General features: G+C 41.1%; 2 protein-coding genes and 1 long non-coding RNA gene across 6 annotated transcripts; 2 read left to right on the top strand and 1 right to left on the bottom strand.

The window, feature by feature from the left end:
- Positions 1-6318: 6318 nt before the first annotated feature.
- Positions 6319-15757, top strand: LOC145793088 (uncharacterized). Its single transcript, XR_014333595.1, has 3 exons — positions 6319-6869; positions 7449-7517; positions 14873-15757. It is a non-coding gene; the product is annotated as an uncharacterized LOC145793088 (long non-coding RNA).
- Positions 15758-41696: 25939 nt separating this feature from the next.
- LOC114286038 (putative protein phosphatase 2C 24) lies at positions 41697-88863 on the bottom strand. 4 transcript variants are annotated; one of them, XR_014331876.1, is made up of 9 exons: positions 88074-88863; positions 86610-86772; positions 59404-59580; positions 59213-59296; positions 57870-57992; positions 43673-43771; positions 42985-43029; positions 41870-42885; positions 41697-41740 (listed from the first exon to the last, which is right to left on the bottom strand). XR_014331876.1 is itself a non-coding variant. In XM_082873162.1 (6 exons), the coding sequence occupies exons 3-6, from the start codon at positions 59473-59475 to the stop codon at positions 43763-43765; spliced, it is 288 nt and encodes a 95-aa protein (XP_082729288.1). In that variant the 5' UTR covers positions 59476-59580; positions 86610-86772; positions 88074-88863; the 3' UTR covers positions 43608-43762. The 4 variants fall into 4 exon arrangements, 2 of the variants coding, with proteins under 2 accessions (XP_082729288.1, XP_082729287.1); XR_014331875.1 differs by lacking the exon at positions 41697-41740 and having other exon boundaries at positions 41764-42885; XM_082873162.1 differs by lacking the exons at positions 41697-41740; positions 41870-42885; positions 42985-43029 and having other exon boundaries at positions 43608-43771.
- Positions 88864-100341: 11478 nt separating this feature from the next.
- Positions 100342-105740, top strand: LOC114257191 (uncharacterized). Its single transcript, XM_082875561.1, has 6 exons — positions 100342-100584; positions 100680-100769; positions 100845-100949; positions 101803-102237; positions 102308-102364; positions 105467-105740. Exons 1-4 carry the CDS (start codon positions 100405-100407, stop codon positions 101827-101829), a joined length of 402 nt encoding a protein of 133 aa, XP_082731687.1. The 5' UTR covers positions 100342-100404; the 3' UTR covers positions 101830-102237; positions 102308-102364; positions 105467-105740.
- The last annotated feature ends 38439 nt before the right edge of the window (positions 105741-144179 follow it).

Genomic DNA, 144179 nt, shown 5'->3' with positions numbered 1-144179 from the left:
TGTGTTTTAAGTGTGTATCTGTTATGTGTCGTATAGGTCACGTGCCACATCCTGTCTGATCGATCTGCTCTGTCTGTCTGTCTCCAAGCCCACTGTGAGTAATAACTCTGTAAAGTTATGTTCAACTTAAGTATTTTCTGACTAGTATTGTATGATCTGTTTTCTGAAATGCTTTCTTACTAATTATGAATGAATGTCCAATTTTCTGAAAGTAATTGTGGCACCCTTAGTTCACGTGTCCCTCGCCCGGGGGTAACAATACCGTGGCCAATATGCATGTGGCCCTCACTCGGGGGTAACAATTCCGCGGCTAATCTGCACGTGGCCCTTGCCTGGGGGTAACAATACCATGGCTACTTGCGCGTAAGATATGGACCTTTGTGGTCGTTGGTACCAACTATGTATGTGGGTCTCTAGACCAATTTGATCTGATAGCTAATGGGTGTATCATGTATGATCTTATGCAAAATCTGAATATGAAAATGTATATGAATCTGTTTCTGTTTGAAGTCTGATTATGCTCTATTTTAAATACTGGGTTCTAACTTGTGCTAGACATCATTTATATAACCCCTTTACTCTGTTATTATTCACTGGGCTTTCGCTCACAGTTTATATTATGTATGTAGGTGAGCTGGCACATGACCAGAGCCAGAGTTGATGGCTTTCTGTACTGTTTTGTCAGCCAACCTTTGTGCCTCCTGGGGAGGTTCCGATCGAAGTTTAATGCCATGGCTGTTATTTTATGCTAGTCTTTGTGTTTGCACTGTATAGTCAGATCTTGAGAAGTTCACTTCTGTAATTATTTTGTAAATATTGGTGTCCTTGACCGGCATGTTTATGTATATATAAATAAGTTTTAAAATGTTCTGTCCCATGTACATCGTCACAGCTCATTGGACCTTGTCTATTTTGTATTATTGTTTTTACAGGCCCTTATTACTTGATAATCTGTTCAGAGGCCTTTTGTAATCCACGGATTACTGGCTGGTTACGGTGCTAAGCCTATAGGGGCGGGTTTGGGTCATGACAGTTCTGCTGCCAGAATGCTTCTCTTACACAGTCAGAAAATTGCACTATTTTTCACCTCAATCTCTACTCTGTTCTATGAAGAAAAAGGTATTGCCTGGTTAACAAAAGTGGCTGGTAGGCCAGAAATGGTGGCCGGCCACCCACTAAAGGTGGCTTGCCATACAGAAATAGTGGCCGGTCTCCCACTAATGTTGGGTTTCTCCTGCTGTAATAGACAACAAACAAAGGACAAACAAAGCATTCTCAGGGAATGTCTGTTCACCCTGCCTCTCCTTATCATCAAACAAATCAAAGGATGGGTGAGCTCGGTTCGCAAGCCATCAATTGGCGCAAATGCATTGCATGATGACTTATGAACCAAAGGAGACAATTTCAATAAATCCATAATTAAAGACTCAAGAAACTCCTCCCTATCATGATATTAATCAAGGAAAGCAGTTGGCATCGACTCTTGAACCATTTTCATCACTAATAAGTATGAAACGACTCAAGACTCGATGGGTTTAATTAACGTTCGATTGAACCCAAACCATTTTATTATCTTGCTCTATTTTATTCCCAATTTTATTACTCATTTTCATTACATTACCTTTCCATTCATTAATCGATTAAGTCCAATGATGAGCGTTAAGTCCATTAAAGGACGGAGGTGTCAAACCAAGTGTTGGCTTAAGGCATGAGAGAGATGTCAGGCCGTTGATAATTAACCCCCAAAAGGGATTAAACCATTAAGCACAATCATCTCTATCTCATGCTTAAACGAACAATCGGTTTGAAACGACTCTCAAAGTAACAAAGAGCCAAGAAATAAGGGAGGTTGCAGAGGTGCTTAGAGGTGAACACAAGTATGAAAAACACTTAGTAAATGCAATTACCTCAAATAGGTTGGTGTCTAATGCTTAAAACACAAAACCTATGAGGACTATTACACTATAAGCATGCAAAACAAAGCATAAATGACACAACAAGCCTAAAACAGTCCTAAATTACACTAAAATAGTGCTGGAATTTAGATAAAAATAGCTAAAACAATAAGCTAAAATAATAGAGAAAGAAAACTAACACACAAGCACAAGGAGGGGAGGCTAACCCCTCCATATTTGGGACTTCAAAACATGATTTTTAGCCTCTAAAAGACTCTAAAGTCCATTGTTTGAAAGCTCAAAAAAAGATAATGGAAAGGTGGGAAACACAAGGGTAAAGGCCTAAGAAGCAAGGTACAAAGAAGGGTGATCCACCCCTCTACCCTTAATGGCCTTAAACCATAAGTTTCAGCCAAAAAATACAGTGTAAAAATAGTCCAAAAATAGTAAGAAAATATGTCAATTAAATAAGAGGAACAAGCTAAGAATTATACCTCTTGAAGAAAGGTACCCTTTTTGAGTTGCAAACCAACAATTCCACACCCTCAGGAACTAAATGCAAGCTCAAAAACACCTTAGCAAAGAACCCTCAAGGTTTGGTTTAAAGTGTCTAGACAAAAGGTAGAGAAGTTGCAAGAGAGAGAGAGAGAATTGTAGAGAGAGAAATATTTTTTGCTCCCAAAATTTTCTAACCCTTAAACAATGAGAGAGGGCCATCTATATATAGAAATATGTAAGTCCATATCAGAAATATCCATATAGATACAGCTAAGGCAGTGCATGCATCTGTGAAGACAACTGGCACAACTGGCAAAAAGATCTGAAATTTTGCACAAGTGGCCGGCAGACCACTAATAGTGGGCGGCAGACCACTAAATGATCAGGCTTAAAAAGCTGATGTTTTGGTCCAAAAACAAGGCACAAGGTTCATAGCATTTTGTGGCTCAAATGTGAGGCTTTCTGCTGAGGAATTCGAGCATTTTGACCAATATATACAAATTCATCATTGAGTGCGCAATTAGTGGTGCCCAAGTCTTAAGGGCGGTCAAAAATGGGGTGTCTACACATATAGCAATACTAGAACCCGTTAGCTGCAAACCAATCTTTCCTTCCAAACAATCCTTGATTGGTGACATCAAAATATGGGCTAATAAACCAAGCAAACTACGAACCCAGTTAATCATTTTAAAAATACAATAGAAAAAAGGGTTCACTAAGTTATCTTAATCCATCTTAATCTGCATTCCAATAAAAAAGAGTGATGTATGAAAAGAATGAAAGATGTAAGTTTGAAAATGGTGAATAGCAAAACTGTATCCATGTTATAGGAATAAAGTAATTTATGTTAAATGCTTCTCAAGTTGGGTTGTCAGATTTGCAAATTGCAAAAAGAATTCAAAAGCTAGTTGAAGCCAGGCTTTATGAATCTTTGAGTCATTTACAGAAACAAGGCAACGGCTATGTCTTCTATTTCAGGCAAAGAGCAACTAATGTAGCAATGTAGAAATTACACAAGGAACAATTCCATCATTAATCTTCTTGCTAATAGAGATCAGTCTCAACCCATTTAATTTATACCAATAATTTCATCCTAGTGTAAGAGAAGTGGTATAATAAAACATAACCAATGTCATTAATATCATACCAGTCAATGTATTGCATTTGTTATTAGTGCAGTACATATCGGTACAGGCAAGTGCGACATCCATACATATATTTAAAAGAGTTTCACCAAATAATATACATTTTATGAGTATAAAAGGCTACACGGTTTAGTATAATGTTGCTTTACCTTCACAACTTAAGAAAATTACTCAATCTCTTGCATTCCATGCTTGTTTTTGGGGATGAACTTCTTCATTACTTCTTGGAAAGTAGGATCTTGTCCATTAGTTGAGAGTATATCTATGATCAAGGGAAAAGCGAATACTTCTGTTGAAAAGCCCCTTTGAACCATTTCTGCAATGAGTGTTAATGCCTCATAGCACTTATGTTGTCCAATAAATCCTCGGATAATAGTGTTGTAAGTGACACCATCTAGAAAACAACCATTATGTTCCATTTTAACAAACAACTCTTTAGCTTCTTGCAGTAGGCCTTCTTTACAAAGACCTTGTATCATCATGGTATATGTCTTAACATTAGGTTGTAATCCCTTAGAAGCAAGCTTACTAAAAGGGCCCTTGCAGTATCAAGCTTTTTTTCTGTGTAGAAAGCATCAATGAGAACACTGTACATAACAACATCAAGATGTAAACCGTTGCTTTCCATCATGTGGAATAATGACAATGCTTTAGAAATATGCCCATTTTTGCACAACCTATCTAATAAGAAACCATGAGTTTGAGAATTTAGAATTATGCCTACAATTTGCATCACATTAAAAAGTTCCTGAGGAGCTCCACATCTACTCGATTGAAACAAACCTTGTAACATAGTGTTGAAAGTTCCGTTGTTGGGTTTCAACCCCCTTCGAGGCGTTTCTCGAAAGATATGCATGGCCTCGGCTATTTTCATCTTTTTGCAACATCCGTTGATTAGAATGGTATAGCTAAAATCATTAGGGAGAAGGCCCCTGTCCACCATGTTGTTGAACACTCTCATTGTTTCATCTATTTGGCCTTGTAAACAATATCCATCCATTAGAGTATTGTATGTGACTACATCAGGATCCACACCTTTTTGTATCATGACTTCAAGTACCCCCTCTACTTCGTTCATCATCCCTTCCTTGGCACATGCATCCACTAACACGTCAAATGTACGAACATTCGGAGCAATACCACTATCCATCATTTCTTTTAACATTTCTGTAGCCTCCTCCCACCGGCCAAAATTACATAGGCTATGAATCAAAGAATTGTAAGTGACAACATCTAGGAAAATACCCTTTTCATCTATTTCTGTAAAGAGTTTCACAACATCGTCCACCATTCTATCCTTGCAAAGACTGTCAATGATCGTGGTATACACTATACGCTGTCAGGTTTACAACTTCCCTCTTTTATTATCCTAAGCAAACTGACCGCCCTGATAATGTTCTCGGTTCTGCAGAGCCCATTTATAATGGACCCATACATAACCACATCGAGTTGAATTTCTCTCATTCTAATGAATTTCTTAAAAAGCTCCACAGCTAGAGGAGTTTTATCATGCAAAATAAGTCCATTAATCAGGGTTGTGAAGGTAGTTATAGTAGGAGTAAAATCGCGTTTGAGGAGGCAACCAAAAAGAGAGAAGACAAAATAGACTTGATTTAGGCGGCAATGACAGTTAATAGCAATGTTGAAGGTATAGAGATCGACCCGAATGCCTAGAAAATGTAATTTCCCAATAAGAGAAAGAGCAAAGCCGTAATGACCCATTTTCAAAATAAAGCGTAACGCTTTATTGAATTGAGAAGGGGGGGGGGAGGTCGCATTTGGATCATGTGATTGAAAAACTCCACAACGTTTTGGAGATCATTGTGCCGTGAATTGCATCGGCGTGTGGGTAAAGTCTTAGGTTGATTCGTTAATACAGCAGTAGCATGAGGAGAAGAACTAGGGTCTAGGGGATTAGAGAGAGAATGAAACAGAACAAATAACAAAGAGGGATGATTAAATAAAGAGGGAAATATTGCACCTTTTTGACTATTGTGATCAGCAATTATTCTTCGTCCAATAATGAAAGAAACAGAAACCCTTCTTCTTGACATCTTCATCAAGCTCAGTGTGTGAGGGGAGAGAGAGAGAGAGAGAGAGAGAAAATAGTAATAGTAGCAGTAGCAGTACAGACTGTTGAGTAACCATAAAACAACTTTGGATTTAAAATTAATATTAAACTATCATGCATTAAAACCAATAACAAATAATTAAAATGAGCAGATTTTTAGTATTTAAATATAATAGTACAAAAAATGAGTAAAATATTATTTAACATAAGCCGATACAAATTGAATCATCTATGAAATCTAATTTAAACTTGTAGTACTTCTCTCACCTAATAATTCTTGTATAATAAAAATTATTAGGTGTAATCAAGTCTATTCGGTGAAGATAAGTAAATATAAAAACAATCTTAACATATATAAATTGGTTTAGATCTTAAGTTGTTTTGATTTAGGCAAATTCTAAATCAAGAATCAATCAAATCCAATGAGCTTGATGATTAGAAGACCTGAAACTAAGTCAATGTACTCAAAAACCAAACTAACCAAATCCAAAAAAATCTGCTCATTTTGATTTTTTAATTCGTTGAGTAATTTAAATGCCATTAATTAGTAGTTATCTTTTCATCTTATATCTTAAGTGGTGTTATTTCAAGAGAAATTTAGTCTATCATCTCTCTCCAACTTTTATTAATAAAAAAGGTCGACAATATTTCTTTTTGTAGTGTAAGGTCCCTCAGTATATCATCTCTCCTCTCTCTCCCTCATTCTCTCTCTCACTCACTCTCACTCTCTCTTTCTACAAGTGAAACAAAAACCATGGCTTACCCTCTGCAACTCTTCACCCTAATCTTCATCTTTATCTTTATCTTCATCTTTATCTCTACTACAATCGTCACCGCCATTGACAACTCTTTGTTTTCTATGGTTCTAGTGTTAGAGATTTTACAGATTCGAAGTTAATCATACATAGAGGAAATTCATAGCCATTGGGATAAGAAAATGCCGCGACACCTCCGGGGTCGCAGACCGGTTCGAATTTGCTAAACTCAATAACAAGGGACCGTTTGGCAAAGATTGCGTAGGAGAATTGGTCCAAGGCTGGAGGCAGAGAGAGGCCGAAGAAGCCTTTCAGTCTAGATTTGGTAAAGGAGATTTACGACATGGAGTTGCTAGTCAAGAATGGTCGGAAACCCATGCCGCTACAGAGGGTGATGATTCTAGAGATGAGTTAGCGCTTAGAGAATTACCTGTGGCCCAATTTCGATGGGGAGAAGGCGACTTTTGAGCATGTCATGTCGATGATACTCATGATTAATGAGAAGGTAGGGCTTTAGCATGCTTTCTTATTCTTTTTCAGCTATGGGTTTTGCTTTTGCAGTTGTGGGTTTTGCTTAATTGTTGAGGAATTTTAGAAAAAAAGGAAAATTTGATAATTTAAGTAGTCTGAATTGGGCTATTGCTTGGTTACTAATTAGTTTTGAGGATAATGGGGAAGAAATTGTTAGGTTTTACATTCTATATTTAGATCTTGGTTTTAGTTGTGAAGTGCTATGATTTACTGGTATAGTGTTGATTCTGTCTTTACCATCTTCGATTGCTTGCTTTTTCTTCTAATTGCTCGATTCTTCCATGCTAATTCTTTAACAATTGTGGTTTTTTAATTCTCTCTGGTTTGTTGTTGTCTGAATGTCTTACAATCCAGAGAAAATTGGTCAAAATGAAAATTGTGGTTGTTCAATTTTCTCTGGTTTGTTGTTGTCTCAATAAATCTTCGTACTGATTGGCGGACTGATGTTTAAGAAAGTTTCCTAGCATGAGCAGGAATTTATTCAATATTAAAATGATACTTGGTTTCCAGACAAATTTCTTTTTATCTTTTTGATAATGAAGTTTTTGTACAGATATTTATAAACATAGCCGCAACAATCTATAAGAAGATTCAGGATGGAGTTTTTGACGTATCAAATGAGGTATTCTCTCTTCCTCTAGTGTTCTATTTATTAATGGTGGAAGAATCCATTGCTCATCTTTGCATGAAAGATTGGATTCTGCTTGGAATTATTTTTCGGCATTTAATTTGAAGAGTTTAGGTTGAGCAAGTTATTATTTTCATTTCAATACAAAATAGGAAACTCAACAAACATAATTGGTTTAAATGATTAGGTTTTTGTTATATGACCTCATTTTTGTTTGGGATTACATGAAACTCACATGCATATAAATGGTCAACCAAGAAGTTAACAGTGGACTTAGATTTGAGGTTTTCACATATAACTTCTAGTTACATTGTATGCCTATGTAATTTTAAACTTCTCTAAGGCAAAAACATTTTTACCATGGCTTAAACATCTCATTGTTATCAAAAACTTTTGATATACCCATAACAATTTTTAAAAATGCTGATTATTTATCAATATATATATATATATATATATTAAAGAATGCTAATTGGATAACATGTATAATTCTCTGTACTAAAATTTTGGTTATTTGTTTTGTTTTGCAGTCTTATGGGATATATGTCTTATAGTCCAGAGAAAATAGTGATTGTTCAATTTTCACTGATTTGTTAAAATGGTGATTGTTCAATTTTCTCTGGTTTATTATTGTCTAAATATCTTACAGTCTAGAGAAAATTGATCGAAATGAAAATGTTGTTGTCTAAATGTCTTATAGTTCAGAGAAAATTGGTCAAAATGAAAATGGTGGTTGTTCAATTTTCTTTGGTTTGATCAAAGAGAAAATTATAAGCAAGGTAGAGAAAATTGATCAAAACATAAAGAAATTCTTTAGGAAGTCCAGAGAAATTCCAAAAAATTTTATGGAGAGAGTTTCTCTGGATTGATATTGAGGAGCTTTAGACATTATAAAAATACTGAGCGTCATTTATTCTAAAAAATCTTAATACCAGGGACCTTAAAAAAAACTCTTATTTCAATTATAGCGGTTTTGGTAATAGTGATTATTGTTTAATAATTAAAAAAATTGATACGTCTTTCTTTTTTAATTATTTTTTATTTAGAAAGAGTTTTATGAATGTTTTGAAGCTTTTACTCTTTTGTGAAGAGTTAAATATATAACCTTAATAATGTTATGAAACCCTATTAACATATCTATATTAGCATAACTAAATGGAACGTGGTAGAATTTTTCAAAGTATAGAAATTAATTGTCTTTTAGTAATTTTGTTGATATTCCTAAAAATAAATTGATTTTTATGAGAAATATTTTTAGCAAAATCAAATAAGATTTTTACTTTTAAGTTTTTTCATCAAAAAATATGTATTTATTTTTGCAATGTATTCATCAATAGATTTTTACTTTTAAATCAAATATGTATTTTATTTATTTGCAATTATGTCTAATACAATAACGTATACACAATTTAACAAAAAATAAAATAAAATAAATGCATACCATATATACATCTACGTTCAACGATTTGGTTTAAAAAAAAAAATTAACATAACTTATTGATTATAATCATATTGGGTCATAACCAGTATTACTTTGGATTTATCCAAGAACCATTTAGTCATATCTAAAGCTCTCCCACAAATGAGCAGTAAGTAATACCACTTTAAGATATAACCAAACACTACAAGTTCTAACTAACTTTGATTTGATAATTTGAAAGCTCCACCGCCACAGTGGCCCATAACCAAAAACTAACACCACAATAATTCATAACCAACACCAATTTTGTTCATAACAAGACCTTGTTTAAGAGAAATGAAGAACTGATGAATAAAATCAATTGGAAAAAGACTAGCTCAACAGACAGTTTCAAATGTAGGCACAGACAACAACTGGCCACTATATTAACAAGCACTGAAAACCTAAATAGCCATGTAAATGAGTCATGTCGGATTTAAGATTTACTTGAAATATTGTGTGCAGCTTTATGACATTCCATTTGTGGTGTCAAGGAAGGGCCCCAAAGCAGGGTGGGGGTTGCATATTAAGGATGGGTGGCAAGCCATGACAAGCTTCCCCGGTGTGGGACTCTTTAATTACTGTTTCTCAACATGCAACTTAAATTGATCTTTCCAATTAAAGTAACTTCCGAGCTTCATCTGCATTAGGCTTCAATTCTTGTACAACTTTGTTCCTAAAAATGCTTCTAGCTTTCTTGGTAGATATGCCTCGGAAGTTTGGTTTCTCACCATGTGTATATAAATCAGAATTGACATTCTCTTAAAACAACCAATGATTTGTTGAGATGGAAGAATCCTTCAAATAAAGACAACCACCTTCGCTTTTCTTGAAATTTCTTCTCTATGCTCTTGCCGAGAGAGAGAGAGAGAGAGAGAGAGAGAGAGAGAGAGAGAGAGAGAGAGTACTAAGGTCTACCTAATTTTATCATATAGCGGAGAAAAGGAAGAAAGAGAGCAAATAGTAGAACCACTGCAACAAACAATAAAGAGGAATATGTGACAGCTATAAGCAAAACAATAAACAACGATAAAGAATACAAGGGAAACAAATGAGGTAAACTAGTGCAATACATAAGGGAAGAGAATGGGTGACAAGTGCAATCTCTGCAATGTTCTTTGCTGAATAGTAATTCTAGGAAGTTAATTCTGATAAGATAATTCAACAATGAAACATAGTTATATAACAAAAGTTAACAGGAAATGAAATAGAAAATAGGCATTCTAATAATAAAATTTCAATTGCATAAGCTTTTAAATCAACATAATAAAAGATCTGGATGAAGAGAAAAAAAGAAAATAGACTTAAATAGTGCATCTCACAATTGGTTGAATGGTGGGCAATGGTTTCAGAAAGCTTTTGGTTGTGTTTGGTTTGGTTTTGAAATCAATTTTGAAAAATAAGTTTTGAAAAAGAGTTTTCAAAATTCAAAATTTTGTTTAGTTGTATATTTTGAAAATTGTTTTACAAAATTGGAGTTTTGTAGTTTGGGATGATTTGTGTTTTTTTTTTTTTTTTTTTTTTTTTTTTGTAATTGAATAAATGGGTGTAAGAGAAAAAGTGATTAGTTGATATGTAGGATGTGAAAGAATGAGAAAGGAGAGAGAAAAAAATAGTTGATTAATGTGTAGGATGTGATTTCATTATCCTAAAGATAAAAGAAAGTGTGAAAATTTGAGGATAAAACGGAGTTGGGATAGGATTAGATTCAAATTTGATAAGCTGCTGGAATATCAGGAAAACAAATTAAATAAAAGGACAACAAATAGTGAAAATGTTGGGGTTCATTAGGACTAGGTAGTGTAGTCGGTAGGGTTTTGGCAGTGAAATTTAAATTAATTTTTTCCTGCAAGAATTTTGGAAAAAAATTCAAATAAATTTTGTCTAAAAAATTAATATAAGAACCGACCCGACCCACAACCCACACCCGCGCCCGGTAGGTTGGACGACAGTGCGCGCATGTGGTGGTTTAAGCCAAGGTTCACTTGTCCATAACTCCTCCCTAGAGCTTATATACATATATAAAGTTTCCACTATGAGACAAACCTTACAAGGAAACCCACATTTTATTCTTTAATTGTCCATTCTACAAACCCGAAAATGATGTCAACTTTTCATTCACTCATAAATGGTTTTGACGAACGTTTTCACTGTGTGACTTGCCACACGGCAAGGAACATGTCACCTCTTTGGACCCACCCCAAAAGACGTTTGGGACCCACTCAAATTTGGGCCCAAAATTGACCCAAAATAAGCCTATAAAAACCAATTTTTCCAACACAAGTAACAAACATGTCACACAAAAGAAGCAATTCAATAGCAGGGCCTTCATTAATTCATACACTACTTCATGCATTTGATTTTATCTCAGAGAGAGAGAGAGAGAGAGAAAGGGAGAGAGGATAAAAGGGAGGAAGGTAGCAAATAGTAGAAGCACTGCAACAAACAAGAAAGAGAAATATGTGACAGCTACAAGCAAAACAATAAACAATCACTACAAGAAAATGGGGCTTAAGAGACGGAACTTTTTGCGATGACACATTTGCTCTTACAAAAAATGACTTTTTCCGACGACACGACTTGCCGTCGCAAAAAATGTGACTTTTTGAGACGGCACAATTTACCGTTGCAAAAAATAGAGTATTTGCGACGGCATAAAATACTGTCGCGAAAAATGAGAGTATTTGCGACAGCAGAGATTGCTGTTACAAAAAAAATAGAGTTTTTGCGACAGTACCAGCTGTAGTCGCAAAAAAAAAAGAGAGTTTTTTGCAACTGTAATAAGTACCGTTGCAAAAAAAAAAAAAGTAAAAAAAAAATATATATATATATATATTGTGGCTTTGAGACGGCTTCATATATATATATATATATAGTTACAAAATGATTTAAATAAATGCAACGGTATTTTTCTGTCACAAAAAAAAAGACGTCGTCTTACTTTTTTAAACATTTCTCTTTTTACCCATTTTTTCATCTTTCTCTGTCTCTGTCTCTCTTCTCTTTCTCTTTCTCATTCATCACTCTTCTCTGTCTATCTGTCTGTCTCTCTCTTTCTCTATGTGTCTCTATCTCTCTTCTCTTTCTCTCTCTCACTCATCACTCTTCTCTGTCTATCTGTCTCTTTCTCTCTGTATCTCTGTCTATCTTCTTTTTCTCTTTCTCTCTCTCACTCATCACTCTTTTCTGTTTGTCTGTCTATCTGTCTGCCTGTCTGTCTGTCTATCTGTCTGTCTGTCTCTCTCTCGCCCATCTCTCTTTTCTCTCTATCTCTTTTCTATTTATCTATCTCGCTCTCTCGCTCATCTCTCTTTATCTCTCTCTCGTTTATCTCTTTTCGTTCTTTTTTTCTCTCTCTCTCTATCTATATCTTTTTACCCATTTTTTCATCTTCCTCTCTCTCTTCTCTTTCTCTCTCTCACTCATCACTCTTCTCTGTCTGTCTGTCTGTCTATCTGTCCATCTCTGTGTCTCTTACTCATCTATCTCTTCTCTCATCTCTTTTCTCTCTATGTCTCTTTCGCTTATCTCTCTTCTCTCTATCTCTCTCTCTGTCTCTCTCGTTCATCTCTCTTCTCTCTTTGTCTCTTTTTTTGTCTTTCACTCTCTATCTTTTTCTCTTTTTGTCTCTCTCTCTCTCACTCACTCATCACTCTTCTCTGTCTGTCTATCTTTGTCTCTGTCTCTCTCTTTCTCTCTTTCTCTCTCGCTCATCTCTCTTCTCCCAATCTCTCTCACCCATCTTTCTTCTATCTCTCTCTCTCTCTCTATGTCTTTCTCTCAATCATCTCTTTTCGCTCTCTTTCTATCTCTTTGTCTATCTCTCGCTTATCTCCTGTTTCTCTCTCTTTTTATGTCTGTTTGTCTCTCTATTTCTGACTCTCTCTATATCTCTTTCTCACTCATCACTCTTATAATATTCCCAACTTTTCATCTAGAGCCAAACACACTCCTATGTTAAACTCCATTTAGGATATCTAAACCCAACTCCAAACTTGATGGTAGGTGTAACCAAACACCCCATTTCAACACAAAAAAAATTAGAAGTGCAGATTTTTTTTCTTCATTCTTCATTCTCTAACTTCTCTCTACTTTCTCTCTCATTTTCCTTTACTTTCTTGGAGGCCAAACACCACACCTTTGCTCCACCCTTACACCACCACCTTGACCCACCATCTCCACCACCTCCGGCCACCTTATCTCGCCGGAAAAAGGGTCCGGTCGGCACTCCTTGAATCCATCCGAAAATAACACAATAGAAGCACAAACTCTAGATTTTTCTTAATCTTTTGAAGAATCAAAGCATGGGATTTATTTTCTTGATGGATTAGAGGCTTGTACTTGGTAAGAATCTTTCTCTAAAAGTTTAGTTTAAGGTTTTACATATTTTGAGTTAGAGATGATGAAATTTTTGTGTTTTAGATCTATTATGATTTGGGGTTTGCTTGTTGAATTTTATACTCTCAATTAGTTTCCATGAATGTTTTACATGTTTAAAAAAAAAAATGGTCAATTTGATGGTTGATTTGGAGATTTAGATTTTGGGTTAATCTAGGGTTTGAATGTGATGTAAAAATTGGGGATTTTGGTGTTAGGGAATTTATATGTTGAAATTGAGTTGATAAATGATGGATTGGGTATCTCTATGTTCTATGGAGGAATTTTATAAGTGATTGAAGAGATTTTACTTAAGTTGTTGAGTTTATACAAAAATGTTGATTTTTGACTTTTGTAGTAAATTGATGGTGGTATTGTGCATATAAATTGATTGGATATTTAAAAAGTTACTAACTCAAAGATGTTCAAAGGATGGGTGTTATGGAGATTGGATAAGTTATTTGTTTGGGTGATTTAAAGTTGGAGGAGTTCTTTAGCTTGCCATTCCTTAACATAATTTTATTTAGGATCATTTTTGTAGATGTTGTAATTTTCATTGAAAGCTTTTCCTAATTTGAGATCCTATTTACTAATTGTTAGGATTGGAGGAAGGCATCTCTCCACCTCTTGGAAATTGATTTGTAGAGTTTCAAATCTACACTTTTGCTATTTTTGGAGGTGAGTATACTTACCATGGAAATTACCTTACCTCTATCTTTATTACAAAGTTTGAAAATAATTTTTGAATTAAAGGAGGTGAATGATACATTTCATCATGATATATGTATAAAAAGAAAATCTATAAATTTATTGAGGCCAAGGGTTGAGTTTTAATAAAGATATGATTTCATTTGTATAATGAAGCATTAATTTTTTTTATGAGAATTTATTTAAGTTGAGTCTTTCAAATTTTATGATGATGATGATTGAATGACAGTGAAATGTTATGTGAGGGTATTTATTTTATTGATCATATAACCGAATATAGCCTTTGGGACCACAAGAGCCAAAATGCTTTGGGGTCCTGGGGACCGAAATGTTTTAAGGACCATAAGGGTCGTTGTATGTATAAGGGGTCCTGGGGACCGAAACATTGAAACAAGAATTGAAGTGCTACGATGACATGAGCTATGTTCCTATGGTTATGTTCTGGGTAATGGTACCGTCACCACCTAAGTCGCGAGGTAACGCGACCCTAAGGCTATGTAGTGGATTGTATGATGGACAGGAAATCTTAATGTATTGAAAAGTTATATTTTTGTTTACTTTCATTATCCAAATGTATGTTTTTTTCTGCCTTATGAGATTCCTTGGAAAAATCTTGATAACGTTTTATGAAAATTGTATTTCATCATTTTTATTTTTATTTTGTATAAATTTAAGTCCAATTAAGCTCTTATGTTTAGTATCTTTATTTTGAACCCTATTGGTAGGAGCAAGTTTTATAACTCCATGGTATTGGTATACTCATTGGGCTTTAGCTCATTCTTTTAAATAATTTTTTTTTTTCCAGATTCATAGACTTTTGTGTGGCTCGCCTCAACTTGGAAGACTCGAATTTTTTTGAAGGATCACAGGTGGGCATCTTGTGGTTGAGGTTTTGCTTAGGGTCATTCTAGGATGTAAGCTTACCATTTTTTTTTTTATGAAGGAGGTTGATTGTAAAAATTGCTTATGAAGTTGGATGTATTGATGGATTCGTGATTAGTATGTATTATATTTTTTTTTTTTGGAGGAAATGCTTGGGAACTATCTTGTAGCATGATAATATTTTTTTGTCTTTGAATAGATCATCTCATATATGTTAGGCAATTGAAAGGTCTTATGCACTTTTGGTGATGTGGTGATGTGATGTAAGAATTATACAGGAATTTGTGGTGTAAAGGTGCTATAGCGTTTGAGGTGCACCCTCTTGGCAGGGTTTTGCCTTGCCAAGACTGGGTCGTTACAACTCTTCTCTCTCTCTTTCTCTCTCTGTGTTTGTCTGTCTGTCTTTTACTCTTCTCTCTCTCTTTCTCTCTATGTGTCTGTCTGTCTATCTGTTTGTCTCTCTCTCCCATTGTGTTCACCTTGCTCACTCTTTCCCTCTCCTCTTCTCTATTTACCGAGCTCTCCACTACAAGAAAATACACTTTTATCGACCACTTTATCTCTGTCTCGCTCATCACTCTGTCTCTGTCTCTCTCTATTTCTCTTCTCTATTTGTTTCTCATTCATCTCTCTCTCACCACCCATCTCTCTCTCACCACTACTACTACCATTGTTGCCACTCCACTTCTACGACTATCATTACTACCACTATCGCCACCACTCCGCTATCACCATCACTACTATCATTACCTTTCCTCTACCACCGCTACTCTATCTCCTCTACCACTACCATAACTTCACCACTAATCTCTTTCCACCACCACCACCACCGCCACCACCACTATCACCTTTTATCCACTACCTTCACCACTACTGCCATTCTCTATCCTCTACCACAAAAAAATTAGTTTCTGATTTTTAGTAACAAAAAAAGATGGGTCACAGAAAAATATTTTTCATTGACCACAAAAAAATAACTTTATTTTCATAGAAAATATTTTTCATTAAAATATTATTCCTACTTCTACCAAATAAAAAATAATAAAAATAATTTTTTATTCATTAAAATAAGAATGAAACAAATAAATTCTCAACCTTAGTAACTAAAAAAAATAAAAAAAAAAAATTCATTAACTATAAAAAAAATTATTTTAACAAAAAATAAATTTATTTGACAACGACAACCTCCGTCGTAAAAAATAAAAAAAAATTATTATTTAAATATTCATATGTGATGGAAACTAAATTTTTTTCCCCCAATATTCCGCTTGGTTCCCCCCATTTTTTTCCATTCTCACCTTTTTTTTCCCTCCCTTTTGAATCTCTTCGACGACCTCACAAAATTTCTATCTCGACTAGCACCGTTTGTCCTAGGGAGCTCCGCCTCGGCCTAGTTCCTCTCCGTCGTCATGGCTTCAGGAACCGGTCATTTTCGCATTCGTAGCTTCGCACAAGGAATCGGTAAGTTTATTGAAATTTTGAGCAATTTATGCATTCAAGTGTGTTCTAGTGTTGGACTGTTGCTTATCTGATTCACGCGAGCAATTTTTGTACCTTATATTAACATATTGGATTATTTGATGTCTTTTGGAATGATAAGGGTAAAATGATAGATTTGGCTCATTAGGGGTAAAATATTGGGTTAAAATGAGTTGATGGTTGATTTTTTAAAAATGTTAGTTTTAAAGACATGGCTTCTCTCCAATTTGATTCAAAATTCAGTCAATTTTGTGAGTGAAGTTGTAAGTTCAACAGCAGCTATAAAACTTCTCTTATAGAATTTGAATTGAAAATTTTAGGTTTTTTTTTTTTTTTTTTCGTGTGTGACTTTTAGACAACTTCTCTTTCTAATATTTTGACTTGTTCAGTTAAAAAACAACTTTTTTATCTGCTTTCTAAACATCACATGAGTCTAAATAGAAGCTAATCTGATTTTTCAAACTAACCTTGGGAGGAGTTCTATTATTTTGCTTTCTTGTGAAGTTAATATACGAAACACATATTCCAAGTAGTGAACAAAGAAAGTTTAATTTGTTTTGCATATAGCATTTTAAAGTTTACAATGTTCAAACACTCCTGCAGTAACATTATTGTATTTTTTATCGCAATAAGATACATCAAACAAAATATATAATTTAACGGTTCGAGTTAAAACTTGAATAAAATGGCATTTAAATCACACACTAAAATGACGTAATTTTGGTTTAATTTTGACCAAAGGCTATTGAACTATAACACAACAAGACCATTGCAGAGATTAATCCTGATCCATATTAGCTATGTATATGGCCTCTGACACATTGATAGCTCAAATGGTTCTTGTTCTCTTTGATCATATATATTATTATTGTTTCTCTGTGTTTATGTGAACGTGTCTCCAAACACTCCCCTTCTGTAACTGCACTTAATGCATCCTATATGTGTAAACATGTGTGTGTGAGAGAGAGAGAGAATTATAAAACCACATAGACCCGATGGGGTTCCAAGCTCTATGAAAATTAGGTGTATGTTTCTCTTCAGATAGGTCCATGAACAAGCACCACTAGAACACCAATATACAACCCTACTATCTTAATTTCAAAATCTAATGTTCGTACAACTCTCTCTCTCTCTCTCTCTATATATATATATATATATAGGCATTTTATAGCTTAACCACTACACTACCTAATTTTGGGTTATTGTATACCTGGTATGTAGCTTCATTTAATAATTATCACAACGACAACAATAGATCCACATGGCTTTCTGGATGTCATTTTGAAAGAAAAAACAAACATCTCCATGTCATCATAGGTGTTTGTGGCCAACAAGGATGTAACAAGGGACACAGGCATATATGTGCTGGTGGTCAACATGGATGTAACAAGGGACACAGGCATATATGCGCTGGTGGTCAACATGGATGTGTAGAATCTGACATAATGACCTCTAATAAAACTAAATATAGTATAGTTAAGGGAAATGTAGAAATTTCCTTCTCATTTAGCTTTGTATCTTTGAGTGCTCAGATCAACCTCTTCCAGTCTTGGTAGTTTTTCTTTTTTGGTGTGTGTGTGTGTGTGTGTTTTGTTTTTGGTAGTTTATGGTTGCTCATTTGATCCTTTTTCCTTTTTCTTTGTTTTGTGTGTGTGGAAAGATCATGTGATGTATAATGTGTTGTCTGCATTCAAAATATGGTGATATTTTTATAGGTCGCGTTTTGTTAGTCATTGTCCCACACTGATCAATTTGTTTTTTTGCCTAGAGTTATACACTGAACATCACAACATTGCAAGGTTTTGAAACTTTTATGTCAAGTCTTAAAAACAAAACATTTTGCCCAAGCAAACAAGGAATTGGAGTGGATCTTGTATTAAGCTGTGTGGATAACTATGAAGCAAGGATGGTTGTAAATCCGGTAATGCTATAACAGGCAGTATTTAATTTTTTGATAGTTGTGATTTAGCCATTTGGTTAATAGTTTATTATATTAATGAGGGAGTAATCTTGCTATGTTGTTTGAAATTTAAGAATAAAATATTCAGCTAATTTAGTTGTTATTTTACAGGCTTGCAACGAATTGAATCAGGCATGGATGGAGTCTGGATTTATAGGAAAAATTCAGAGACAATGAAAAGGTGGTCTTGAAAAGTGTAACGAATTAAATTAAGTTGGTTGGTCATTTTTTGACTTTGGAAGTCAACTAAGTTTGAGGAAGATGGATCATATTCATATTCGAGATTCTTGTCAAACAAAGAAGATCTGAGTCGATAGTAGCTCATCAACTTCTCCTAGGAAGATCAGAACTTCCAAACTGCTCAGAAAATCTCAAAACCTCTGAATGTTGCCCTTCTTGTTGTGATGTTGCTAAAGATGTAACCGAAGAGGGGGGGGGGAAATGAGAACCAGCAGTAAACCACATTTTCTGGAGGCCGGAGGATGGAATCCGGTGCTGAGAAGAAGGCGTGAGGCTAACCAAAACATTCGATCAGTGGATTTTGGAGTGTTTACTGTCTTTGTGGATGAGATCCCAAATTCAATGACCCCAAAGTGTTTGTTTACTCTGTTCAATAAGTTTAGTGTAGTTAAGGATGCCTTCATCCCGTCAAAAAGACGGAAAGCGACGGGGTCGAGGTTTGGTTTTGTGAGATACGAATGCAAGGTGGCTGCTGAAATGGCGGTGTTGAAGGCTGATGGATTATGGTGCAATAATAAGGCTCTAAAAGTGAAGAAAGCAGAATACCAAAAAGGGGAGTTTAAACAGCAGGCAATGAAAAACAGAAGATGGGATAGTATAGGTCGAAGATCTTTTGCAGAAGTAGTTCAGAGTGGTGGAAGTAATGAGAAGTTGAAGACGGTTGTCAAGGCAGTTGAAGTTGGCAATGGGTGGCTCTATGGACGAGTTCAAAAAGGAGGTTGGTAGAAGAGGTATGGAGGATGTAAGAGTCAGAGAAGGAGAAGGGAGGGTAGCAGTGTTAACTTTCAAGTCCCAGCAACATCGGAGGGAGGCTAGATCTAAGTTAGAAGAGTGGATGCTAGAATGGTGTGAGTCTATTATAGATTGGGAGAAAGGCAAGTATATTGAACAAGAAAGGTGCGTATGGCTCATCTGTGTAGGTGTACCATTTCATCTGTGGAGTGTTAATACATTCAAAGATATAGGCAAGCTTTGGGGTGAAGTTGTCCAATTGGATGATGACACTACTAGTCAAAACTTTCTTCAGTGGGGAAAGGTACGAGTAATTACGTCCAGGATGGAGTTCATTAATACGGAGATTCATGTTGAATGCAATGGTAGCCTGTTCCCAGTTAGAGTTTATGAAGAGATTCCAGCAGCATTAAAGCCGTGCCATTGCAACAGTTCATACAGGGATAATGAGGTTAGTGGTTATACGGCTCATAATGAAGTAGATCAAATGTCAAAAAATGGTGGGTCAGACAAGGATGAACTTGAAGCTGAACACACAAGGAAGGAGGAGCTGAGCAGAAAAGATGAGGTACCAGGTGATGATCAGGTTATGGTGGACCGAGAGGCAGGGGATAAAGGTGAAGGTAATGAGTGCCTATCTCCATCAGCTGTAAAAGGAACTGAGGATGACATGGGAAATCACAAAGTCAGAGGAGCTAGTATGGAGGTTAGTATGGAGAATACGGCAACCCTAAGAAATCAAATTCAAATTGTTGAAGGACATGTCTATACTCCTGGGTTTATTAGAAGCCTGAGTGGGCCAGAGATTTTAAGGCCCAACTTAAATTTAGAGGTGGTGCTGGAAGGGCCACAGGATGGGATTCAGGAGATTAGGCCCATCACTGATCTTTCAGATTTAAGTGACTGTGCAGCCCATACTCAACTTAGGCCCCTTGTTCATCAAGAAGCCAAGTCTAGAGTAGCAGAACAAGCCAACCCAGTAAGAAGGGGAAAGCCTACACAATCCGTGGTAAATAGAGTTAATAAGGTTGGAGGTAATCTGCGACATAGGGCAAAATCGAACAAAAATCTGATCAACCAAAAAGGTGCATTGCAGAGGAAATGCTTCAAGCAAGGAGCCATTTTCAGAGCAGCAGCTGCGGCTATTTCAATTTCAGTAGAGCAGAGCCTTAACACCAGGAGGAGGAACAAGTTATTAAATGAAGCCCAAGCTACCATGGAAGTTGGGAAGATTCTGGGATTGGACTTTCAAGGGAAGGAGAAAGAGGTGATTGGCAAGCTGACTGAACTCGAACAGAAAAACTTGGAGAGGGTAGAAGGTAAAGGTGTTGCTCTGTAAGTCAGGGCAGGACTTATGGCAGGAGGCTTTTGGAGTTGTGCAGTTTTTATGATTGTATTATCTTGGAATATCAGGGGTCTGCGAAGACCCGAGAAGAGATCAAAAGTTAAAAGTGTAGTTCGGGCGAGGAAGGTAGATTTTCTTCTGCTGCAGGAGACAAAGAGAAGCTTAGTAGATGTTAATTTTGTTAAGTCACTTTGGCCGTGGGATCAGCTGGAGTTCATGGAGGTGGGTGCAGAAGGGAGTGCTGGTGGTTTGCTATGTTTGTGGAATCCACAGAATTTCGAGCTTAAGGAATGTTGCTGCTCCAGGAACTTCATTCTTTTATCAGGTTTGGCCCATCATTCTTTCAATTGTACTCTTATCAATGTTTATGCACCTAATGATGTGCTAAAAAGAAGTATACTTTGGAAGTTCCTATCAACACTGAAATCATCTTTCCCAAGCCCTTGGTGCATAGGAGGCGATTTTAATGAAATCAGATTTTTGAGCGAAAGGAGGGGTTGTTCTCGTAGGGGAAGAGGGATGAAGGATTTTAATGAATTGATTGATAAATTGGAGTTGGTAGATATGCCAATGCTGGGCAGGCAGTTCACTTGGTGTAATGCGTTGGATGGTAATAGGTGGAGTAGAATTGATAGATTTTTAATCGATCCTAGGTGGCTGGAAGAGTTCAAGCTCAAACAGTGCGGATTACCTAGGAGTATCTCTGATCACTGCCCAATTCTCCTTATGGAGGATGAGAGGGATTGGGGTCCAAAACCATTCCGGTTTATTAATGCATGGTGTCTGCACCCTAAATTTAAAACAGAAGTGAAAAACTGTTGGGAAGCATTCCAGGTTAGTGGTTGGGCTAGCTTCAGGCTTTTGAAAAAGTTAGGAAATCTGAAAACCCATCTGAAGAGGTGGAACTGTGAAGTCTTTGGTAACATTGAGGAGAAGTTGAAAAAAGCAGAGGACGAATTGCACGAATGGGATTTAATAGCTGAAGGTAGGAATCTACAGGATGTTGAGATTAAATGAAGGATAGAAATAAGAAAATTAGTCTGGGATTTGAGTAAGAAGAAGGAATGGTTGTGGCTCCAAAAATCTAGAAGAGTATGGGCTGAAAATGGGGATAAAAATACCAGATTTTTTCACTTAATGGCAACCAAAAGGCAGAGGTTAAACTTGTTAAACTCAGTTACCGTGAATGGTGTGACTTATGATGAGCCTGGGATGATTAAACAGGCAGTGGAGAGTCATTTCAATTTCCTTTTCACTGAAGATTGGAAGAATAGACCAAAGCTGTCAGGTTTTTTTGACTCAATTAGTCCAGTTGACTCATCTGAGGTGTTAGAGGCAGAATTTCTGGAGGATGAAATTTGGGAAGCACTCAAAGATTGCGAGGGAAATAAAGCCCCGAGGCCGGATGGTTTTAACTTGAAATGTATTCAAAAGTGATGGGCCATCATGAAAGGTGAGTTTGTGCAGTTGATGAATGAGTTCCATTCTAATGGAAAGTTAGTCCAAGGAATAAATAGTTCATTTATTACCTTAATTCCCAAGAAAGAAAATCCTGTGGGGTTGGGGGATTACAAGCCAATCAGCTTGATTACCTCCGTATACAAAATCTTAGCTAAAGTCTTATCAAAAAGGCTAAGGAAAGTGCTGCCTAAGATCATTAGTGGAGTTCAAACTGCATTTTTGAGTGGAAGGCACATTATAGATGGGGTTTTAATTGCCAATGAAGTGGTGGACTGGTGGAAAAGGTCAAAGAAAAAAGGTCTCATCCTAAAGCTGGATTTTGAAAAGGTGTATGATTCCGTAAATTGGGAGTTCTTGTACTCAATGATGAAAAATTTCGGTTTTGGAGAGAAATGGGTGGGGTGGATGAAGACCTGCATATCCACAGCTCGAATTTCAGTACTTGTAAATGGCTCACCAACTTCTGAGTTTTCTCCCATGAAAGGGCTTAGGCAAGGAGATCCGCTCTCTCCTCTTCTCTTTAATATTGTAGCGGAGGGTCTGAACATTCTATTGGAAAGAGCTAAGGAAGTGGGACTGATTAGAGGAGTATCCGTAGGATCATCTGAATTGATAATTACGCATTTACAGTTTGCCAATGATACCATTATTTTTTGTGAAGCGGAGTGGGAGGAAGTTGTAGCCGTGAAAAGAATTCTAAGGTGCTTTGAGTTGATGTCTGGTCTCAAAATAAATTTCCACAAAAGCAAGGTTTGTGGTGTAGGTGTGCAGGAGGATATTGTCCAGGTCTTTGCAAACAAACTAAACTGTCTCAGTCAAAAGTTGCCAATGAGTTACCTGGGGTTACCATTAGGTGCAAACCCAAGGAGAAAGGCTTCTTGGAAACCTGTGCTAGACAAGTTTAAGAGGAAGCTAGCTTCTTGGAAAAGAAGGTATTTATCCTTTGCGGTCAGAGTAACACTTATCAAGTCCGTCCTGTCAAGTTTGCCAGTTTATTTCTTATCAATTTTTAAGCTCCCAGTGGGCATTGCAAAACCCCTTCACAGAATTCAAGCCAATTTTCTTTGGGGAGGATCTGAAATCAGGAAGAAAGTGCACCTAATTAACTGGAAGGAGGTATGCCTAAGTAAAACTAAAGGTGGGCTAGGTGTGAGAAATCTTAGCCAGGTTAATGAATGCCTACTAGTTAAATGGTGGTGGAGGTATGGCAAGGAGGAGTCAGCGTTGTGGAAACAAGTGATTTGTAGTAAGTATGGAGGTTTAGGTGGTGGTTGGTGCCCATTTTTTTCTAGTTCAGTGTGGCTATCACATACGTGGAAAGATATGTTGTCAGTGGCTGTAGTTAACACTGCCCTGCGTGATTTCTTCTTGCGAAACTACAGGTTAGTTGTTGGAAATGGTAGAAGGTTGCATTTTTGGACTGATAGGTGGTGCCACAACCAAAATCTGAGTGTGTCTTTTCCCAGATTATTCACACTATCAGTTGATAAAGATGGAAAGTTGTTTGATTTTTTTCACCGAAGAATGGCCGACCCCGACTGGAATCTGGTTTTCAGAAGACCACTTTTAGCATGGGAAGAGGAGGAAGTGCAAAAACTTAATGACCTTCTGCAGAGTGCGCCTAGGCTCAATGAAGGGGTGGTAGATTCTTGTGCTTGGCTAGGCCATCCGTCTGAAGAGTTCACTGTGGCATCAATTTGGAAGTGGATGGAAGCAAATGAAGGGGTGGACTGCACAGTCACTAGGTGCATTTGGAATAATATAGCCCCCCCCAAAGTTCAATTCTTGAGTTGGTTAGCGTGGAAAGGAAGGATAAAATGCTCTGAATTCTTGCAAAGAATAGGAGTGTTGAGCCCAAACGCCTTGGCTGTCTGTGTGTTCTGCAGATCTGGGGTGGAGTCCGTAAATCATGTTTTTCTGCACTGTCCTATCATTTGGAAATTGTGGGCCATGTTAGTGAACTGGTGGAATTATGAGTGGGTTATCCCTGGATCAGTGGAGGGACTACTCCTGTCGTGGTCAGGCATAAAAGTGAAGAAGAAGTTGCAAGCAGTTTGGAAGATTATACCTCTAACAGTCATGTGGTCTGTGTGGAAAAGCAGAAACGATTGTTTATTTAATAAGGTACAACCGGATTGGAATGCATTGGTAGAACTGATAAAGGCTAGAGTAGCGTTGTGGGTTTCTACATCATTAAAGGGGTTTAACTATTCGGTGCAAGATGTTATCTTTAACCTGAGTCAAGTGTGTCATTGTGTGTAATTAAGTGCTGAATTGCTTCTGGTTTTGTGGATGGTTAGTTGGTCTGCTCTGAAGTCTGTTTTGAGTTTGTCATAAATTGGTTCAGTTGGCTATGGAGTGTACCTTCAAGGCTTAATGCTGTGCGATTCAGTTGTCAAGCCAGAGGAGTGTCCATCTGCATCTTTGGTATGCACTCAGATTTTGCAGAGGTGGCTAGCTACAGAGGAGGTTGAATCAGAATTTGCATTACAGAGAGGGCGGGTGGTCTGTTTTGCATGTGGTCTGTTTTGTAATCAAGTGGCTCTTATTTTTGATCAAGCTGCTCTTACTCAAGGAAAGGTGTCTGGTTTGTTTGTTTGGGCTGTTGCAAGGCAATGTAGCTTAAGGCAAATCTGCTCCATTTGAATGCTCCAGCATTGGTGACTTCTGCAGTTCTGTTGCAAGGAAAGGTGTCTGGTTTGTTTGTTTGTGTGCTATACTTCAGTCCCACAGTTCTGCCATGACTTTAGGCTGCAAGTGGTAGTTCTTCAGGTTAGGTGCTGTAGCTCTGTTGGCTCAGTCAGAATTAATCTACAGGTTGCAGGTTGCTGTTTTGTTCTGGTTTGGACTGTTTTGGACTGGTTAGCTCTGTCTGCTCTGGACTGTTATGCATATCTGTGGACTGCTATGTGGTTAGCCGGTGGGAGGTGTAATGCTAGTGCTTCGGGCTGCTATGCTGCAGGGTTGTTTTGATTCCCCTGGACTAAAGTTGTTTTGATTAAGTACTGTGTGCTAACCAGGGTGAAGCCTGGGCTTCCGGTCATGGCCTAGGCTTCCACAACATCAATTGTTTTGTTCAGTTCTGTTTTGTTTTCTTCTTGTTTTTTTGTTGGTTTCTCACCAACTGGAGGTTGGAGCTTCATTTAGGTCTAAGCTCCTCTTTATTGATGTTCTGTATCTCTTTTCATACTTACATCAATAAAGATTTTCTTTGCCGATCAAAAAAAAAAAAAAAAAAAAAGAAACATTTTTTAAAAGAAATCCGTGAGGGAACTTGTTTGATCTTCTTGTGCAAAAATCAGTTGAATATGCTGGCATGTAGTGAAAAGGTTAGAATTGTATTTGTTACTCAGATGGATTGGGACTGTATCTTTTTCTTCCTTGGAATATCATCCAGTGTAGTTGTATTCTGACAGGTGTCTTGCAATCTATGTTAGGTTAGACAAATTGGTACAGTGAATTAATGCTTGAAAATTTGTTTTCTATATTTCATTGGCTATCAGCTCAGGTGAGATACTATGTATGGTTTGACAAAAATAGTGGTGTAGCATGTTGATGTGGAATTACACAACAGGAGAAAATTGGAATTTAACCTGAGAATTTTATTGGTGTGTTGAAATGAACTGCGAACCCAATTAAGTTACACTTGCACTTCATAATTCCCTTCCAACTTAACGGGATTTAAATTCTTAATCTTAATTAAGTTACACTTACACTTTATAATAAGCACTTAATGGTTACGCATTACTTCATGTGGGATTTGATGCTATAATAGTTAAATTTTTATTTTTGTATTTGATTGAGATGTTTAATTATCCATGTGGGATTTGATGATTAACAAAAAAATGTTGTATTTGATGCTATAGTAGTTAAATTTTTATGTTTTTTTGTAATTAACATTAACACATAATTATATTGTCATTAATTATTTTTATATTTATTTTTCAGATATTTTCCATATAGGAGTGTGCTTCTTGTGGAATGCATGCCTGTGGAGAATGCGGCAAACTTTTGTTTTTGTTATCTACGAAGAATGATGAGAAAAATATTTAATTTTGGTTTATGTTATTTTCAATTATAAACAAAATCATGTATTTAAACATTATATATGTATTATGGAACATTATGTAGTGGGATAATTTTATTGATGTGTAATTATGAACGGAAGAATATTTTATTATAGAGAAATTTTTATTTTTATACAGGAATTTTTATATTATTATGCAGAAATTTTAATATTTTTAATAATTTTTTCGCAAAATGTTTTTTTTCTTTTTTGTGACGGCACTACACCGTTGCAAAAAACAAAAAATTTTAATATTTTTATTAATTTTGTTACAGGTTTTACTTTTTGCGACAGCACTAAACTGTCGCAAAAAATAGAAATTTTATTATTTAAAATAGAAATTTTATTATTTTTTTAGTACTTTTTGCAACAGCAGTACACTGTCGCAAAAATTAAAATTTTCATATTTTTAATACTTTTTGCGACGGCGCCACACCGTCGCAAAAACTTGCCGTTGCCAAAAAAGACTATTAGCGACGGCATTTTTCGCCATCTCAAATAACATTTTTAGCGACGATAAAATAGTGCCGTCACAAAAAAGTCAAGAAATTTCAAATATTATTAGCGACTGCAAAGTGCCGTCGCAAAAACTCTTTTGCAACGCCCCCAGTTGCGACTCTCCTCTTGCCGTCGCAAAAAGTTTTTTGCGACGGCATTAGGAGTATTAGTGACGGCATTTTGCCGTCTCAAAAAGCTGAAATTTTAGTAGTGAATGCAATAGAATACAAGGGGAGCAAATGACGTAAGCTAGTGCAATTCACAGGGAAGAGAATGGGTGTAGGGAAGAGAATCGGTGCAGCCTATGCAATGTTCTTTGCTAAATAGTTATTCCAGGTAGTTAATGCCGAGAAGATGAGCCAACAATGAAACATAGTTTTATCACAAAAGGTAACAGGAAATGAAATAGAAAATATGCATTCTAATAATAAAAATGCTACTATGTAGTCCAGCTCCTCTACCTCCTGCATTGGTAGTACTACCGGTGGATAATTACCTTCTTTACACTATTGTAGCAAAAAAAAAAGAAAAAAAAAAACAGCTATGATAAAAATTTCAATCACATAAGCTTCTAAATTGACATAATAAAAGAAGATATGGATGAAGAGAAGAGATAATAGACTTGAAGCAGTGCATTTCACAATTGGTTGAATGGAGAGCAACGGTTTTAGAAATCTTTTAGGTTTAGGGTTTCTAAAAAAAATGGAAGGAAGAGGTTGGAATGAAAGAATTCTCGTGGGTTTAAAGTTTTAGAAAGCATGTGGTTTCATTATTCTAAAGATAAAGGAAAGTCTGTTCAAATTTGAGGATAAAAGGGAATTGGGATAGGATTAGATTCAAAAGTGATAAACTGCTATTGCCATTAAGCTGCTGAAAAATCAAGAAAACAAATTAAATAACAGGATAGCAAATAGCAAAAATGTTAGGGTTTATTAGGACTGGGTAGTGTAATTGGTAGAGTTTTGGCAACGAAAAATGACTAATTTGGGACAAAACAATCACCTGAGAATACTACCTCGGCCTCAGTTTTCTCTCTTTTTTTCTTTTTTGTTTTTTTTTTCTTTGCATTTGGTTATTGATTGCTAGGGTCAAATTTTTGTAAAGGATTAGGCTTATGAGAACAAGATTCCAAGGTTAGAAAGAGTTGATTATATGAAGAAAGAATATAAGGAAGAAATGGTGAACAACATAGAAATTTTGATTAGAGTCCTCGTGCTTCATTCACATAGGAGTTGAGTTTCACCAAACAAAAGTAATCTCAAATTCCCTTGAATCCACACATTATTTAATAAGCTCAAACATAAATATATCTGTTGGACTTCTCTTATTAGTTATTAGCCCTCCAAGAGTAGAAACCATTAATCTTAGAGGCTTTGACCAGACCAAATAACAGACCATTTATAAGAATTAATAACATTAACTTACAAAAGGAGATCTATGGACTATAATTAAACCATGTCCGGAAAATGAAAAACTATCAAAGCATCCTTGGCTTCCAAAAGAAAAAAAAAAGAAAAAAAAAAGACTAAAAAAAAAGAAGAAAACTATAATTAAACATAAACTAGGACTCGATTTTCCTTTAGTGCAAAAAGGCATATTGATGATCTTGATTCGTGTAGCGATTGTTTTAGACTTCCAAAGTATATTATATTTGTTCAACCATTCCATAAGAACAATATTACCCCTTTAGTTTTGGGAGTGTATTGGAACAGGGTAGTTCATATTATTTTTTGATTGAAAACCTCAAAATTTACTAAATATGAGAAAAAGGGATAAAATTACTAAAAAGGAAAAAGGAATAAAACAAAAACAAAATCACATAACTATTTGCTCAACTAGGTGAAAAGTAAAAAGGTGATGATACAAAATAGACTAGCCATGAGACTTTCATTTTTACTTTTTCCATTGACATGTAGTTTTGTGCATTAATCCAAGTGCACATTTGGTTGTAGAGACTGCTTAACATGCAAATGTCTCACTTCAATAACAAATTCGTCGGGACTCAGCACAAGTTCATGCAAATATTATACACTAGAATTTGATTTCAATCTCTACAGAAAAAACAAGTGGCTGTCTAATTTGATATGCCTTTAGTGTAGCTACAATCAAAATGTCATTACCTTTTCTTTTTTTTTTCTCTCTTTTTCTTTTTGTTCCCTTTTCTTCTTCTGCTCTTGCACAAGTAGGAAATATCATTTGTCACAGCTAAAGGACCAAGGAAAGAAAACAAATACCTTAACGTACCCTCTTTCTCAAATGTTACATTCACTATAGGATGTTCTCAAGGACATTACAATTATCTCTTTCCATTGGAGGAAGGGGATGTACCCCATTTTGTGCACTTGCTTGACACTCTTGGGTTGTCCCTAGTAAAGAATAACAAGTTAAAGTCTCAATAGGATGGTCTTAAGGACATTACAATTATCTCTTTCCATTGGAGGAAGGGGATGTATCCCATTTTGTGCACTTGCTTGACATTCTTGGGTTGTCCCTAGTAAAGAATAACGGGTTGAAGTCTAGGTTTGAGAAGAGGGAGTTTACATCGAAGGGGGGCAATACTCAAAGAAGTTCGGGGCATAGAAAAGCATTAAGGGAGTTGAGGAATCTTGAGAGCGGCATTAATTATGAGGGAACAGAGAAGGAGGTTAGGGGTGTTCTAGGTGCTCAATGAAGATTTTGAGTTGGAATGTTAGAGGACTATGGTCCCGTAGAAAAAGGGCGGTAATAAAATATTTTTTGAAAGTTCATCAACTAGATATTGTGATGTTTCAAGAGACTAAGTGTGACGAGTGTGATAGGTCTTTTATTAGAAGCATTTGGGGGACTCGATTTAAAAAGTGGGTTGTTTTACCTTCTAGTGCAAGATCAAGAGGAATTTTGATTATGTGGGATGACAAAATTGTATCGGAGTGTGAAACACTATTGGGGGCTTTTTCATTGTCTATTAAGTTTCGGAATCGAGATAATAGTGAGTGGTGGTTAATAAGGGTTTATGGTCCCAATAGACCTAGGGAAACACAGGATTGGTGCGAGGAGTTAAGGGGTTTATTTGGGCTTTGTGCTCCTAATTGGTGCGTGGGCATGACTTCAATGTGGTTAGGCTCGCGTCTGCAAGCTCAATGGGGCTTCTTCAAATAGAAGAATGAGTGATTTTGATTCTTTCATTAAGGAGGGTGAATTGATTGATCTTCCTTTGAGCAATGCTAGGTTTACCTGGTCTAACTTTCAAGATAATCTTGTGTGTGGTAGACTGGATAGGTTCCTCCACACCTTGGGGTGGGAAGTGTTGTTTCCCGATATTAGACAAGAGGCATTGCCTAGGGTTGTGTCAAATCATTGCCTGGTGATTTGTGAGAGTTGTCCCTTTAAATGGGGTCCTTGTCCCTTTAGGTTTGAGAATGTGTGGTTGGAGGATCGTTCTTTTAAGGGCTATTTTAAGGATTGGTGGGAGAGTTGTAGACCCCAAGTGTGTGAGGGTTTCAAGTTCATGTGCAAGTTGAAAGGGGTCAAAGAGAATTTGAAAGATTGGAAGCGTGAAGTCCGTGGTGATTTGAATGAGTTAAAGGAGGAGTTAGTAAGAGGCATTAAGGATTTAGATGCAAAGGAAGTTGGGGAGGGCTTATCTAGGGCTTTGAGGGACGAAAAAAACATGCTTAGAATGAAACTAGAAGAGATAATTTTTAGGGAACAGATTTTTTGGCGGCAAAGTGCTAAGTTGAAATGGGCAAAGGAGGGTGATATAAATTCTAGATTCTTTCATAGAGTTGCGTCAGGGAACAGGAAAAAAAAAACTTTATTAAGTGTTTGGAGGTTGATCAGGGGTTAGTGGTGAACAAGGAAGAGCATATTGTGAGTGAAAATTTTGAATTTTACTCAAACCTCTACTCAGATGGAGGTGTGGATCAGTCAGGGATTGAAGGCATCAATTGGGCTCCAATTAATACCTTTAAAGCCAGATGGCTTGAGAGACCCTTTAATGAGTGTGAGGTGCGATAGGCTGTGTTTGATTGTGAAAAAGATACGGCTTTAGGACCGGAAGGTTTTTCAATGGTATTGTTCTAAGATTGTTGGGACGTTGTGAAAGGAGATTTAATGAGAGTGTTTGGTGAATTTTTTGAGAGTGGGGAGGTTAACTTTTGCACCAACGCATCTTTCATTCGCCTTATTCCCAATAAGGAGAAGTCAGTGAAGATTGGGAATTTTAGGCCCATTAGCTTGGTTACATCGCTTTACAAAATTTTGGATAAGGTTCTTTCCAAAAGAATTAGAGATGTTCTTGGGGAAACGATCTCTCCTTCACTGGGTGCCTTCGTGCATAGAAGGCAAATTTTGGATGTGGTCCTAGTGGCCAATGAGATTGTGGACGAATATAGATTGTTGCATAAGGAGGGGCTTATTTTCAAGGTAGACTTTGAGAAAGCATATGACTATGTGGATTGGGGCTTTTTGGACTTTGTTTTGGAAATGAAGGGTTTCGATTTTAGGTGGAGGAAGTGGATTTGGGGGTGTGTGTCATTATGCAACATGTCAGTTATTATGAGTGGAAGAGCGGGGAATTCTTTTCAAGTATCTTGGGGATTAAGGCAGGGAGATCCATTATCACCGTTTTTATTTATTGTAGTGATTGACGTGTTGGGGAGGTTAATCGACATTGCTAGGGATAAGGTGGTTATTGAGGGTTTGTGATGGGTAGAAATAGGATTAGTGTGACTCATTTGCAATTTGCAGATGATACTATATTTTTCTCTGCTAAGGAGAAGAGTAAGGTATGTAATCTACTTATGCTTTTGAGGATCTTTGAAGTTGTATCCAGCCACACGGTCAATCTTAGTAAGAGCAGTGTTGTCGGTATTACTCTTGAGCATAGTTGTGAGCAACGAATGGCAGCTATGTTGGGTTGTCCCATTGACAAGTTCCCTCTCAGGTGTTTGGGGCTTCCATTGGGTGGTGATCCTAGAACAGAGGCATTTTGGAATCCAGTCTTTGTTAAGATTGGGAAAAGATTGGAGAGATGGAAGTGAGCATTGTTGTCTAGGGGGGGAGATACACTTTGGTACAGGCAGTGTTGAGCTGTATTCCTATTTATTTTTTGTCCCTGTTCAAGATACCGGTTCGTTTTGCATGGCATATTGAGAAACTACTGAGAGACTTTCTTTGGGAAGGGTATGAGGAGGGTAAGAGGGATCACTTAGTTTGATGGGAGGTTGTCTCTCTTCCTCGGCATAAAGGAGGTCTTGGTATTGGGAACATTGTTGCTAGAAACATTGCCCTCTTAAGCAAATGGTTGTGGAGATTTCCTGAGGAAAGTGAGTCCTTATGGTGTTCTATTATTAAAAGCAAGTATGAAATTCAGGCTAATGGTAGAGATTCCATTGTGGTTAGCAGAGGCAATTGTCGTTCTCCGTGGAAGTCTATCTTTCGTTTGTTTTTACTTATGTCTCAATTTTTGTCTATGAAAGTGGGTGATAGGGCCAGTATACGATTTTGGGAGAATGTTTGGGTGGGGGATACATCTTTTGACAAAGCTTTTCCACTTTTATATCGATTGGTTCATGCTAGAAATGTTTCATTTGCGTCGGTGGCATGTTCTAACGTGGCACCAATTTCTTGGAATTTCAATTTCCTTAGGAATCTAAGTGATAGGGAGTCTGTTAAGCTAGCATCTTTGTTGACATTGATTGGTGAGGTTTCCTTGGCTTTATCTCCCAATAAAAGGGTGTGGAGTATCAACTCTTTAGGGGTCTTTTCTTGTAAATCTTTGTTTGCCAAATTCATTGAAAAGTCCTCCGTTCCTTTCTTTCCTCTTCATATGAAAATCTGGAAAGCGAGTGTCCCTCATAAAGTGAAGTTTTTCATGTGGTCCTTAGCTCAAAGAGGTGTCATGACCGATTACCTATTCCAAAGGAGAAGGCCTAGTCACGATCTTTGCCCTAAACGGTGCGTGATATGCCAGAGCAGTTCGGAATCAGCAGATCATCTCTTTCTTCATTGTTTGGTGGCTCTTGTGTTATAGTAGCGTCTATTTGGCTTGTGTGATGTTACATGGGCTGCTCCACAGGATTGCACACATATGGTTTTGTTAAGTTTGAAGGGTTCGGCGACTTTAAGAGAGCCAAAACATTGTGGTCTTGTATTGTTTGTGTTATTTTCAGGACTGTAACACCCCAAAATAATACAATAAAGATAACTCATATGCGGAATAAATATGAGAAACAACATACTTTCATATATCAGAGTTCAATGTTTAACAATCATTTAAATGCCATGTAGGCTTACATCTTTTCAAGGCATTACTTGGTTACACAAAGTAAGTCTCGCTCATTACATCTTAAGCCCTTGGCTTTACAAATAACAAACATACACACATAAGGCATAATTAAGAAGCTCTTGCTTCTCGAAAGTCCATCCATGCTATTACCTTGGAGGTAACATCTCACTTGCACCTGAAAATGATATTCTCGTATAGGGTGAGCCAACAGCCCAGTAGAGATAATCTATCACAATATATGAGGTTTAGCAAAGGTATAAATACCACGTGCATAAACAATTCTGATACAAAATTATCCACAAGGCCTGCATATTCATATGTTACTAAGACCTAACCTTATTTCCATTTTCCTTCAATTCATTTATAATTCATATATGCTACTCAATTCATGAGTTCAATTCATTATCTTTCAACCACCAAAATGAGACTACAACTCAATGGTTCTCCAACTATGCAAAACACACATAAACACTTCAACTTGCCATGTTACGGATATTTTGTCGGAAGGAACTGACACCCATTTATATATGAAATTTCGGGTCTTTCACTCAGGACATTCTGGCCAACTTGTTTAACATGGAGTCCATCCCCTTTCTCCTCCTAAACAAATATACATGTGCAATGTATTTATAATCATAATCACATATGGAGTACATCCCCTTTCTCCTCCCAATAAACATACATATATAATGTATTTATAAACATAATCACATGTAGAGTACATCCCTTTTCTCCTCCCAATCAACATACATATACAATGTATTTATAACATGGTCATATTCAATGACACCAACAATGGACTAGCACTAAATCGCCTAATCCTCATGCAATTTCTATAAGAATCATAGCTATCCTCCACCGATAGCCCAATACAATTATTTCTAAAAAGATGTTCAATCTCAAAGCAAATATTTTATTCAAAACTTACATAGGTAAGATAATACATATCCAATATCACCATCTATACCTATAACCTTTCAATTTCACATTTTCAATGTTAATTCCCAATTATTTATACAAAATAATAATTTAATCAAAAATTAGGGTAAAATCTCCATTTTTTCAAATATCAACCCAAACACCAAAATCAACTAATTTGGCACAACATGATCTATTATTCAAGCTTCATATTCATTTACCTTGTATTCATCAAAACCCCTCTTTTCATTTCACCCCCAAATCCTAGATTTTGTCCAAACCACAACCAAAATCTCATCATCTACACACAATAGCAAATAACTAAGCTAAAAATCATATTAGAGTGTAGAAATTCCTTACCTCAAGTGTAGAAGAAGAAAAGAGTTGAAACCCCCAAAATCAACGACGATGAAACTCGATCTCCACCGCATACAACGAAACTCTCGAGAACTTACACATTGGTTGGTCCTCTGACCTAGCCGATAGGGTGAACCGTTTTTAGTTTGACCGATTCACTGGTTTAACTGCGATTTTAGCGGTTTTATCAAAATATATTGGTTAAATTTGTTTGATTTGAAATAAATTAAAGATTGACCTAATTAAAGATTAAACGGCTGAGATTACTTGATTCGAAATAAACTTTCCGTCCAAACAATTGTTAACTTTTAAACAATTAAGAAAATCCCCATTGGCTAGCTTTCATTTAACTTTTGTTTTATAATCTCACATCGAGAAAAGAAGGAAAAAGTGAATTGTTTCATTTATATAAAGTGAATCGTATACTCCCATTTATATAAGCAAAATGAGATTTTTAGTGAGAAACCTTATGATCAATATCTTATACTAATTTTTTTGATTTTCTTAATTTTAAAAAATTAAGAAAATCCCCGATTGACTAGCTTCCATTTAACTTTTATTTTACATAACATGAAAAAATTAAATATAATTATCATATTTTTATTAAATAATATTATTTTATCTCGTGCATAGCACGGATGATATGCTAGTTAATGAGAAAGAGAGATATTGAACCCAACATGGTTATGTATGGAGCCATTGTTAATGGGCTCTGCAAAAGGGGAAACACCAGCATGGCTATTACGTTGCTTAGGGCAATGGAAGAGGGAAGTTATAAACCCGACATCATAGTGTATAGCATAGTCATTGATGGTCTTTGCAAGGATAGAATGGTGGATGATGCTATGAAACTCTTTTCTAAGATGAATGAACAAGGCATTCATCCAGATGTTATCACTTAAACTTCTTTGATTCATGGCCTATGTAATTTTGGCTGGTGGAAAAAGGCTACCGAAATCTTAAGAGAAATGTTGGATAGTGGTATTGCTCCAAATGTTCGTACATTTAATGTGTTGGTGGATGCTGCTTGTACCAAGGAATGAAGGATGAAAGGGACAGATGGGGTATTTGAAGTCATGATACAAAAAGGTGTGGCTCCTGATGTAGTTACATTCAAAACTGTAATGGGTGGATATTGCTTGCAAGGCCATATGGATGAAGCAATTAGAGTGTCCAATACCATGGTGAACATGGTCTTCACCCTGATGTTCGTAGCCATAACATTTTAATCAATGGATATTGCAAGAAGATGAAAATAAATAAGGCCATACATCTTTTTCAAGAAATGCCTAAACGAGGGTTGAAACCCAACACTATAACCATCACCACTGTGTTACAAGGTCTGTTTTGGATTGGTAGGTGTGCATATGCTAAAGAACATTTTGATGAGATGCAAATGGCAGGCCTAGTTCCAAATATTCCAACTTATAATATCATGTTGGATGGGTTATGCAAAAATGGACATATTATAGAATCATATTCATTATTTCGAATGATGGAAAACAATGGTTTAGATGTTGATGTTATTATGTATACTGTCTTCATTGATGGATTCTGCAAGGTTAAAAATCTTGATACTACAAGAGATATTTCCAATCACTGCTGGAAATTAGATTTTTAGTGGCGTTTAAAAAACGCCGCTATAGTTATCAAAAACGCTGCTAATTCCTTTTGCGACGTTTAGTATCAAACGTCGAAGATGCGGCCGTCGTTGTAGCTTTATGACGCTTTAAAAGTATCGCTATATTAATATAGGTGGCGCTTTTTAAAATGCCGCTAAATGTGCTGTATGCAGTACAATGACGTCATGTCTTATTTTAGCGACATTTTAAAAACGTCGCGATAGCTCTTTTTATTTTAAAAATATAACCGTTAACACTATACTATAATGGCGCTTGAAAAAGCCGTTATAGCTCTATTTTTTAAAAAAAAAAAATTAAATTGTGACAATTCTGTGAGATTTAACTAAAATCAGTTGAACTGAAAATATCAGTAGAACATTCAAAGACAAGAACCACAATAGGAAATGATCTGATCATTGTTTCCTGAAAGTACTTTGGTAATGATAATTTTAACTATAAATGCAATGGCACATGTTTAGCAACATGCTAGGCTTTTACAGGTACTAGAATTACAACCAAATGACAAAAAACCCCTAACACAAAGAAAATAAATAAATAAATCTAGAAATCCAGTAGTCAAAGTAGTTTAAACTAACACTAGCTTTTCTGGTACTCCAATTTCAACAAAACAACATATCTTTTTAATTTTAAATTAAGATTCAGCAGAACAGTTTTGTATTCCAGCCTTTCCTTCAAATCAGTTCCCCAGCATTCCTCTGCCCACTTTTCTGGCGGTGGTATAATGATAGAAACGATACTATACACAAGTTCAAGGCAGCGAATCAATTCGACATAGATTGAGTTTTCAACTAAAAATAAAAAATTAAAAAAAAATTCAAAGATTTCTCTTGTTCTGTCAAATTTTCCTACACAACCTTCACAAGATGTTTAATTTCAGTCATTTATATCAATGAATTTTCAAGTCCATAAAAAACCGTTCAAACAACTTATTTGAGTTCAAGTTTTCATTTTACCATTCAAATAGGGGATTTTCGTGGTTGGATGCCTCAGAAAATGAAAATGCTCAAGACAACATTGATAATTTTCTTGCAAGAGCCCCTGTAACAAGTCCGCGGGGGGACCTCGCTATAGTTCAGACTCGATTTGTGTCACGGTTCGTAATCTGAACCAAAGAGTCCAAATCCGGCAAATCGTTTTGAGAAAACAGATTTTGAAAAAAGTGCCAAACATGGACTGCTTTGCCAGATACAGGGTCGCCACCTAAATATTTTATTTTGGGAAAATTTAGGAAACCCTGACTCGTTTGCCTAAGGCCACGTGTCCGTCATCACCAAAGTTGCCTCGGCTCGAGAACTTGGGTACGATTGGGGAAGGTCACTTCGTGAGCACCCCCACTCGCCCGATCAAAGATCGGCCTCTACTAACCATGATATCTATTTTTGAAAACATTATGTGTTCTTACTCCGGTTATTAGCCTAGATTTACTATGTGATGCGCACAGCATACAAGTATAGACTAGGTCGCCTGAATTGGAACAAAACATTTCATGTTTGTTTGTTTGAAAATGGTTTGATGGTGCTACTCGCAAGTAGGCTAAGACGTGGATTTGCCACCCTCGGGTGGGCTTAGAAAAACATGATTTTGCCACTATCTAATGGGCTTAAAACATACATTTGATGAATTGTTCCAATTCAAATAACCCAACCTTCACCCTACAAGCATTCAGGCAGTTATATCACATAAGCATATAGCCTCATGGTAAGCATGTTATTCATGGCAGTCACTCACACACATGCAAGGATGCTAAAGCATAAAACTCACCGAGTACTCCAAGCCAAAACAGAAGCTAATTAGAAATCCATGTATGATCCTAATTATACAGAAATGCCTAATGCAACACATGCAAAATGCAACTATAGCAGGCTCGGCTATTCTAAACATGGCATATGAGATGCAACAGCTAACAAGTATTCAACTTTGAAATTGAAATACAAATGCAGTTAGTATGATGCGCCGAGCCCGGTGCATGCAAAACAGATGAATGATGCAAACATGCTGTCATACTGTATGCTAATTGAAACATGCCCTAATCTAACCATCATAAGCGGGTAAATAAAAGGGAGAAAGACGTGGGGTTGGAAAACATACATCACACACACGCACACTTATTACAGTTGTGCCCTCGCGTAGAGGGTCCGAATAAATAATATACAGTCCCGAATGAATAAATAATACAGTCCCGAATAAATACAAAAAAATCCTAATTAATTTACAAATTAATCTAAGAAAGCTATAAACATGGCATGCAAGCCAGGGACTGCCTCGACTCTGATGAATGATGTATGTTTGGGCTGTCTTGCGCGGAAATCCACTGGGATGCCCCAATTAGCCTCTGTTTTACAATTATTCTTGGAAAGTGCGCTAAGCTCCGGAAGGTTGCTAATTCTTGATTTGCTGTAACAGAGAGCAGGAAAGGGGCATAGCAATGTATTTTCATAAATGTATGCATGCCTCGATCCTCGTGCCACCAATCACGCATATCGATGCATGATGGCCGAGGAATCGATTTGCATTACTCAATATAGAATGAATGCACACATAAACACAACAAAAACCTAACTCCATCATGGATAATCCGGAATGTTGGTTACTGGGGAATTGAGACACGTTCCGTCACTCGGAGTACGAAACGTACCTCGTTTCCCGTGCTCGGGCTAACTCCTATCCCAAGCACAATGCAATATGCATGACATGCATGAAATGCAACTAGAATACAACCTAACATGCAACATGCTATGAAATGGCATACACGATGCACGAGATGACATGGCATACACAATGCGCTAACATACAACCTAGCATACACAACGCTATGGAATGAAATGGCATACACAATGCGATAATGGACTTACACTAACACAAGTGGACCTCAACCACACTCACATAAGAGGCCATTAGATGAAAATGAGACAACTCGAGATGCGTGCAAGCGTGCACGCAAATTGAGGATCGACCCTAAGGCACGAAATGCCACTCTAACAAGACATGACAAAGCATGGAAAATGGCATACTAGCATGCAAATTTCAGGGGCAATAAGTGATGCAAAACAGCCCCGAAAGATGACAAAATGACACCCGATGCATGAAATGAGAGCCGAAATGCAAAACTAGGCATACGCAATGACCTATAGCTATACCAAGCATGCATTATTTGAACATAGAATGTAAATATATAGTCAATACAGCCCAAAAATAATCACATTTACAGTTCTAAGCAAGGTCAAACAGTGAATGCAAATGGGGCTAAACTAGCATGCAAAAATGGCTCTAAATGTGAGATAAAGAAGCAAGTCACAGCTTCTGACCCCAAACAAGAGAGGGCCCTTCAACAATGTTGAAGAGGGACCCAAAACATGGCATTTTACATTTTATGATCAAACCCAAAACAGTGCACAAGCATGCTCAAAATGCTATGCAAAATAAGGCCAAAAGGAGAGCTATAACACAAAGTACAAAAAGGATGCCTCAAATAGTAAAAGACCCTTAATGAAACATGAAGAGGGGGTCAAAATAGGGTCATTTATAGTTCGGACCAGAGCCCAAAAACAGAAGCATAAGAGGCTAAAAAATCATGCAAAAATGGAGCCAAAAGAGAGATACAAAGGCAAGTGGCAAATGGAAGTCTCAAACAGTGATGAGCCCTTCAACAATGTTGAATAAGGGCTCAAAATAAGATACTTTACAGTTTATGACATGCCTCAAAACAATTTATACGCAGGTCAAAAATACTACACAAGAAAATGGCATACAAGGGAGCTAATGAAGCAAGTGCAACAAGGAGGCCTCAAACAGGGAGAGGCCCTTAAATAAACATGAAAAATACCTCAAAATAATGCTAGCTCCAGTTAGGGTCGGAGTCCAAAACAACAAGCAAGTATGGCTAATGTATTGAACAAAATAAAGCACAAAAAAGGAGAATAGGGACTCACCCTTGAAAACTAATCTTTGACAGCCTCTTGGCTTGAGTTTGGTGGCTCCTTAGCTCTGGAAAACAGTTTCAAGTGGCTGCAATGGAGGTTGGAGGTATGGTGCTAGGTGGTGGTGTAGAAAGGGGTGTAGGAACTTAAAGGTTTGGAGGGTTGAAGTGTAGAGAGAGGGAGATGCAATGCAAGGGGCTTAAGGAAAATTTTGTAACCCTCAAACATACAGCTGGAGGGCCTATTACATAGGCAAAAGAGGGGGGGAAAAGGGGGGGGGGGGGAAATGGAGGGAAATGAAGCCAAGTTTCCCTCCAAAAGTTGGCCCCCCCGGATACAGAATTTGGGGGGAAAAGGAGGGTGTATCTGCACTGTACTTGATCCAAGGATTCTGGCCGGCCAGTTATCTAGGGTTTAGGTGGCCGGCCGGCTACCTCCCATGGCCGGTCGGCTAGGGGTCAAAAGGGTCAAGAAGCATTAGTGGCCGGCCACCCCAAAAATAGAGCCTCTGATGTGTGCACAACACAACCAAGTGGTTAGAAACTGGAGACAATGAACCAGGAGAGAGAACAACCCAATTTTCAAAGGGGTTCAAAAGGTTCAAAAGAAATTACTAGCCGGCCACGAAATATTAGTGGCCTCCCAGATGTGTACATCACAAATATGGGGTTTAGGGTGCAAGAAAAAGGCCCAAGGGTGGTCAACATTGGCTTTGAAGTGAGGAAAAACGGGCGCCGGAGGGTGATGGAGGAATAAAACTAGTTGTCTGAATAATTGTTGGCCTCCCGCCCTTCTACGACCTTCTTACCAATGAAACAGAGGTCCCTGCCAAAAACGAAACAAAACCGATGCAAAATGAAGGTTCGGGGGCCGAAACGCGCAGTTCGGGGCCCCGAAAGTGGGCTGTTAGGCACCAGAAGTGGTGTCCGACCACGAAGTTGGTCTCTCGGACCACAGTGTCCCTCAAAAGGGAGTAAATAAGATGTATGCCGAAAATCAAAGCGAACGGAGGTGGTTAAGCGGTCCCGAACTGAGGCACACGGCCAACGGCTCCGAAAAATCGAAAACCGGACTCTAAACGGGCAAAATGGCCTACGACCACGAAACGTAGCCTACGGCCACTGAGAGATGATCTACGAGACCTCTCCCTCCCTTCGGGAAGAGAAAACAAAGAAAACAGAGCCTGGTTCGGAAATCGAGGCAAAGCACGCAAGAGTCCGGAAGTCTGGAGGCAAGGCTTGCGGCCAAGACTCTGAACTCTCTAAACGAGCACGATATGCAACATCACCAAGCGCTCAATCGGTGACATCTGAGTCTTAAGGTCGGTCAAAAATGGGGTGTCTACAGCCCCATACTAGTTAAATTTTAATTTGATATAACAATAACTGAAGCGAATTAAATTTTAATTTGATATAACAATAACCGAAGCGAATTGAATCAAACCAAACTAAACATTGTGTCTGAATCAAGTGTGGTCGGCCAATCAATGCTATATACTCAAAAGTAAATAAATTCATCTTTCTTTCTTTTTTTTACTACTGAATCTAATCTAACCATATGTTAATGTTCAATCATCATATATTTTGCTGAAATTTTAAGCATACAAATCCAGGAGATACATGCATTATAAACCCCCAAAACAAAACAAAACAAAACAAAAATTTCAAATGAAAAATACCCATGAAAGCAATGGATTAAAAAGGGAATAATTGAAAAGCACCTTTCTGGGCTTGAAGAAGATTTCGACCCGTTAAATATCTACCCCCAAATATATCATCTGCATTACACAAACTGACATGTAAAAATTACTATTATTACAATAGATAAACATATATAGAAAGATAAGTACTGGGTTTTGCATACCTAAAATAAAAAAGGAAGCAGATGCAGATGCAAACACATAGAGGCTGGTCAAAAGGAACAAGAAGACAAGTAAAAAGAGAGTCCCTTATGTGTATTTAAAAAGTAATCAAATTGGCACAAATTAGATAGAATATCGCAAATTAGCATCAAGATTTAAGAGCTAATGATCTTACCTTGTGAAGTTGCTGAACAACCTCCTGTTGGTCATTTTTCACCAGATATTTGAAACCATTCATCAAATGTTTCAGCTGAGCTAAATATCTCAAGCAAGAGAATTATAGAGAAGAGAAATCTAAAAAGAACACAGGGATCTATATATATATATACACACAAATTGAAACATTGTTTTGATAGATTACAAAGATTAACAAACAAAATGAATGAGAAAGTCAATTATCAGAACACATGGCCACTATGATCTTGACCGATATCACAAAGCATCAAATCAAAAGAACTCACCTGAATTTTGTATATATATATATATAGTATTCGTTAGGATGGCCAACAAACAGAGTTGCGTCTGGTGGTTCTTTGCTTGGGTATGTAAGTTCCAAAAACTACTCAGATATCTTCAATACATGCACATATATATATATACACTATTCACTTAGCTACAGTGAATCCTATTTTTGGAACAGTTAGTTGCAAAACCAAGTGTTGTGGTATCTTTATGAATACTTCATAAACTTTTTTTTGACTTTATACTGGTGGCTCGCCTAAAGCAAAAAAGATCAGATACTACGCACGATGCAACATTTCCCACCTAAAATCCAAGCAAATGATTGAAAATCTAATTTGCAAGCATGGGAAAAACAAACCCACATCTAAAATTTTGAAATATGTACTAAAAATTTGCATAAAATTTCTGAAACCCAATTCACTAAAATTTCTGAAATGTTTAAAAAATAGAATGCATAAATAATCTTTTTCAAGAACAAAATGGGAAAAAGAAACAAAAGTTCTTTCGTTAAAGAATCCATCTTCCAACCAGAACAATACTGGTACATTACAACAGCTACCAGTTTACTTTTAAACAAAAAATAAGCCTTCCCAATTTAGCCATCACCGTTCAAACCATTAGGAAAAATATTTTGAATAAAGCAACTAAAATTTGTAATTTTGGATTACTTACCAAAAGATCCTGAGACAAAGCTAAGGTAGTCCTCCAGTATCAACCTTCTATCAAATCCTGGCAGAGGAATAAAATAACCAACACAACTGAAAATAAATTCATAGAAATAAAGACCATGTATTCTTCAAATCATTCAAAGTCATGTTAAAGTAGTACCTTCAAAGTCAAGTAAACCCTAACAATGTGGGAAGACAAGTCAATCTGCATCAATTATCAACATATTAGTGTGACATTCAGAAACACCAAGCATGTGCTTTAACTTCATAGTGAAATCTAATGAACAAAAATGGACAATTCATTGAAACACTAATCAGCTAAATACCAGCGTAGGGTCAATAACTTCCTTATGATCAATTAATAATAGGTGTCACCAATAAAACTCAGTTAATATAAAGAAGTATACAAACTATGTTACATACATACCTACATAAGGTTTAGAACAGTAAACATATGACAATAAAATCTAAAGGCCTGCTTAGTTATCCCATCAAATGTTCATATTTTATCTTTAAACCAGTAAAAGAGAAATCCATTGTGAAAAAAAAAAAGTGGCAGCATATCAGGATTCCTGATGATATTTCATCAAATTAAGAGGCAGTGCATATGACCATAACATGATACCCAACCTTAAGTACTCAATACATTTCATCAAATTAATAAGTTCTATGCAAACAAATGACGAATGATAAGTACTAATTAGAATGGTGAATGATAAGTACTAGTTGGAGCAAACATAATATCTACTACAACATATTTTCACATTGACAAGCTTGTCAACTAGAGAGAAGAAAATATATTAACTTGCATCAAAAGGAACTAGAAAGTAAAGTCATCAGCATTTTACTTTTTATGCTGAAGAATTCATCTGCATCCGCAACAATAGTAGGCTTTGATGCTCTAACAACCATTATAGCCCCCTCGACATGATTAATGTTTAAAGTCCCTATATGCACAAACAACACAACTCAATTATATTTTCGATTGAAAGAAGTTTACAAATCCAGAACTCCACATTCAAGTTTACAAATACAAAATATTAAAAGCCTGAATTGTACTCATGGGGCTGAAGTTGCTTGTCCCAGGCTTTTTCTACCAACTCCTTCTATTTTTGAGACAACAAATAAAGATCCAACTACACCAGCATAGAGAGATTACCCATTAATAATAAATTCATACTATTATGAACAAAATACCAATAGAAAATCAATCACACACCAAACTAAATAGTAAATTCACAAATCACTGACCTTATTACCATCTGGAAGAACAAGGGTTATCCACCCACCATTAATTGCCACAGTAACTACAATATTTATACTGCTATTATAAGTAAAACTCTTCCCATCTTAACACGTAGTATTCACAACTTGGTGCTTGTAGACACCCTATTTTTGACCGTCCTCAAGACTTGGACGTCATCGTTTGAACACCCAATGATCATCCATGTTCGTGTTCGTTTTGAGTTCCTGGAGGTATTGGCCGTGTGCCTTGCCTCAGGATCTCTTAACTTGTCTGTTCTGTGCTTGGTTTTGCACCAAGGGCTTGTGTTTTGTGCTTCTGAGGGTGGGAAGAGGCTTGTTAGCCATCCCTGAAACCCACCGGCCGTGGCATGATGCCACCGGCCTTGATTTTTTTTCTACCGACCAAATGTTTGGTCGGTCGATATTCTCTTAGGTGTATCAGCCTTTTTGTGTGGTTAGCCGACCAATTATTTGGCTGATGGACTCATTTTCTAGCCGATACTTCCTTTTCGCCTTTTTCAGGCATGGTGCATGCCAGCTGTGCCAGCTGGAGTGCATGGACGTGTCCTCCATACACGTGTATAGAGGATTTGCCCCTTTTGCACCCTTTTGTTCTAAGCTTCTTGGAGAAGCTTGCACCCTTTGCTCAAGCTTCTTGAGGAAGCTTGGACCTTTGTCTTAGCTTCCTCAAAAAGCTTGGACCTTTGAGTTAGTTTCTCTTAGAAGCTTGACCTCCTTGACCCTTTTGCCTTAGCTTCTTTAAGAAGCTTAGGCCTTTGCCTTCCTCTATAAAAGGAAGGCTTCCTTATCCTTTGAAGAGGTTCAGCAAATCAGAGTTATATAGCATATATACACCACTCTCTCTCTATATCTCCTTCTCTCTCTCTTCATTTGTGTGTCTTAGAGGGCCTAAAAGGGTGTTTTGTTCTTAATTTTGCACTAAGACACCTAGTATTACACCATACTTGGGTTATTGGGGTCTTGAGAGTTTGTTCTTGGAGTTTTGAGTTGATTTTGATCAGAATAAGCGGCCTGAGGTTGCTGTTCTTCAAGGGTGAGCATAGCTACTTTATATTCCCCATTCTTGCACTAGCTTTTAACCCACTTTGCATGTTGTTTTGAGCTTTGTGTATAACTGATAAAAACTCTAATTTTTCATGCTTAAGATGTTTCATTAAGGTTACTTTGGTGTTGGGGGTCGACCTCCCCCTCTTTGGCCTTGTTTGGCCTTTTTTGTGCTTTCTTTGTTGAGCCTTTGAAATTTTCGTGTGTTGGCCTTCTCACCACTGAAATCTAAAGGATTTTCAGTTATGAAGAAAAGGTTTTGAAGTCTTGCATAGGGGAGGGACACCCCTCTCCCTTTGTGTCTCATTTGTTCATGTTTTTGGCTCATAAGGATAGCATGCATGCTTAGTTTGTTTGGTCTTGTTTCAAAGGTTATTTGGAGTTTATTTAGCATGCTTTACCTCTGTTCTATGTTAGTTTATTGACCCCTTGCATGCATAATATACTTGCCTTGTAGTCCTCCATTTTGCCTAGAAATGCATCTTGCCTTTAGACCTCCATGCTTGTATGTTCTAGCTTGACTTCATGAAGCTTTTGGTCATATTTCATCATGCTTAAGGTCTGTTAGGTGCTGATTTGATCATGTTTTCCATGTTTGGTATAGCCTCTTTGCCTTTTGGCTTGTGAGCCTTGAGTGTGTGAGTCATTATCTTGCATTACCTAGGCTATTTTAGTGATTTGGAATCACTTTCTATGCCATTTCAGTCCTTGTTTTGTGCTTACATGCTTGCATTTGCTACCCTTTCAATGCCTTGAAGAGATGTGATCTTATGCTCCATGTTAGGGCCTTGGTGTATGCCTATGTGTTTGAGGCTTTGGGCTGCCATATCAGTGGGTTTTGGGGTGCATTTTGATATATTATAACTCTATTTTTCATCACATAATCCATACCATGTTTGGTTGGGGTGGTTGTAGTAGAGTGCCCTCCTTGTGGCTTTGAATGCCCTTTGTTTTGGACCCATTTCTTGGCATGTTTTGATCATGTTCTATGCATGCTTTAGTCTTGTTTTGGAGTGCCCTAGGACTATTTTTAGTCATTTTGGTCCTTTGGGGTTTGGTTGTCATAGCTATGGTTTGAACCCCCTTTGTTGGCCTCAAGTTTGGGGCCCTATTGCATGCCTTGCATGTTTTGTTTAAGTTGGTGTAGACACCCTATTTTTGACCGTCCTCAAGACTTGGACGTCACCGCGTGAACACTCGGTGATCATCCATGTTTGTGTTCGTCTTGAGTTCTCGGAGGCCTCGGCTGCACGCCTTGCCTCAGAATCTCTCGACTCGACTGTTTTGTGTCTAGTTTTGCACCAAACACTTGTGTTTTTGCTTTGGAGGGCAGGGAATGGCTTGTTGGTCATCCCCACACTCCACCGGCCATGGCTTGAGGCCACCGGCTGTGTTTTGCTTCTACCGGCCAAATATTTGGCCGGCCGGCACTATAGATGGCCGGCCGGCTATCTTTTTTTGGTCAATTGCATTTTTGGCTGGCCGACCACTGTTCATCTGCTTTTGCAGATATTTTTGTGCCAGCTGTGATAGCTGGCACCCACTCTGTTCCACGTGTATGGAGGGATTTCTCTCTTGGATGGCTTGTTTTGGAAGCCTTATAAGAGGAAATTCCTATAAAAGGGAGGCTCTTCTCCCTTCTCTAGGTTAGATAATTTAGACAGCATTTTCAGAGGGTTTTGAGTTTTAGGGTTAGGGTTCATATATCCTCCATCTCTATTTCTCCCTCTCTTTAGCTCTAAGTGTGTGTTTTAGTCTTATTATTGCACACAAACACATAGTATCACACCTTTTCTTGGTTGCTGAGGGCCAGAGGAGTGTTCTTGGAGTTCTTGGAGCTGGTTTGGAGCCAAAGAAGCTGCTGGAGCTTCATTTGTGAAGAGGGTCTACAAGGGTAAGAAACTTGTCCCTTTATTTCCCTTTTTTGCATTGCATTTTTGCCTACCTTGCATCTATTTTCAAGCTTTGTGTATAACATATAAAAGTTCTGATTTTTAGTGCTCTAAATAGTTTGTTAAGGGTGTTTTAAGCTTTGAGGTTGTTTGACCCCTCTTAAGGCTTGTTTAGCCCCATTTTGTGCTTTTTTTGGTGAGCTCCGAGACCATACTGTTCGGGCCTCCTCACCACTGAAATTCCTCAAATCTTGAGGGATTTCAGTGGTGAGGATGGTGCCTTGAGGTCACAAGAAGGAGAGGGCCACCCCCTCTCCTTATTGTCCTTGAAAAGGGCCATTTTTAGCCTCTTGAGGGAGCATATAGTTTGAATATGTATTGACTATGCCTTGACTGATTTTCAGGTTTATTATGTCATAATATAGCATTGTTATATGTTGGTTTTGGTACACCATGCTTGTCTAGCATACATACCTTGTAATGCCATGATTTGCCTCAATACGTGCATAGCATTTAGGCTACCATGCTTTTGTGTTTTGGCCAAGCTTTGTGAAGCTTATATGCATATTTTGATGTGCTAAGGGACTGTTTTAAGTCATTTGAGTCATCCATGCCTTGCTTTGTATAGCTACCATGTAATCCCTCTTGTATGCCTTAAGCTTTGGCCCTTCTAGCATGCCATCTTTGCTTTGTTTCAGTGGTTTGGAACCATTTGACATGTTATTTCAGACCTCATGATGTGCCCATATGCTTGCATTTGATCCCCCTTCAATGTGTTTAAAGGTTGTTGCCTTATGCCCCTTGTTTAGGCCTTGGAGTATGCTTACATTTTTAGACCACTTAGATGCCATCTAAGTACATCCTTAGCTTTGTTTAGGTCTGCATTAGACCTATTTTAAGTCCCTTTGGCCTTGTGAAGCTTGGTTGACCTAGCCTTGGTTTACCTCCCCTTTGGCTTGCCTTAAGTCTTGGACCATTGTTGCATGTCTGGCTTACCTTATTTACTTGGCTTGGCACCTTTATAACATTTTTTTTTAGAGCTTTATGTGCATGCCATTAATCCATGTTTTGTCACTTTTAAGTGTGCTTGAAAGTTGCATGTTTGATGCTTGAGTGTTGGCCCATTAGCATGTGCATGCGTGTGTGCGTGTGTTGGCCCTCATTTCCATAGCATTGGCTACTATTTTGGACCTAGTTTAGGGCTGTCCAATTAGTGTAAGTCCCTTCCTTGCATGCCATTCAAATATCATTACATTATTCCATGGTTGCATGCTTTGGTTGCATGCGTTGCATGCTTAAAATCACTTGCATTGGGTATGCATCCTCTTGGTCAAGTTGTTAGCATATTTGTATGACTTGCATGATTGCATGGTTGAATTGCACATTGCATACTTGATTAGCTTGCATGGATTGCATGCCTAGTGAGCATTGTGCATTACATCTCCATGTTACACACTTAGGCTCACATGATTAGGTTGCATTGTACTAGCATGCATGCTTGGCCTCTTGAATTGCTTGTGATAGAGGTTGAGTTCAATTTGTTTGTTTATGTGCATTGCATGACATTTGAAATGAAAATGCACAACTTGGTCTCTTGGGCCATCACGCATTGAAATGCGCGATTGGTGGTCCGAGAACCAAGGGTCGTATCCCTTTGAGTCACAAACATGACAAGGGATGTGTCGGTGCACACATTCGCTTGAATTGCATGGCCATGCAAAGCTTTGCCCTCTGCTGCTGTCAAACAGGTCCTGCAGGAATTTTCGGCTGATCGACTACACAGAGTGCCGACCGGCCATCCATCGGTGGCCGATGGATTCACATTTAGCCGATGACCACCAAATCACAGCCGGTGATGATCCCTTTTGGCCGGTGCATTCCCCAGCATCCAGTGAGAATATCCTGAGACTTTGGCAGTTTTCAGAGGAGTATAGTAGGGAAAACAGAGGCAGCTTGCGCATGGCAGTGGACTTCCAAGCAAGACCGAGCATGCATTGCATTGGGATCTTTTCCCGAGGCCGTTTATCTCTTTCTTAGATTAGTAGATTTGCTTAACTAATTTAGTTGGTTTGTAATAATTAATTAGCTAGGATAGTTGGTTTGTTATTCGGACTGTATTATTCTTTCGGACCCTCCGAGCGAGGGCAATTGTGTAATAAGTGTGGGTGCGTGTGTGCATGTCTTCCAACCCCCGCTTCTTTCTCCCTTTTACTTACCTTCTTTGATGGTTAGTATTAGGACATGTTTACTTTAGCATACCTTATGCTATGCATGCGTGCATCATTCATCAGTATTGCATGCACCGGGCTCGACACATCATGCTAACTGCATCGTATTTCAAATCTGACTTGAATACATGCTACTTGCCGCACTTTACATGCCATTTTAGGATTAGCTGAGCCTATCCTAATTGCATTTTGTATGCGTTGCATTAGCCACTTTAACATGAACTAGGATCACGCATGTTTGCTAACTAGTTTATTGTTTTGGCACGGAGTACATTGTAAGTATTTATGCTTTAGCATACCGCATGCGTGTGAGGGTTGCCATAACAGCATGATTACCATGAGGCTAGCTGCTTATGTGATATAACTGCTTGAATGCCTGTGGATGGAGGTTGAATTACCTAAATTGGAATAATGCGTTAAAACTGTGAGCTTTAAGCCCACTAGATAGTGGCAAAACCATCTTTTCTAAAAGCCCACTCGAGGGTGGCACAACCTGCATTTTAGCCTACTTGCGAGTAGCAAACCATCTTCAAAACGAACATGCAATAAGAACACATTACGTCTTCAAAACTGGATATCATGGTTAGTAGAGGCCGATCTTCAGATCGGGCGAGAGGGGGTGCTCATAGCTGACCTTCCCCAATCGTACCCAAGCTCCCGAGCCGATGCAACTTTGGTGATGACGGACACGTGGCCTTTGGCATTGAGTCAGGGTTTCCTAAATTCCCCCATAAAAAATATTTAGGTGGCGACTCTGTATCTGGCAAAGCAGTCCATGTTTGGCACTTCTTTCAAAATCTGTTTTCTCAAAACAGTTTGCCGGATTTGGACTCTTTGGTTCAGATTTAGAACCGTGATAATTTGAGAGTCCGAACTGTAGTGAGCCCACATACGAACAGAACGGGACCCACCCTCCCGGGGCGTTCGGGGGCGCGTCTACAGTTGGCATCACTCCTCATGAGATTTCAGAGTTTATTATAATGCCATATCCTCATATTCATCGCATTTCACTCATGCTTGAAGGTTGTGCATCGTGGTCTAAGTAATGGACCAATTAGTAAGCTTGTTTGCTTTGCATTTTTGTTGCCGTCACCCATCATTTCGGCCACTGTTTTGGGATGGGCTGAGGTCTCCCAATTTCAGTTTAAGTCCACCATTGCATGTTTTGACATGTTGCATTACTTTGGTTTCATGCTTGCATTGTTTCATCTTTGCACGTTTGCATGTTGTTTAGCTAGTTACATTCCATATCCTAGCTTGCGTGATAGGTTGCATTGCATTGTATCTTGCATGTTTGGCACATTGCACTTGGCATGCTTGTTACCTTAGCCTCATATTGCATGCTTGAGTCACATTGCATACTTGCATTACATTTTGTTTGGGTTGGGGTGTCAAATCAAGCGTGAGAAATGAGGGGCATTCATACTCAAAGTGATGTAACACGCCTCAATCCTCGATCGCTGTAGACACCCTATTTTTGACGAACCTTAAGACTCAGACGTCACCAGTTGAGCGCTCAGTGATGCTGCATATGGTGCTCGTTCTGAAGTTGCGGAGTGTCGACTACGAGCCTTGCCTCCGGATTTCGGAGCTCTTTTGTGCCTTGCCTCGGTTTGTGAATCGGGTCCTATTTTCTCTATTTTCTCTTCCCAAAGGGAGAGAGAGATCTCGTAGACCATCTCTCGGTGGCCGTAGGCTACGTTTCGTGGTCGTAGGCCATTTTTCCCATTTGAAGCCCGTTTTCTGGTTTTTCAGAGCCGTCGGCCGTGTGCCTCAGTTCGGGACCGCTTAACTACCTCCGTTTACTTCGACTTTTGGCACACATCTTATTTCCTCCCTTTAGAGGAACACTGTGGCCCTGGAGACCACCTTCGTGGTCATACGCCACTTCCGGTGCCTAACAACCTGTTTTCGGGGGCCCGAACCGCACGTTTTGGGCCCTGAACCTTCGTTTTGCATCCGTTTTGGTCTGTTTTTGGTAGAGACCCCATTTTCACTGTTAGAGAGGTGGTAGGATGGTGGCCGGCCACCTCTTCCCCTGAATAAACCAGTTTTCTCATTTTCTCTCTCCAAAAGCCGATTTTTCTGACAGAAGCTGGTTTTTCCCACTTTTGAGCCACATTTTCTGGCTTTTCATACCACCATTGTGATCTACTCATCTGGGAGGCCACTAATATGGGTAGGCTGGCTAGAAATTCACCTTGACCCTTTTGAACCTTGCTTAAAAGCTAGCTTTTCTCTCTCTTGGGTCACTTTTTCTGATTTTTCTCCACAGGGCTGTGTTCTACTCATCTGGGAGGCCACCTTTCTAGGTAGGCCGACCAGCAATTGTTCTTAAACCTTTTGACCCCTAGTCGGCCGGCCAGGGGGAGTGGCCGGCCGGCCACTTGAACTGGCCGGCCTGCTTATTGTTTTTGCCCTTTCTGAGTGTAATCTAGCTGTGCTAGCTGGGGACCATTTGGTGCATCCTCTATACACGTGTATGGAGGATCTTTGAAGCTTCCAAGAGAAGCTTTGGGCTCTCTTCTCTGTAAGAGAGGCTCTCCTCTTCATATCTAAGGGTTAGACATTTTTGGCCAAGGCACACAACCTCCCTCCTCCATTGCCACTATTCCAAGCTCCAAAACCCTAACTTTCTTGGTCTATTTACACTACAACCCTTAGCACCACACCTCCATCATCCATTCCAGCACCTTGGAAGCCATTTTCAGAGGTTGAAAGCTCACCAACTTGGTCCAAAAGCTGCTGGAAGTCGGCTCTTCAAGGGTAAGTCCTCATTTTCCCCATTTTTGCATTATTTTTCCCTATACCTTAGCTCCATTTGAAAGCATTTTCGAGCCTTGGTGTAAACTAAAAATAGTCTTATTTTGAGCTCCTCTTCATGTTTTTTTAAGAGCACTTTTCTGCTTGAGGCCTTCTACACCCTTGCATGCTTTACCTTTCTTTGTAGCCTTTTTTTGCATCATACTTTAGCTTTACTTGTGAACACTTTCGAGATTTTTCATAAACTAGAAAGTACCTTCTTTTGAGCTCCTCTTCAACTTTGATTAAGGGCACTTTGCTGTTTGAGGTCATCTACTTCCTCTTACCCTCTATCTCTCTTTTAGGGCTATTTTTGCATCATACTTTAGCCTTACTTGTGAGCATTTTCGAGATTTGATATAAACTGGAAAAAGTCTTGTTTTGTCCTCTTCTTTAAGTTTTCTTGAGGTCACTTTTCTGTTTGGAGTCATCCCCTTCCTTGCATGCTTCATCCCTTCATGATTAAGGCTATGCATTAGAGCATTTGCATTGGCCATGGTTTGGCCTCTTAGCCACTAAAATCCAATGGATTTTTCAGTAGATTTGATGCATTTTTGAAGGCCAAAATTAGAGGGGGGTGACCCCCTCCCTCCTTGTCTTGTTTGGGGGTCTTTTTGGCCTTCCAAAGAGACCCTATTTTTCATGCATCGAAGTCTTGTTTCAGGCCTCATTTTGTGAGTTTTGGGGTCTGCCTTAGGTCTGTCCAGGGCCCTTTTGATCATATTTTATGTCTATAGTGCATGTGTAGAACAATTCCATTCAAGGCCTTTTGAGGGGGCCTTTCATCGTATGCTTCCTTGACTGATTTCAGGGCCAATTTTTTGAGTTTTAGGGCTGTCATAACTCATTTCCAGAGTTTTTTTGGTCATGCTAAGTGCCTATCTTATATATGCTTAACAACCCCTTGAATGGCCTTCCAAAGAAGCTCCTCATTTTTGCATGCATTGGCTGCATTTCAGTGATTATTTGGGCATATTTTGGCATGTTTTATTCACTGTTTTTGACTGGTTTGATGAGTTCTCATTTGCTTCATATACATGCCATGTAAACCATGCTTGCTAGCCAATATTGCATGCTATTTTAGTCCATCATGTTAGTATCTTTTGGCCATGCTCTAAACTAGAAATATGCATGTTTTGGGACTGCCTTGGCTCTGTCTTTAGACTTCATGATCAAATAATACTTTCTTTGTATACTTATGGTTCAATGTATTGGTCTAGTTTTGAGTTTCGAGGCTTATTCCATGCATCGGGTGCCATATCTCTTTGTTTTGGGACCATTTAGCATTATGTTTTAGTGCTGGAAATTACATGTTCATAGGCCATCTTTCATCCCTTGCCATGCTTTGGTAGAGTGGCATTTGATGCCATATGTTCAGTCCTCGATATGCGTACACGTGTGCACACATTTCGGTTGTCTCTTTTCATCTCATGGCCACTAATGTGAGTGTGGCTGAGGTCCACTCATGTTGGTGTAAGTCCATTATGCATTGTGTATGCCGTTTCATTTCATAGCATTGCGTATGCTAGGTTGCATGTTAGAGCATTGTGTATGCCATGTTACATCAAGCATTGTGTATGCCATTTCATAGCATTGTGTATGCTAGGTTGTATGTTAGTCGCATTGTGTATGCCATCTCATTTACATTGTGTTTGGGATAGGAGTTAGCCCAAGCACGGGAAACGAGGTACGTTTCGTACTCCGAGTGACGGAACGTGTCTCAATTCCCTGTCACTGACACTTCGGATTACCCATGATGGTGTTTAGGTCTTGTTGTGTTTTCATGTGCATTCATCTCACATTGAGTCGTGCAATTTAGCTCCTCGGCCATCATGCATCGATATGCATGATTGGTGGCACGAGGATCGAGGACTACACTCCCTGAAGAGTAGTCATGCATACATGTGTGAAATACTTTTCCATGCCTCTTTGTTGCTCTTTGTTACAGTAAATCAGAAATTAGCGGCCTTCCGGAGCGTTGCACAGCATTCCAGCATTAATTGCAAACAGAGGCGAATCGAGGCGTCGTAATGGATTTCTACGCAAGACAACTCGAGCATGCATCATTCATTATTTGGAACAGAGCTGAGGCGGTCCATGGATTTGCGCGCCAATTTACCCGCTTTCCTAGATTAATTTGTTAATTAATTAGGATTTTTCTATTTTATTCGGACTGTACTATTTATTCAAACTGTATTATTCATTCGGACTGTATTATTCTTTCGGACCCTCCGAGCGAGGGCAATATTGTAATAAGTGTGCATGAGTGTGATGTATGTCTTCTAACCCCACGTCTTTCTCCCTTTTATTTACCAACTTATGATGGTTAGATTAGGGCATGTTTCAATTAGCATACTTATGATAGCATGTCTGCCTTCATTCATCTGTCTTGCATGCACCGGGCTCGCCGCATCATACTAACTGCATTTGTATTTCAAATTTCAAATTGAATATGTGCTAGCTGTAGCATCATCATATGCCATCTTAGAATAGTCGAGCCTACTGTAGTTGCATTTTTACATGTGTTGCATTAGGCATTTCTGTATAGTTAGGATCATGCATTGATTTCTAACTTGTTTCTGTTTTGGCTTGGAGTACTCAGTAAGTTTTATGCTTTAGCATCCTTGCATGCGTGTAAGTGACTACCATGATAGCATGCTTACCATGAGACTATGTGCTTATATGATATAATTGCCTGAATGCCTGTGGGTGAAGGTTGGGTTATTTGGATTGGAACAATTCATCAATTGTGAGTTTTAAGCCCACTTGATAGTGGCAAATCATCATGTTTTCTAAGCCCACCTGAGGGTGGCAAATCCACGTCTTAGCCTACTTGCGGGTAGCACCATCAAACCATTTTCAAATAAACAAACATGCGATGTTTCGTTCCAATTCAGGCGACCCAGTCTATACTTGTATGTTGTGCGCATCACATAGTAAATCTAGGCTAATAACCGGAATAAGAACGTATAATGTTTTCAAAACTAGATATCATGCTTAGTAGAGGCCGATCTTCGATCGGGCGAGCGGGGGTGCTCACGAAGTGACCTTCCCCAATCGTACCCAAGTTCCCGAGCCGAGGCAACTTTGGTGATGACAGACACGTGGCCTTAGGCAACGAGTCAGGATTTCCTAAATTTTTCAAAAATAAAATATTTAGGTGGCGACTCTGTATCTGGCAAAGCAGTCCATGATTTGGCACTTCTTTTCAAAAAAAATCTGTTTTTAAAAACGATTTGCTGGATTTTGGACTCTTTGATGATTTCATCGGTATTGCATTGCACTCTGCGAGATTAGATACAGGACCGTGACATTGAGTCCTGAACTGTAGTGAGCTCAATATGAACAACACGGGAATTCCCTCCCGGGGCGTCCAGGGACGTCTACAGTCGCCGATGTCCTTGATCTCAATATGATAGGGCGTGTAGCACTCATGTGTTTTGTTGCATTCATTCACATTGAAATGCATACTTGACTTCTTGGACCATCACGCATTGAAATGCGCGAGTGGTGGTCCGAGAGTCGAGTACCAAACTCCCTTGAGCCCATAGCATGATAGGGAGAGTGGCCATGCACACATTACTTTGAAAATTCCATACCATGCACTGTCTGTCCTCTGCTACTGTCAAAACAGGGCTCTGCAGGAAGAAATGGCCGGCCGACCACTTTTTGTGCCGACCGACCATCAGTGTCCAGCCGGTGGTTCAATATTTGGTCGATAAGCCTATTCCCATGGCCGGTGGATTTGAATTGTGGTTGGTGATATTCCACAACACTCAGGGAGTGATTTAGAAGGATTCTGGAAACTTTCATAAATTTCAGAGGAGCAAGGCAGTGTAAACAGAGGCAACAATGGCATGGTACCGGGTTTCTAGGCGAGGCGAACCGAGCATGCATCATCCCATCATTCCGAGGCAGGGCTGCGGCCACTTTCCTTCTGTATTTAATTTGTTAATTAATTAGAAGCTTTGTAATATTTAATTAGCTAGAGTAGTAAATTATTTGTTTAATTTGTATTATTCTTTTGGTCCCTCCGGGCAAGGGAAATTCTGTAATAAGTGTGCGTGAGCATGTGTATGTCTTCCAACCCCACGTCTTTCTCCCTTTTATTTACTAGTTTATAATGGTTAGATTAGGGCATGTTTTATTTAGCATACTTATGCTTCGTATGTTTGCATCATTCATCTGTATTGCATGCACTGTGCTCGGCACATCATACTAACTGCATTTGTATTTCAATTCTAAGTTGAATACGTGTTAGCTGTAGCATCATCATATGCCATCTTAGAATAGCCGAGCCTATTGTAGTTGCATCTTGTATGTGTTGCATTAGCCATCTTAACATGAACTAGGATCATGCATTTGATTATTAACTAGTTTCTGTTTTGGCTTGGAGTAATAGGTAAGCATTTACGCTTTAGCATCCTTGCATGAGTGTAAGTGTTAACATGATAGCATGCTTACCATGTGGCTATATGCTTATGTGATATATCTTCCTGAATGCCTGTGGGTGAAGGTTAGATTGTTTGAGTTAGAACAACTCGTCGAAATCCATGTTTAGCCTACTTGCGAGTAGCAAATTTCAAACCGATTTCCAAACAAACGGATATGCGATGCTTTGTTCCAAATTAGGCGATCTAGTCTATACTTTGGTGTTGTGCGCATCACATAGTAAAATTAGCTAATTAATTGGAATAAGAACGCATAATGTTTTCAAAACTAGATATCATGGTTAGCAGAGGATGATCTTTGATCGGGCGAGAGGGGGTGCTCATAGCTGACCTTTCCCAATCGTACTCAAGTTCCCAAGTCGAGGCAACTTTGGTGATGACGGACATATGGCCTTAGGCAAACGAGTCAGGGTTTCCTAAATTCTCCCAATAAAATATTTAGGTGGCGACTCTGTATCTGGTAAAGCAGTTCATGTTTGGCACTTCTTTACAAATAAATCTGTTTTAAAAAACGATTTGCCGAATTTGGACTCTTTGTTTCAGATTTAGAACCATGACAATTTGAGAGTCTGAACTGTAGTGAGCCCAAACGAACAAAATGGGGATTCATCCTCCCCGGGGCGTTCGTGGGGACGTCTACAGTGCTGAGCAAGTGCCATGGCCGCAGCCTTAGCTAACAATGCAATCATAGTCACACAATGAAAATATTTATGAAAAAATCAAACAAATGTTCACTAAACACAAGAAATATAAAAATATATCAATTTTCTTATTTTATGTTTCTTTTTAAAATATATCAGTTTTATGTTTCTACTACAGTCTGTAACAGTAAAAAGAGGGCAAAGTTAAATAATAGAGGGGTCATTTTACATTACCTTTTTTTTTTTTTAAGATGATTACAGATAAGGCTCTAGACGCAAGTTGCATGAAATTCCAGTGGTTGTGGGGAAAAAAATATAAAAAATAAAATATATATCAGCAAAAAAAAAATGGAGTTCAAGAAAAAGGAAGAAAAAATCTGGACATAACAGAAATCTGGAAAGAAAAAAAAAATCTGGACAAGATCAATTTGTCCTTCGTTTGCTGCCAAGGAGGAGTACAAAAATCTGGGGGAAAAAAATGAAAAAAGAGGAAACAGAATGGACAGAACAGAAAAAAATCTGGACAAAACAAAAATCTGAAAAAAAAAATGAAAAATGATGTGTCTTCGATCTTCGTTTGCTGTGAAGAAACAAAAGAAAAAAAATCTGGAAAAAAAAACGAATTGAAGAGGAAGATAAATCTGGACAGAACAAAGAAGAAGAGGAAGAAAAGAAATAAATCTGGACAGAACAAAAAATGAATGTTGTTCCATGCAATCACCTCATTGTCCATGCGTTCGAAGCTTCTCTCCATCACGATCTTCCACTCCTCTGTACTCAAATCCTTCTTCTCTATCTCTACCTTTACAAGTTCATGTAACCGATCTCTACACTTCATCGCCACCTACAAAGAAATCAAACACCGATTAAAATTGTTTGATTTCTATCTTTTCCTTTGGAAAACATGTTGGCCATTGACATATACCACAGCGTTTTATAAAATATCCTTTCAAAATTCATTATGAAACAATTTTTACAAGTTCCCTAACAATTGTATATATGTCAAAATTGTTTTCAAATCTTCATTAAAATCTCATGAACACATAAATATCAAAGTCTGCAAAAAACTCAATTTTTTCCACAAAATATATACGAAGAAATCAATTATTGGACTTCGTTAATTTCATATCTCCATTGGAGCATTGTGCACTTCATAATTGATGCATATATATTATCATGTGTACTTTTAATAGCTTTAGTTTCGTTTTTACTTCAATTGTACTGATTGTCTTTCCTTAAACTTCACTTGAAGCTTGATTTTGATAGTGCTGCCCCACCAGAACAAGCTTGGAGAAGGAGATTAAACAGCCATGCTACTATTCTTAAAATTAATTGGACTTTGATTCCAGACACCCAGTGCCAATAAAAAAATAAATAAATAAATGGGCTTTGATGCAGTTTTTTGTTGGACCTTTTCTTTAGATTTAATTTCTACTTGCTTAATTATAGATAGAAACTACCATTGAAAGTATTTGTAAGCATTACTTGATTATTTGGCAATGCTTACCAGGCTTGATAACCCAGCTTGAAAAATAAAGATCTATACGCCTAGGCTTTTCGCGCCTTTGTAAAGCTAGATATGGCACGCCTTGCAATATTACAGCTTCAAGTTAAAAGCAATTGTCCATACACCAACACAGCCAATATACACAAACATTTGAAAGAAATTTGATTTTCCAAAGAAAAGCAAGAAGTTGGAAGATATTTCCATGTCTTATTGCCAACACACACACACACACACATGAAAAAAAACTGTGAGTTGCATCAACCAAAAAATAAAAATCTAACAAACAAATGAAAAAAAATAAAACAGGCAAAGAATATTCATCGAGTATGTACCCTAGTAATTATCATTTTAATCGTCATAATAAAAATATTGCTGTCAAGTTCTACAGTTTTCTCATTCTTTCCATTGTGTTTGATGAGAAACAAAGAGCTATACATTATGATGAATACATAGATATATATATATATATATAAGGCAACTCATTCAGTGGGGGAAACAACTGCATAGAGTAGAGCAAGATGCTAAAAAAACTTAAGAATAGTTTGAGAAATTATTACCTTTGTCACGCAATAATATGTATTTCCAGCTTCCCATATTCTTCGACCAATGATATATTCGCGATCACTGGAGAAAAAGGGGAACTGCACAAACGAGCAAATCAAGGTATCAAACCATACATTGTCAAAACAAGAGCAATTGAAGATAAAACTCATCCATATAGATGCAAAATGCATGTATTCAGAAATGCCTTTTTTATCCATTGCACAATCATTGTCCCTGTGTAAGAACATTCCTTCAATATTTTGAAGTATGCAAGCATGGTGTCCCATTTAGTGCAAAACTCATCGTCCTAGAAAAAATCTCTAACCATCTCCGGAGTTGCATCCTCAAAAACAGCTCTGCTACGGTACACTATGGGCCTCGTCTGATGAACAAGATTCACTGTTAGGTTTTGATGCATACAAATTTTAACCAACAATGAAAATGGGAAGGAAAACTTGAATTCTAACAAGATCTTGCAATTAGGACAGGTTTCAGAAAATTAGTCAAGCTGTTTAATCTATCTAGTTTTCCATAGAAAAACAAAATGGATGCTGTAACAAGCCCGCGGGGGACCTCGTTACAGCTCGGACTCGACTTTGTAGTCACGGTTCTAAGTCTGAACCAAAGAGTCCAAATCCGGCAAATCGTTTTGAGAAAACAGATTTTTGAAAGAAGTGCCAAACATGGACTGCTTTGCCAGATACAGAGTTGCCACCTAAATATTTTATTTTGGGAAATTTAGGAAACCCTGACTCGGTGCCAAAAGGCCACGTGTCCGTCATCACCAAAGTTGCCTCGGCTCGGGAACTTGGGTACGATTGGGGAAGGTCACTTCGTGAGCACCCCCGCTCGCCCGGTCATAGACCGGCCTCTACTAACCATGATATCAATTTTTGAAAACATTGTGAGTTCTTATTCTGGTTATTAGCCTAGGTTACTATGTGATGCGCACAGCATACAAGTATAGACTGGATCGCCTGAATTGGAACAAAACATTTCATGTTCGTTTTTTGAAAATGGTTTGCTACCCGCAGGTAGGCTTGAAACATTTGATGATTTACTCCAATTCAGATAACCCAGCCTCCACCCACAAGCATTCAGGCAGTTATATCATATAAGCACATAGCCTCATGGTAAGCATGCTATTCATGGCAGTCACTCACACGCATGCAAGGATGCTAAAGCATAAAACTTATCGGGTATTCCAAGCCAAAACAGAAACTCATTAGAAATCATGCATGAAACCTAAGTATACAGAAATGCTTAATGCAACACATGCAAGAATGCAAACTATAGCAGGCTCGGCTATTCTAAACATGGCATATGGAATGCTACAACTAACATGTATTCAATTTGGAATTGAAAGTACAATGCAGTTAGTATGATGCGCCGAGCCCGGTGCATGCAATACAGATTAATGAATGCAAACATGCTATCATACTGTATGTTAATTGAAATATGCCCTAATCTAACCATCATAAGCGGATAAATAAAAGGGAGAAAGACGTGGGGTTGGAAGACATACAACACACACACGCACACTTATTACAGTTATGCCCTCGCGTAGAGGGTCCGAATAAATATACAGTCCCGAATGAAAGAATATTACAGTCCGAATATTACAGTCCAAATAATATACAAATTCCTACTTAATCAAATTAACTAAGAAAATAAATAAAACTGGCATGCAAGCCAGGGACTGCCTTGCTTCTGATGGATGATGTATGTTAGGCTGCTTTGCGCGGAAATCCACCGGGATGCCCCGATTAGCCTCTGTTTTACAATTATTCTTGAAAAGCGTGCCAAGTCCCGGAAAGTTGCTGATTCCTGATTTTGCTGCAACAGAGAGCAGGAAAGGGGCATAGCAGTGTATTTTCACAAATATATGCATGCCTCGATCCTCGTGCCACCAATCACGCATACCGAAGCATGATGGCCGAGGAGTCGAATTGCACAATTTAACGTAGGATGAATGCACATGAAAACACAACAAAACCTAACTCCATCATGGATGATCCGGAGTGTCGGTGACTGGGAAATTGAGACACATTCCGTCACTCGGAGTACGAAATGCACCTCGTTTCCCGTGCCCGGACTAACTCCTATCCCGAACACGATGCAATATGCATGACATGCAACTAAGATGCAATCCTAACATACACCATGCTATGAAAGTGAGATGCCTCGAAATGCGTACACACGGGCACGCAAACCGAGAAAATGACAGAATGCAATCTAAGATACAACCTAGTATGCACTATGCTATGAAAATGAGATGCCTCGAAATGCGTGCACACGGGCACGCAAACCGAGAAAATGACAGAATGCAATCTAAGATACAACCTAGTATGCACTATGCTGTGAAAATGAGATGCCTCGAAATGCGTGCACACGAGCACGCAAACCGAGAAAATGACAGAATGCAATCTAAGATACAACCTAGTATGCACTATGCTGTGAAAATAAGATGCCTCGAAATGCGTGCACACGGGCACGCAAACCGAGGCGATGGTATACGCAATGTAAATGACATGGAAATATGAGATGGGCTTACACCAACATGAGAGAGCCTCAGCCACACTCACATAGGATGCCGATGGATGAAAACGAAGTGCCTCGAAATGCGTGCACACGGGCACGCAAACCGAGGCAATGACAGAATGCGATGCAAATGACATGGAAACATGATATGGGCTTATACCAACATGAGAGAGCCTCAGCCACACTCACATAGGATGCCGATGGATGAAAACGAAGTGCCTCGAAATGCGTGCACACGGGCACTCAAACCGAGGCGATGACAGAATGCGATGCAATGACATGAAAATGGAAAGCAATCATTCTAATAGAATTTCAGCAATGAAATATAGGGTAAAACAGTCCTAAAATGAGGCGAAATGACACCAAATGCATGGAATAGTCCCGAAATGCGAATTTAGGCACCCGAAATGGCCTATAGCTATGCCAAACATGCACGATATGGACATGTAATGCAAAGACAGAAGCTAGGCAGTCCCAAAAAAAGCACTTTCACAGTTATAAACATGGCAAAACAGCGAGCATAGGTAGGGCAAAAATGGCATGCAAGAATAGGGGCCAAGAGAGGGGTAATGAAGCAAGTGATGTAAGCAAAATCCAAACTGAAAACTTTCCTTCTACAACATTGAAGAGGGACCAAAAATATGAATGTTTACAGTATATGGCAAACCTCAAATCAATATACAAACATGCTAAAAAAAGGGCATAAGATTGAGCCTCAAAAGGTGCTATAACATGAAGTATACAAAATAATCACCAAACAGAAAAAAAATGTTAATGAAACATGAATTATAGGCCAAAATAAGACTATTTCCAGAACTGTAAAATGGCCAAAAACAAAAGCATGATAGGCTAACTAAACATGCAAGAATGGGGAATAAAAGAGAGATATAACATGAAGTGGCATATGGAGGTCCCAAACCATGAAAGGCCCTAAATGAAACATGAAGAATGGACCAAAATAAGACTATTTACAGAAATGTAAAATGGCCAAAAACAAAATCATGGTAGGCTGCCATAGCATGCAAAAATGGGGGCCAAATAAGGGATATAACTACAAGTGGCACATGGAGGCATCAAATGGTGAGGGGCCCTTCAACAATGTTGAAGAAGGGCCCAAAATAAGCACATTCACAGATTACATCATGCTCAAAAACAGATTACTCATGGGCCAAAAATAGCATGCAAGATTATGACATATAAGAGGATCAATGAAACAAGTGCATCATGGAGGGCTCAAACAGGGTTGAGCCCTTAATGAAAAGTGAAAATGAGCTCAAAAGAGGGCCACTTTCAGTTAGGGCCGGAGCTTGAAACAAAAATCATATAGGGCTTATAGATGGATCAAGAAAAAGAGTCAAAAGAGGAGAAATGTCACTCACCCTTGAAGACCAAAGCTTTTGTTGCTTCTTGGACCAATTTGCAGCTCCTTTAGCCATTGAGAAGCTCTCCTTGTTGCTGGAAATGAAGTGGTGATGGTAGAGCTTGGTGGTGATGAAGAACACAAGGTGTAGGACTTAAGGATTTTTAGGAAAATGAGAAGGATGGAGGGAGATATGGATCTTGAGGCTTGAAGAACAAAATTTCTAACCCCTATATGTGATGACACCAGCTGGTTATAAGGGCCAAAAAGGGGGTGTAAAGGTGGGGGAAAAGGAGGCCAACTTTCCCCCACAAAATATCCCCCAGATATTGATATTTTCTGGGGGATAAAGCTATACAGCTGTAAAGTGAACAGTGTGGGGATTACGGCCGGCCAGTTACTTTGGTTGCAGGTGGCCGGCCGGCCACACCCCCTAGCCGGCCGGCTAGGGGTCAAAAGGGTCAAGCTGATTTAGTGGCCGGCCACCACATGATAGTGTCCTCCCATGTGTGTACATCACAAATATGTGGTTCAAAGTTCAAGAAAGTGGGTCCAAGGTGTTCAACATTAGCCCGGAAGGAGGGGTTCAAAAGGGTCAAATGGAATTACTAGCCGGCCACCAACTTTTAGGATCCTCCCAAGTGTGTACATCACAAATATGTGGTTGAAAGTTCAAGAAAGTGGGTCCAAGGTGTTCAACATTAGCCCGGAAGGAGGGGTTCAAAAGGGTCAAATGGAATTACTGGCCGGCCACCAACTTTTAGGGTCCTCCCAAGTGTGTACATCACAAATATGTGGTTGAAAGTTCAAGAATGTGGCCCCAAGGTGTTCAACATTAGCCCGGAAGTGTGAAAAACGGGCGCCGGAGGGCGTCGGAGGATGTATAACTGGTTGCTGCAACAATTACTGGCCTCCCACCCTTCAGTGACCTTCCTAGTGATAAAACAGAGGTACCTGCCAAAAATGAATGAAAACCGTTGCAAAATGAATGTTCGGGGGCCAAAACACGCAGTTCAAGGTCCCGAAAATGGGCTGTTAAGCACCGAAAGTGGCATTCGGCCACGAAGTGGGTTTCTCAGGCCCCAGTGTCCCTCAAAAGGGAGTAAAAAGGAAGTATGCCAAAAATTAGAGCAAATGGAGATGGTTAAGCGGTCCCGAACCGAGGCACACGGCCAACGATCCCGAAAACCGGGAACCGGACTCCGAAATGGGCAAAATGGCCTACGACCACGAAATGTAGCCTACGGACATTGAGAGATGGTCTACGGGACCTCTCCCTTCCCTCAGGAAAAGAAACAAAGAAAACCGAGCCTGGTTCGCAAACCGAGGCAAAGTACAAAAGAGGGTTCGGAAGTCCGGAGGCAGGGCTCACGGCCGCAACTCTGAAACTTCTGAACGAGCACAATATTCAACATCACCAAGCGCTCAATCAGTGACGTCTGAGTCTTAAGGTCGGTCAAAAATGGGGTGTCTACAGTTGCCCCTCTTTGACAGAACTCGAAAGTCATAAGTGACGGGAGTGAATGTCAAAGCCCAGAGACGGCCCATTTTTGACAAGGCCGAAGACTTAGACAAACGTACAAAGTAAACAGAGATGTGCCCGCAGGCATGCCCGCAGGCAGGGGGGCGAAATGCAAAGCGATATGCAAGAAGCCGAACATAACTCAATGATCATGCAAATGCAGCAAGCTGTAATGAGGCAAATATTCGCAAATAGATGCAACAGTTTTAAGCAAGAATGCAAAGCAACAACTACATTTCATGCAGTTAAGAAATGCGGAGGATTATTCAATCCCCGTCACGTCTCACACGGAGAAGATACGATACCTGCACGATTCGTCTGGTCGCACCAACCTCAATTGAACCTTACATACAATATCGTGCCTGCAAAAGAGAGAAATTGCAACAAGTACAATATGCTACCAACATACATTTAATGTGATTCCGAAAGTTTGACACATGCAACGCCGGTGAGTGAATGCATCGCAATGCAAGAGTGGAACATGCGTGACAACGTATGCTCAATCATAGAGGTATGCCAATTATCAAGAAATGTGCATAAAAATGTGAGTATGCTCATGAGAATGCGAATTATGTGCATGATAGTACAAAGCGAGCATAAGTTAACGTGCCCGTTTGTTACGAAACAACGAGCAATGGAAACACGTGTTTCGGCGAAGGCAACTCGATCGCGGCCTCCGATCCACTTCCCGGAAAGGCTACAACTCATTCAAAAAGGATATACTTCGATTTCGATGAATGATGATGAGACATATGTCAGAACTTGAAGCTGAAGTCCCGGCGGATCATTTCGCGACCGGAAGTGTACTTTTCTTAAACTTTTTCAGGTCCCGGGAACTCCGATCTTCCTCAAAATTTGCAGGGAGCTAGGTGAGCCTGTGAGGCACATGGCCGGCCGTTTATCTTCCCAAGGGGAGGCCACCGACCACTTTTGCAAAAAGTAATTGGCTGGCCGGCCGGTTTTCCAAAAAGGAAATGGCTGGCCGGATAGAAAAGGTGGCCGGCCGGCCATATGCCCAAATCCGAGGGCATTTTGGTATTTTTACCTCCTTTTTGATGCTCCTTCATTCCAAAACTTGGAGCCTATATAATGCAGCCGAGATCCCTTCCTTTCTTGCCTCCTACAACACTTTCTTCTCCAGATCTGAGTTCCTTACGCGTTTTCCAACGCCCCACGCAAGTTGTTTTCGCAAAAACATTATGTTTCAAGCACTTTGAAGCGATTAAATTTCAGTTTCGGAGCTTCTTTTCTCATTTTCGCCACTTGAGGTAAGTTTGTCTCAATATTTGGAAGGTTTTCTCGGGAGTTGACTTTTGTTGACTTTTTCATTTCCCGAGAGTTGACTTTTGTTGACTCTTTCCAATTTTGGCTCATTTTCGCTCATTTTTGCTCCTTTTGCAGATTCTTTGAAAATGGCGGGCAATTCTCCCCACAGCGGAGGCTTTCCAGGTGCCGGGGACGATTTTGATCCCATGACTCTACCCCCGAGGACCCGACCTTTTATTCCCGGGAGGTATAATCCGCCAGCACATGTCCTCTCTCGTGCCGTCTTCCGTCACTTCACTAGCTTTGACGAGCGAGCACCTGGGGATTTGCTTCTCCGAGAGCCAGAGCATCACCTCTCTCATGAGGCCCGAGAGGTATTTACTTCATTTTCTGTATTTTTCGTACATTTCAGCACCTTTGCCATGCTTGAACACGCAGTTTAGCTTATGACATAGTACTTTGCTTGCATCCTGAACATGTAGTTCAACACTCGAATTTCTGAAAACTCGGCTCATTAATTAATTGCGAACGCACAGTACACATTAGTTAAGAGACGAACACACGGCTCAAACACTGATTTGTCGAACACACAGACCGAATTCGAAAGTGAACACACAGCCCACACTTTAAATTTTCTGAACACGCAGCCCAGATTTAGAATAATGAACACGCAGCCCACACTGATAGAAAGTTGAACACGCAGCCCAAACTTCAAATTTTCTGAACATGCAGCCCAGATTAGAATAGTGAACACGCAGCCCACACTGATAGAAAGTTGAACACGCAGCCCAAACTTTAAATTTTCTGAACACGCAGCCCAGATTAGAATAGTGAACACGCAGCCCACACTGATAGAAAGTTGAACACGCAGCCCAAACTTTAAATTTTCTGAACACGCAGCCCAGATTAAATAGTGAACACGCAGCCCACACTGATAGAAAGTTGAACATGCAGCCCAAACTTGAAATTTTCTGAACACGCAGCCCAGATTAAATAGTGAACACGCAGTCCACACTGATTGAAAGTTGAACACGCAGTCCAAACTTCAAATTTTCTGAACACGCAGCCCAGATTAAATAGTGAACACGCAGCCCACACTGATAGAAAGTTGAACACGCAGCCCAAACTTTAAATTTTCTGAACACGCAGCCCAGATTAAATAGTGAACACGCAGTCCACACTGATTGAAAGTTGAACACGCAGCCCAAACTTCAAATTTTCTGAACACGCAGCCCAGATTAAATAGTGAACACGCAGCCCACACTGATAGAAAGTTGAACACGCAGCCCAAACTTCAAATTTTCTGAACACGCAGCCCAGATTAAATAGTGAACACGCAGCCCACACTGATAGAAAGTTGAACACGCAGCCCAAACTTCAAATTTTCTAAACACGCAGCCCAGATTAAATAGTGAACACGCAGCCCACACTGATAGAAAGTTGAACACCCAGCCCAAACTTTAAATTTTCTGAACACGCAGCCCAGATTAAATAGTGAACACGCAGTCCACACTGATTGAAAGTTGAACACGCAGCCCAAACTTTAAATTTTCTGAACACACAGCCCAGATTAAATAGTGAACACGCAGCCCACACTGATAGAAAGTTGAACACGCAGCCCAAACTTTAAATTTTCTGAACACGCAGCCCAGATTAGAATTTGCATGTAGCTTATTTCACTTTATTGGTACACAACCCATTTCATTCCATTGGCACGCAGCCCAGTTCATCTCATTGGCACGCAGCCCAGTTCATTTCATCGGCACACAGCCCATTCATTTCATCGGCACACAGCCCATTTCATTTCATCGGCACGCAGCCCATTCATTTCATCGGCACACAGCCCATTTCATTTCATCGGCACACAGCCCATTTCATCTCATTGGTACACAGCCCATTCATTTCATTATTGACACATGTATTCATTCTGAATGCAGGTTGGTTCTCGCAGTGTACGGGGATATGGTTCCACCGCCGCGCGGGACTGGTGCGCTGAGCTCCCGGAGGGTGTCCGAGATTTGATAGACTTGGCAGGGTTAGGGCCCTTCTGCGTTGGGTTGTCACGTTGTTCCGCCAGGAGGACACTGATGGCAGCATTGGTAGAGAGATGGTGGGACACCACCAACTCCTTTCATTTCTCTGCCACTGGAGACATGACCATGACGCCTCTAGACTTCGCTGTGTTGACTGGCTTAGACATAGGAGGTTGGCCCATCCCCTATGATGAGGATATGGGCGAGTGGGAGGCCGCTTGGATGTATCTATTGGGGGCTCGTCCGCCTGTTGACAGGGTTTCTGGGAGAGTCCGATACACTTGGTTCTCTTCCCACTTCCGGCGGGCGGAGATGGTGCCCGAGACTCCTGAGGAGACGGAGCAGTACGCCCGTGGTTTCCTTATGTTCCTCTTCGGGACTACCCTGTTCGCCGATAGAGGGAACACAGTCGGGCTATACCTGCTGAGCGCTCTGGTTGACCTATCACAGGTCCATCGATATGACTGGGGTGGCGCCGGCCTGGCTACCCTTTACTTTTATATGAGCGCGACCTCCCGCGGGTGGGGAGATTTACTTGGCGGCTACTGGAGAGCCTGGGAGGTACTTTTCTGTCTCCTTGATTTACATTTCTGCTTTTCATTACTCGTACATTGCACACACAGCGCACTTTTACAGTCTGTATTTAGCTCTCAGCATTTCGTACTTACATGCTGCACTGCTTTTCTCAGCTATGGGTCTATGTATACTTCCCAGCATTAGCCCCAGAGTTGGAGGTGGCAGGGCTCCCCATGACCCCATACTCACTAGTGTTCGAGGGCCCGCACCGGCCGAGACCTCGAGAGACCCTCATTTACTTGAGACAGTATTTTGACACTGTGCGGCATTCGGAGGTACTTCAGAACTTTCAGTTCCTTTCATTTTCATCTTTGACTTGCTCTGTATATTCCCGATTTCTGATTGGTTTATGCATTTATCATCCGCAGATCTCATGGCAGCCTTGGGCGCCCCTGGGTGATGGTCTCCGACTTCAGTATACCGGAGGGTCGGACATCTCCCAGTATAGGGTCCTGCTCGAAGGGCCGGTTGGCAGGGCATGGTTCCTGGGGGAACGCTTTCTGCGTCAGGTATGGGGGTATCTTTCTCAGGATCCTCCCGCAGTACCCCCAGTCAGTATGCGGACTGCTGACAGGCTCTCTTACTCGGAGGTAGTCGGCGCCATGCTGGGTAGCGATGCTTTACTATATCTTGAGGAGGGGGACTATGCCACTTACCGTCACATATATTTGATGCCTCCATTGACGGGAGCTCACACCCCGATGACGAGGCCTGCCGGTATGTCATCCTCGGGCCAGGCCCGAGCTCGGGCTGCAGACGCCCCTTCTACTAGTAGGGCTGGTACATCTAGAGGTGGGGGTAGACCGGTTCCTCCGATTCCGTCGACTTATCCTCATCCTGGATGGCCAGATATGCCGACTGAGTTGATGGCGTGGCAGTATGGGGCTATCTCTCTGACCCCGATCCCGCTAGAGCCTCCGATGCCCAGTGATCGATACGACATTGATCCTGACTCACCGCTGGTATGCTCCACTGTTTTTTCATTCATCATTCAGATGTTTAGACATTCTTTTGTTCACTGATGATTATGAGCTCATATTTGCAGCCACCGCGAGGGTATATGGAGGAGGTGGTTGGACTGGTGGCCACACTCGAGGGCATGGTCCTGCGTAGGGAGGCACAGTTGTCTGTCGCGGGCATTCAGGTACCCTTCAGTTTTCTGGCATTTATCATACTTCTGATGACATGCTGATTTCTACTGCATCGATAGACTACTTGTGTAGAGCATATCTGACACACACCCCACTTGGACACTGCATTTACATGCACCCACTTCACGTAGCCTTTGCTTGTATCTGCATCTGATGTATATATTTGGACTGATGTATTTGAATTGAACTTTTTATTTTCAGATGCCTTCATGGTCCGGTCAGCCGCAGGCCAGGCCACCTGGGCCTCCTTGGGGAGCTGGGCCGTCTGAGCCTTTTCAGGGAGTTGGGTCACCCGGGCCTTTTCAGGGGGCGGGGCCATCCCGGCCTTTCCGAGGAGCCGGGCCATCTAGGCCTTTTCAAGGAGCTCGAGGAGGGCCTGTCCGCAGACGCAGGGCTCACGTTGTAGAGGCGGAGCCTGATGAGGAGGAGGAGGATGTTGAGGAGGAGGAGGAGGCTACCGACCGCCAGTCAGAGACATCTGCTGAGGAGGGGGGCTCTGGTCTTGGTTCGGGGAACAGAGGCGAGGTTGAGGGGGATCCTGAGGATGACAGCTCCGACCCAGATGATGATGATGGTGCAGAGGTTGTCTCGCAGAAGAGGATGAGGAGTGCTTCTCGTTCCCGCTCCCGAGGACATTGATGCTGTTGTTTCCTGCTTTACTTTTCTTTTACTAGTAGTTTGTAGCACTTTCCACATTGTTAGGCAGTTTTATTTTTTGTAAAACTTGTACCTTTGTTTGTTGTAAAGCATGATGGAATGAAACAGCTTTTGAAAAGGTGTTTGTATTTTAAACTTTAGCATCGTATCGTATCATTTTATTTTGCACAAAAATGAAATTGAATGGGAATGTGCATTGTGTAATCACCAAGTCAGGTAGTGAACCGACGCAACAAACTAAGCAACTCAACCTACTAAGATATAACAGAACCTTAGGAAGTTTACAACTCGATAAGCAAAATGCAACAACGTTGACAACGCAAATAAACAAGACTTTAAACAAAGATTGTTTAAACAGAGAACAATGGCTCGAAAACACGAAACACGTCCGCTCGACAAACAACTCGATAAGCAAAACAACAACTCGATAAACAAAACTCAGCAATAACAGAGTGTACTTCGGACGATCTGGGCACCGGAACGCATCCGAAACGGAGGGAGATGAAGGCCTTTGACTCTCCCGTTGCATGGAAATGCTTGAAACTTTCCCTCGAAGAGTAAAACAGGGCCAAGGAGATACACTGCAGCATTGCCGGCCACCTTTGGGAGCCGGCCGGCCAATTTTGTAGAGAGAGACAGCTGGCCGGCCATTTTTGAAAAAGAGAATGGCTGGCCAGCCAGAAAAGGTGGCCGGCCGGCCACTTATTCCTGCAGCCACCTGATTTTTGACACGTGTCCCCGTGAATAGTGTTTTTCCCTCTATAAAAGCATCAACTTCAGGAACATTCATTTCATCTTAGTTTTAGACAAAGATGGAGGCGTTTCTCGCGAAAAATCTCACATCTTGGATCTCTTCTCTAGATGGTTCGGAAAAGCTGAACTTCCGGGGTTTCGGTTTGAACGCACTATTCACGCTGAGCCGTACTCCGCTACAACTCCCTTTTCTCCATGCCGCGGCAAGGTTCTGGAATCCAGTGACGCATGTTTTTAGCTTTAGCGGCCAAGAGATGTGTCCCACTTTCGAAGATTTTCAGGTTTTGATGGAGTCTGAATGCTCTGAAGTGATCTTGGCCCAGCTCCGTTTTGGCCATGCTCAGGCTTTAGGGCGGATGTGTGGGCTCACGGCGCATGATGCTCGATCTCTGATCTGTAGTGGGGAACTGGACATTCTTGGCTTGATCCATCGTTTTTCCGACGCCGGTGACCGCAGCAACCATTATTGGCAGGGTTTCCGGCAACACGCCCTCTGCTTATGTTTGTTGTCTCACTTTCTACTTTCCTCGGGCTTCGGCGGGGCTAGCATTCGCCTGATTGAAGTCGCCCAAGGCTTGAGGGAAGGGAAGAGCTGTATTGCCATGACCTTGGCCGAGACACTGATGGGCTTAGATTCTGTCTATCGCCGGGAGGTGACTAGATTTGCCGAGAGTCCACTGCTGCTGCAGGTAATGTTTCCCACCCGACCTCACATATATTAACTCACATCACTCGACCCCCAGGCTCGATTTTTCTCACAAAACCCTTGTCGTACTTTTCTCTCATCGTACATCTCTCTGTTCTTTATTCTCTCATTTTCCATCCCTCCCCTAGGTATGGTTAATGGACAAGTTGCAGGTTGTGGACTCTTGCCCGACCTATTCAGCTCGAGGCTACTTCTTTCGACAGCGCCTAGTCAATGCTCTTGACGAAAGGTGGTGGTTCGATTGGATGTGCAATTTATCCGCAGACGGCATTGCTTGGCGTTGTCCTTGGCTCAACCTCCCGGCAATGAGCTATAGTATGTCTCGGCTGATTGGGATCCAATTGATTGGTCTAACCCACTGCGTATTCTATTTTCCGTTCCGGTTCCTGCGTCAGTTTGGTCATGATCAGACCTGCCCACCGGAGGGGATTGAATACCCAGCCGCTTTCCCGATCCGGGGTGCACACCTTGCCCGATATGCCACAGCGTGGAGGACTAGAGAGCTCCTGGCCCCTGCTTCTACTTTCAGTTGCACTTTGTCCGATGAGTGCTTGGATTGGCTCAACGAGGAGGCACAGGTTGGGCCTAGCTTGGCATCAGATGCTTCGTCCAGCTCTGGGAGGGGACGCAGAGATACTTGATTCAACTATGCCCCAAATTTATTGCTTTATTAGTATTTTCAAGCTTTCTTTATGAATGTACTAAAAAAGCAACCTCGATTGTAATGCAAGAGCAGGAGAACTCAGTTTTGAAATCAATGAAATTGAAAGTTGTGGTACTGAAAGTTTTCCGCTTTTGGTCCAAAAATGGTCTTAGTCGTAAAAAGATTGATTTGAACAAAGTCAACTTTTATTAAAACTTTTCAAAACTATTTTCGATGTGGATCAGAACTGGACACGCCGAAGATCTGTCACTGAGATGCACAACCCCAGATCCCTGCAACTGGAACGTTGCCCCTAGTCTGAAGAACAATGCGGCACTTCATAGCAACGGAAAGTTGCCCCTAGTCTGAGTAACTTTGCACTGTCGCGGCAACGGAAAGTTGCCCCTAGTCTGAACAGCACTGTACCGGAGATCACGATAAATGCTGATGGATAAAGATGACTGAGACGATCAAAATGGACAGAGTTGATCGGGGAAACGTTTATGGCTGAACTTCAAGGTGAAGTTGCCTACGTATCCCAAAGATGGGAATCAAGCCTTACGTAGTTCAGGCCCGGGTTCACTCGAGTATTTTCACTCTCCTTTTGCGCTCTAACTTTTGCCAAGGCCGCCCTTTGCGGGTTTTCAATCTTGCGAGCTCAGTTTTTAAATTTTCTAATTTTTTGTGCCCTGACTTTTGCCTAGGTCGCCCTTTCGGGTTTTCGGCCTAGCGAGCCTCTCAAGGGTAATATTTCTTCAACTTGTCCATATTGATCGGTTGTGAGAACTCCAAGCCATCTAGATCCATCAGAACCACAGCTCCACCTGACCAGATAGCTTTGATGATGTAAGGACCAGTCCAATTGGGTTTGAACTTACCCCTTGGGTCGTGGATGGGAGCTCGGTTGTCTTTGAGCACCAAATCTCCTTCTTTCAGATTCCTGGACTTAACCTTCTTGTTGAAAGCCCGGGCAATTCTGCGTTGATAGCCTTGGATGTGGTACAGTGCTTTCAGTCTTCTTTCATCAAAGAGCATGAGTTCTTCGAATCTGCTTTGCTGCCAATCTGCTTCGGCTATCTGGCATTCAGCCAATACTCGTAACGACGGAACCTCAATCTCAATGGGTAGAACAGCCTCCATTCCATAGACCAATGAATATGGAGTTGCTCCAGTAGAAGTTCTGATTGAAGTCCTGTAGCCCCACAGAGCAAATGGCAGCTTGTCTGGCCAATCCCGATAGGTTCCCACCATCTTCTGCAGTATATGCTTGATATTCTTGTTGGCGGCCTCAACCGCTCCGTTGGTCTGCGGCCGGTATGTAGATGACTTATGGAAAGCCACATTGTATTTCTCCAACAAGTCTATCACTTCTTTCTTGAAATGGGAACCATTATCTGAAATTATCTCGTTTGGCACCCCGTAGCGACAGATGATGTTGTTTCTGATGAACTTTGCGACGTGCGACGCCTTCAACACTGCGTATGATTGGGCCTCGACCCACTTTGTGAAATAATCTATCGCTACAAGGATAAACTCATGCCCGTTTGACCCCTTCGGGGTAACAGCTCCGATCACATCAATTCCCCAGACTGAAAAAGGCCATGGCGAAGTCATGTTGTACAGCTTTGACGGCGGGATGTTCATGCGGTTTGCATGAATTTGACACTTGTGGCATCGCCGAACAAAACTAATACAATCCTCCTCCATGGTTGACCAGTAGTAGCCCTGTCTGAGGATCTTTCTGGCCAGCATTACTCCATTCATGTGTGCACCGCACTCCCCCCCCATGGATGGCTTCCATCAGGCGTTTCGACTCTTCAGCTTCTACACAGAGCTTATGCATTCCCAGATGACCCCTTTTGTACAGCTTTCCCCCGCAGATAATGAACTGAGCAGCCATTCTTCTGATGGCCCTCTTATCCTTGGCATTTACCCCTAGTGGATACGTCTCCTTTTCCAAGAAGTTCCAGATGTCGTAATACCAGGGGTTGCCGTCTTGAACCTCATCTATGGCGGAAATTGACTCGTATGCTGGCACGAACTTCTGATCAATAATGACTGGACGCATCCGGACTCCGGACGGGATGTCTATCATAGAAGATAGAGTTGCTAATGAATCTGCGAACCTGTTGTTCTCTCTTACGAGGTGGGTGAAATTTAGCTTCTCAAATCGAGGAATTAGCAAATCCAAGGTTTGGTGGTAAATTATCATCTTTTCCTCCTTGACTCTCCAATCTCCTTTTGCTTGAGACACAACAAGGTTCGAGTCCCCAATGACGTCCAACCGTCTTGCCCCTAGTTCTAGGGCTGCTTCCAGGCCAGCAATACATGCCTCATACTCTGCTTCATTGTTGGAGACTTTGAACCGAAGCTTGAATGCTAAAGGGATACGGGAATCGTCAGGCGCTATCAGCAACACCCCTATCCCATACCCATACTGGTTTGACGCTCCGTCAAAGTACATCGTCCAAGTTTCATCTTCGACGTGCAGAATGGCTTCATCTGGGAATAGATACTCAACCGCTTCATCCCCCTCAACCGGGTGGTCGGCAAGGAACTCCGCTACCGCTCTCCCTTTTACTGACTTGCACGTTACATACTTCAAATCAAATTCGGAGAGCAACAGCAGCCAACGAGCTAGCCTACCCGTAAGTGCTGGTTTCTCGAAGAGATATTTGACGGGATCCAAACGCGAAACCAACATTACAGAGTGAGCTAACAGGTAGTGCCACAGCTTCCTGGTTGCCCATACCAAGGCCAAACAAGCCTTCTCCAGCGGTGTATAGCGGGTCTCGTAATCCAACATCTTTTTGCTCAGATAGTAAATGGCTCTTTCCACTTTGTCTTCTGACTCCTGCGCGAGCATGCAGCCCATGGTAGTCTCAGTTACCGAAAGGTACAATATCAACGGTCTCCCCGGCTCTGGTGGTGACAACACGGGCGGGTTCTGTAGATACTCTTTGATCTGCTCAAAAGCTGCTTGACATCGGCCGTCCCATTGGAATTTCTTTCCTTTCTTCAGTAGACCAAAAAGTGGTTCACAAGTCAAGGTTAATTTAGAAATAAACCGTCTTATGAATTACACTTTACCCAAAAAGCCTCGCACCTCCTTTTCAGTCCTTGGTGGTGGCATTTCTAAGATGGCCTTGATTTTGGAAGGGTCGACCTCGATGCCCCTTTGTGTAATCAGAAACCCTAGCATCTTCCCTGCTGTAACACCAAACGTGCATTTCTGGGGATTCAGTCGCAACCGAAACTCTTTGATCCTTTGAAAGAATTTTTGTAAGGCGGTGTAGTGGCCCTCTCTTTCTTTGGACTTGACAATCATGTCGTCCACATACACCTCGACCTCTTTATGGATCATATCATGCAATATTGTAGTTGCTGCCCGTTGATACGTAGCTCCAGCATTTTTCAACCCGAATGGCATCACTCTATAACAATATGTACCCCACGGGGTAGTGAACGCAGTCTTCTCCCGGTCTTCGGGTGCCATTACTATCTGATTATAGCCTGAGAAACCATCCATAAACGAAAGCAAGGCGTGTCCTGCCGTGAAATCCACCAATTCATCAATGTGTGACAAGGGAAAGTCGTCCTTCGGACTGGCCCTGTTCAAATCTCTGAAGTCTACACAGACCCGAATTCTGCCATCCTTCTTCGGCACCGGAACAATGTTGGCCAACCATGTTGGGTATTCAGATACCAGCATGAACCCTGCGTCAATTTGCTTGGTGACCTCTTCCTTAATTTTGAGAGCCCAGTTCGGGCGAATCCTTCTGAGTTTCTGTTTGACAGGGCGGGCCTCGGGATCAAGAGGGATCCGGTGCTGTACAATCTCAGGATCGATTCCAGGCATGTCTTCGTAGGACCACGCGAAAACATCTTTGAAATCTTTTAATAAAGCGACTAAGCGCTCGCGCTCCTCCGAAGACAACGTGGACCCGATCTGGACCAGCCGCGGGTCCTTCTCAGTACCAACATTCACAGTAGTGATTTCATCCATTAAAGGTTTAACAAATCTTTCCTGCTCTTGATCAATTAACCGTTGCAAAACTGGGGGAATTTCTCCCTCGTTGTTTTCATCAAAATTTTGAAAATCCTGATTTAAGCAATAAATCAAAGGCACAGAAAATACTCAGAAACCACATCCACATCATTCTCATTAAATATTTCCAAGCCGTCAGATTCCTCTGTTACAACAGACTCAAAAGAAAATGAAAATGACGACCTAGACAGGACTGTGGTATCCGGGTTATCACCCCCAGGAATACCGGACTCAGACTCAGTCGAGCTGGAATCTGATTCCGACACACAAGATTCGGTGGAATCAGATTTCGGCTCACTACCTGACCCGGAGCTGCTAGATAAAAAGCCTTCTTCATATTGCCAGATGAGAGAAGGTGCGATAGATGCATCCAAGATCGGCGCTGGAAAGCCCGCAGCTATTTCATCTCCAATCATAGAAACCGAAGAGTTATCCCCCAAGCACTCTTGGCCGATCGGAGGATCTGATAGTAGACCCGCCAGTGCTACCCCCATTTCAGGCTCTGTGCTCTCAGGATCCACTGCTTCACATTGCTCAACCTCAGTTGGTGGGTCTGTCTGCGCTTCGGCAACGTCATCCCCAGATAATTGTATGTCAAAGAAGATTTCAAAACCAGGCACGCGCTTCCCCTCCGCGTTTAGCCATGGCTCCGGGAAGCCGCAGAATGGAAAATCTTCCCCCTCCCGGACGAAGCGTCCGTTTAGGGTACCCCAGATGGGCCTATGCATTAGCTCAAATGGCTTCCCGACCTTCTTTGCCCTGGCCTTTCCGGCCATTTCTTTTCCTTTCCTCACCCAATCCTCTTTGGTGGGCAGATAACCCAGTCCAAAGGCGTGAGGGTTGTGTGGCACTTCGGCCAACACTAAGACGCCCTTCCGGCCGCTTCTCCCTAATCCCATCCCGGGAGTATGTTTTAGCTTGTTCATGAGGTAGATAGATTGAGTACTAACGTACATACCCTCATTCACAGCCATGACATTCTGTACAATTCGGGCCTCCGCCAAAGTGAACCCCCGACAAAAACACATCCTCCGTGCCGTGCTCGATCTCCAAGACAGGTGTGGACACTTCCGGCGGCGGATGGATTGATGAATTCCCAAAAACGATCGCTACCCTTTTCCCGTGAGAGTACTTTAGCATCTGATGTAGAGTGGAAGTGACTGCTTTGACCTGGTGCAACCACGGTCGCCCCAAAAGTAGGTTAAAGGTTGCGGGAACGTCCAAGATATGAAATTCGATGCTGTGTTGTCCTAGACCAACCTTGGTTTGAATTTTAACAGTCCCCATCACTTCTCTGCTGGTATTGTCGTATGCTTTGATCACTTGGGTAGTTGGGACGAAGTCCACGGGCTTCAACCCGATTGCATATGCCGTTCTGGTCGGGCAGACATTAATTGCAGAACCGGTATCAACAAGTACCACCGATATCCACTTATCTCTACATTCCACAGAAATATAGAGAGGTTTGTTATGATTTGTGCCCTCAGGCGGTAGTTCCTTGTCCGAAAAGGTTAATGCCGGGGAACCTCCTCCCGGAAAAACCAGCCCAACCAGCTGTTCAGGCGTGGTGTCTATGGAGAGTTTGGACTTGTCCATAGCAGATAGGACGGCTTCTCTATGTACTCGTGATGCCATTAGCAGTCCCCAGATGGAGATGTCTGCTTGTATCTTTTTTAACTGTTTCAGCACAGCTTCGTCTTCAATCTACCTCTCCTTCTGTTTCTCCGCTTCTCTATCCTTCCCGGATGCCTCGGGTTGGTCCAGGTGTGGGGGTTTGAAGTACCGCCCACTTCTTGTCATATGGTCAACCTCATCGAGGTACTAAGTGTCATCCGGTTGATTATTCCCCCAGTCTTCATCCGTGTGGGCAAGACATAAGTCATCGTCTTCCCACCACATTCCATCGGCAGCCAACAGACACCTGTCTGGCTCCGGTTTAGTTGCACTCGCAGTACTCCCTGTCCACATGCTCGCAGCATTCTCTATCTTCGTGCACACAGCACTTTCAGTCCCCTCAGGGCCTTTAGCTTTCCTAATTCTCTCAGCCTCCTCAAACTTTTCTCGTTCCAGCTGCATCAGTACAGCTGTTTGTTCAACAATTCCCGTATCCATAATGCCCATGTCTCGAGCGGAATTCTTAGCACCGGCGCTCTCCGACGATACAACTTGACTTTCAGCCGTTCCGGCCACAACTGGTACTTCCGCCCCTGCCGGGCTCTGTTCTGGTTGGGCTTCCCCCACTGCATCTGGTTGATCCTCGAGCCATCCAGTGGCCTCCGCTGATCCCTCATAATCATACCAGTTGATTGACGCATCCCCCAATTCCTGGTCATCAAAAAATTGCAGGTTGGCAAAGTCCTCCTCTACGGCTGTCAGATCATCTGCCCATAGCCCAGATCCATCCCCCCGGATCATGCATAGCTCTCCTGTCTCTGGCAATTCTATACCTAGCCCAATTCGGCTCGTTGATAGGATGTACTTGCTTGGATCATAGGCTCCCCCAGCAAAACTCTGTCCAGTCCCAGATTCAACAATCTCATTCTCTCCCAAAATCTGCCCTGCCCTGTCTTTGACGGTCACCACCATCGGTTCTGGTTGGGTTTTGGAGATGTCCACCATGCACAAGAAATCAGTGCAGTCGGGGAGGAGCACCTCCGGCTTGGGTAGGTGAGTGGGCGTAATATAGATGCTAGGATCGTAAGATGCGACCCCAGTCTGGATAAAATTGATTCTATTGGGAGGAGGAGCTTGGTTATGTGGTGGGAGAGGGTTGGTTGTGACATTAGGTTTATCAGGAGGCGCGATCACCTGTTTGTCAATAAGATCCTGGATCTCATGACGCAATCTGTAACAACGGTCGGTGTCATGACCGTGTTGTTGGTGGTACGCACAGTATTTTGTTGGGTCATAAGAGGGGGGGAGTGGATTTGGTAATGGCTTTGGCTCCAGGGGTTTCAAATGATTTTTTCTGATCAATATTCCCAGAACTTTGGTCAGGGGCATATATAGTGGGGTAAAGGTTCTTTGGCCTCGCGGTTGGAATCTGTTGGTTTGTGTGTTGCTTCCGGACGCACCGGAGAAGGGTGTGGCAGCCATGGGCCTTGGAGGGGAGGGGGAGTGGTGGTGACCATACTAACTTCCGTGGCTCTTGTATTTGCAGCGCCACTCGGGCCCGCATTGTTGTTACGGTTGAAAGTCCTCCTCGGTTGCTCCCTATCGTGGTCAAACAGACCTTGTTTCATTGCATCTTCGATTTGCACCCCCATCTCATGTAAATCTGCGAAAGTAGGGAAGGGGACTACAATCATTCTCTGCATCAACTTTGGGTGGAGATTGCGCACAATCATTCGGATTTGATCTTTATCAGTGGGCCTTAAAGTCATCATTGACGCCTTTGCCCTCCATCGGATCACAAAGTCCGAGAAAGTTTCCTTGGGCTCTTGCCTTGTCGTTTCGAGATCACGAGTTGTGATCTCGATCTGAGTGTTGTATGAATATTGTGCGACAAAGGCCTCAGCCATTTCATCCCAATTCCTTTTCACTTCATCTTGTAACTTTGCGTACCAATGGGCGGCCACACCCGACAGGGTTCGGCCGAATAGTGAAAGCTTATGTGGTCGTGTTAGGCCCATTGGCCGCAAGATGTCTGCAAACAGTCGGAGATGGACCATGGGGTCGCCGGACCTGTCAAAGCGGTCGATTTGTGGCATTTTGAACCTATCGGGGAGTGTTACGGCCTCCTCGGTATATCCGTCTTCGATATCCGGCATAGCCTTGACCCCTTGGGATTTCTTGAAGAGCTTCTCCAGTTTGCTCAATTTCAGAGCTGTATGATCAACCTCGACCTCGAAGGGAGAGTCCGGGTGATTGGATGTATGGACCTTGGACAGTTGTGGTGGAAGCGGGGGCGGAGCTGGCCCCGTTGGAAGATTCGTGTCCTCTTGCAGGTTCTGGATAGTCGGCACAGTATTCTGGGTGTTTGGAGGAGCGTTCTGAACAGCAGGTGTCTGCTCAGGTAATGGAGCCCTTGCCGAAGGAGGAATTTGTTGTGAAGCAGATGCTGTATTCTGTTGTTGCAGTCTGGTAATTAGCTCAGCCTGTTGGGTCATAATTTCGGCCTATTGCTTAGCGAGTTCATCTCGGCGAACGGCATCCTGCTGCATGGCCCGCATGGTTTCTTGCATTTGGCGCATCATCTCCTCAACTCCTGTTGGTGCCGTCATATTGTTTTGGTCTATCTGAACTACTGGCAGATCTGTCTCAATGGGGATCTCAATCCGACTGTCCACTGATGGGGGAAACCACTGTTCTGGTGATCTTTGTTCAGATACACTGCGCTTTTTCTGCTTCCTTCTGGTAACAGGGGGTAGAGAATGGAACACTGGCTGTCCGTCGATTAGATCCTCAGATCGATTGAGTCGACGACCTCGTGTCCAAAGTGCTTCGGGAATTCCTGCTGGGTTGGAAGCAATTGTGCTAAACTGATCCTAGCAAAAGATAAATAAAGCGAAAAGGAAATAAATAAACAGATAAACGGACAGCATAACAGCTTAAAATAAAATGCATGACACACAGCCGGGCATAACAACAGACAGTTGATAAGCTGAACACACACTGTCCTCAAACACTGATTATTATCCCTGTATCACTGTCCCCTAAAACAGAATCTGATATCCGCAGATAACTAATTCTCAAATACTGGCTGATGCCCGCAGGACTGATACCCAAACTCATGTACTGAACTGATGCCCGCAGGCCTGATACCCAAACTCATGTACTGAACTGATGCCCGCAGGCCTGATACTGACAACACTGAACTGATGCCCGCAGGCCTGATGCCCAAACTCATATACTGATACATGCATTCCTGTAGAGACGCACTCTAAAGCACATAACAGATAAGTGAGAGCCAAAACACCCCTATGTTGGGGTAGGGTTTCCCTGTCCTATTTTGTCAGGAACTAGGGTTTCACTACGCACACAGTGGTTTCAAACAACCCATAAACGGGTAAGCAACCTGTCCTAGTTTGGAATGGTCACTATGGATCCGAATATGCACTAGGTCGAAAGGTCAAAGAGGGTGCCCCGGTAAAATCGGGGTTTGTGTTCCCATACTGGCAGAGCCCACAACCGGTCAGCCTTATGGTCATGCCTTGACAAGACAAGCCTCCGGCAAACCGTTCAGGAATAGCAGATGGCAAACACGGTGTCCTAGGCGCACCAATGCAAATGCAATGCAAAGAAACACACAAGTGTAGTCAAAAACAGATATCACGAGTTCGAGTCAAGTTCTCTAAATCCCCAGCAGAGTCGCCAGAAACTGTAACAAGCCCGCGGGGGACCGCGCTACAGCTCGGACTCGACTTTGTAGTCACGGTTCTAAGTCTGAACCAAAGAGTCCAAATCCGACAAATCATTTTGAGAAAACAGATTTTTGAAAGAAGTGCCAAACATGGACTGCTTTGCCAGATACAGAGTCGCCACCTAAATATTTTATTTTGGGAAATTTAGGAAACCCTGACTCGGTGCCAAAAGGCCACGTGTCCGTCATCACCAAAGTTGCCTCGGCTCGGGAACTTGGGTACGATTGGGGAAGGTCACTTCGTGAGCACCCCCGCTCGCCCGGTCATAGACCGACCTCTACTAACCATGATATCAATTTTTGAAAACATTGTGAGTTCTTATTCCGGTTATTGGCCTAGGTTACTATGTGATGCGCACAACATACAAGTATAGACTGGATCGCCTGAATTGGAACAAAACATTTCATGTTCGTTTTTTGAAAATGGTTTGCTACCCGCAGGTAGGCTTGAAACATTTGATGATTTACTCCAATTCAGATAACCCAGCCTCCACCCATAGGCATTCAGGCAGTTATATCATATAAGCACATAGCCTCATGGTAAGCATGCTATTCATGGCAGTCACTCACACGCATGCAAGGATGCTAAAGTATAAAACTTACCGGGTATTCCAAGCCAAAATAGAAACTCATTAGAAATCATGCATGAAACCTAAGTATACAGAAATGCTTAATGCAACACATGCAAGAATGCAAACTATAGCAGGCTCGGCTATTCTAAACATGGCATATGGAATGCTACAACTAACATGTATTCAATTTGGAATTGAAAGTACAATGCAGTTAGTATGATGCGCCGAGCCCGGTGCATGCAATACAGATGAATGAATGCAAACATGCTATCATACTGTATGTTAATTGAAATATGCCCTAATCTAACCATCATAAGCGGATAAATAAAAGGGAGAAAGACGTGGGGTTGGAAGACATACAACACACACACGCACACTTATTACAGTTATGCCCTCGCGCAGAGGGTCCGAATAAATATACAGTCCCGAATGAAAGAATATTACAGTCTGAATATTACAGTCCAAATAATATACAAATTCCTACTTAATCAAATTAACTAAGAAAATAAATAAAACTGGCATGCAAGCCAGGGACTGCCTTGCTTCTGATGGATGATGTATGTTAGGCTGCTTTGCGCGGAAATCCACCGGGATGCCCCGATTAGCCTCTGTTTTACAATTATTCTTGAAAAGCGTGCCAAGTCCCGGAAAGTTGCTGATTCCTGATTTTGCTGCAACAGAGAGCAGGAAAGGGGCATAGTAGTGTATTTTCACAAATATATGCATGCCTCGATCCTCGTGCCACCAATCACGCATACCGAAGCATGATGGCCGAGGAGTCGAATTGCATAATTTAACGTAGGATGAATGCACATGAAAACACAACAAAACCTAACTCCATCATGGATGATCCGGAGTGTCGGTGACTGGGAAATTGAGACACATTCCGTCACTCGGAGTACGAAATGCACCTCGTTTCCCGTGCCCGGACTAACTCCTATCCCGAACACGATGCAATATGCATCACATGCAACTAAGATGCAATCCTAACATACACCATGCTATGAAAGTGAGATGCCTCGAAATGCGTGCACACGGGCACGCAAACTGAGAAAATGACAGAATGCAATCTAAGATACAACCTAGTATGCACTATGCTATGAAAATGAGATGCCTCGAAATGCGTGCACACGGGCACGCAAACCGAGAAAATGACAGAATGCAATCTAAGATACAACCTAGTATGCACTATGCTGCGAAAATGAGATGCCTCAAAATGCGTGCACACGAGCACGCAAACCGAGAAAATGGCAGAATGCAATCTAAGATACAACCTAGTATGCACTATGCTGTGAAAATGAGATGCCTCGAAATGCGTGCACACGGGCACGCAAACCGAGGCGATGGTATACGCAATGTAAATGACATGGAAATATGAGATGGGCTTACACCAACATGAGAGAGCCTCAGCCACACTCACATAGGATGCCGATGGATGAAAACGAAGTGCCTCGAAATGCGTGCACACGGGCACGCAAACCGAGGCGATGACAGAATGCGATGCAATGACATGAAAATGGAAAGCAATCATTCTAATAGAATTTCAGCAATGAAATATAGGGTAAAACAGTCCTGAAATGAGGCGAAATGACACCAAATGCATGGAATAGTCCCGAAATGCGAATTTAGGCACCCGAAATGGCCTATAGCTATGCCAAACATGCACGATATGGACATGTAATGCAAAGACAGAAGCTAGGCAGTCCCAAAAAAAGCACTTTCACAGTTATAAACATGGCCAAACAGCGAGCATAGGTAGGGCAAAAATGGCATGCAAGAATAGGGGCCAAGAGAGGGGTAATGAAGCAAGTGATGTAAGCAAAATCCAAACTGAAAACTTTCCTTCTACAACATTGAAGAGGGACCAAAAATATGAATGTTTACAGTATATGGAAAACCTCAAATCAATATACAAACATGCTAAAAAAAGGGCATAAGATTGAGGCTCAAAAGGTGCTATAACATGAAGTATACAAAATAATCACCAAACAGAAAAAAAATGTTAATGAGACATGAATTATAGGCCAAAATAAGACTATTTCCAGAACTGTAAAATGGCCAAAAACAAAAGCATGATAGGCTAACTAAACATGCAAGAATGGGGAATAAAAGAGAGATATAACATGAAGTGGCATATGGAGGTCCCAAACCATGAAAGGCCCTAAATGAAACATGAAGAATGGACCAAAATAAGACTATTTACAGAACTGTAAAATGGCCAAAAACAAAATCATGGTAGGCTGCCATAGCATGCAAAAATGGGGGCCAAATAAGGGATATAACTACAAGTGGCACATAGAGGCATCAAATGGTGAGGGGCCCTTCAACAATGTTGAAGAAGGGCCCAAAATAAGCACATTCACAGATTACATCATGCTCAAAAACAGATTACTCATGGGCCAAAAATAGCATGCAAGATTATGACATATAAGAGGATCAATGAAGCAAGTGCATCATGGAGGGCTCAAACAGGGTTGAGCCCTTAATGAAAAGTGAAAATGAGCTCAAAAGAGGGCCACTTTCAGTTAGGGCCGGAGCTTGAAAAAAAAATCATATAGGGCTTATAGATGGATCAAGAAAAAGAGTCAAAAGAGGAGAAATGTCACTCACCCTTGAAGACCAAAGCTTTTGTTGCTTCTTGGACCAATTTGCAGCTCCTTTAGCCATTGAGAAGCTCTCCTTGTTGCTGGAAATGAAATGGTGATGGTAGAGCTTGGTGGTGATGAAGAACACAAGGTGTAGGACTTAAGGATTTTTAGGAAAATGAGAAGGATGGAGGGAGATATGGATCTTGAGGCTTGAAGAACAAAATTTCTAACCCCTATATGTGATGACACCAGCTGGTTATAAGGGCCAAAAAGGGGGTGTAAAGGTGGGGGAAAAGGAGGCCAACTTTCCCCCACAAAATATCCCCCAGATATTGATATTTTCTGGGGGATAAAGCTATACAGCTGTAAAGTGAACAGTGTGGGGATTACGGCCGGCCAGTTACTTTGGTTGCAGGTGGCCGGCCGGCCACACCCCCTAGCCGGCCGGCTAGGGGTCAAAAGGGTCAAGCTGATTTAGTGGCCGGCCACCACATGATAGTGTCCTCCCATGTGTGTACATCACAAATATGTGGTTCAAAGTTCAAGAAAGTGGGTCCAAGGTGTTCAACATTAGCCCGGAAGGAGGGGTTCAAAAGGGTCAAATGGAATTACTGGCCGGCCACCAACTTTTAGGATCCTCCCAAGTGTGTACATCACAAATATGTGGTTGAAAGTTCAAGAAAGTGGGTCCAAGGTGTTCAACATTAGCCCGGAAGGAGGGGTTCAAAAGGGTCAAATGAAATTACTGGCCGGCCACCAACTTTTAGGGTCCTCCCAAGTGTGTACATCACAAATATGTGGTTGAAAGTTCAAGAATGTGGCTCCAAGGTGTTCAACATTAGCTCGGAAGTGTGAAAAACGGGCGCCGGAGGGCGTCGGAGGATGTATAACTGGTTGCTGCAACAATTACTGGCCTCCCACCCTTCAGTGACCTTCCTAGTGATAAAACAGAGGTACCTTCCAAAAATGAACGAAAACCGTTGCAAAATGAATGTTCGGGGGCCAAAACACGCAGTTCGAGGTCCCGAAAATGGGCTGTTAAGCACCGAAAGTGGCATTCGGCCACGAAGTGGGTTTCTCAGGCCCCAGTGTCCCTCAAAAGGGAGTAAAAAGGAAGTATGCCAAAAATTAGAGCAAATGGAGATGGTTAAGCGGTCCCGAATCAAGGCACACGGCCAACGATCCCGAAAATCGGGAACCGGACTCCGAAATGGGCATAATGGCCTACGACCACGAAATGTAGCCTACGGACATTGAGAGATGGTCTACGGGACCTCTCCCTTCCCTCAGGAAAAGAAACAAAGAAAACCGAGCCTGGTTCGCAAACCGAGGCAAAGTACAAAAGAGGGTTCGGAAGTCCAGAGGCAAGGCTCACGGCCGCAACTCTGAAACTTCTGAACGAGCACAATATTCAACATCACCAAGCGCTCAATCAGTGACGTCTGAGTCTTAAGGTCGGTCAAAAATGGGGTGTCTACAGATGCACTTCTGAACGAGCACTTGGGCCCACTTTTCCAGCACTTGAAAGACAATACATGCATCAAACAAAGGTCAAAATCCATGTAAGTAATTCCCACAGATTTCTCCAGCACACAGAAAATACAAATCTTACAAAGTCAAGGTCAAATTGTACCTCAAGATCATGGTGCCAAGCTTGGTATGTCAAGTTTGAGGTAGAGTGTCCCACCATACTCTGCCACTCCATTTTCCCACCCTTGTTTTTAATAAGTTGCAATAGGTGTTCTAGATCTTTCTCTACCACAACATTCGCTACCTGTGAGGTTCCTGTGTTAAGCCTGCTAAAAAAAGTAAGTCAAAATATGGTGACATGTCCAGTAAGTTAAGGTTCAAAAGTTTATAAACATAACTGGTGGTAATCCAAATAATATATATATATATATATATATATAATTTTCTTAGGACACAGCAATCCCCTGTTTCCTAATCTAACTTAAGAAAGTTACCAAAATGATAGGCTTAGGTAAATGTCTTCTAACATGCATGCAGTAGCTTCTTACAAATATACACAACCTCAATCTCCCTAAACCACAAAGTCAATGTTTTATATATCCCTAACTAGACTTCGTAAAGATTAAGTTAGGTGCCCTAACCATCTATTTCTGTCAATACTAATTAGTGAGAAAACATGACTTGGAGACACTTTCGAAACTTTGCAACCACAACATAATGAAGTGACCCTCCACTTTGTGGTTCAATATAGTTTAAATTTTCAAACACAACCAAGATGTGATAATTGGCAATTTCCTTCTAGTGGATTAGTCCTCAATTTTTTATTTTTAAATAATACCAAGTGTCATTCCACATGTTTGGATTTTCAAAGATACCATATCGTTATAAATGGAGTAACCTCATTGTCAGTGGCATATCGCCACTGGATTACTAAAATAACCGTACACATAAACCTAACATGTGAAGGGCTGCCAAGAACTCAAAAAGACACAAAACCCCGACTGGAAAAAACAAAATTTTTCCAAAATATATTAACCAATAGAAGTAAAATTAGCAAACTCTGTGACTCATCTAGCGCCAGCATTGCAACATGTTAAGTGGACCACTATATCAACTATCAATGTAACCAATGACGAATGTCGGCAACACAATCATAAATCAATACGTCAACTACATTGTTCTATACATAAAACAGAAAATCCAAGGGCATACTAAGAAACCAGTAACTCCACGACAAAATTGTTACCTTAACTACGGATGCCACAAACCGACACACATTATCCAAAAATTCCAACTATTTCAATGACATAACTGCGTATAACAGCCACACACCATAGACCACACTGTTCCCTGCATACTTTAAAAATAAATTCATGCCAAGCTTAGAAACATAAAAGCCCTAATCACATAATTATCATAGATTTAGTTGCATTATTAACAAATAAGGTTTTAGAGCACAGTCCCTTACCAATTCAAGACATCAAATTGCATACAATCACCAAGAAGCCTTAATCAAAAACCCTAAATTAATTCTCATAATAGATACACAAACACATATGCATATATAAATAAAGTCATTAATAAACTATTCGATAAATGAAAAACCAAATTTCAAAACCGTTCTCACCTGACGTCACCGCCATTTTCGACCAGCTGTGCTGTCACGGCCGGAGAACCGTCATTTCCCTTCCAAATCAACCTGGACCAAAGTCTCCGACCAACCGAATATGCCGTGAAGGCAAGCCAGAACCTCCAAGCCCCCCGGCAGTTCGGTCTAGGCGAACCAGAGCTTGAAGCGGAGACCGAGATAGAGCAGATCGATCCATCTAGGGCACCAGGACCAGCCAATAACAAGGCCGATCATGACAGCGAGCCAAATCGGGACTGAGGAGAGCAAAATGTCGAGGAATGTCTCGGCGAGGCCTGGGCAGTGTAGAAAATAGATCAAATCGAAGAAGCTCTGCTCTATTATCGATCGGTGTCTATACAGATACATGTATGTACATGAGAGAATCGATAAATATACATATATGTATATGTATATACAAAGTGGAAGAGATAAGGAGATGAGGTGCTAAGCCATGGAAGCTTGCATAAATGGTGGTAGCGGTGGAGCTTTGAAATCGAGAGAGAGAGAGAGAGAGAGAGAGACATCGAAATCTCTCTGAGATGAAATCAAAGATGAATCTCTGTGAGAGAGAGAGAGAGAGAGAGAGATCTAGAGAGAGAATCGAAATCAGGGTGGCAGTGCAGACCAATCTAAATCGAAATCGCGGTGGCAGTGCAGATCGATCTGAAATCAATGAATCGATGAATCTCGCTACCTCGCCCGTGTAGATGGTAATGGAGGTGGAGCTTCGAAATCGGTGAATCTGTGAGATTTGAATGTGAGATTCAAAATAAGGGTTTAGAGAGGATTGAGAGAGAGAGATTACACAGGCTTTATGCCCAGATTCAAAATAGGCGCGTGTGACGTACCGCATTTGGAGGCGCTTTTAAACGCCTTTGATCATAAAACGGTGTGGTTTTAATTAAATAAATATGCGACGTCGCTAAATATTAATAAAAATGACGTTTCAGAAAACGCCATTAAAAAAACATTGCAAAAACCCTTATTTCTTGTAGTGAATAAACTTTCTTCCAGTGGGTTACATCCTGATGTCAAGGCATGCACTAGGATGATACAAGGTCTTTGTGAAGAAGGCCTACTGGATGAAGCTAAAGAGTTGTTCGTGAAAATGGAAAAAAATAGTGGTTTGCCAAATGATGTCAATTACAACACTATCATAGGAGGATTTCTTGGACAACAAAAGTGCTATGAGGTGTTGGTACTTCTTGAGAAAATGCTTCAAAAGGGATTTTCACCTGATGCATCTACTTCTTCCTTGATTGTAGATCTAATCTCAACTAGAGGACAGGATCCCACTCTCCAAGACGTGATAAAGAAGTTCTTCCCAAAGGATAGTCATGGAATGCATGAGATTGAGTAATTTCTTAAGTTGTGAAGGTAATGCTACATTTATACTAAAAATATAACCTATTATTAAGCAAAAGTCTTGTTTATATTTATATTTATATAGCAATAATATGTTCTCCTAACTTCTGACTATTATATTTGAGGCCATAACCATTTGTTATTTCCTGTGGAAAGCATTGATCAAATATATTTTCCCTTGACTCATTCACTTGTCTTATTCTCTGGGTGGTTGCTTAGTTAACTGTAATTTCTAATCTGGGACTTGTTGCCACCGAACTTTGCAAAATGTTTATCACATGTTGTCTATTCTTATATTCTTTAGTACATCCCTTTGCATTATTTTTATTCACATTTTGCATATTCTAATAGATTCTTTTGCGAGGGATTGAAGTTCTATATTAGTGCTTATTTCCTTAGTAATTTGGGACCGATGAGAACCAGTGACACATGTAGAGATTGCATTCTTGGGCAATGGTTGTCAATAGCGAAACTTGGCCGTTCGAGTGGTTGTAGAAGATTAAATGTCTCCGGAATTTTAGCATGTGGTGTTGGAGGAGACACAACTGCTGCAATCAATTGGATTGGTTACAATAATGGTTGGTTTGATGTTTCTCTCAGATTTGCACAAAGCTTGAGAGGCTTTAATTATATTAAATTTACCTCTATTTCAGCACTAGGTCCATAGATAAAGTTGTGATAGGTGGTCCTAAATGTCCTAATGTAACATCAGTTTCATCCTATTAGGTGCTTTCCAAAAAAAAAAACCCTCTAGTCCCTCTTGTGTCAATATGGTCATTGTAGTTCTAATTGTATCAATTTTACCCTTGAATTTTTCAGTGCCAATTTTTAGTCCAATTAATAACATCTCCCTAGAAATTAGACTAAGATAAAGGAAACAAGAATGTGAATTTACTCTCCTTAGAGTGACTGAGGAACTGGTATCTAATTTGAAATGGTCTATTCCCTTTTGAATGGACAATTTTGCTATTGATTTTTGCCCAATTTCTCAATAACTATTATCAATTGGACTAAATTAATTCAATATGAAAAAAATTAAAGTACGAATTAGCTGCCATTTAACTTCCAAAGTCTCAACTACACTCTTGTACTAATATTGATGGTGTGCTCACTGCAAATCAATATGTTAAATCCCCCAATTGCATTTTGTGTGTGGCTTGGAATGTGCCTTGATGTATTCCTAGTCCCTTGTTTTAATGAAATGCTGCTAATGGTTTATGTGATTTCTCCATTATGATTAAACTAAAGGAAAAATGTGTGTCACTTAGTTTATAAGTTTTACTTTAGCATGAGATCTTTGGCCACAAATCAGTGCTTGTATGGTATCCATTGTCAATGGTTACTTTCTGGCCATTTTAGCCAAAAAAAAGTCAAAAAATTGTTATAAATTGCCACGCCATTCTCTTTACTTTTCTGTACATTTTTTCGTAAAAAATTACTACAGGAAAAGAATGCTACTGCAACGCTTCTTTTATGGCGTTTATGAAAAACGCCATTATAGATTATTTAAATACAACGTTTTTAAAAACGTTGTATCAGATCTCAGTAAAACGGTACCGTTTGGGTCAACTTGTGAACACCGTTCAATGCTCCGTCCCTTTCAAAGCGTCTCTCCGTCAGTCTCACTCTCGTCTCCCTCTCAGTCTCACTTTCTAAACTCTCTCAGTCTCACTTTCTAAACTCAGATTCTCTCTCGCTCAGAAACCCTTTCGATTTGAAGCTCAAAAACTCCCCACTTTCACTGATTTGAAACGCTCGATTTCAACCAATCTTTCTCGCTTGATTTCAAACACTTTCTCTCGCTCGATTTCAAACAGTCTCGATCTATTTCAGATCTGTCGATTTTAGAACCTGTCGCAGATTTGAAGCTCTCCAGATCTCGCTCAATCGGTCTCTTTTTTTTGTTGCAGAACTCAAATCTGTAAGTTTTTATTATATATGCATTTTGTTTGTATGAACTCAGATCTCTGATTTGTCATTGTTTTGAGTTCATTTTTTTGGATTCATTGTTTTGGATTTGGTGGATGTATCTCACCTCTCTCTCAAGCTATTAATGTTTCGTTTACATTTCTCACAACGGAAATAATAACAGTTTGATTTTTAATTTTTATTATTAGAGGGAGAAAAGACCTACATTAAGATAAAGGAAGACTATATATGAAATATTATTGAAATATTCAATAATATTGAAATATTATTGAATATTTGATGTAACAAACAGAGTTAATTATTGAATATTATTGAAATATTCAATTTGATTTGTAATTTTTAGTTTGATGTAACAAACAGAGTAATTAATTGAAATTTTGCTTTTCCGTTTTTTGTAACAAACATCACCATTTCCTCTCATTTGACACAAAGTATGTGTGGTTTTGCAGTTCTTTATTCATCCCCTTTTTCCTTTTTTGCTTTGCCTGTTAGGCTATAGTTTGTTTGAACAATGACTTAGTTGTTCAAATTCTATAATGGCATTTTTGTTCTTCAAATTCGGCTTCAACAATTATTTATGTCTCCAATTCAATTACATGAGCTGAAATAAGAAACTCTGAAGACTAAATAGATGAAATTGTTAGCTCAGGATCAAATAGAAAAAGAATAGCAATGGCTTAGAGAATAAAAGCAAAGGCAACTCTGTATATATTCATCTCTTTCTCTGGTGTTTTTGCACTGCACCACTGGTCTTTGTTTGTATATATTTTCTAAATTAATCTGCTGGACATATCAATTAATCTTTTGGTTTCTAGAGTCATGTTCAGGCCAGTCTGAAACTACATAAACATAAAATGCAGTGGCCCAATCATGAAATCAGGCTTGAGCTTAATTTCCTAAGCTCAGACCAAAAGGAAATGAAAATGGTAATGATGCAAATTTAACCCAAAACTACTTTTAAAAAAAAAAAGAAAAATTTTGTAACAATTTTGATACAAATGATAGTTAGATTAAGTGGCTTGGCTATGAATTTCGGGGTTTACATCTTTGAACTAGTCCTTTTATCATAAATGAATTGGTGGCGGCAGTGGTGGTAGTGAAGTGACAGTGGCAGCAGTAGTGATGGTAAGGTGGAGGTGATGATGGTTATTGAGAAAGTGACGATAATAGAGTTTTGAGTGAAGTGACAGTGGCAGCAGCAGTCCTTTTCTTATGAATTCACTGAATACTTTCAGTTTTTAGTGTTGAATTGAGTTGTCAAACAACTCCTTAGCCCTAGTGAAAGCAAGAAAGAGATTATGCCATGTGATTAACAATGTAATGCTTATACTTGATAAGAGTTGATCTTATAAGAATTTGGTATTTTGTTTTTTGTTTTTTCGAATTTTCTTAGAGACATAAATCATTAAAGGGTCAACTGTAGTTGCTCCCTTGTGTGAAAAATTTGTCCCCTTGTCTCTCTCCATTATTTTGAAATGGTTCTGCTACTTCCGTTCCAAGAGAAACAAAAAACATCCAATATTTTCAAGGATTCCATTTCTAATCGCTTAGGGGCAGGGTTGTTCATGAGATCAATTACAGGTCATGTATAATAAAGTAAGATGCGACAGATTTCTAATATGTAATGCATGATGAATTATCATTTGTTCACTGTCAACTTATTAGTCTAATGGGACTTATGTTTTGTTTTTGCTTCATATTTCAGGTAGAACTAATTGATCCTGCATTGAAGGGAACAGTTAATGTGTTAAGATCATCATTTCTGATCCATCGTTTTGCAAGGAGTCAAAGGTGTGTACATGTGCTACTTTCTGAGTTTCTGATCATCATTTCTTTGCAATTGCTTATGAAAATAAAGCTTGTGGAAATTCTACTTCTTGTATTTCAATGTGATGATGTGAAACACTTGAAAAGATCACTTGTCAGTTTGGTGTACTTGTGAGCTGGAGCCAGGATTTGATCATGTATACAGCAGGATACTTTCTTTTTTTTGGTTTTCGTTACTATTACTTTACGATCAGAAACAACTGTTTATAATATGGCCATTCTCTTTCTTGGTCGCATTTTGAAATGTTGACTGACATGATCTGACTTTGTAATATGAATATAACCAAAAGTAAAGATCATTTTTCTGATGCTTCATAATTCATATGTTGGAGAATGTGGTACTTGGACTTGACAATTTTTGCATTGAGATTACTAGAAGTAGAAATGTAGCAACAATGACGTTATGTATTACAGTCAAGTTTGTAGCGATGCACATATTCTATGGTATTTATGTAACTTTAACACGTCTCTATTAATAACTAAAGTATGTGTACATATGTTAGATCCGTTGATGGATCTGGTTGTTCTTGTAGAATCTTCATTAGAGATACCTAGTTTTTTTTTTTTTTTTTTTGATAAATAGAGATACATAGTCATTTTTTATGAATCTCTATATCATAATCTATCAAGAGCATTGTAGAAACTATTAGTTTCTTCATTAATATGCTTCATGCTAGAAATGCTTCTAGTATGCTTGATAGTTTTGATTCAGGTTGCACCACCGGGATGCAATAATCATGACAGTTGTTAAGTTAGCAAGTAATTATCCATGCATACATAAAAAGCCTTAGACCCGTCCAAGAATCTTCATTAGAGATACCTAGTCATCTTTGATGAAGCTCTTCTTGGATTGTCCAATTGGGACAGTTCAGGAGCACAAGTCTATGTTGTAATTAGTAGTTCTACCGCTTAAATGTAGTCCATCTCGTAGAGATTTCGTGTAGTAGCTTCTCATGTTCTCTGAGTGCATACTAGACAAGGTGTAGCAGTACACCTAGTCTATGTCGTGTACTTGGAGAATCATGGGGAGATGCTGCCGAAATTTCGTTAGAGATGGATAGAGCGGTATGAGCTACTTTTTACAATATAGACTGTGCATTCCTGAATGGGAAAGTAGGATGAACCAACCTATTAGAGAAGAGTTAGCGGTGAATGGTGTCATGTTGCATGCATTGTAATGTACTTAATTGAGGTTAAGAATAATTAAAATGAAATGATAATTTTGAACCTTGTTGATTTGGCAGTGACATTTGTAGTGTAAGACGAAGTCAGATGGATAAAAGTTGGATAAATCAGCATAGGTTGCATCCAGAATATATAGAAGGGGTTAAGGAATTTGTTAAACTTGCATGCCAAAATAATCCTCTATCAAATGAAGTCACATGTCCATGTAAACGGTGTCGGAATGTCAAACTAGTAAAGAAAGACCTTTTGGGGGAACATTTAATGGTCAATGGGTTTCTTCCAAGCTACACCAGATGGATTTTTCACGGGGAAGATTTATCGGCGTCTGTGCCATTGAATGAGAATGTCAGTGATTCGAATGATGGCGATGAAGTCAATGAAATGATATATGAGGGGTTCGGACTTCCTCCACCAAGCTTGGTTCATCGTGCTAGTAATGAGACAGGAAGTTCTAATATCGAACTAGGCCCGGATAAGAAAACTGAAAGATTTTTCAGTTTATTGAAAGAGGCCGAAAGAGAGTTGTATCCAGAGTGTCACAAGTTTTCAACACTGTCATTTGTTGTTCGATTATTGCATATCAAGTGCCTTAGTGGATGGAGCGACAAGTCTTTCACGATGTTGCTCAAACTTTTGAAGGATGCATTCCCAAAAGGTGAAACTTTGCCAAAATCGTTCTATGCAACGAGGGCACTCCTTAGGGAATTGGGCCTCGATTATCACAAGGTACATGCATGCCCAAGAGACTGCTCACTGTATTGGAAGGAGACAGCTAGTAGGGATGATTGCATAGTGTGTCAGACGCCTAGATACAAACAGTTTGAGGGTGAGAAGAATGATTATAAAAAGAAGCAACAAAGAATTCCCCAGAAGATTGTGAGATACTTTCCTTTGATTCCAAGGCTTCAAAGATTGTTCATGTCATCCAAAACTGCTTCATTAATGAGATGGCATGTAGAGGGCCGAATTGATGATGGCAAAATGAGACATCCTGCTGACTCTCTTGTCTGGAAAAATTTTGATACTTTGTATCCCAAGTTTGCGAGTGAGCCTCGCAATGTCAGACTAGGTATAGCAGCGGATGGATTTAATCCATTCAAGGCAATGAATGTTGCTCACAGCAGTTGGCCAGTTATTGTAATGCCTTATAATTTGCCACCGTGGTTGTGCATGAAACAACCTCATATGATGATGATATTGCTCATTGATGGTCCTTCTTCACCTGGCAATAACATTGATGTCTACTTGCGCTTGTTAGTGGATGAACTGATTGAATTGTGGGAAAATGGTGTTCAGACGTACGATGCAGAAACTAATCAAATGTTCCAATTGCACGCGGTCTTACTGTGGACAATAAATGATTTTCCTGCATATGCAAATTTGTCTGGATGGAGCACGAAAGGTGCTTTAGCTTGTCCTTGCTGTAACATACATACTCGACATCGGTATTTGAAGAATGGAAGGAAAATTTGTTACATGGGGCATCGCCGCTGGTTGAATGCGAGTCACAAATTTCGAAAAGATGGTGCGTCTTTTGATGGAACTTCTGAATTTGAACCATGTCCAACTCGGTTATCGGGGGCTAATGTGTTACGACAGCTAGGGCCTAAGCATCAACCAACTAACAGACAAAAAAGAACTAGGAAAGGAAAGGAAAAAGAGGACAACGAGCAGGATCATAATTGGAGGAAGAGGAGTATTTTCTTTGAGCTTCCATATTGGGAGCATAATTTGATTCGCCACAATCTTGATGTAATGCACATTGAGAAGAACGTGTGTGATAATGTATTGTGGACGATATTAAATGTTGATGGGAAAGGAAAGGATAATTTAAATGCTCGTCGAGACTTGCAAGAGATGGGAATTCGAAAGGCATTACATCCTAAAAAAGGGGTTGGGAACAGGTATTATTTGCCGCCTGCATGTTTTGCTATGAACAATAGAGAGAGAGGTTTGTTTTGTACACTCCTGAAGAATATCAAAGTTCCAGATGGGTATGCATCCAATATTTCTTGTCGTGTTAACCTCAAACAACATAGCATATCTGGACTGAAAAGTCATGAAAACCATATATTGATGCAACAAATACTTCCAATAGCAGTGAGAGAATTTGTTACCGAAAAAAGTTGTTGAACCATTGATTGAGTTAAGCAATTTCTTCAGGTAGTTGTGCTCCAAAACTCTAGAGCCAGATGGGTTAGATCGTCTTCAATCCCAAATTGCTCTTACACTTTGTCATCTTGAGAGAATTTTTCCTCCATCCTTTTTCGATATAATGGAGCACTTGCCTATTCACCTAGCAGAAGAGGCCAAGATTGCTGGTCCAGTGCAATATCGCTGGATGTACTTCATAGAAAGGTGTGCAATTCTACTCCAATTTAAGGTTGTAGTCATTTGTTTGTTTATAATTGAAAGTCATGTGTGCATTTGTTTGTTTATAGGTATCTTATGACACTTAAGTCATATATGCGTAATCGAAGTCATCCAGAAGGTTCAATTGCAGAGGGATACTTAGTTGAAGAGTGTATGACTTTTTGCTCAAGGTACTTGGATGATGTTGAGTCAAAATTGAATCGACCAATAAGGAATTACGATGTTAGCGACAATCCTGGGATATTACTGGGTCATGCTTTAGGAAAAGGAAAAGGGTTTGCGCTTGATAACACATCATGGGTACAAGCTCATCGGTATGTGTTATTTAACACTGCTGCGGTTGTCCCATATCGAGAGTAAGATACAATCTTTGTTCCAAAATTTTATTGATACCATTAATAAGTATCTTGCATTTTATAAGTACTTTAAATGTATAGGGAGCATCGTGATTTTATTAAGCGGTCACATCGTCGTCTTAAAGATTTTGATGTGGATCGCCGTCACAATGATGAGTTTCCCAGATGGTTTAATTCTCATGTAAGTACTAATAACTTACATGTTTTTAATTTTCAATTCTCATGTTTTCAAATTCTCTGTTAGTTGATGTTTAATTTTGTTGACTTTGTAAAAATAGGTTGAAGAGCTTCTAGCTATTGAAAATGCTGTGTTGTCAGATGAGATTAAAACTTTGGCATTGGGACCTAGTAAAAAGGCCACGAGATTCAATGGGTATATAATTAATGGTACTAGGTATCATACGAGGAGTCGTGAGTGGAGAAGAAAAACTCAAAATAGTGGGGTTATGGTGAAAGCAAAGACTTGTAGCTATGCAAGTACCAGAGACATGAATCCTGTGGAAGGTGAAGTAGCATACTATGGATATGTGACAGATATTATTGAATTGTATTACTCATATGACCGTAGATATGTGCTATTCATGTGCGACTGGATTGACAACAACAAAGGATTGAAGCAGGATGGGTTTGGTTTCACACTTGTTAATTTCAATCATTTGTTATATACAAAGAAACAAAATAGTGATGAGCCATTCATCCTAGCATCTCAGGCACAACAAGTTTTCTATGTTAATGATCCCGTTGAAGCTGGTTGGGATGTTGTAGTCAGGATGAAACCTAGAGACTTGTATGAGGTGTGTGGAGAACAACCAATTAATGATGGAGAACATCACAATGAAGTGGAAGGATTTGGCGACCAAGAATTAGATGCAACTTCGTTTGCTTGTGAAGAGGACATAAATTGGGTTAGGCAAGGTGAAGTTGGAACAACTATTGATGAAACTATTGGACCTCTTGGGACATCGACACAGACACAATCTGAAGATGATGAAGAAATGATATGAAATTGTAATTTTGTTTCATATTCATTGTTACATTTGTGCTTTTAGCATGGATATTCATGTTAATGAAACCTTTGCTTTTAAAATGCGTCATTTGTTTGCTTTTCAACGTGATTGTCCTTGAGACAACCTTTTATGTCCTTGAGAAAGATCATATCTGTTATATTAAGATTGTGTTTAAAATTTAAATTTGTAGAGAAATTTTTTAATATTTTGGACTTTATATTCATTGTTAACCCATAAAATTCTACACGTATGCTTGTGGTCTTCTGTAAACTAGCATGACAGATCGACGATGCTCTAGGCAGAGGCAACATTCAGCCTCTGCAAATTCTGAGAGTTCTTACAGTGGGAGTGCAGATGAGAGTTCTTATAGTGGAAGTTCAGATGAGAGTTCAGAGGAGAGTACACGTATCATACCTGATCCACCCATGTCATGGTATCCTCCAGGTAGCTTGCCTAGTACATCATCGAGTACTGGTTCGACACATGACACTACTGCTGGTATGAATTATTTTATTCAATTGAATTACTCCATTAGATTTCTCTGTTGATGTGCTTTTTTCTTTTGATGTTTATATTTCTTTTTTTTTAAACTAAGTGACACTACTCCATTTGCTCTATTGTCTGCTCAATTCTTGTATTATCATTCTTTCTAGTATCTTCTAACTTGATATTGATATTTGGATGAGTAGGTCATAGTTCGAGAGGCCCAACACTCATGCATGGTAGTGATTGGAACCCAAGTGGTGGCATTTTACATATTGTGCCTAATGAGTTGAACCAAGTGGTTGACGGGTATACACCCTTGGCTTCTCGTTTGGGTGTTTTAGCTCGAGATGGGAACCTTATGCCCCTCACTTATAGAACTTGGAGCCATGTACCGAAGGAAAACAAAGAGAGAATTTGGAGAGAAGTAAAGGTAAAAGAATTATTTCATTTTACATATCAATTTTAATCTTAATTTGTTATTATTTATTTTATTTGTTTCATATTTTATAGTTGCCAGTTTGTTTTGTTTCTTCCTTTTGTTGTTTCCTTGAATAATTCGAACAGAGAGAATTCAATGAGGTAGCTGAATATCTATGTATATATGTGTGTGTATTTATACAAGTAATTACATGTACTTACACAATAGTCATTTGCTTTCTTGGGCTATCTCTGCAACTTTAGAGGAATCTCTGTTTTACCAAATTACTATTATTTTATAGTTTTATTTTTCTTATTTTGTATTTTTTTTTTCTTTCTTCTGCATTGCTGTCTAGCTTCCTGGCTTTGACCTTTCTACCTTCCAGGAAAATGATTAAAAATAAAAAATAAAAATGTTGTTGCTGTGTGTATGCTGCTGCGTGTATGTTGTTGCTTAGTTTCAAGGATGCAACAAAACATAAGATAAACAGTTTTTGCAAAAATTTCTTTGTCGAAATTCTTTTTGCCAATTTATTTATTTATTTATTCCTGCGGAACAAACTGAGCACTCAACCACAAATGTTGCAAATCGTATATACATGTACACATGATACTGGTCTGAACCCAGATTGCTTCAACCTGTTGTAGATGAAGTATTGGGGCCAACACACATGGAATTGCTTTTCCTCAGAATGCCTTTGTTCCAACTGTGGATGCACATGCTGTTTACCTTGGATTTGCAGGTCATGCTGTAAAAAAAGTTTTTGCCATGTAGTTTGTCCTCGTAGGGGGGATGGGTACACAAATTTGACATGAAATAGTGACCATTATCTAAGCACAATGACATTCACGAATAACACAAACACATGTATCACTTCAAAGTGTCATGACATTCACGAATAACACAAACACGAATGTATCACTTCATAGCGTCCTGAAGTCATTGAAATATCTTGAACCCATATTCCAACTCACTATCAGTTTTCATTTGCCAAGAAGAAACACTTGATGAAGTGTAAATCTCAGCATGTAGATACCATCTCAAATATTTCAACAAAATGTAGGAAGTCAGAAATATGATATATTTTAATAAGATTTCAGCTTCTAATAACATATGAATGGTTTTGTCCAACAAATGTGAAAACAGATCAGAACACCTACTGGGAAATTTTTTATTACCTCAATTGAAATCACTAGGAAAATTTGTACATTGTGCTTGTTTCTAGGAAAATTTGTGCTTGTTTCATCATCGTTGGGTCACAGGAACGGCTAATATTATCTTGATTTGTGAAATTAGCTACTGCTGTGGGCTTGCTGCTGTGTGTATGCAATAGTCACAAAGTTGCCAATTATTTGCAGATCAATACAGATGCCGACGAGTCAATGAAGAAATTTGTTTTGGCATCTGTTGGAAAAAAATGGAGAGAGTGGAAGGCTAGAGTTAAACAATTGGGGTATACGCCATTCGACAACGATGCTGATAGGTTAACTCATCGGCCCGAAAGAGTACATGAGCATCAATGGCGAAGCTTAGTCTATTATTGGGGCACTCGGAAGGCACAGGTATCATTTAAATTGTTTATATAACTCTATCGTAATCTCATAAGATGAGTTTGTTAATTAATAAATTATCTTGTGTTTGTGTTCATATGTAACAGAAAAAAAGTATAAAAAACAAAGAAATTCGGAAGAAGAAGACATTAAATCACATAACTGGAAGAAAACCATTCTCAGTTGTTCGAGTAGAGGTATATAGTTTCTTTATATTTCAAATTGAAATTGTATATTTTGATTTTGTTACTTAATTTTAAGTGTAATTATAGGAAACTAATAAGAAGAATGGAGTTCCTGCAACTCGCTTAGAGGTGTGGATGGCTGGGTACACGAAGGATAACAAACCAAGTAATGATAAAGTTGTTGCGGTCATGGTATGTAGCACCATAATTATATACTTTGCATGTCTGGCAGTCAGTTATCGTGAAGTCAGTCTTACATGGTTATCCATTTTTGGCTTGGTTATCCAAGGATAACTTCCAACAAAATTAGTCATTTCCTTCATTTTCGACAACCAAAATGGTAGCAAGAAAAGAAGTGAACCCTTCCTGTGCCTAGTTATCTGATTACCAAAATGCAGCCTAAAGTGAACCCTTCATTTTAGTACTTCGTCAGCATTGAACCTCGCTGAAACATCCCTTGTAAGTATATGAGCAATTAGATCACAAGCAGCTTGGGGTACTGATTCCCATACTCCACTGCAAAAATCAAGTTTCACCTTGTTGACAGCCTCAAACACAGATTCTACAGAATCACCTTGAAATGGGAGCTCACCAACCAATTAATTCTACAGATTCAAACACTGATTCTATGTTTGTTGACAGCCTCAAACACAGATTCTACAGAATCTGCCTTACTTAGTACTTCGTTAGCTAATTGATTAGGTATTCATAGATTATAGATTAGCTATGAATACTATAATTTATAGATTTAATGATTAGGTCTAATTTATAAATTATAAATCTATAATAACATTAAATCTATAATTTAGTGAAAGCTTCTTGTTTGATTCCATTTACCTGTTTTTGCTGCCAAATCTACAAGTCAAGGACTGTATTTTTATGAATTTTGAATTTGAGCATATGAAGTGGAAGTGTCAATGAAACAATTTTGAATCTGGATTGATGATGTTATTGAATTCATATGGCCCAATGGAAGCAGGTTACATTTAACGGCACTAGTTATGAACAATTTTATTGGTGGCTAATTACTAATTAACAATTGTAGACACAAATGAAGGACCTTGGGGCGTAATCCAATGCTACAGATGAAGAAATTATCACACAGGTTCTAGGGCCTGAGCGACCTGGTCGTGTTCGAACATATGGATTGGGTCCTTCCCCGACAGATGTCTTTGGAGACGGATATAGGCAATCGCAAGAACAAACTCGTATCATCCAAACGCAAGTCCAAGAGCAACTTAACCAATATAAAGCACAAATGGAGATGCAAATGAAGGAGATGATGGATGCTATGCTTAATCAACAGAAAGTACAAATGGAGATGCAAAGCACAATCCAAGCTCAACAAGCCTGAATAGAGCAATTGGAGTCTTAACAGGCCATGGGTGGGCCTGTTGCACCAGCTGCTACACATGTGCATTCACAACAACAATCCCATGCATACACCTCATCATTTAATTGTCATCGTTCGTCCGAGGAAGTGAGTAAAAGTTAATTATGAAATTTTCATATGACATTTTATTCATGTTATTTGTTCTTATCAAATGCAGGTTCACATATCAAAGAAAGAAAAGAAGAAGAAGAAGAAGTAGATATGACAAACTCAGGTTCATTCTAAACCATTATACTCACCTTTTTTAAAATTTAAATCAAGGCAACAACCATTTAAAAAACCCTAGAATTTTTTTCTACCTATTTGAACAGTGAACAGTAAACAGTAAACCTAGAAACCTTCCATAACTAAAACCCACCACAAAACCAACTCTATGCTGCTTTGTCATAAGTTTCTCAAAGCTGTCCTATATCACCCACTTCACCTCAAAATCCAAAATAGCTTGAGCAGCACCTTTCCATAAATCATTAGTCAATGGGTAAGAACAATATGAAGGACAATTTATCTTCCTGATTGTTTACAAGGCAGTTTATATGTTCATTTATTACCCCTTTGGTGGAACTCAGGATGACGAGAAAGAGGCATATAACTCTAGATCAACAGCCTTGGGGGATTGATAAATGTTTCATGAACTTGATTGCAACATCTTGAACACTAAAAGAATGATACTCTAGAATGACATGATTATATTATCCAAAATGGCAGATATACCAATGAAATCTACATTTCATCCACCTTTTATTTAACTTGATCACTTGAAAATAAAGCCAGTATAATAGAAGTAATAGGTCAGCCATTATCAAAATTGATCAGGAAGGGGGATACAAAAAATTTATGATCAAATGGCCTACTTCCACGTGACCAATGACTTCAAAATATTTCATCTACCTTTCATTTTAATGTGATTGGATTGGAGAGGGGGATGGAATAAGATACATAGTCAAATGGCCTATTAACTCACTAGCTGACATGCCAAGTACATATATTAATATCCACAACATTCTCTCTCAATAGATTCAGACCCATAGAATGAATACCATTTCAGCATTTCAGAAGAAGTTGCATTTATTGTACTCCATATATATTTATGGAAAGTCATATAACTTCACTATTATATTAAGAAACCTACTGCCAAAATCTACCACTCTTATGAAGATATGTTTCACATAATCATAAAAATTCTCATTTAGGAATATTTCTGCTGATATCTCCAAATATAGGTCACACACTTGCACTATTTTATATGTGAAAATCTACTACCAATATAGTTCATCCTTGTGTAGATAAGATGCATTTAGCATCAATGGACAAGTTTATTTAGAGAAGATTGAAACTGATCTTACTTATCGGAAAATATCAACGTTGACTTTAGTATGAGTCTGATTCATTAAAAAATTATGTTCCTTTTGGTATTGCTTGATTTGATATCTTGATTACAGCTTGTTACACAATTGTTTTTTAGTGTAACTGACAGAAATCATGATGGTGTGTTAACACCTGATTCCTATGAAAGCTTAAGCTGATAATGACTTTTGTAAATTTATTTATATCATCAAACACACCCTCATCTTTGACCACACTCCTTGTAATTGGCCAAGCATGTGCATGTGTCATGGTGGTTAGTGAGTTGCTGGAAATCAAATATGTGTCTGCCTACTTTAAACCAAGCTAACAATTGACTACTCAAAAACTTTAGATGATAGTGTGGCATGTCTTAGTTGCTTTTACATTTACAAATGGATCGGCCCTTCTTTCCCAATTGGTTGTAGAGCCTTTTTTCTATTTTCTGTGTGGTAAGTCTGTCTTGTTGAAGCGTTTTGCTTGTTTAATGGGTAGTGTTTTAAACCTTGATAAATACTAAGCTTATATAGCTACAAACTCTCTTTTTGATAGGTTTCCAATCATCCAATGTAAAAGGCTATATTGCTTGCAGCAGCTAAAGTAGATGACTATGGCCAAATTGCTTTTCTTGTTATCTTGCAATTTCTTGATATTTTAGAATAATTGGGCTAGAAACTTCTCTAATCTACATACACAGAAAAGAAAAGTTGATTATTGATTAACGATAAAACTTCTGAAAAACCACATCAGCCTCTAACTATAACCAACTCAAAAAAATCAGAAAAACTTCATTATGATTTCTGCTCTTTGGAACATATACATCTCCTTTATCATGTTTTGGCACAATGTCACATTGAGCTGGGTTCAAATGAAATACATTATAAAAATCATGTTGAACAACAATACCTACGTTTAGAAGAAATTTGTACCCAGTGAAAGAATGATTATCAAGTAAATTCTGGTTTAAAAATTTAACGCAAGCATGAAAAATGTTCCAATTAAGATAACATGACACGATATAATATAAATATAAATATAAATAAACACAAACAAATAAAACATAACAGAAAAAAACGATTATAAGATTATTAAAAAAAAACCATAAAATAAAAAAATATGTATGAAACAACCACAATATGTTTGAAAACATATATACACATGATGAAATGAGAAAATGCAGGCATGAGGCAATAATGATTGGCGAAGAATATATTATATATGCAACAACCAACGTGACAAAAATAGAAGATTTTTTTGTGGTTTTGTCCTCGTGTTTTTTAAGTACTTTCTACTCTCACTTGTGCTTTCTTTGTTTTGTGATTTTGAACATTACATTTCATTTTGTAAATGAACCCTGGGTTTGCAGAAATCAGACTCGAGGCTTTTGACAAAGAAAGTTAAGCCTTATACTGGCACATTTTTTGTAACATACATGTCAATGATTTCTTTTTCTTTTTTTTTTCAAATTAGTAGAGAATGGTTTTAAATTATGGACTGAATGGTGATTTTGATTTGGATTATTGCAATTTTGTTTCTTATTTTTCAATATTTATCATGATTTGATGACTTTATAATCATATATACCTCAAATAACAATAATATAAAGATCTCTCGTAATGCCCCCTTTTTGTAGAAATACGGAAGCTAGTGGTTCAAGACATCGGATAATTATTTTCTTCAATTAAGTGTCTCAAGACATACTTAAAAGCTTAGAATAGTTTATTGTGCTCTTATTATTATCATCGTCATTTTTTTGTGTGTACTTGGTTCATGTGCATGAAATTTTGAGCCTTTTGGAAGATTAAATTAGTTGCAGTCTGCACTCCTTTTCATACATTGTTCAATTGGAGCATTAGAACAAAATTATTTTAGATATAAAACTTCAGATGTGGTTTAGTGCACATCTTAAAACTATATCAACTTGCTTTCTTTTTCCTTTGTGACTTCTAATTATTTGATTTTTTTCTTCTTCTAGAGTGATGCAGATAAATTGAATAGGAGGCTTGTTCGCTTGAAGTCAACAAACCGTACTCGAGAAAGGTTGAGGCGTGATGGCTTTTGGGATTGTTTGGACACAAGGTTGATCTTTTAGATTACCATGAAAAGAAGCTACAAGACTTGGAAGTCAACAAACCGTACTAAAATTTTTTTTGGTTGTCTTGAGTTTCTAAAACTTAATGTGGGCATGGAATCATTTGTTTGAATTGCGTCCTATGGAAACAATGTGTTACTGGTGGTTGTTTAGATGTCTTAGTTGACAATATGCATGTATATGACACTAGATGTGAAATTTTTACTTGAAATGATGATTCTGGTGAGGTTATATTATGCATATATATGGCATGTATTGAGGATTGATTTTAAATTTAGCGTTTGGTTGCCTAGAGCAAACATAAAACATGAGATTCTCAAATTGTGAATTCAGTTTCCACCACCACCAGCAGGGAACCCACCAACCACCCCCCCTCCCCCAAAAAAAAAAAAAGAAAAGAAAAAAAGTGGCGTTTTCTGAAAAACGCCACAAAATAACGTCACATATTTTATTATAAAAATAAAAACAGTGGCGTTTTTCGAAAAACGCCACTAAATGACGTCATTCTCACGTCACACGTTATTGGGGACGGACGGTCGTCAAATATTTTGCGGCGTTTTAAGAAACGTCGTATAATGTTTTTAGCGACGTTTTTCAAACGTTGTGTAGCTATTGCGGCGGCCCTATCAGCGGCGAAAATTTTACACGTCACTATAAGATATTACGGCGTTTTTCAGGATTTTCGCGGCGTTTTTGAAACGCCGCTAAAAAACGAATTTCCTGTAGTGTTATGAGAAAGGAAGATGCAAGAAATCTCTACTGCTTCTTTGATTCTCGGACCACTACAAGAATTAATACTTTTGCCGACCAAAAAATTGGTCGCTAAAAGCCCATTTTTGGTCTACAAAAGTTATCCGTGACCAATTTTTTTGGTCGGTACTTTGGTCGCCAATTGAGGGTCGGCAAAAGTAATTAGCGACCAAAATTTTAGTTAGTCGGGAAAAGTTGGATTTGCCGACTAAATTTTTAGTCGCTAAATATACCATTACTGCGATTAATCCATTTTGTCGCTAAAACATTTTGGTTGCGAAAAATGACATTTTGCCGACCATATATCTTAGTCGCCAAAAAGTAAGAAATTACTGACCAATGATTTTAGTCGGAAAAGTGTAGAATTTGCGACTAATTTTTTAGTCGCCAAATCTTTTTTTTTTTTTGGGAGAACAATCAGTTTTTGTTCAGACCTCCTATTTCAAACCTTGCCCATGAAATAAACCATGCACCTAAATCCAATCAAGTTAATTGATTTTTGCCGAAAATGTGATGAAAGAAATGGAGTAGTTCATATCAAAAAAAGCCCATTTTTACTCAAATTAGATGAAGGAATTGGTCAAGTGTTGGAGATGCTCTCAGTAGAGAAAGAAAAGAAAAGAAAAAAAACTATGGAAACAGCTAGTTATGTCTTCACTACCATGGTTCAACTAACAAACAAAGCATATAAAGCCTAGAAATCACAAAATGTTCCCTCATCTAATTTTCTATTTCAAGTGCCAAAAGAATCAATTAACATATATAATCATATGTAATACACAATTATGCATATATATATATATATATATACGTTCTTCATTCGTCCATTCTTGCGTTCCCTACAGAACTCCAGATACTGAAAGCAGAGCTCAATATCGTCCATTCTTGCGTTCCTTCGGGGAGATTGCATCAGATTGGTTTCACAAACTACTGAAGGGAAGTGTGAAGACCTAGGAAGGCCTGGCCGAGATGTTTGTGGCCAGGTTCGTAACAAACAAGCTGCAGCCATTAAGGTTGGATGCATTGATGACTCTGAAGATCAGTAAAGATGAAGGCCTTAGGGCCTATACAAAAAGGTACTATGAAGTGTTCAACCGAATACCAGAGTGTAATCAAGAGGTGGCGGTTGTATCTTTCAAGAATGGCCTAAAAGACGACTGTCCACTCTGAAAATCTTTGGCAAAGACATTGCCAAAAAGTATGGAAGAGCTCATGGCGAGAATCGAGAAGTACGCCAAAGCCGAGGAAGATACATCGGGGACTAAGGAGGCAAAGCAAGAAAAAGGGAACGGCTCGCCGAAGCGAGGCCGAGGTAACAGCGGATCCAGCAAGCAAGAAATAGGACTAAGGGCTACACAAGCAGTTATGACTGTGTTTCGAATCCCAATTCACAAAGTCCTGGACAAAATTCAGAACCAACCCTATTTCAGAGCACCGGCAAGGACACCAGAGAATTTATGGGAAGAAATCTTGGCAGACATTGTGCTTACCACAATGAAGATGGGCACATGACTCAGGGTTGTAGAGCCCTGAAAACACACTTAGAAGCCCTGATGAGGCAAGGTCATCTGAGAGACCTTGTCAACGAAGCCAAAACAAGGGAAGAACAAGCAAGACTGCCTCAGGCGCCAGCAGCTCCGCCTCTCCCAGCACAGCAACCTCAGGCATGAGGACCTCGGGTAATTAATGTAATTCACTCGAAGGTCAACAAAAACGAAATCCGGGAAGAGACCCAGAAGGTAAAACACCTGCAGCATGTCTACCAAGTCAGAGAGAATAGACATCGGGCAGCAGAGTGCCAAGGACCAGTAGTGTCCTTTACTGATGCCGACCTTGAGATGGTGCAGCATCCACGTAACGATGCCTTGGTAGTATCCCTCCAGGTTGGGGAATGCCAAGTGAAGCGTATCTTAATTGATCAAGGCAGCTCTTGTGACATTGTACGTCAGATGTTACAAAGAGCTGGGCCTTCACCAAGACGATATGGAGCAATCCAATAGCCCAATGGTTGGATTCAATGGAACAAAGACATGGCCACTAGGAACAACGAGCTTGGAGGTGCAGGCTGGCACTAAGAAGATAAAGACAAAGTTCACCGTAATCGACACACCCTCCCCCTACAATATCATCTTAGGAAGGTCGTGGTTGCATGCGATGGGGTTGTTCCCTCAACATTGCATCAACTATTGCAGTTCCCAACAGAACATGGGATTGAGGAGGTCAGAGGAGATCAGCTGCAGGCAAAGAATTGCTCTATGACAGTAATCAAATCCACCTGCAGTATAAGAGAACTAAAGAAGACAGAGATAGAAGACGAAGACGTGGAGGTCTTAGAGGATGTCAGTAAGGAGCCAGCCAAGAAGAGTGAAGAAGTACTGAAGAAAATCCTCGTCCAGGAGGGGGATGAAGAACGCTTCTTTCTTCTCGGCTCGGGCTTAGTTGAAGAAGAGGAAAAAGAGTTGGAAGTTTTTTTAAGAGAAAATATTGAGGTGTTTGCTTGCTTGGACACCTTATGAGATGCCTGGCATTGACCTCGAGCTCACTTGCCATAAACTGAATGTTGATAGGATGGCAAAACCCATAATCTAATGAGCAAGAAGATCGACGTTGATACACATCGAAGCAGTGGAAGAGGAAGTAGACTGACTACTGGAGGCTAGGGCTATTCGAGAGGTAAATTACTCGACATGGCAATCAAACACAGTGGTGGTAAAGAAGAAGAAGAATGGTAAATGGAGGGTCTGCGTGGACTTTACCAGCCTGAATAAGGCCTATTCCAAAGACAGTTTTTCTCTACCCAAGATCAACCAGCTGGTAGATGCCACTTCAGGGCATAGAAGGATGAGCTTCCTGGATGCCTACAAGGGATACCATCAGATAGCCATGCATCTCCCAGATGAGGAGAAGACTGCGTTTATCACCCCAAAAGGTCTGTACTGCTACAGAGTGATGCCTTTTGGATTGAAAAACACAGGAGCAACTTACCAAAGACTGGTAACCAAGATGTTCAGACACCTGATTGGCCAAACAGTGGAAGTTTACATCGATGACATGGTCGTGAAGACCAAGGAACCTGAAGGTCATCTAGCCGATCTGAAAGCAGTATTTGAAATCCTTAAAACATATCGGCTCCGACTCAATGCATCGAAGTGTGCATTTGGAATTGGATCTGGTAAGTTCTTGGGGCACCTGTTGACCAGAAGGGGCATTGAGGCCAGCCCAGATCAGATTAAGGCCATCTTGGAGTTGAAAAGACCGACATCGGCAAATGCTAATTGGAAGGGCCGCAGCCCTGAATAGGTTCATAAGTAGAAGCTCAGACAAGTGCAAATCTTTCTTCAACTTAGTGAAGAAAGCCACAGACTTCCTATGGACTGAGAAGTGTGAAGCCGTTTTGGCCGACCTGAAGAAGTATCTGACCACGACTCCAGTTCTTTCAAACCCAGAACCTGGAGAGGAGCAATTTTTATACTTAGCAGTTTCAGAACACACGGTAAGCGCAGTAGTAATCCGAGAAGAAAAAGAGGAGCAAAGGGCTGTTTATTATGTAAGCAAAACCCTGGCCGATGTAGAAACGAGGTATCTACCCTTAGAGAAATTGGCACTGGCTTTAGTAATGGCTTCAAAGAAGCTGAACCATTACTTCCAGGCCCATAAAATTGTGGTACTAACAGAACACCTCTTAAAATCCTTGCTGCAACAAGGAGACCTGACAGGAAGGATAGCCAGATGGGCAGTGGCCTTGGGACAGTATGACTTGGAGTACAGACCCAGAATAGCAATCAAAGGCAAAGTTTTGGCCGACTTCGTGGCCGAGTTCACACCAGAATCCATCGTACATCGGGCTCCGTTGAGCCGAGGTGAACGATGTCCAAGCAAGCAAGGAGAAGCCCAGCCGAATGCAACAGAACAAAGGAAGAAGGAAAAACTCAGACCTTGCAGCATTTACATTGGCAACTCCTTTCGACTGTTTGTCGATGGGAGCTCAAACCGACAAAGAGCGGGGGCAAGAGTAGTACTGGTATCTCCAGATGGAGAGATATTGGAACAATCCATTCGATTGGGGTTCAAGGCCTCAAACAATGAAGCAGAATATGAAGCATTGATTGCAGGACTAAAGCTGGCGGTAGCAGCAGAAACAGATGAAATGATAGTCTTCTATGACTCCTAACTCATAGTCAACTAAACAACGGGCGAGTTTGCAGCCCGAGATAAAAGGATGTCAGCCTACGCAAAGGAAGTTAACAGGTTAGTGACCTTATTTCAGAATTGCTGACTACATCAGGTTAACCGAGATGATAACAGTCATGCTAATGCACTGGCCAATCTGGCTAGTGCAATACAACCAGGAAAAGCAAGGACGATAATGGTCGAATACCTGTCAGGCTCGAGCATTGAACCACCAATTGCAGAGCCGAAGCATTGTGTGTGGATATGGGACCGAGCTAGATGGATGCAATTGTAGCATTCTTAAAGGAAGGGAAGCTGCCAGATGACTACAAAGAGGCGCACAAGATCAGATTGAAGTCGGCAAGATTCAGTTTGACAACAAAAGGACATCTCTATAGAAGATCCTTCACAGGACCCCTTTTGAGGTGTGTACATCCTTCACAAGTTGAATATTTTTTATATGAAATACATCCTTCCCAATGGGGCATGGATCTCGTTGGGCAACTGCCCTAAACAACTAGACAAAGGAAGTACCTGCTGGTAGCAACAGATTACTTCACCAAATGGATAAAAGCTGAGCCCCTAGCCAAAATCCGAGATGTGGATGTGAAGAACTTCTTACGGAGGAATATCATCACCAGATTTAGGATTCCGAGAGCAATAGTTTCTGACAATGGAACACAATTTGACAGCAAGTTAATCAAAAGCTTCTGTGCAAAATTCAAGATCAAGAATTATTTTTCAACCCCAAGCTTTCCTCAAAGCAATGGACAAGCAGAAGCATCCAATAAAGTTATCTTAGATGGGATAAAGAAGAGGCTGCAGGCAGCAAAAGAAAAGTGGGTGGATGAACTACCAAGTGTACTCTGGGCATATCGGACTACGTCGAGAAGATCAACGGGGGAATCCCCATTTGCCATAGCTTATGGCACAGAAGCTGTCATTCCGCTGGAGGTTGGCATCTCTGGGATCAGAACCCAGAAAGTGGAGAACAGGACTAATGACATACTCTGAGCACGAGATCTGGACCTACTCAAAGAAAGAAGGGAGAGAGCTGTAATTCAGCTGGCAGCATACCAGCAGCAGCTTGCCAAGGCTTACAATAAAAGAGTCAACCCAAGGGAGTTCCAAGTCGGCAACCTAGTCTTGAGAAAAGTCGTCGGCAACAGGAAGGATCGTAGGGAGGGCAAGCTTGGCCCAAACTGGGAAGGACCCTACAGAATCACTTTGATATTGGGCAATGGGGCATATCGGCTTAAAGATAATGAGGGCAAAGATTTACCAAGACCCTGGAATACTTGTAATCTGAAATTTTTCTATCATTAGATTTCCTTTGTTTTTTGCTGACGTAATAAATAAAACTTTAGCAGAATTCTTCTACATTTATGACTGATAAGATACTTGCCGATGTTTCTGGAATACATGTATAATGAGAACACAAGTGGAACTTAGGTTCACATTAGGAGGCAGAGAGAAGAAAAATGGTTTAACACTTGTTGAAACTTGAGAAAAGTTTACAAGTTGAAGTTAAACCGAAATGATGTTTAACACTTGTTGAAACTTGAGAAAAGTTTACAAGTTAAAGTTAAACCGAAATGATGTTTAACACTTGTTGAAACTTGAGAAAAGTTTACAAGTTGAAGTTAAACCGAGATGATGTTTTGAGAAAAATTTACAAGTTGAAGCTAAACCGAGATGATGTTTTGAGAAAAGTTTACAAGTTAAAGTTAAAACGATGCTAAACACTTGTTGAAATTTGAGAAAAATTTACAAGTAAAAGCCAAGGTTGTATTAAGCTGAGTACTTATGTACATGCCGATGTAAACCGAGGTATTTCACCCCAAGAAGGTTGCACAAGACTAAGGAGCATTTTGAAGACAGAAAATTATTCTAAGTATGAAAGTCATACAAGAGCAATAAAGGGAGGACAAATATACAAGCATTCAAGAAAGAAGGAAGTTGTATTCATAAGAAGGCACATCGACCATTTGAAGAGTTTACACTGTCCCAAAAACAAAGAAGTACAGTGGGCGAAAAAACAAAAGAGAAAAACATAAAATTAAGAGTCTTCAGCATCATTAGCTGGTAGGGTCTGAAGTTCGGACGACTGCTGGAAAGACACCAGTAGGCGTCCCTGAACGCCCCAGGAGGGAAATCCCGTTTCGTTCGTTATGGGCTCACTACAGTTCGAGACTCAATGTCACGGTCCTGTATCTAGTCTCGCAGAGTGCAATGCAAGACCGATGAATCATCAAAGAGTCCAAATCCGGCAAATCGTTTTGAAAAACTAATTTTTAGAAAGAAGTGCCAAACATGGACTGCTTTGCCAGATACAGAGTCGCAACCTAAATATTTTATTTTGGAGAATTTAGGAAACCCTGACTCATTTGCCTAAGGCCACGTGTCCGTCATCACCAAAGTTGCCTCGGCTCGGGAACTTGGGTACGATTAGGGAAGGTCACTTCGTGAGCACCCACGCTCACCTGATCAAAGATTGGCCTCTACTAACCATGATATCAAGTTTTGAAAAAATTTTGTGCTCTTATTCCGGTTATTAGCCTAGAATTACTATGTGATGCGCACAGCATATAAGTATAGACTGGGTCGCCTGAATTGGAATAAAACATCTCATGTTCGTTTTGAAAAACGGTTTGAAGGTGCTACTCGCAAGTAGGCTAAGACGTGGATTTTGCCACCCTCGGGTGGGCTTAGAAAACATGATTTTGCCACTCTCGAGTGGGCTTAAAACTCTTATTCAATGCATTGTTCCAATTCAAATAACCCAACCTCCACCCACAGGCATTCAGACAGTTATATCACATAAGCACATAGCCTCATGGTAAGCATGCTATCATGGCAGTCACTCACACGCATGCAAGGATGCTAAAGCATAAACACTTACCGAGTACTCCAAGCCAAAACAGAAGCTACGTTAGAAATCTATGCATGATCCTAGCTATGCTGAAATGCCTAATGCAACACATGCACGAATATGACTACAATAGGCTCGGCTATTCTAAAGATGGCATGTGAAATGCTACAACTAACAAGTATTCAACTCGGAATTGAAATACAATGCAGTTAGTATGATGCGCCGAGCCCGGTGCATGCAATACAAATAAATGATGCAAACATGCAAGCATAAGTATGCTAATTGAAACATACCCTAATCTAACCATCATAAGCTGGTAAATAAAAGGGAGAAAGACGTAGGGTTGGAAGACATACATCACACACACGCACACTTATTACAACATTGCCCCCCTCGAGGGGTCCGAATAAATAACAGCTACAGCTAATTATTACACAACATTAACTAATTAACAAACTAGCTAAGTAAGCATGTAAACTACATGAATGTGACTGCCTCAGCTCTGTTTTGGGTGACGATGGATGTATGCATGCTCGAGTCGTCTCGTCGGGAAATTCTATCGCGATGCCTCATCTCGCCTTTGCTTGCAACTGATTTTAGAAATTTGCACAAGGCTCCAAAAGGCTGAAACTCCACGCTGGGAAGGCTGCCGACCAGATATTGGCTTGGGAAACACCTGCCGACCACCCTTTATGGTGGAAACCAAAAAAAGGTGGTCGGCCTGCCAGGAAACCTGGTCGGCCAACCACTTTCTATCCCTGGATTCTGGTTTTTCTGCAACAAAGGCAAGAGGGAGAAAAAGCAAGGCATTTTCAATATATGTGTGCAAGACCACTCTCCCTATCCTTGCATAAGCTCAAGGGAGTGTAGACTTCGATCCTCGTGCCACTAATCACGCATCTCGATGCATGATGGCCAAGGAGTCGAATTGCACAACTCAATGGGACATGAATGCACATATAAGCAACTAAAGCCAATGACTCTATCATGGATAATCAAGAGTGTCGGCGACTGAGAATCAAGGCACGATTCATCACTTGGAGTATGAAACGTCCCTCGTTTCCCATGCTTGGACTAAATCCTACTCCAAACACAATGCAATATGCATGACATGCACAAATACAACTAGCATGCAATCCTAATGCAATGTGACCTAACCATGCAAACATGTAAGGATGAGATGCAAACATGCTACTAGCATACACAATGCTATAAACTATATGGCATACACAATGCGACTAACGACCTAGCATACGCAATGCCCACACGAAGATGGACATACACAAAGGCATAATCAAAGCATAACAATGCGATGGTCAAACATGCAACAACATGAACCAAATGGCATACACAATGTAAGGTGGACTTAAAACAATATGAGTGGACCTCAGCCACACTCAAATCAGTGGCCATATGATGAAAATCAGACAATCGAAATACATGCAAACATGTATGAATGTAGAGGACCGATCCTAATGCATAACATGCAACTCTAACTAAGCATGGCAGAGGATGAAACATGGCATAGAATGATACATGATACAACTCTGAAATGACACAAAAGATGGTCCCGAAACATGTAAATATGGCACACAATGCAAGCTAAGGGGCTCGGGTACCGAAACTAGTGAAGTGCGTTACTCTAGAGGTACCCAAAGCAATGCACCAATGGAAAAACCGACCCCAAACAGACCCTAGGCAGGTCTGAAACAGTGGGAAAATGGCCTAAAATGATGGCTCAAAATGCAAAGAAATGGAGCTCATTCAATGGCCCGAAAACAAGGCATTCATGGACAACTCTCAAGCACACTTAAGGAGTATAAAACATGGCAATATGGCATTAATACAAGCTCTAAAATAAGATGTATAATGGACCCAAAACATGAACACCCCTCAATATATGCTTGTAATGAGCCTCAAAACTCAAAGTTAAGCATGGGTATTGAACTACAAGCATGCAAAACAAACATCATTCGACCAAAAGACCCAAAAACAAAGCTAGGGCAATCCAAAATATGCACAAAATCAGTTTAAGGCAAGGCCAAAAAGTGCTAAAATCAAGGGTCAACAAAGCATGCGAAATAAGCAAGTGAACCATGATTTACACTACAAGTATATAAAGCACACGAGGGCTCACCGAACCAGCCAAAAATAGAAGTATGCCATACCAAAATATGCCCAAATAACCACTGAAACTCAGTCAATGCATGCAAGAATGAAGTGTTCCTTTGGAAGGCCATGAGGTGGATTACTCTACATATACATGATGGACATACAAAATGGAAAAACTACCTCTGGAAAGAGGTTATGTCAGCCCTAAAACTCACTGAAAAGGGCCTGAAATGGGTCAATGAAGCATGCAATGAAAGGTTCCTTTGAAAGGCCTTGAGGAGGATTACTCTACACATGCATGAGAGACACAAAATATGGCCAAAAGGGCTCTAGACAGAGTCAAGGCAGACCTTAAAACTCACCAAATAGGGCCTGAAATGTGACTTCACAACATGCAAGTAGGAGCCCCTTTGGAAGGCCAACAAAGCTAATAAAGAGAACAAGGGGTGAGAGGGTCACCCCTCTCTGATTTTAGGGCTCAAAAACACATCTAAGCCACTAAAAATCCCCTGGATTTCAGTGGCTAAAAGGCCAAACCAAGGCCAACACAAATGCTGTAATGCATAGCCCTAAACATGAGGAAATGAAGCATGCAAAAGGGAAGGTGGCCCCAAACAGAAAAGTGACCTTAATTAAACTTAAAGAGGAGCTCAAAAGAAAACTTTTTTCAATTTATGTCGAAACCCAAAAATGCTCGCAAGTAGGGCTAAGATATGAAGAAAAATAATGCAAAAAAAGGAGAAATAGAGGCTTACCTTTGTAGAGCCGACCCTCAGCAACTTCTAAACCAAGGTAATGAGCCTTCAACCTCTCCAAATCAGTTCCAAGGTGCTTGGATGGATGGTAGAGGTGTTGTGATAGGAGGTGTAATGTAATGGGTGCAAGAATAATGGGGTTTGAAGCTTGAAGAAGAGGGCTATGGAAGGAGAAGTGTATAAGCTTCAGCCAAATTTTTCTAACCCTTGCAGATGGTGAGGAAATCTTCTCTTATAGAAGACAAAAGGGCAAGGCTTCTCTAAGAAGCTTCAACAAAGGGTCAAAGCTTCTAAAAGAAGCTTAACCAAAAGGGTCAAGCTTCCTCAAGAAGCTTGACAAAAGGGTCAAGCTTCTCCTAGAAGCTAAGCAAATGGACCACAGCTTCCTTAAGAAGACAAACAAGAGGGTGAAATCTCGGAGAGTGGGTCAAATGCTACACAGCTGGCACAGTTGTATGCAACTTAAGAAGGCCAAAAAGCAGAAGGTAGGCCGACCAGTTCAAGTGGTCGGCCGACCAGCCCTGGTCGGCTGACTAGGGTTCAAAAAGGTCAAAGTGAAATGCTAGTCGGCCATACCAGAAAGGTGGCCTCCCAGATGAGTACAACACAGCTGTATGGTGGGAGACTAGAAATTGTGGCCTAGGAGAGAGGAAAACCAGCTTTCTAGCAAGGTTCAAAAGGGTCAGGAAGAAAAGCTGGTCGGCCTACCCATAGTGGTGGCCTCCCAAATGAGCACAACACAATAGTGGTATGGGAGATCAGAAATTAAGGTCCAAAAGTGAGGGAGACCACCTACCTGTCAAGAAAATCAGCTGGAGGAGAGAGAAATATTCTCTAAAAGAATTGCTGGTCTCCCACCCTCCTAACACCTTCCAAACAATGAAAATAAGGTCTATGCCAAAAATGAACCTTAACCGATGCAAAACGAGCGTTCGGGGGCCATAACACGCAGCCTGGGACTCCAAAAATAGGCTATTGGGCACCGGAAGTGGCGCGCGACCATGAAGGTGGTCTCTCGGGCCACATTGTCCCTCTAGAGAGAGGAAACAAGGTGTGTGCCAAAAATCGGAGCAAGCGGAGGTAGTTAAGCGGTCCCGAACTGAGGCACACGGCCGACGACTCCGAAAAATCGGAAACTGGTCTCCAAACGGAAAGAATGGTCTACGACCACGAAACGTAGCCTACGGACACTGAGAGGTGGTCTACGAGACCTCTCCCTCCCTTCAGGAAGAGAAAACAGAGAAAACAGGACTTGATTCGCAAATCGAGGCAAAGCACAAAAGAGCCCCGAAGTCCGGAGGCAAGGCTCTCAGCCGAGACTCCGAAACCTCAGAACGAGCACAATATGCATTATCACTGAGCGCTCAATCAGTGACATCTAAGCCTTAAGGTCGGTCAAAATGGGATGTCTACAGTTGCCTCTCTTTGACAGAACTCGGAAGTCATAAGTGACGGGAGTGAATGTCAAAGCCCAGAGACGACCCATTTTTAACAAGGCCGAAGACTTAGACAAACAGATGAGATAAACGAAGAGGTGTGCCCGTAGGCATGCCCGCAGGCGGGGGGCAAAATGTAAAGCGAAATGCACAAAGTCGGACGTAACTCATGATCATGCAAAGCAGCAAACTGTAATGAAGCAAATATTCACAATAGATGTAACAGTTTTAAGCAAGAATGCAAAGCAATAACTCATTTCATGCAATTAGAATGTGGAGAATTATTCAATCCTCGCCACGTCTCACACAGAGAAGATACAATACCTGTGCGGTTCGTCTGGTCGCACCAGCTTCAAATGAACCATACATATAATATCGTGCCTGTAAAAGAGAGAAGCTTAACAAGCACAACATGGTTAGCAATATATGTTCAACGCTATATCGAGCGCAGACAAACATGGTGTCGATGGGAAAGTGCATTGCAATGCGAGGAGAAATGTGCGCGACAACGCAAGCTAAGTATGGAGGTATGACAATACCGGTGAAACGTGCACAATAATGTAAGTGATGTGCATAACAATACAAGTGATGTGCATAACAATGCAGGATAAGTACAACTTCGAATGCACATTTGACACAAAACAACGGGCAAAGACATGCAAGTTTCGAAGAGGGCGACTCAATCGCGACCTCTGGTATACCTCCCAGAAGGGTCACAACGTACTCCAAAAGGATACACCTTGCTCTTGATGAGTAACAATGAAATACGCGTCGAAAGTTGGAATTGAAGTTCCCGCGGAGGGATTTCACGACAAAAAGTGCACTTTTCTTTTACTTTCTCGGGTGTTGGGGACTCCGATCACTACCAAAATTTGTAGGGAGCTCAAAGAGGCATTGGGGACCCCCTTGGGAACACCACCGACCAGGTTTGGTGCAGGGGGTGGTTGGCCTACTAGAAAAGGTGGTCGGCCGACCACCTAGACAAAAACAGGGGCAGTTTGGTACATTCACCCTTGTTTCTTTAAATACACACGGCCAAACACTTCTTGCTCATAACCTCATATCCAAAATCAGCTCTCCTCCCTTCCAAGGCCATTTTCCCTCTCAGATCTGCGTCTATACGCGTTTTCCAACGTCCCACGCAAAGTTGTTTCGCGAAATCTTTCAGTTTTCTTCACTTTGGATCGATTAAAATTTGATTTTGGAGCTTCTTTCCCCGTTTTCACCACTTGAGGTAAGTTTGTCTCAATATTTGGAACATTTTCTCAGGAGTTGACTTTTGTTGACTTTTTCCTTTCCCGAGAGTTGACTTTTGTTGACTTTTTCTAATTTTGGCTCATTTTGCTCATTTTTGCTCCTTTTTGCAGATTTCTTCAAATGGCGGGTCATTTCCCTCATGGCAGAGGTCCTCTAGGTGCCGGAGGTGAGCCAGACATTATGTCTTTGCCCCCGAGGGTTCGACCATTCGATCCCGAGAGGTATCACCCTCGGGAGCATATCCTTTCTCGGGCCTTCTTCTACCATTTTACCGATTTTGATGATCGAGCACCTGTGGATCTGCTATTGCGGGAGCCGGAGTCCCACCTCTCTCATCAGCCAAGGAGGTATGTACTTCACTTTTACATTTTCTGCAATGTATTATGCATTTTCTGTGCATTTCATGCTTTCGCTATGTTTATCTGCCCACTCTAGCACACAGCTTGTTCTGAACACTTAGTCTGTAACATAGTATTCCGTTTGCATCTTGAACACACAACTCAATCACTTGAATTTTTTATCACGCAGCCCACATATTGATTGTGAACACACAGCACACACTTGTTGAGAGTTGAACACGCAACCCAAACTGTTGAATTTCTGAACACGCAGCCCACTGTTGATTGTGAACACACAGCACACACTTGTTGAGAGTTGAACACACAGCCCAAACTTTGAATTTCTGAACACGCAGCCCAAACACTTGATGTTGAACACACAGCTCGATCTTTGAGATGAACACACAGCCGACTATTTCTGAAGTCTGAACACACAGCCCAAAACACTTGATGTTGAACACACAGCTCGAACTTTGAGATGAACACACAGCCCACTATTTCTGAAGTCTGAACACACAGCCCAAAACACTTGATGTTGAACACACAACTCGAACTTTGAGATGAACACACAGCCCACTATTTCTGAAGTCTGAACACGCAGCTCAAAACACTTGATGTTGAACACACAGCTTGAACTTTGAGATGAACACACAGCCCACTATTTTTGAAGTCTGAACACGCAGCCCGAAACACTTGATGTTGAACACACAGCTCGAACTTTGAGATGAACACACAGCCACTATTTTCTGAAGTCTGAACACGCAGCCCGAAACACTTGATGTTGAACACATAGCTCAAACTTTGAGATGAACACACAGCCCACTACTTTTTGAAGTCTGAACACGCAGCCCAAAACACTTGATGTTGAACACACAGCTCGAATTTTGAGATAAACACACAATCCACTATTTTCTGAAGTCTGAACACGCAGCCCAAAACACTTGATGTTGAACACACAGCTCAAACTTTGAGATGAACACACAGCCCACTATTTCTGAAGTCTGAACACGCAGCCCAAAACACTTGATGTGTAACACACAACTCAAACTTTGAGATGAACACACAGCCCACTATTTTCTGAAGTTTGAACACGCAGCCCAAAACACTTGATGTTTAACACACAGCTCAAACTTTGAGATGAACACACAGCCCACTATTTTCTGAAGTCTGAACACGCAGCCCAAAACACTTAATGTTGAACACACAGCTTGAACTTTAAGATGAACACGCAGCACAATATTTCTGAAATCTGAACACGCAACCCAAAACACTTGATGTTGAATACACAGCTCGAACTTTGAGAAAAACACACAGCACATAGCTCATGGCATTGTATCTAATTTAATTTGCACATAGCTCATATTTTCATGTTGAACTGAATACATGTGTTCATTCTGAATGCAGGTATTTTCCCGTATTACACGAGAATATGGCTCCATCATTGCAAGGGAGTGGTACACGGAGCTCCTGGAGGCCGTTCGTGATTGGGTTGACCAGGCAGAGTACGGACCCTTCTGCGCAGAGATATCTCACTATCCTGCTAGCAGGACGTTGATGGGCGCCCTTATAGAGAGATGGTGGGACACCACCAACTCTTTTCATTTCTCAGCTACCGGGGACATGACTATGACCTCGTTCGACTTTGCTGTGCTGACAGGCCTTGACGTGGGAGGCAAGTCGATCCCTTATGACGAGGACATAGGCGAGTGGGAGGCTGCCTGGATTTATCTGTTGAGAGCTCGCCTACCGGTTGACAGATCATCAGGCAGGGTCTGGTACACTTCGTTTTCCACACATTTCAGGGGGACTGAGCCCGAGTCTCCCGAGGAGATAGCGTAATACACTCGAGGGTTCTTGATGTTCCTCCTTGGGACCACTCTGTTCTCTGATAGGGGGAACACCGTCGGACTCTATCTGCTAAGTCCTCTAGTAGACCTATCACAGGTCAGTCGGTATGACTGGGGTGGCGCCGGCTTGGCTACCCTCTATTGCTACATGATTGCGACCTCCCGTGGATGGGAAAACATAGTCGGCGGTTATTGGAGAGCCTGGGAGGTACTTTCTGCCCTCTTGATTTACATTTTTTCTTTTTGTTATCTGTACACTGCACACACGGCACACTTTACATTCTGTACTTTGCATTCCGCTCTTAGGATTTTGCATTCTCTGTACATTCTGTATTCACATTCTGCACTCAGCATTCTGTATTCTGATGGCTATTGCCCTATTTTCCACAGCTATAGGTTTTCGTGTACTTTCTGACACTGGCCCCGGAGCTCGAGGTGGCGGTGCCTCTCACGATCCCTTACTCGCTTGTATTCGAGGGCCAGTACCGACCAAGGGCCCGGGAGACTTTGCCCTACCTGCGGCAGTATTTTGACACAGTGCGGACGATCGAGGTAATTCAGAACTCTCAGTTCTCCATGTTTTCATCTTTGATTCATCTTGCACATTTATGATTTCTAATCGACTCATGCATTGGTTATTCGCAGATCACATGGCAGCCTTGGGCGCCCTTAGGTGGAAACACCCGATTTCAGTTTGCTGGGGGATGGGCCGCTTACCGGTACATGATCTTATTTGAGGGACCCGTTGGTAGGGCCTGGTTTCTGGGGAACCGCTTCATGCGTCAGACTATGGGCAACCCCGAGCAGAGTGTCCCTGCAGCACCTCCGGTCGATATGCGGTCTACTGAGGGGCTCACTCCCCAAGATGTTGAGTCGGCTATGCTGGGCACTGATGTACTTCTGCATTTGGAAGAGGGGGAGTACGCGACCTACCGTCATACATACTTGATGCCTCCATTGACAGGTGTCCATACTCCCACAAGGAGGTCTGCTGGCATGCCATCATCGAGTCGAGCTCGGGCTGCAGATATCCCTTCTACCAGCAGGGCCGGTACATCTAGAGGTGGGGCTGGATTGGTTCTCCCGATTCCCCCGACGTATCATTAGGCCGGATGGCTAGATATCCTAACTGAGTTGACAGAATGGCGATACGGGACTTCCTACCCGATTCCGATAGAGCCTCCTATGCCTGATCACCGATACGTCAGTGATCCTGACTCACCACCGGTATGTTCCACTACTTTTCGTTTACCACTCAGGTACTTAGGCATTTATTTACTCATTAATGACTTGAGCTTGTATTTGTAGCCTACCAGGGAGTATACGGAGGGGTTACTCGGGTTAGTAGCCTCACTCGAGGGCATGGTCCTGCGGAGAGAGACATAGTTGTCCAGCGTCGGTGTCCCCATACTCTTTAGTTTTCATGCATTTATCATACTTCTGATGACATGCTAAATCTGAACTTTTCACTATATAGATTAACAGTATTTGTAGAGCACATCTGACACACACCACATTCATGTACTGTATCTGCATACACCCACTCTTTGTAGTTATCTTGCATCTACATCTAATAGACATACTTTGGCTGATGTATTCAAATTGTGTTCTTTCTTTTCAGATGCCTCCGCTACATACTGGGCCACAGGCCGGGCCATCCAGGCCTTCTCGGAGAGTTGGGAGAGGGGATTCAACTCGCGACCGAGGCAGATGCAGAGCACCTGTCGTAGAAGAGGAGTCCAGCAAGGAGGAGGAGCTTGCACATCCCCAGTTAGAGACATCCGCTGGCAGAGAGGATAACTCTGGTTCCGGTTCCGGTTCCGGTTCCGATAGTGGAGATGATGTCGAGGAGGATTCCGAGGGCGGCGACTCTGATTCCGATGATGATGATGGTGCAGAGGTCGTTTCGCAGAAGAGGACGAAGAGGGCCTCTTATTCCTGTACTTGATAGCACTGATGCAGCTGTTCCTGCTTTATTTCCTTTTTTTACTAATAGTCGTAGCACATTGTACATTATTAGGCAGTTTTATTTTCTGTAAAACTTATACCCTTGTTGTAAAATGTTGTAACAAAGGAAGCATGATGGAATGAAACAGCCTTTTGAAAAAGTATTGCAATTTATGTTCTTAGCATTGCATCGCATCATTTTGCACGAAAATGAGATTAAATGGAATTGTGCACTGAAAATTGCCAAGTCAGGTAGTGAACCGACATAACAAAAACAACTTAACTTACTAAGAAACAACAAAACCTTAGCAAGTTTACAACTCGATAAGCAAGATACAACAATGTTGATTAAACAGAGAGTAGCAACTCAATACACGAAACTCGATGACTCGATAAACAAGACTCGATAAACAAAACAATAACTTGATAAGAAAAACAACAACTTGATAAGCAAGACTCAACAACAACTCAATAAACAAAATGCATTTCGGACGATCGGAGTGATGGAACGCATCCGAAATAGAGGAAAACTCGCACCTTCAACACTCTGATGCATGGAAATGCTAGGAACTTTCTTCTAGAGGCTAGGACAAGACCAAAGCCCCTCTTCTCTTCATGGCTGACCATCAGAGGGAGCTGGCCGACCAGCTTTTTCATTAGAAACCAAAGGGGTGGTCGGCCTACCAAAAAAGGTGGTCAGCCGACCACCTGACTTGGCAACCACCAAACTGTTGACACGTGTCCCCCAAACAGTGCCTTATCCTCTTTAAAAGTCCTAGCTTCGTGGTTTATTCATTTCATCTCAATTTTGCATCAAAATGGAGGCGTTCTTCATCCAAAATCTCACAGCTTGGATTGCTTCTCTTGATGGCTCGAAAAAGTTGGACTTCCGGGGCTTCGGCTTGAATGCACTATTCATGCTGGGCTGTACTCCGCTGCATCTTCCTTTCCTCCATGCCGCGGCAAGATTTTGGAATCCGATAACACACGTTTTTAGCTTTAGCGTGCAAGAGATGTGTCCTACTTTCGAGGATTTCCAAGCTTTGATAGAATCCGAGCGCAATGAGGAAATCTTGCCTCAACTCCAATTTGGCCACGTCCAAGCCCTAGGACGAATGTGCGGCCTCACTTTGCATGACGCCCGATCATTGACTCACGATGGGGAGCTGCACATCCCAAGCTTGGTGCACTAGTTTTCTGATGCCGGTGACCGCGGCGACCATCATTGGCAAAGCTATCGGCGACACGCGCTTTGCCTATGCTTGCTATCTCATTTCTTACTTGCCCCGGGCTCTAGTGGATTCAGTGTCCGGTTGATCGAGGTTGGCCAAGGTTTGAAGGAGGCAAGAGCTGCATCGCCATGACTTTGGCTGAGACATTGATGGGCTTAGACGCTTTTCATCGCCAGGAGATGGCTAGGCTTGCGGGGAGCCCACTACTATTGCAGGTAATGTTTTCCATTCAATTTCACATATCTATTGCTCATATCACTCGGCCGTCAGGCTCGGTTTTTCTCACAAAACCCTTTTCTTACTTTTCTCTCATCGTACATCTCTCTATTCTTTATTCTCTCATTTTTCATCCCTCCCCAGGTGTGGTTGATGGACAAGTTACAGATTATGGAGTCTTGCCCAGCATACTTAACTCGCAGCTACTTTTTTCGACAACGCCTGGTTGATGCCCTGGATGAGGGGTGGTGGTACAACTGGATGTGTAGTTTGTTTGCAAACCGCATCGCTTGGCGCTGCCCTTAGCTCAATCTGCCGGCAATGAGTTACAACATGACCCGTCAACCTAGGATTTAATTGATTGGCATGACACACTGTGTCTTCTATTTTCCGTTCTGGTTCTGACGCCAGTTCGGACATGATTAGACTTGCCCGCCAGAGGGGATAGAGTACCCTACTACATTCCCAGCCCGAGACACGCAGCTTGCCCGATATGCCACAGCATGGAGGACTAGAGAACTCTTAGCCCCTGCTCCCACTTTCGATTGCACTTTGTCCGATGAGTGCTTGGATTGGCTCAATGAAGAGGCACAGGAAGGGCCCACTTTGGCATCAGAGGCTTCGACTAGCTCTGGAGGGGGGGCAGGAACCCCTGACTTATCTATGCCCCGGATTTATTGCTTTATTAGTACTTTCAAGTTTTCTTTATGAATGTAATAAAAAGAAACTTCAATTTGTATGCAAGAGCAGAAGAACTCTGTATTGAAATTAATGAAATTGAAGGTTGTGGGTACTGAAAATTTTCCGCTTTGGTCCAAAAAAATGGTCTAAGTTGTAAAAAGATTAATTTTGAACAAAGTCAACTTTTATTAAAACTTTTCAAAATCATTTTTGATATGGATCAGAACTGGACACACCTGAAATCTGTCGCTGAGATGCACAACCGCGGACCCTAGCAACTAGAAAGTTGCCCCTAGTCTAAATAGTACCGCAGCACTGCATAGCAACGGAAAGTTGCCCCTAGTCTGAAAAGCACTGCACCGACGATCTTAACTGAACTCTTGAATGCTGAATAGACAAAGATGATCGAGATGATCAAATGGACAAAGTTGATCAGGGAAACGTTTATGGCTGAACTTCAGGATGAAGTTGCCTACGTATCCCAAAGATGGGAATCAAGCCTTACGTAGTTCAAGCTCGGGTTCACTCGAGTATTTTCACTCTCCTTTTCCGCTCTAACTTTTGCCAAGGCCGCCCTTTGCGGGTTTTCAACCTTGCAAGCTCAGTTTTTATAATTTCAAAATTTTTTGTGCTTCGACTTTTGCCTAGGTCGACCTTTCGGGTTTTTGACCTAGTGAGCCTATTAGGGGTAATATTTTCTCAACTTGTCCATGTTGATCGGTTGGGAAAACTCTAGGCCATCTAGGTCCATCAGAACCACAGCTCTACCTGACCAAATTGACTTGATGATGTAGGGACTAGTCCAATTGGGTCTGAACTTGCCCCTAGGGTCGTGAATGGGAGCTCTGTTATCTTTGAGCACCAAATCTCTTTCTTTTAAATTCCTAGACTTAACTTTCTTGTTGAAAGCCCCGGCAATTCTGCGCTGATAACCTTGAACATGGTACAGTGCTTTCAGTCTTCTCTCATCAAAGAGCATGAGTTCTTCAAATCTGCTCTGCTGCCAATCTGCTTCGGCTATCTGACACTCAACTAGTACTCACAAAGACGAAACCTCGATTTATAATAGGTAAAACGACCTCCATCCCATAAACCAATGAATACGGAGTCGCTCCAGTAGAAGTTCTAATTGAAGTCCGGTAGCCCCACAGAGCAAACGGCAGCTTATCTGGCCAATCCCCATAGGTTTCCACCATCTTCTGCAGTATGTGCTTGATGTTCTTGTTGGCGGCCTCAACCACTCCATTGGTTTGTGGCCGGTATGTGGATGACTTATGAAAAGTCACGTTGTATTTCTCCAACAAGTCAATCACTTCCTTCTTGAAGTGGGAACCATTATCTGAAATGACCTCGTTTGGGACCCCATAATGACAGATGATGTTGTTTCTGATAAACTTTGTAACGTGCGACGCCTTCAACACCGCATAAGATTGGGCCTCAACCCACTTCGTGAAATAATTTATCGCGACTAGGATGATCTCATGCCCATTCGACCCCTTTGGAGTGACAGCCCGAATCACATCGATTCCCCAAACTGAAATGGCCATGGTGAAGTCATATTGTACAGCTTCAACGGCAGAATGTTCATGCGATTTGCATGGATCTGACACTTGTGGCATCGCCGAACAAAGCCAATACAATCCTCCTCCATGGTAGGCCAATAATAATCTTGTTTGAGGATCTTTCGCGCTAGCATGACCCCGTTCATATGCGCACTGTATTCCCCTCCATGGATGGCCTCCATCAGACGTTTCGATTCTTCAACTTCAACGCACAACTTATGCATTCCCAGATGACCTCTTGTAGACACCCCATTTTTGACCGTCCTCAAGACTTGGACGTCACCGTTTGAACACTCGGTGATTATCCATGTTTGTGTTCGTTTGGAGTTCCCGGAGGTCTCGGCTCGCGCGCCATGCCTCAGGATCCCCGAATTCGACCTTTTAGTGTCTAGTTTTGCACCAAACACTTGCATCTTGCCTTTGAGAGGCAGGGTGGGGCTTGTAGACCATCCCCACCCATCACCGGCAGTGGCTAGATGCCACCGGCTGGTTTTTGCTGCCACCGGCAATATAGTTTGCCGGTCGGCACTATTTGTTGCCGGTCAGCACTTTTTTGTGCCGGTCGGCACTTTGTTTGGCCAAGATGGCATTTTTTGCCGGCCGATTGCTGTTCATCTGCTTTTGCAGATATTTTTGGACAGCTGTATAACTTTTGCTCCCCTCCATACACGTGTATGGAGGGATCTCCCTCTTGCAAAGCTTGTTTGGTAAGCTTTACAAGAGGCTTATAGAGAGAGCTCTCTCTAAGGCAAAGAGAGAAGCTTAGACATTTTTGAGAGAGAAAATACAGAGAGAAGCTCTGGTTTTCTAGGGTTAGGGTTAGACATACACAACCTATCTCTCTTTTCCTCTCATTTTGCACACTAGGTGTTTTGTGCCTTACTATTGCACACAAACACCTAGTGTTTCACCTTCCTCTTGGATCTGAGGTTCTAAAGAGTGTGTTTTGAAGTTTTTGTCTTGGATTCAAGCTCAAGGAGGCCATTGGAGCATCTTTGTTGAAGAAGGCTACAAGGGTGAGAAACTAGTCCCTTTTTCCCCCTTTTTTGCATTGATTTTTCATCTATCTTAGAGCTGTTTTTGTGATTATTGTATAACATAAAAAAGTTCTTTTTTTAAGCCCTCTTTATTGTTTATTAAGAGTGTTTTGTTGTTTGAGGGTTGTTGACCACCCTTAGGCCTCAAAAGGCCTCATTTTGAGCCATTTTGTGCTAGCTCCGGGATTTTGGTGTTGAGGTCTCTTCACCACTGAAATCTTGAGGGATTTCAGTGGTGAAGATGATGCTTTGAAGTCCCAAGAAGGAGGGGGCCATCCCCTCTCCTTGTTGTCCTTGAAAAGGGCATATTTTGGCCTCTTAAAGAAGCCTATGCTTGAGTGTGTGTTGAGCATGTTTGGTTTGTTTTTCATGATTATATATCCATGATATAACATGATTTCAAGTTGGTTTTGGAACCTCATGCATGCTTAGCATAGTTGCCTTGTAATGCCATATTTGTGCCTTAACATGTCTAGGTTGTTAGCCTTTGTTGGAGCATGTTTTAGGCTTGCATTTGTGAAGTTTATGTGCTTATTTTGCCATGCTTTAGCTCTGTCCATAGACGTTTGGGTCGATTTTAGCATGCATTATATATCTCCTTTGTATTTGGGCTTGTTGGCCTTGAGTATGTGCATGTGTACCATGCCATCTTCGCATTGTTTTGGTGATTTGGGATCATTCTATATGTCATTTCAGTCCCATTTCCATGCTTGTTTGATTGCCTTGCATGCCTCTTTAATGCTTTGAAAGCATATGTTGCAATGCTCCATGTTTTGGTGCCTTTGCATGCCTTTGTCTTTGAGCCATCTAGACGCCATCTAAGTGGTCTTTTGGGCCTCATGTTATGAGCTAAAAACCTGTTTTAGGTTGTTCAATGCATGCCATGTTTGTTGTGATAAACATGCTTCAAAGCTTCATGACTTGCTTCAAGTGCTTAGACCATGCTTACATGCATTTGCTTGTCTTGCTTAATATGATTTGGCATCATTTTATGACATGATTTAAATGCTTAGGTTGCATGCAAGTTGCTCTCGTTTATCCCTTTTAAGTGTGCTTGAGGGTTGTTTAAATTGTGCCCAAGTGTAGGCCTTCCATCATGTGTATGTGTGCATGTGTTTTGGCTTCTTGTTTTGGTCATTATGGCTATTGTTTTAGGCCTTATTAGAGTTGCCTAATTCATGTATAAGTCCATCTTGCCATCCATTTTCATTGCCCTATGTATGCTTGTATGCTTGCATAAGTGTTTTGCCATGCCATGTTGCATCCTAGCTTGTATGCCTAGGTTGCATTGCATCTTGCATGCATGCCTTGTTCCTTGAATTGGTGATAGGAATAGGGCCTAATTTGTTTGATTGGTGTGCATTGCATTTGAAACCAAAGTTGCATACTTGGTTCTTTGGGCCATCATGCATGGAAATGCGTGATTGGTGGTCCGAGAACCGAGGCACATGTCCCTTTGAGTCATCACAATGATAAGAGACATGGTTGATGCATACATACCTTGAAATATGCTGCCATGCCTTGTTTTGCCCTTTGTTGCTGTGAGTTGCAGGTTCTGCAGGAATACTCTGCCGACCGGCAGTGTAATGTGCCGACCGGCACAATTTTCTCTGCCGACAGACCCTATTTTGTGCCGATGGACATACTACACTGCCGGCGGAAGTTTCATTCAGCCGGTGATGATCCCCTCTGTCCAAGGATGCAGTCCTGAGGCTTTGACAGCCTCCAGAGGAGGAAAGGAAGGAAAACAGAGGCAGCTTGTGCATGGTGGCGCGTTTCCCGAGACGCTTTCCTGCTTTAATTAATTTAATTTAATTTGTTAATTAAATTAGTTAATTTGTAATGTTAATTAGCTTGCGTAGTTAATTAATTTGTAATATTTATTTGGTCCCTCCGAGCGAGGGCAAATCTGTAATAAGTGTGCGTGAGTGTGTGTATGTCTTCCAACCTCACGTCTTTCTTCCCTTTTATTTACCTGCTTTGATGGTTAGTAATAGGGCACACTTATTTTAGCATACCTTATGCTATGCATGTGTGCATCCATGCATTTGTATTACATGCATTAGGCTCGGTACATCATGCTAATTGCATCAATACTTCAATTTTCAAACTGAATACGTGATAATTGTGCATTTTCACATGACATGTCTAGGATAGCCGAGCCTATTCTAGCAACATTTTGTATGCGATGCATTAGGCACTTCACATGGACTTAGATCATGCATGTGTGCTAACAAGTTCTTTGTTTTGGCACGGAGTACTATGTAAGTATTTCCGCTTTAGCATATCACATGAGTGTGAATGTTACCATGACAGCATGCTTAACATGTGGCTAGATGCTTATGTGTTAAACTGTTTTGAATGCCTGTGGGTGAAGGTTGGGTTGTTTGAGTTGGAAAAACTCGTTGAAATCCGTGTTTTAGCCTACTTGCGAGTAGCAAATTCCAAAGCATTTTCAAACCGAACGGATATGCAATGTTTATTTCCAAATTAGGCAATCTAGTCTATACTTGTTTGCTGCGCGCATAACATAGTAATTCTAGGCTAACAATTGGAATAAGAACACATAAAGTTTTCAAAAACGGATATCACGGTTAGTAGAGGCCGGTCTTCGGACCGGGCGAAAGGGGGTGCTCATTGCTGACCTTCCCCGATCGTACCCAAGCTCCCGAGCCGAGACAACTCCGGTGATGACGGACATGTGGCCTTCGGCACCGAGTCAGGGTTTCCTAAATTCTCCCATAAAAAATATTTAGGTGGCGACTCTGTATCTGGCAAAGCAGTCCATGTTTGGCACTACTTTTTCAACAAAATCTGTTTTCTCAAACGATTTGCCAGATTTGGACTCTTTGGTTCAGATTAAGAACCGTGACACAAATCGAGAGTCCGAACTGTACCACGAGGCCCACGCGGGCGCTGTTACAGTTTCTGGCGACTCTGCTGGGGATATTAGAGAGCTTGACTCGAACTCGTGATATCCTGTTTTGATCTCATTTATGTGTTTCTTTGCATTGCATGTGCATTGGTGCGCCTAAGAACACAGTGTTTGCCATCTGCCATTCCTGAACGGTTTGCCGGAGGCTTGTCTTGTCAAGGCATGTCCATAAGGCTGACCGGCTATGGGCTCTGACAGCATGGGAACACAAACCCCGGTTTATCCGGGGCACCCTTTTGACCATTCGACCTAGTGCATATTCGGATCCATAGTGACCATTCCAAGTTAGGACAGGTTGCTTACCCGATGTTAGGTTGTTTGAAGACCGCTGTGTGCGTAGTGAAACCCTAGCTCCTGACAAAATAGGACAGGGAAACCCTACCCCAACATAGGGGTGTTTTGGCTCTCTCTTACTTGTTATGTGCTTTTAGAGTGTTGCTCTACAGGGAACGCACATGTCAGTTTGCAAGTCAGAGTATCTAACCTGGGGACACCAGTATCAGTATCAGTTGTAGGAATCAGTTATCCGCGGGTATCGGTTCAGTTTTCGGGAACAGAAATCTGGGAACAGTGATCAGCAGTGGGGTACAGTTGTTTGGCTACACCCGTGTTTGATCAATTTGGGCTGAAATGCTGTCTGTTTTTCCTTTCAGTTCAGAGAGTCGCAGAGTTGAAACAGAATAGCCAGTGTCCCCCTTTGCCGAGGCAAGATTTATGGCGGCACAAAGTCCAGAAGAAATTGTGGTTATGGCAGCCGCACCGGAGCAGGGAACCGCTCCGCAGAGTGAGGCCAGCATCAGTATGTCACACCCGCCCAGGATGCCCGTTGTGCACCCGGTTTGGGCTCCCCAGTTATACCAGGCTCGTGAGCCCACCACCTTCGAATTGATGGGGATGATAGGCGATCTCCAAAGGTCTGTGGCAGACCTCGCCTATGGAATGTCGGCTTCACCGCCAGCGGCGCCGTACGCCGGGAATTTTGTACCACAGGAGCCCCCGCTCCTGGGGCGGATTGTGATAGAGCTCAGCCAGCCAGAGGTGACTTCCGGCTATAGCCACGACATGCCAGCACCAACCCAGACCCTCGATCAGGCTGAGGCCAAAGGAAAGGACAAGGCAAAGATAGACGCCGACCCCATTGAGCAACTGCTGTGGGCAGTCGAGGCTCTGAAGGCCAGAGGGATGAACAAGCAACAAACATCTGCAATAGTGACCAAAGCTGTAGATGATGCTTTCCCCGCTCCAACCAAGGGCAGTTCAAGCCAGGCAGAAAACCGGGATGGGCCCCGTCACGCCCAGACAGCTCCTGTAGTTCCCAACCCTGCACCGGGAAAGGTTCAAAAGGCCAAGGCAGCGCCAGCTGATCCTTTCGCCAGCGCATCTGGCAAGAATCCTCAAACTGCAAAGTACCTGCCCCGAGGGCGCAAGGTCTTTCACGACCTCCACATGCCTTTGTCTAGGGCATTGCTAATATTGGCGAAGAATGGGCATCTTAAGCCTTTGGAGCCCCGGCCACTCCCGAAGAATCTCCCCACCACCCATGATGCTACCTTGTACTGCGCGTACCATCAGCAGTCCGGTCACAGTACCGATGGATGTTCCCGCCTTCGTCATGAAGTGCAGGATTTGATTGATAACAAGGTTATCCTACCACCCACCTCGGGCAAGCCCGTCACCACTCAGTTGTTGGATTTCGAGGGCTCAGATACTGCGAGTATGTAAAGTGAATCGCCTGCGGGCAACATTTGATACATTTTTGGGTGAAGCGTCTGGCACGCATTTTTGAGCATCGGTGAAACCGAGTTTTGTAAATCCTGGCTTGGAAGTCGAGTCAGTCTTTTGTTTTGAGTCTGTCTCTTTGTCTTGAGTCAGTCTTTTTTGCTTAAGGGTCTGCCTTGTTGTATCGAGTCAGTCCCCGTTGTATATAATACCTGGTGATTCTGGGGTTGTTGTCCCGAACACCGTTTTGTTTTGTAATTATCTGTTTTGTTTTGAGTCTGTTTCTGCCGAGGGGCCAGTTGCACAACAAAGCCGATCAAAACAGCTGTTGCTATCTCAACTTCATGCTTGCTTTCAGCATAAGTGCCAGAGAATTTGATTGGGCTGACAGTACATCTCGCCTGCTCTCCTGTGTGCCAAACTCATTGCATTAACCTAAGTTTTCCAAAAAACAAACTTTTTGAACACTGCGGTGATGAAAACGAAGAGGAAGGAATTCCTTGGGTTTTGTAAAATTTTGATCATTTTGAGAGAAAGAGAGGCGTGCTAAGCCTTTTTATGAATGAAATCATGCTTGTCGGCGTGAGTACTGAGAAGGACCCTGGCTTGATCCAGATTGGTTCCACACTATCTTCGGCACGAGCGATTCGTCGCCTTCTTAAAAACTTTCAAAAGCAAATGTTTTACGCAGCCCTGCGAAGACCTGTGTGGAATCACTCTTGAGATTGTGCAGCCTAGGATCGCTCTCCGTTTCAAGATTCAACCTATTTGTTTTCCGAATTTGAACCCGTTCAGAATGTTCAGAAAGTTCAACGGACAAACGCCATGGAGGCCCGTGTGGCCAGTTTCGAAACAGCCCTCGAGCAGGAGGCACCAAAGCCGAATCAGAAGGAGTAGATCTCGCCGGAAGAAGCTCGTAGAGTAACCCTGATGGATTCTCCGCAAATCAGTGCAACAGCCGTTCTCCTAGACACAGAGAGGCTTCAATTTCAAAAAACCATTTGGCATGGACTTGCTACACTTTTACCCTTTGAGAGGCTCGCTGGGCCGAAAACCCGGAAGGGCGGTCCAGGCAAAAGTTAGAGCAAGAGAAAAATACAAAAAAAAAGAGCAAAATACAAAAAGAAGAAAAGAAAAAAAAAATAGAAAAGAGAAAAGAAATGAAAAAAGAAATAGAAAATGAAAAGAAGCTCGCAAGGTCGAAAACCCGCATTGGGCGCCTTGGCAAAAGTGAGAGCCAAACAAAGTGAAGGTTAAAATACCCGAGTGGACCTTAACCGGAACTACGTAAGGCTTGATTCCCATGTTTGGGATACGTAGGCAACTTCATCATGAAGTCCAGCCCCCAACGCTTTCATAAGCGTCTCAGTCCATGCAATGATTTCGGTTTCATCCTCAAAGTCCAGTGGCCAACGCTCCCAAGGCGACTGTGTCCATATATGTGTTGTGACCGTCTTCGTCATCTCTGTGTCTGAGAGTTCGACCACCGCCAATGAAGACTGTCTGCGGACTGCTGCGGCATCATCCAAACAAGGGGCAACTTTCCGTTGCCGCGAGCCGCCGTGAGCCGCCATTCAGACTAGGGGCAACTTTCCGTTGCCTCCCACCCCCTTCAAACCAGGGGCAATTTCCCATTGCCTCCGATCCGAGGTTGCGCATCTCGAAGAGTAAGTTCCATGCTTGTTGAGCATCAGCTGTTTGAAAAATAGTTTTTGAAATTTTTTACTGAGGTTGACTATTTTCTCGAAAAATATTTCATTTTCCAAAACTGGACCATTGTCTTGGATCCAAAAAGGAAAACTTTCAGTGCTTGCAGCTTGACTTGCATGCTTTTCAAATCAAAAATCGAACAAGTACGTTAATCCGACTCTCGTTTTGATCAAAACCGTTTTGGTAGAAAGCAAAAACGAAAGAATGGTTAAAATGATGAACTAGGGGCACAGTTGAGCCAGGCGTTCTGTCTTTCCCCCGTCATCGACGTACTTACCAGAAGAGCGCTCTGCCCGCCGGAAGAAATAGCTGTGAGCTAACGGCATCAGGCGTGAACCCGCAACTTCCCATTCATCCATTAATCACCCCGGGGAGGGATGAAAAATGAGAGATTGAAGAATAGAGAGGTGTAAGTTGAGAGAAAAGTGAGGAAAAGGGTTTTGAGAGAAAATCCGAGCTTGAGAGTCGAGTGATGTGAGGATCACAAATGAGAAAGGGTGGGAAACAATACCCAGATTGAACTGGCTTCTCGTGGTCCGAGGTCTCCCATCTTCGTTTACGCGTCTGTGTGTCGTGTCTCTTTGATTTGACGGTCTCGTCTTTTGTTTTGAATCTCTCCCAAGCGTGTCTCGTTGTGTTTAGGTCGTGTACCTTTATATTTGAGTCCTCCCCGCTGTGTTCGGTTGTAGGCTCGACATCCCGGTTTAAAAAACCCTCATTCGATTTCAAAAATCGGTTATGCTCAGAATGCTGTGCCATTCTCTACATTTGAATGCATTTCGACTCCAACCGGTTCCATCTTTGAGGTCCGTCCTGTTAGACTGGGCTGTTTGTTTGAGAATTCGCCGTGTGCAGAATGAATCGAATGCTGTGTTATGGGCTGTGTGCAGATCAATCCCCAACAGAGTAAGGGCTGTGTGTTCAAGAATCAGGCAGTGGGTTGCTTGGGTTATTTTGTTGTTGGCTGTTCAAGTTATCTGATTATTACAGTGCAAGCGTTTAATTTTCAGACAACCAATCAATTCCATTTACATTGAGGTGTAACATGATGAGATGCGATGCAATGCATGAAATGTGTAAATGTAAACACTTTTTCAGATAAAAAGTCCGTTTCATTCCATTATCTTTTCAAATGTACAAGTTTTGGAAACAAAATCTGCCTGCGGCAGTACAAGGTAATCTATCTACCAAACAAAAAGAAAAGTACAAAGAAAGAAAGAAAAGATAGCAAAAATCTGCATCTGTGTCCAGCGACTCCAAGGGCTGTCAGTCCGTCCTGGTCCTCTTCCTGGACGAAGGTCCAGGAGCATCATCAGCGTCGTCATCAGAGCCCGAGCTAGAACCGTCTCCGGTCTCCTCCTCCTCCTCCGATGACCCTGCCTCCGCCTCTGACTCATCGTCGTCGTCGTCGTCCGGAACTGGAGCTCGCGAGCTACTCCTGACGTGAGTCCGCCCTCCCCTGGTACGGGGAAATATCCTGCCCTCCTCATCTCTCCCCCGAGCAGGAACAGAAGGTCTAGCTGGAGCACCTCCTGCCATGGGAATCTGGAAAGGAGGCTGAAAAGGTACACAAAAAGGGAAATGCATCAGTACACTGTGAGCAGTTTAACAGTGCAGAATGCAGTGTGTGAGTACAATGTATGAATGCCGTGAGCAGTTTAACAGTGCAGAATGCAGTGTGTGAGTACAGTGTATGAATGCTGTGAGCAGTTTATCAGTGCAGAATGCAGCGTATGCAGTGTTCAGATACTGTGGGATCAGTGTATCAGGTGTTGTGCCGTGCATCAGATTATGTAAAGCAGTGAATGAATGGTTTGAGGCCAGTGTCAGAAGGACATACCGGTATGCTGTAGACGGCCAGGAGGTCAAATGTCCACTGAAGCATCCCCATCATCGAGGCATTCATCGCCAACGACTGACGGGTGTACTCAGAAGAGGCCTGCAAAAGTATCAGATGCATTAGTATTCTGTGGAATATCAAGTAAACTGAAATGAATAACTGTACGAAGTGCAGTGATACATACCGGCGGTAAGTCGGGGATGTCAATGAACTCGTGGCCAGCCGGTGGCCTCATCTTTCGGCCGGTGGGGTTCCCACAGCCTTGTTTAGGCCATTTGAGTTGTTTTTGGTCTTCATAGCTGAAGAAAGTACAAGAAAGTGCATCTCCGACGCTCAACCGACCTCCGTTTTGACCGCGGGCCGTGTCTCCAGTGCGTGGCACTCGAATTCGTGCAAGGTGTATCCTTTTTGTATCCTTTTTGAATTCAAAAGTTGCCCCATGTGTGTTGCACAAGTTCATCACACTACTTCGGTGCATTACATCGCACTGTTGTGCGCCGCACATTTGCGTTGTTATGCGCGTGTTACATGCGTTGCAACACGCGCCCCCTTGCATTGTCGTGCACATTTCTCATGCATCATCATTGCATTTCCATTCCATGCGTTGTCATGCATTCCCGAATACATGCGTTGTTGCGCATTTGAGCCCATTTACACTCCGTGTGGCATGCACGTCACACTTGGCATCGCACTATTTTGTGCATCACATTTCCTTCGCGCTATTTTGCGCATCGCACTATTTTGTGCATTGCATTTGTTCGCGCTATCTTGCGCACCTCAATTGCACTTGTTAGTGCATTACATTCCCTTCGCGCTATTTTGCGCATCGCACTATTTTGTGCATTGCATTTGTTCGCGCTATCTTGCGCACCTCAATTGCACTTGTTAGTGCATTGCATTTGTTCGCGCTATCTTGCGCACCTTACTTGCACTTGTTAGTGCATTGTATTTTCTTCGCGCTATTTTGCGCATCGCACTGTTTTGTGCATTACATTTTCTTCGCGCTATTTTGCGCATCGCACTATTTTGTGCATTGCATTTTGTTCGCGCTATCTTGCGCACCTCAATTGCACTTGTTAGTGCATTGCATTTGTTCGCGCTATCTTGCGCACCTTACTTGCACTTGTTAGTGCATTGTATTTTGTTCGCGCTGTTCTGCGCATCGCACTGTTTTGTGCATTGAATTGCTCGCGCTGTTCTGCGCATCGCACTGTTTTGTGCATTTCAAACCTCGCGCTGTCCTGCGCATCGCACTGTTTTGTGCATTTCAAAATTGTTCGCGCTGTTTTGCGCACCGCACTGTTTTGTGCATTTCAATTTCGCGCTGTTTTGCGCATCTCATTGCATTTTGCATGCATTCCATCGCACTGTCCTGTGCACTCGCGTTGCCTAACGCATTGCGCTATTTTGCGCATCATACCGCACGGTCTGGCGAGACCTTAAACACGCATGGTCTGGCGAGACCTTAAACACGCATGGTCTGGCGAGACCTTAAACACGCACGGTCTGGCGAGACCTTAAACACGCACGGTCTGGCGAGACCTTAAACACGCATGGTCTGGCGAGACCTTAAACACGCACGGTCTGGCGAGACCTTAAACACGCATGGTCTGGCGAGACCTTAAACACGCATGGTCTGGCGAGACCTTAAACACGCACGGTCTGGCGAGACCTTAAACACGCACGGTCTGGCGAGACCTTAAACACGCATGGTCTGGCGAGACCTTAAACACGCACGGTCTGGCGAGACCTTAAACACGCACGGTCTGGCGAGACCTTAAACACGCATGGTCTGGCGAGACCTTAAACACGCATGGTCTGGCGAGACCTTAAACACGCACGGTCTGGCGAGACCTTAAACACGCATGGTCTGGCGAGACCTTAAACACGCACGGTCTGGCGAGACCTTAAACACGCGCGGTCTGGCGAGACCTTAAACACGTACGGTCTAGGAGACCTTAAATCCTTGGAAGGTGTAAGACCTTTAGTGTTCGCATTGTCGTGCACTTCGAAAGCCGCGTGTTGCCACGCATCTCATGCAACATGCATTTCTTGCATCATTTGCATTTCAAAAAACAAACAAAAAACATGCATTGTCATGCATACATTTTGCATTCCGGTCTAGGAGACCTTAAATCCTCTGAAGGTGCAATTCCTTTGGTGTTCGTCGTGCCCGAACGACTTTTCGGTGGTCCGGTAAAGCCACCAGTCTGTGCTTGCGATGAGTTCCTAGAAGACCAACTGGGACGGTGGAAACTAGAGTTCGAACGGCTTATGCCTAGAACGCAAAGGTTCGGGAGTTCCGAGACTAAAGTCTGGTTTAAATACCCAGAGGTTTACCCTCGGCTTGAAATCTGTATGGAAGCCCCATAGGTTGAGGCGGCATGTCTACGCCTCAGTTCTGGATACTGAACCAACCTAGTATATCACCCTGTTGGTAAGATAGGGAAAGTTGCAATCATAGTCATTGCATCATAGTGCATTGTCGTGCATTTGCATTGTAGTTTGCATGCATTCATTGTATCACCTTCCGCCTATGGCTTGCGCCTTTCCAGGTTGACCTTGGTCTGGTATGTGTCCTTACATTTCATGTTAGAACACAGTTCTGTATATGTATCGCGCCGATTCCACGTTGATATGTTGGTTGAGGGTTGCGGCACCTTTTCTGTGTTACACATGGCTCGTACGTGTGCATGCCTTTCCTAGGCAAGATTTGGTTTGGCTTGCGTGCCATATCCATTGTATCCATATCCATTCCATTGCATATTTGTAGATATTGCATTGTAGATTGCATGCATTCATTGCATCACTTTCCGCCTTTGGCTTGCGCCTTTCCATGTTGAGCTTGGTCTGGTATGTGCCCTTACTTTTCATGTTAGAACACAGTTCTGTATGTGTATCGCGCCGATTCCACGTTGATATGTTGGTTGAGGGTTGCGGCACCTTTTCTGTGTTACACATGGCTTGTATGTATGCATGCCTTTCCTAGGCAAGATTTGGTTTGGCCTGCGTGCCATATCCACCCATTACATTGTAGTGTAATTTTTGCATCCGGCATTAGGATCGTAGTCCTTTCTCCAGCGGGTTGTTTCCCCACTTATGTCAATTCCACCCAATACTTGTTCTTGCGTCTGTCTACAATACTCATAGTTCAGTTGACCGTTCTATGGTAGACAAACTTGTTACCTCCATCAATCTATTTGACATAGGTGTGGTTTCGAACCACTCGTGATTGGATCACGATTCAATTGCTTTGCATGTAGCTTGCATTGTTTCAATTACATTGCATCTGCATTTGCATTGTTTATACATTGTTTTGTATATATTGCATTTCGTTTTGCATCCACATTTGCATTGTCATGCATGTTGCTAACAATATTGTACCTGTTAAGTTTGTTTTCTTTGCAGGCACGATATTGTATGTACGGTTCATTTGAAGCTGATGCAACCAGACGAACCGGACAGGTATTGTATCTCCCGAGTGAGACATTTTGAGAATTCCATAATTCTCTTACATCCTTTCTGCATTGTAGTGTAGTTTGGTATGCTAGCTTAAAACTGTTGCATGTTTGCTTCATTACAGCTTTCTTTGCATGATCATAAGTTATGCTCGGCTCCGTGCATTGTCTTGCATTTTGCCCCTGCCTCCGGGCGCATATCTTATTTGTATTGCATGATTGTCTGACTCTTCGGCCTTGTCAAAAATGGGTCGTCTCTGGGCTTTGACATTCACTCCCGTCATTGTTATGACTTTCGAGTTCTGTCAAAGAGGGGCAACTGTAGACACCCCATTTTTGACCGTCCTCAAGACTTGGACGTCACCGTTTGAACACTCGGTGATTATCCATGTTTGTGTTCGTTTGGAGTTCCCGGAGGTCTCGGCTCGCGCGCCATGCCTCAGGATCCCCGAATTCGACCTTTTAGTGTCTGGTTTTGCACCAAACACTTGCATCTTGCCTTTGAGAGGCAGGGTGGGGCTTGTAGACCATCCCCACCCATCACCGGCAGTGGCTAGATGCCACCGGCTGGTTTTTGCTGCCACCGGCAATATAGTTTGCCGGTCGGCACTATTTGTTGCCGGTCAGCACTTTTTTGTGCCGGTCGGCACTTTGTTTGGCCAAGATGGCATTTTTTGCCGGCCGATTGCTGTTCATCTGCTTTTGCAGATATTTTTGGACAGCTGTATAACTTTTGCTCCCCTCCATACACGTGTATGGAGGGATCTCCCTCTTGCAAAGCTTGTTTGATAAGCTTTACAAGAGGCTTATAGAGAGAGCTCTCTCTAAGGCAAAGAGAGAAGCTTAGACATTTTTGAGAGAGAAAATACAGAGAGAAGCTCTGGTTTTCTAGGGTTAGGGTTAGACATACACAACCTATCTCTCTTTTCCTCTCATTTTGCACACTAGGTGTTTTGTGCCTTACTATTGCACACAAACACCTAGTGTTTCACCTTCCTCTTGGAGCTGAGGTTCTAAAGAGTGTGTTTTGAAGTTTTTGTCTTGGATTCAAGCTCAAGGAGGCCATTGGAGCATCTTTTTTGAAGAAGGCTACAAGGGTGAGAAACTAGTCCCTTTTTCCCCCTTTTTTGCATTGATTTTTCATCTATCTTAGAGCTGTTTTTGTGATTATTGTATAACATAAAAAAGTTCTTTTTTTAAGCCCTCTTTATTGTTTATTAAGAGTGTTTTGTTGTTTGAGGGTTGTTGACCACCCTTAGGCCTCAAAAGGCCTCATTTTGAGCCATTTTGTGCTAGCTCCGGGATTTTGGTGTTGAGGTCTCTTCACCACTGAAATCTTGAGGGATTTCAGTGGTGAAGATGATGCTTTGAAGTCCCAAGAAGGAGGGGGCCATCCCCTCTCCTTGTTGTCCTTGAAAAGGGCATATTTTGGCCTCTTAAAGAAGCCTATGCTTGAGTGTGTGTTGAGCATGTTTGGTTTGTTTTTCATGCTTATATATCCATGATATAACATGATTTCAAGTTGGTTTTGGAACCTCATGCATGCTTAGCATAGTTGCCTTGTAATGCCATATTTGTGCCTTAACATGTCTAGGTTGTTAGCCTTTGTTGGAGCATGTTTTAGGCTTGCATTTGTGAAGTTTATGTGCTTATTTTGCCATGCTTTAGCTCTGTCCATAGACGTTTGGGTCGATTTTAGCATGCATTATATATCTCCTTTGTATTTGGGCTTGTTGGCCTTGAGTATGTGCATGTGTACCATGCCATCTTCGCATTGTTTTGGTGATTTGGGATCATTCTATATGTCATTTCAGTCCCATTTCCATGCTTGTTTGATTGCCTTGCATGCCTCTTTAATGCTTTGAAAGCATATGTTTCAATGCTCCATGTTTTGGTGCCTTTGCATGCCTTTGTCTTTGAGCCATCTAGACGCCATCTAAGTGGTCTTTTGGGCCTCATGTTATGAGCTAAAAACCTGTTTTAGGTTGTTCAATGCATGCCATGTTTGTTGTGATAAACATGCTTCAAAGCTTCATGACTTGCTTCAAGTGCTTAGACCATGCTTACATGCATTTGCTTGTCTTGCTTAATATGATTTGGCATCATTTTATGACATGATTTAAATGCTTAGGTTGCATGCAAGTTGCTCTCGTTTATCCCTTTTAAGTGTGCTTGAGGGTTGTTTAAATTGTGCCCAAGTGTAGGCCTTCCATCATGTGTATGTGTGCATGTGTTTTGGCTTCTTGTTTTGGTCATTATGGCTATTGTTTTAGGCCTTATTAGAGTTGCCTAATTCATGTATAAGTCCATCTTGCCATCCATTTGCATTGCCCTATGTATGCTTGTATGCTTGCATAAGTGTTTTGCCATGCCATGTTGCATCCTAGCTTGTATGCCTAGGTTGCATTGCATCTTGCATGCATGCCTTGTTCCTTGAATTGGTGATAGGAATAGGGCCTAATTTGTTTGATTGGTGTGCATTGCATTTGAAACCAAAGTTGCATACTTGGTTCTTTGGGCCATCATGCATGGAAATGCGTGATTGGTGGTCCGAGAACCGAGGCACATGTCCCTTTGAGTCATCACAATGATAAGAGACATGGTTGATGCATACATACCTTGAAATATGCTGCCATGCCTTGTTTTGCCCTTTGTTGCTGTGAGTTGCAGGTTCTGCAGGAATACTCTGCCGACCGGCAGTGTAATGTGCCGACCGGCACAATTTTCTCTGCCGACAGACCCTATTTTGTGCCGATGGACATACTACACTGCCGGCGGAAGTTTCATTCAGCCGGTGATGATCCCCTCTGTCCAAGGATGCAGTCCTGAGGCTTTGACAGCCTCCAGAGGAGGAAAGGAAGGAAAACAGAGGCAGCTTGTGCATGGTGGCGCGTTTCCCGAGACGCTTTCCTGCTTTAATTAATTTAATTTAATTTGTTAATTAAATTAGTTAATTTGTAATGTTAATTAGCTTGCGTAGTTAATTAATTTGTAATATTTATTTGGTCCCTCCGAGCGAGGGCAAATCTGTAATAAGTGTGCGTGAGTGTGTGTATGTCTTCCAACCTCACGTCTTTCTTCCCTTTTATTTACCTGCTTTGATGGTTAGTAATAGGGCACACTTATTTTAGCATACCTTATGCTATGCATGTGTGCATCCATGCATTTGTATTACATGCATTAGGCTCGGTACATCATGCTAATTGCATCAATACTTCAATTTTCAAACTGAATACGTGATAATTGTGCATTTTCACATGACATGTCTAGGATAGCCGAGCCTATTCTAGCAACATTTTGTATGCGATGCATTAGGCACTTCACATGGACTTAGATCATGCATGTGTGCTAACAAGTTCTTTGTTTTGGCACGGAGTACTATGTAAGTATTTCCGCTTTAGCATATCACATGAGTGTGAATGTTACCATGACAGCATGCTTAACATGTGGCTAGATGCTTATGTGTTAAACTGTTTTGAATGCCTGTGGGTGAAGGTTGGGTTGTTTGAGTTGGAAAAACTCGTTGAAATCCGTGTTTTAGCCTACTTGCGAGTAGCAAATTCCAAAGCATTTTCAAACCGAACGGATATGCAATGTTTATTTCCAAATTAGGCAATCTAGTCTATACTTGTTTGCTGCGCGCATAACATAGTAATTCTAGGCTAACAATTGGAATAAGAACACATAAAGTTTTCAAAAACGGATATCACGGTTAGTAGAGGCCGGTCTTCGGACCGGGCGAAAGGGGGTGCTCATTGCTGACCTTCCCCGATCGTACCCAAGCTCCCGAGCCGAGACAACTCCGGTGATGACGGACATGTGGCCTTCGGCACCGAGTCAGGGTTTCCTAAATTCTCCCATAAAAAATATTTAGGTGGCGACTCTGTATCTGGCAAAGCAGTCCATGTTTGGCACTACTTTTTCAACAAAATCTGTTTTCTCAAACGATTTGCCAGATTTGGACTCTTTGGTTCAGATTAAGAACCGTGACACAAATCGAGAGTCCGAACTGTACCACGAGGCCCACGCGGGCGCTGTTACACCTCTCTTATACAATTTACCTCCACAGATGACGAACTAAATGGCCATTCTTCTGATTGCCCTTTTATCCTTGGCATTTACCCTTGGTAGATATGCTTCCTTCTCCAAGAAATTTCAAATATCGTAATACCATAGGTTCTCATCTTGAACCTCGTCTATAAAAGCAATCGACTCGTAAGCCGGCACAAATTTCTGGTCGATAATGACTGGACACATCCGGACTCCAAACGGGATGTCTATCATGGAAGATAGAGTTGCTAGTAAATCTGTGAACCTGTTGTTTTCTCTTAGTAGATGAGTGAAGTTTAGCTTCTCAAACCGAGGAATTAACAAATCCAAGGTCAGGTGATACATTATCATCTTTTCTTCTTTGACTTTCCAGTCTCCTTTTACTTGAGACACAACAAGGTTCAAGTCCCCGATGACGTCTAACCGTTTTGCCCCTAGTTCTAGGGTTGCTTCTAGACTGGCAATGCATGCCTCATATTCTACTTCATTGTTCGAGACTTTGAATCGGAGTTTGAATGCTAGAGGGATACGGGAATTGTCGGGTGCTATCAGCAACACCCCTATCCATTAACCGTACTGGTTTGACGCTCTGTCAAAGTACATCGTCCATGTTTCGTCTTTGATATGCAAAATGGCCTCATCTGGGAATAAGTACTCAACTGCTTCACCTCT

Source organism: Camellia sinensis, chromosome 6 (assembly GCF_055761805.1).
Source record: "Camellia sinensis isolate YWXY chromosome 6, ASM5576180v1, whole genome shotgun sequence".
In the NCBI taxonomy this organism is placed as follows: Eukaryota; Viridiplantae; Streptophyta; class Magnoliopsida; order Ericales; family Theaceae; genus Camellia; species Camellia sinensis.
The sequence above is the reverse complement of the archived record's forward strand: the minus strand, read 5'-3'. Positions and strand labels throughout refer to the sequence as shown.

Bases quoted from the DNA above. Each gene is read 5' to 3' on its own strand.
- LOC114286038 (XM_082873161.1), bottom strand. From the start codon at position 59,475: ATGCTTGCATACTTCAAAATATTGAAGGAATGTTCTTACACAGGGACA. The intron at 59,297-59,403 runs GCATTTCTGAAT...TCGTTTGTGCAG, and splicing joins TTGTGCAATGGATAAAAAAG to TTCCCCTTTTTCTCCAGTGA. The intron at 57,993-59,212 runs GTAATAATTTCT...ATTTCTTTGTAG, and splicing joins CATATTATTGCGTGACAAAG to GTGGCGATGAAGTGTAGAGA.
- LOC114257191 (XM_082875561.1), top strand. From the start codon at position 100,405: ATGAAGAAATTTGTTTTGGCATCTGTTGGAAAAAAATGGAGAGAGTGG. The intron at 100,585-100,679 runs GTATCATTTAAA...CATATGTAACAG, and splicing joins GGGGCACTCGGAAGGCACAG to AAAAAAAGTATAAAAAACAA. The intron at 100,950-101,802 runs GTATGTAGCACC...TAACAATTGTAG, and splicing joins ATAAAGTTGTTGCGGTCATG to ACACAAATGAAGGACCTTGG.